Source organism: Orcinus orca, chromosome 8 (genome assembly GCF_937001465.1).
Source record: "Orcinus orca chromosome 8, mOrcOrc1.1, whole genome shotgun sequence".
In the NCBI taxonomy this organism is placed as follows: domain Eukaryota; kingdom Metazoa; phylum Chordata; class Mammalia; order Artiodactyla; family Delphinidae; genus Orcinus; species Orcinus orca.
The window spans coordinates 23,629,007-23,772,030 of record NC_064566.1 but is presented as its reverse complement, the minus strand read 5'-3'; the positions used below and the strand labels follow the sequence as shown (position 1 = coordinate 23,772,030).

Here is a 143,024-nt window from a genome sequence, read left to right as displayed (position 1 = left end):
AAATTAATGATAAATGGAAACAACGCTGGGTGATAGAAACCAAGAGAAGCAACACCAAAAGCTACCTGATTTGGACTCTGATCTGATTAAATTTTAGCTACTACAGTGGTTAAGAGTCTGGGTTTGGAGCCTGGCTATCTGGGTTCACATACCAGTTCTACTACTTACCCTGTGAACTTGAGTGAGTTAAATTGCCTCATTCCTGCTTCTTTATCTACAAAACAAGAATAACATAACAACTTACTTCATGGGATTATTGTGAGGATTACATGAACTAATGCATTCAAAGTGCTTAAGACAAAGTCTGAGACATAGTAAACCCTCAACAGATGTTAATATCATGAACCTGCAGTTGTTTTTTTTTTTCCCAGGGAAGTGGAGGCTTTTGCCTTTTGAAACTATTGAGGAGGCCCTTGTATCAGTTAAGATTAGGCTCGACAGTGAGTGACAAAGAACGCAAAGTAAGAGGTAGAAGTTTATTTCCCTTTCATGGTATGCACTGCCACCTAGTATGGCACCTCCATGGTTTTCAGAGACCAAGAATTTTTCTAGCTTGTTGCTCCTTTACCTTCAGCCTGAAGATCCTACCTCATAGTCTGGTATAGCTGCTCGAGCCCCAACCATCACATCTACATTCCAAGCCAATTGGAAGGAGGAGGGCACATCCCCTACCTTTAAGAACATTTCGTGGAAGTTGCACACTGGCTTCTGCACCTATCCTGTGGGCCAGAACTTAGTCTCACGGCCAGCCTTAGATGCAAGGGAGGCTGGGAAATGTAGTCTTTGTTCTGGGTAGCTGCATGCTCAGGTAAAATGTGGAGAGTGGTCTTCTGCTTAGGAAGAAGGAAAGAATGGATATCAGAGAACAACTAGCAGTCTCTGCCAAATGTCCCGACTTTGCTCTTAACATTTGAAGGGCAGAAGGCACAGCCCATTACCCGTGATATTTCACTGATGACTAACAGTGAGTCCAGGACACATAGAGCTGTTCTTCCCTTTGGTCTGAAGCTGACAGCTGTGCTCCCTCAGAGCCCAGGAATGGATTCTGCCTGAGCCACCAGTTGAAGGGCATCTCCTCTCCTTGCCCTGCAGGGAAACTCACTCTTTTGGGGACCTCTCTAGTCACATATCACCCCCCACCCAAGGGCCCTGGACCCCTAAATACGTCTGCTCTCTTCCTCATCCCTCCTTTTCCCTTCTTTGGCCTGTAAGCTGGTTTTCAGTGTTGTGGTTGTTCTCCCAGGCTGGGGCTGGAGAGGCCTTAGGACGGGGATGAGGCAAACCTGACCATGGGGGCTGTGTCTCCTACAGCCCCTCCTGTTGTCATTCAGGGTGGTCTCAGTCTCTTCTCTACCTTGAGGTGCTTTTGACAAAAGTCCCCTCTCGTTGGCGTGCCTTGATGTGCACCTGCCCCAGGAGGAGGTGGTGGGCTGTTCTCAGCTGTGTCCTGGAACAGGTTCCACACACCCCCTTTCAGGGACGACTGAGGACTCCAGCTGAGAGCTGAGCATATGGAGCTAGCATGGCCCAAGTTACCCAAGAAACCCCCAGAGGGCAGTAAACTTTATTCCTTATCAAGGCCCAGGGAAGTCCCTGGTCCTGCCAACCTTTGCATGACCTTTTCCAATAATGTATTACTACAGGGAACTAATTGTTACTTGGTATCCACTATGTGCCAGGAACTGTGCCAGGGACTTAAATCAGTTCATTGAATCCTTACAACAGTTTTTTGAGATGGAGGGTTTTAACTCCACTCACAGATGAGGAAACCAAAGCTCAGAGAGGTTGAGTAACTCACCTAAGGCTATATATAGGTCTTGAGAGTGGTGGGGTCAGGACTAGAGCTCTGGTCTGATTCCAGACTATGTTCTCCAGTCCAGTAAGAGTTGCCTGTTACTTAAATGCATTTGATTAGTCAGTGGTGTGGGGGGTGGAGAATCAACTAAATTAACGCAACTTATATTTACTGAGCTACTCCTAAGTGTCAGGCATTGGGGAGACAAAGAAGAATAAGACACGGCGGGAATTCCCTGGCAGTTCAGTGATTAGGACTCCACGCTTTCACTGCCGAGGGCCCAGGTTCGATCCCTGGTCTGGGAACTAAGACGTGGCACGGCCAAAAAAAAAAAAAAAAATAGACACAGCCCCTCAAGGAATGTCAGCTTAGCCAGGGAGACAGTCATAGATACAGATTCTTTGGAGTCAGTTTATTAAGGGCAAAACTATAGCACAGGCTATTATGGCTACCTCACCACATGATCCATACCTGGCTGGGTATTTAAGGGGTAGGGGGTGGTAGGAACCATGGAAGGCTGCCTGGAGGGCGTAATCTCTGAGTTGAGTCTTAAACGGTGAATTTGATGTAGCCAGGTTAAGAGTGGAAAGGTCAGGCAGAGGGCACAACACATGCAAAGGTCAGGAGGTAGGGCCAACATAACATTCCAGGCACATGCCCCATAGGTATTGGCTCCTGTGTAGCATTCTACCACACACTCAGTGAACATCGTTCACCAGATGAATCCATTTTCCTCCTACAGTGCCTGAAGAAAACCTTTCCAATCGCTCAGTTGATTTGTCGGTCACGTTCTTCTTGAGTTTTTCACCTGTTGGCCAGGCTCCTACTTCCACCTCCTCCCCCTACTCCCTAGTTCCTTATGGAAAGTGTTCTTTTTCACCAGCAGACATTTTTTGTCTGGTTCCTGGGACGCCGTCTTGCTTGCGTTCGCTGGAAGCCGAATAGATAGTGTACTGCTTGGGGTTCTGCCGAGATGTTGGGTGAATGAAAGCTTCCACCTTGGGTGAGCAAGGTTTTCACAGGGACTTCGACTGACTTGAGAAAGACGGAGCCCATCTGCTTCCTCCATTCTTCTCAGACGTGGTTTCCAGGGAGCTCTCGTGTCCACTCACCTCATTAAGAGAGCTTTGCCTTCTATTGGTTCCCAGATTTCAGTTGCCAGGACACCTGAGGGAGAGGTGGTTGTCTGGGTCTTCAGTTCCTCCAGCTTCATGTTGCTATGGCTTCTCCGCACCTCCATGGTGGGTCCTAACCTCTCTACATCCCCTTCTCAACTTACTCCAGGTTCCTTCTTACCTCTTCCCACCTGTGCCATCCCCACACACGTTGTAACCTATATTCAGAAAATTATATCTTATAGGCTTCAGTCAGAAGTAGGAATTTCCAAGGGTGGGATTTTACTGCCAGAGTTCCAGGTGATCTTTCCAGGCATTTTCTGTGCTGGTGGCCTCTTCAGACACCCCTGAAATCATAGAAGCCTGTCGAGAATGTATATAAAGTCAGGAACATGGGCTCTGCCCTGCACAAACCTGAGTTCAAACCTGTGCTCTGCTGTATCATAGCTGGGTATCCTCGAGCAAGTGACTGAAGCTCTCTAAGCTTCTGTATTCTTGTCTGGAAAGTGGGGGTGATAAGAGTTCCACTTCAGTGACTTACAGGTGGATGAGGTGAGACCATGTATGTAAAGCACTTGACGTGGAAACTATTATTATAGCACCTCTTGCCAGCTTGTAGATGGCTCGCACTCATATATTGATTCATTTAGCAAATGCTGAATGCCTACTGTGCATCAGGTGCTATACTAGGCCCTGAGAACATAGGCGTGAACACAATAAAATGACCATTGATTGTGACCATATGATCACAATGGATGAAGACACTGGGAACGGGCTTCTGTGCTTCTGTGGCTAAATTGCTTATAAGAGTGAATGCCCCTACTCTGTGCATAAGCACATAAGAGAAAGTCTGCCCATCAGTGACTCTCCCAGTCTCACCTGGCTTCCTCCTGAGAGTTTCTACAGCCTTTTCTTTAATAGATTCTTGGATACATGAAAAGCATCCTAAGTAAGTTCAATTACATAGAACCATTGGTTCCTGTGTTCTTAGATGTCTCACAAAATTGAGAAACACACTCCTCAGAGCTCAGGAAAATGCAGGACTGTCATTTAGGTAGAAGAATCTCTGATCTAACTGAATGCGTGTTCACCTGGCATAATTATAATAAATACATTTAAAAATTATTCTTACATTTTGTGATTATAAAACCATACATGCTCATGGTAGAATGGTTGAAAAATACAGAATACAAAAAAATGTATAAATGATTTATACTAACAGTTAGTGGTTTAGTGCAATATTCTCAAAGTGTGGTCCAAAGACCCTCTGGGGGCCCCTGAGATTCTTTTAGGAGGTCCACAGAGGCAGAATTCTTTTAATAATAATAACACCAAACCATTATTTGTTTGTTTTACTCTTATTCTCTCTTGAGCGTACAGTGGAGCTTTCCCGAAACTACAGGACATGTCATGACATCATCACTCTAAAAGCTTATGTGCTGGTGCATACCTATGTTTTTAAACTTTCTAATTTTAACTTTGAATATAATAACCATCCATAGATATAATTCACAAAAACAAAAGTTCTTTGTGATAATTTTCAAGAGAACAAAGGGATCCTGAGAGCAAAATGTTTGTGGTTTAGTGATTTTTTTTCTAGTCTTTGGCCTATGAATATGTCTAATCATAAAAAAAATTGGCATCATATTATATGTACTTTGTATCCTGCTTTTTCACTTAGCTAATATAGTATAGATTTACATAAGACATTAATATACCTTTATGTTGTATCTCCTAAACAATAATAATAGCACTTCTGTGAGCTGGGCGCTGTTCTAAGTTCTTTACATAGCAACCCTCTGAGATAGGAACAGTTATAATCTCCATTTTAAGAAAAATAATTCATGTTAATTAACTCTCCCAGGGTTATAGAGCTAGGGAAAGACAAAATTGGAATTCAAACTTAGGCCATCCTCATGTACAGTAGTTCATCATCCGAATGTTGCAGAATTTATGTACTCATTCCATAATTTTTGGACATTTAAGTTTTCAACTGTTTTCAATTTTCCACTAACATAAAATAATACCACGTGAATATCCTTGAACATACAGCTTTTCTGGGATCACTGATTATTCCCCTGTGATCAGTTCTTAGAAGTAGAATTATTGGGTCGGGGGAGGGATGTGTGTCAATATTTTCAAAATTTTGATACATATTGCCAAATTATCTTCCAAAAAAGTCTGTGCTCATTCACACTTGCACCCTAGATACCTGAAGAGCATTTATCTCACTTCATCCTCACTGATACTTTGGCAAACGTGATAGACGTCTCTTTCCCCTCTAGGGAAGCCGCATGGCATTTAAAATCTTTTTTTGGCCATGTGTATTTCTTCTAGTGTAAATTATCCATATTATGATCTATTTTTATCTAATGAGAGTAACCTGATTTTCATTCACACATTCTTGTGTTTATGGCTCAAAGTAAGTGTTACCAACATCAGAGTGATCACATAGACACTTAGTCTAATGATAATATCACTTGATAAAAAGTATTTGGGACTCCTTTATGGGATTTGCATGCAGAGCAGTTTATAAGCCACAAAGGAAAAGAGGAAATTCTTTGTGTAGAGCATTATTATCACCTTTAAAAATGTTATTTGCATTTTAAAAAAACCCCACAATACTATATTGTTCACTAAGCTAATTTACCGGGTTGGATCCAAATAACTTTTTGGCTATCTGCTAATATCAGCTCTTCTCCCACGGGAGTAGGAGTGATTACAGAAGTTATCTGGAGTGGACACCGTCAGTGCCCTGCCTATTTCCCCTTCACCTGGCTGGTGCGCCCACCCCCCAGGTTCTGTGGGTAAAGCTGCCCCTTCTTCAGAGCATTCTCTGCTGACAAAGAGTGGCCAACCCCATAGGTTAGACGCCCCTTCATACCCTGAGGGCAGCCAGTAGCCAATGACAAACATAGAGATATAAAAGGCTGACGTCCTTGCCTCAAGGGAAACCCAATTATGGGGTGAAATGCCTGCTCCAGAGCTTTCTGAGGGGCCAGACTGATGCTAGTCTTCAGCTAAGACCATATCCTTACTTCGCTTTTTTCTCTTGCCCTATTCTGTTTCCCTCACTTCTCTTCTCCTGAGAGCACTTTTTCAATAGAGAATCCCCACCTTAGGCTCTGCTTTTAGGGAATCCTACCTAAGACAGTTGGTAGCAACAGTGGCCGTGGTCTCTGGCTTGCTATAGCAGTGCAATGGCTAAGAATTCCACCTTCGGTGAGCATGAGGATGCAGGAGAAAATGTCCCTGGCATCTGAGAGGCACGGAGCAAAACCGAAGACTGTGAAATTGGGAGGCTGCTGCTAAGTGCTGTTGATTCACTGAAGAGAGAAAAGCAAGGCTCAGATGTGTCAGTCAGCAACTTAAAGCTGAGGGCCTCTTTGGTGGCACTTAGAGACAGTCCTCTTCTGCAACCAGAGGGCAGACAGAGCTGAAGGGCAAGCACAGAACCTAATTACAAGGATAAGCAGGACTTCCACGTGGGCTGAATTCTCAGCTTAGGAAAACATCCTATGCCAAAGACCGGACCCTGGTAGGAAAAGAACCCTAAAAAGAACTCTAAGGCTTGAAATACAGACATCTGGGGAGATGCACTTGAGGACCTTGAACCCTCAGATTTTGGATTTCCCTGAACCCCCTGGGCATGCATAAATGGCCCACTCCTCATTGTTAGAAGATGGAGTCCCCCTCCCTCTTCTTGAAGATACTACTGAGTCTTAAATGAGGCTGGTGCCTTAAGAGAGAGCGCTTGCTCTTTTCAGGATCGGCTATCATCTTCTTCCTCCAGGTCACCATACCCATCATTAAGGTCAAATCTCAGCATAACACCACTGGGGAAGTGACAAGCCTGCAAAGGGAGGAGAGGAATTACATGTTAAAGAAGGTACAGAAACTGGTTAATATGTGCCAGTGGAACTGGGCGAATATGCTTAAGAGGGGGTCATGAGGATGCTGGATGAAGGTGGGAGGTTAAGGGAACACTTGTCAATACAGGGTGAAGGGCCTCAGTAGACATGTTTAATATACTGCTGTGGTAGTTGTTCATAGCTTAGAAAAAGTGATAGGTTGAATTAATGAGATAGAGATGCCAGACTGCCTGGTAACTGCGGGGAAGGGATCAAAAGTCTCAGAGAGGGGCTTCCCTGGTGGCACAGTGGTTGGGAGTCCGCCTGTCGATGCAGGGGACATGGGTTCGTGTCCCGGTCCGGGGAGATCCCACGTGCCATGGAGCGACTGGGCCCGTGAGCCATGGCTGCTGAGCCTGCGTGTCCGGAGCCTGTGCTCCACAACGGGAGAGGCCACAACAGTGAGAGACCCACGTACCACAAAAAAAAAAAAAAAAGTCTCAGAGAACTGAACTTGCTAGAATGGGTCGGCTACATAAGACTGCAAAACCAGGAGCTGACTCTGTTCCTCCATTTACTGAGGTGAAAAGGAATGCACTGGGAGGGGCTGTACCAGAATCACCGAGAAGCTCTAGAGAGGCTGTTTTCTTTAGGCTGCAGCTGATAATAAAAGATGCTATTCCAGAACTAGACTCCCTAGTATTGATGAGAATAATAGGGTCGCAGAAGAGCAGAGGCCAGGTGGTAACTCTTAACCATCAGAAGCAAGCCATGTTTTGGAATGTCACCCAGGGAGGTCTGACCTGAAGCTACCTATGAAGGTAGCTAATAGGTCATGTTGTTTCTAGGGCCAAGATAGACTGTAGTCAATAAGAATATTTGCTTAACACATAAAATCAAAAGAGATCAAGAATGGATGAAAAGAAGACTGAGGTCAGCCATCCCGGTAGAAAATCAGGATTTCCTGCTCAGTTTCCAGACATGAGTCAATTCTGAGATCCAGAACCCATTGACAGCAAAAGGGGCTGGGTTCCCATGTGAGAAGATACTGCAGCATCATAATAAGTATGTATACTGTAGAGATTCCTCAAGACGTATGGCTATTTACCCAGGTAACTACATATGGGGAAAGGGAAATACCCAGTTCTTTCAAGTGCTATTGGATATAAGGTCAGAGGTGAGCCTAATACTGAGAATCCAAAGTGCTATCATGACCCCTTTTAAAATAGGGGCATATGTAAGTCAGGTAATAAGTTGAATCCTGACCCAGGCTTGTCTCACCATTAGTAAACTGAGACCACGGATCAACCCAGCGATCACTCCCCCAACTCCCAAATGTATAAATAGAATAGACATTCTTAGCAATTTGCAGAATAATTACATTGGATCTTTGACCTGTAGAATAAAAGTAATTATAGTACAAAAGGCCTCCAGACCTCCATGTTCTCATATGTCAAATATGTGTAAGTCCCCAAAACTGCACCATTTGTTCAAGATAGTATATCAAAGCCCTGTGCATTCCCTAGGGGGAATGGCAGACTGGTACCGACCTAGAAGACATAAAAGATGTAGGGGGGTGGCCCCCATTGTATGCTTATTTAATTTATCAGTCTGACCCCTGAAGAAGTGGGTCATTGGGAGGACAGTGTACTGCTGCAAACTTAGCCAAGTAAGACCTCCCAACTGCAGTTATTTCTCACTAGAGTAGATTAATACATCTTCATGTGTATGGTATTCAGTTATTACCCGGCAAATACGTGGTTTTAAATACCCATCAGAAAGAAGGATCAGAAGCAGCTGACATGTATATGCATTGAAAAATAATATACATTCACAGTTTGTGCCTCTGTCACAGTGTAGTCCAAAGGGACCTAAACCATCTGCCAATTATGCAGAATTATATTGATGACATCGTGTTATCAATGCTGAGAGGTGGCAAATTCTCCGGATGCCTTGGCAACATTCGTGTGCTTCAAGGAGTAGGAGATAAAAACTATAAAGATTCAGCGACTTACCACAATGGTGAAGTTTTCAGGGGTCCAGTGATCTGGGCATGCTGGGTTATCCTATCTAAAATCAAGGTCAAGTTTTTGCACTCTGTAACTTATACAGTTAAAAATAGGCCTTTTTGGGTTTAGGAGAAAGCATATTCCACCCAAAAACTGATCCGTTTATTGGGCGACACAGAAGGATCCTCCAATGTGTGGGGTCCATAACACTCTTCCAATAAATCTCTTATACTAGAATTCCCATCTCAGGCTCTGCATCCAGGGAATGTGACCTGAGACAGGTGCTTCAAATGAGGCCAAGTTGTTCAGAGCCAGAAAACGGGGCACTTGGCTCTTAGTTCTACTGAGTTTTCTTCTGGCCAAGTGATCCAGGCATGTTATTTTGCCCCTCCAGGCCTCCATGTTCTCATATGTAAAATATGGTATTAGTGTTGGTTCAGCATTTCTTAACCTTATTTCATCAGATAACAGACATGACAGAAAAGATTTACATGTATGACATACTCCCAAGGGCGTGCCCCTCAGCACGCATAAGAGAAGCTGCAAGTTATGTGCAATTCCCAGCAGGCTGGCTGTAACTCCGTCCCTCCCTCCCTCCCACTCAAGAATCCATATTGGAATGCAGTAGGGTAGATACGGGATAATGTGGTAGGGGTAAGCTTGATGTTGTTCTAATTGGGTTTTTTTGGTTTGTTTTTGTTTTTAGCGGTACGCGGGCCTCTCACTGTTGTGGCCTCTCCCTTTGCGGAGCACAGGCTCCGGACGCGCAGGCCCAGCGGCCATGGCTCACGGGCCCAGCCGCTCCACGGCATGTGGGATCTTCCTGGACCGGGGCATGAACTCGTGTCCCCTGCATCGTCAGGCGGACTCTCAACCACTGCACCACCAGGGAAGCCCTGTTCTAATTGGTTTTTAAAGGACAAACAGAACACGTTTGTCCTTTAAATGTTATCACAATCTATAGTACTTTAATGTGTTTTTTGAAATATTTTCAAAGAATTTCACAATGTCTTGACAACATGGTTCAGAACTGGTGGTTAAAAATGCTCTTTAAGATTACTTTCCACCTCCAAACTTTTGGATTCTGAAAATGAGTCCCAAAAAGCAGAGTTCCAAAACTATGTTTCTATGTCAGTGCCTCTCTGATACTTGAAGCAAGAGCACTCATTTGTATATAAAAATTTGAATATAAGTTGAATGGACATTTAATGGGAGCTTCACCTATTGTGACCCTTATGTGGAGTCATTCACCCCATATTTACTAATTGCCTACTCTTGTGCTATTTCTAGACTGTAGAAGTCTACATTGTGATGAGTTGATTAAAATTTAGTGTCTTTATAGTAACATTGCAAAAAGTACAATGTTAAGTGTTAAAAAGTGCAAATTAATAAGTGTTAAGAGAGAAAACGGTTCTATGATCAGAGAATTTTGGGTCAATTAGGGATAATAAGATTTCTTTACTGCAGAACTTCTCAAGTCCTTTCATCTAATTTGTTAATATGTCTTGAGAATCTCCAGGAGAGAAATTTAGTTTGCAGTGTTTCCCAAAGATTTTGAACATGGAACTTCATAGAACAGATGTTTCCAGGAACACACTTTGGAAAAGTCTGTTCTACAGCCATACCAGGTTTCAATGGCTCCAAAGTAGTCTGAGATACTTCTGCAGTGATACCATCTGCGCTGGCTTACCCACCACCAAAAGAATGTTGCTCCTGAGTGATATACAGTGCCGTCTACTAAATGTGCTTCACCGCCCTTCCCGCTACCTCCTTCCACATGTGTAGTCCAGATTCCATGAAAGCAAATAGTGGATCCACTCTACAAAGTGTATTGCTACCCCTCTGACAGATATTTGTGGGGTAATATACCAGTGGTTAAAATACCCAGTTCTGGACCTAGCTCTGGCACCCAGTAGAAAGGTGACCAGGGACTAGAGACTAAGAATGAATGAGATACAATAATTAAAATAACAGTGGTTTTGTTTGTGAAATGAGTTGATTTTTTGTGTGTGTCATTTAATAGATGTATTTTTTAAAAATAAAACAAAGCACCTACTGCATTTTCAGGCATATAACCTAAGAGCATCTCGAAGATGAGAACCTGGAAAGTAATATTATTAATGATTCCATTTATGGAACACTCTATGCTTGAACTATGCTAAATATTTTACAATCAGGTCTTCGCTCATAGACCATCTCCTCAAAGAAGTCTTTCCTTACTATCCTATATCAAATTGTTTCCCTGTCACCCTCCATATCCTAATCAGGCTTTATGCTTTATAGAATGTATCTCTCCCCAACATTATGTTATTTTTCTGCTTATTGTTTATTTCCCCAGCTAGAATTTAAGCTCCATGAGGACAAAGGTTTTGGGTATTTTGTTCTGTTCTGTATCCCTAACATTAGAACAGTCCCTCAATAAAGTATTTAAACAAGGAAGATATAAATGAATGATCTCGTGGAATTCCAACCACAGCCCTGTGAACTAAGTCCTATTATTATCTCCATTTAGTAATTGAGGAGACTGGGCCACAAAGACATTAAGCCACTTGCTTAAGGACACAGTAAGTGGTAGAGCCTGTATTCAGATCTAGGTGTGACTTATGGCTTCAGCCACCAGGCTATACAGCCTTTTAATGAATACAATGTTGCTTCTCAGAAGGTGGTATCTGGCCTCCTGGTGACTCATTAAAATGTAGATAATTGGGGTTCACTGTGATACATTGAAACAGAATGAGTGAGGGAGGACTGGAGGAGAATAAAAGGTAGGAAAAGGGAGGAGGCGGAGAGAAAAAAAAGCACATCTGTCTCAGATATCAGTTCCGGAATGGACCAGTCTGACCCCTTGGGACTATGGTCTGAACCCTCCCAGAGAGCTGAAAGAAGGAGCTGTTTTCACAGGGGCTCAGTGACACCTGGGATGCTTTGTTGCCCAGATAAAAAGGTACTAACCATTTGGCCCCTTTCAGGTTAGCAGCTCTGACAGCACCATGAGACAAAGCCTTGGCCCAGACGCCAAGATTGCATGGAGCCCATGGAGGGAATCTTGGGAACTGGACATCATCAACACAGAGACTGGATGGAAAACAACAGAACTGTATGCAGATGCCTATGGAACATCCCCTGGGGGCTCCCAGAAAAACTTGGAAGGTGGGCAGCATTTGCTAGGGTCTGAGGTCCCATGTTTAAGTAAGTGTGGGCAAGTGCTAGCTACCTACGATTGAATTATTATTGTTACAGTGATTCCATCAGTACCTACAAATACTATTTTTCCTCTTCTAAGGTCCCTGTTTTCCTTTGTCTGGCTGGACCTCGGGGGTTCTACTCCCTCAGGTCATGCTGGCCTATTGGGCTTTCACCCTGATGTGAACCAGAGGGCACGACAAAAGTTCATCATTGATCTCGTCCTCTCTGGAACTATCTGTAATTCGTAATGCTCTGGTGCTTTTAAACAGGAAAAAAGAGGTGTGGGGAATAGAAATGACATGGGAGGATTCAGAATCAGCTCTGGAGCGCACCTCCTGGCGTCCCATAGCTATTGACATGAGTGAGCTCCAGAGAGAGAAACGAGCCCTTTGTCCTCCACTTGGTCTGGGCCCAGTGACCTTGCTGAGCCTGAATTCCACCGTGTCACAGGATTTGAGTGAAGCTGCCCTTGGTTTCTAGTAGCTGAGCTTTCTTGAGAGGTCCCTCCAGTATTGAGCTGTTAACTCACCACTCCTTTATTTACATATTAGTTAGATGAAGTACACCCACTCAGATTGTGAAACACCATTCATTGTTTTTGGCGAGCTGCTCTTGTCAAGAAGTCTTATTCTGAGAGATTCAAAAGTGTTTCACAGCAATGTCAACTCTGTAGTTATGACCCTAAGTAAAAACCTTGACCCGAGAAATGAGAAAAACTCCCGACAGGTGAGGTAAGTAATTAAGCAAGGGACTGCATTTTATTGTGTAAATTATAGTACATTTACTGTAAAGCTAAACTTCCAATAACCCTTATAAAGTCCTCACAGGTAATGACTTAACCATGAATAGTGAGTTCCAGGGCTGCAGAACAGAACACGTTTGTCCTTTAAATGCTATTGGGAAAGAGAAACTAGATTAAAATTGAAAAGTGCAGTTTTCCCAGGTTCCAGTCGTTGAAGGTTTGGCTTGGGTTCAGGGGTGGAATCATGGTTTTCCCCCCAAACCTCCCTAGTACTGTATGCAAATCTTAGGTGTAGCAAGAGTTGGGCATGAAATCAATTGCAGTGTTGGAATGTTCGTAACATACACGCGACTTGGTAGAATATTCTCTCTTCTCCTGGACCATTTTGTTCCTCATTTCCCTGGAAATGAAAGGCCTGTGACCCATTGCTTTCAGACACACAAGGTTGCCCAACTCCAGGGGGCACTGTGACCTTATGTGAATGTTGCCCCCTAGAGTTGTGCAAAATGCCAACCCCAATTCCTTTGTAATGGAGCCATTCATACTACCACCTGCAAACATGGTGTTCATTCCTGCTGGATATTCCATTCCACTCTTCTTTTCTCATGGCCTGGTTCAGGTTAAATGATGTCTTTAGGGCTCCCCTGGAGGCGCAGTGGTTGGGAGTCCGCCTGCCGATGCAGGGGACGCGGGTTCGAGCCCTGGTCCGGGAAGATTCCACATGCCGCGGAGCGGCTGCGCCAGTGAGCCATGGCCGCTGAGCCTGCGTGTCCGGAGCCTGTGCTCCGCAACGGGAGAGGCCACAGCACTGAGAGGCCCGCGTACAGCAAAAAAAAAAAAAAAAAAAAAAAATGATGTCTTTAGCCTCAGTCTGTTTTTTTTTTCCTGTGCGTCATTCAGAGATGGGACCTTTCCTCCATACCAAGAGATGCGATACACAACACCTAGCACAAGGGAGGTTGAGGGGTGAAAAGGAGAAAAGGTTCTGAGTTGCTCCAAAGAACCTGGAAAAGTTATGAGAATTTGCTCTCGAAAAGGTGTAAGAATTGGCTCTGTGATAGAAACTAATATCTTAGATGCTGCATCTGTTACCGAGTGTTCACAGACTTTGACATGAAATGCGGGCATGGTGTTCCTGGCAGGTGACGAGAAAAGCACTGTGTCCTCCTCACCCACACCTCCCAACGGAAATAGGTTTTTTGTTATTTTTGCAACAGGACTTTACTTACAAAGGCAGTTGGTTCCCTTAGGAAGTATGCATCCAACTAATCCTCCACATAAATACTTGGCTTCAACAGAGAAAATAAGTTTGTCATATTCAGCATAAAGCTTGACTGCACTTGCCTCCAGGCCTTTGAACAAGCCAGGCTGTTTTGCCCATAGGCACCAGAGGCATAGTGCCTAGGCTGGGGCCCAAGAACATTTCAAGAGCTGATTAAAATACCTGAGACCGGGGGGAAAAAACAGAAAAGAAAGAAAGAAATGTTTTGCTTCCAAAATATGGCAACTGTGAAATCAGAATTTTAAAATGTTTAGTGACATTACTGCAAATTACAGCATATGTCAACTTTGGTAATTAAATTCAGTATTCATAAGCATCTCATTACAATTAAAACTTACTTGTGGATTAGATTTTATTACTTAAAATTTCTCATAGGTACCCAATGATGGCTGAGAATTCATAATCAAGTGTGAATCAAAGGAGTTACTCATAGAAAAGAATTTCAAAAGCCAAAGTAGAAATTATCTTTCAAATTTATTTTGCCCCCAAATTAGGGTAGACGTGAGTCTCTTTGAAGGTTTGATAAGATGTATGTGGAGCTGCCTAGGACTTAAGAGGATCCTCAAGCGGCCCCGTACGTGGGTCATTTCCCCTGCCTGGGATACTCTTCCACTGTCTCTACAATCCTTGTTCTTTCTCTGATTTAAATCTTTAAAGGAAATTCCCTCAAGAACTTTTCTTTGTTCGGCTCCACTGGTCTCCTTGACTATTTTTTCAACAATCACAGATAGAAGGACTTTGTACTTGCTTCTGTTACAGACAACTTATATTTCTTTATTTTTATTTTGAGGGCTTTCTTAAATTTATTTTATGTATTGATACTGTATTTCAACTAAAATGAGAGCCTTGGAATGGAAAGCATTTATTCATTCATTTACTCATTCAAAGAAGCCATGAGGGCTTCCCTGGTGGCGCAGTGGTTGAGAGTCCGCCTGCCGATGCAGGGGACATGGGTTTGTGCCCCGGTCCGTGAAGATCCCACATGTCACGGAGCGGCTGGGCTCGTGAGCCATGGCCGCTGAGCCTGCGCGTCCGGAGCCTGTGCTCCGCAACGGGAGAGGCCACAACAGTGAGAGGTCCACGTACCGCAAAAAAAAAAAAAAAAAAAAAAAAGAAGCCACCATGTGTTGGGTGCTTGGGAGACAAAATTGATGAAGCGCAGTATCTGGCCCCTTCCTTCTCCACGCTCACAGTCTAGGAAAGAAGATAGGAAAGGAGATAAATGATAGCACGGCTCCCTCCTGGTGTTTTTCTCTCTGTTGCTGAGACTGGAACTGGGTTCAATATGTTTTTATTTATATAATAAACATTTTCTGTGTGTCAGGTACTGTTCTCAACACAGGTACTGTTAACCGTTTTTCAACTATTAACCTATTTAATTCTTAAAGCAATCCTATGAGGCATTATTATTATCCCCACTTTACAGATGAGGACATTAAAGCACAGAGAAGTGAAGTAATTTGCTCAAGGTGAGTTGCACAGCAAATAAGCAGCCGAGCCAGGATGTGAACCCAGACAGCCTGGCTCCAGAGCCCACGCTACTGTCTAGGGTATGAACTGAACCACATGAGATCAGTACCAGAGGGGTTCGTAGAAAATGCTACATAACTAATCATGCACAGGAAGGATGAAACAGGCAGGGAATTCTTCACAAAGGAGATGATATTTGGATCGCTTTGTATGAAACAGGAATTTGCCCATCAGATAAATTTGGAGTACGGGATTGAGAAATGTTTTCCAAGTAGAAAGAAGAGCCTATTCATCATCTATCTGTATAAAAAAAAAAACCCAGACAGATCTGAAGACTTGTTTTGGGAAATGCAAATAGCTTATTTGGCTGGAACTTTATGTGCTTGGAGAGGGTTTACAGAGATGGAGTTTTAAAAAGAAGCAAGGGAAACACAGACGTGGTTATTCTGAGGAGCTTGGCTTTTGTTCAGTTCTGCCTTTGGTCAGTTAAATGTTGATGGCCTCTCCCCGCTTCCACCCATTCAAAACCATGAAAGAAAAGCTTGGTAAATTCGATATGCAGAAGAAATGTTTTTAATATGCTTGGAAAAAAATGACACAAAGTCAAAAGTCAAACAACAAACTAGGATAAAATATTTGCACTGCACAGAACGATTTTTCTAACATACTAAGTGTGTTTACAAATCAGCAAGAGAACTACGTGTGGTGATGGATGTTAACTAGATTTATCGTGGTGATTATTCCACAATATATACAAATATCGAGTCATTATCTTGTACACCTGAAACTGATATAATGTTATGTGTCAGTTATACCCCGATGGAAAAAAAAATAAGGAAAAAAAAAAAAACGACCAACACATCGAGACAAAGACCCGAACAGACGGTTTAAAGAAAAGGTATCTAAACATTTGTAAAGGTGCTCTGCCTACTTACAATAAGAAAAGATCAAATGAAATCAAGAGTAAGATATAATTGTCATTGTTGGTTTGGCAAAAATCAAAAAGTTTGGCAAACACTGGCCCTGCCAGGGTCTGGGGAAGCAGCCCCTCTCATACACTGGCCCTGCCAGGGTCTGGGGAAGCAGCCCCTCTCATACACTGGCCCTGCCAGGGTTTGGGGAAGCAGCCCTTCTCATACGCTGCTGGTAGGAGGGTAAACTGGCACAGCTTCCATGAGGATAATTAGGCAATATGTATCCAAATTACACAAGTGCGTTGTTTTTTTTTTAAGTGCGTTTTTTTTTTGTTTTTGTTTTTGTTTTTGCGGTAGGCGGGCCTCTCACTGTCGTGGCCTCTCCCGTTGCGGAGCACAGGCTCCGGACGCGCAGGCTCAGCGGCCATGGCTCACGGGCCCAGCCGCTCCGCGGCACGTGGGATCTTCCCGGACCGGGGCACGAACCCGCGTCCCCCGCATCGGCAGGCGGACTCTCAACCACTGCGCCACCAGGGAAGCCCCTAAGTGCGTATTTTTTAACCTAACAAGTCCACTCTGAGAAATTTATTCTGCAGGTACATTCACACATGGATATGATGTTGTACATACAAGGACACATATATTACAACATTTTTTGTAATGGCAAAAGGTTGGGAGAAAAAACCTAAGTGTCCTTCACTAAGGAACTGGTTAAGTCCATTATGACGCATCCATACCATAGAATTCTTTGACGTCTTTAAAAAGAGCAAGTCTGCGCTGTGTGTGCTGATGTGGCAGAATCTTTAACATGTAGTGAAAAAAGTGAGGTACAGAGCAGTGGGTCAGATTTATTACCATTTGTATGTACATGTGTGTTGAAGGAAATATATGTGCACGTAGGCTTGAATGTGCATTAAACACTTCTAGAGGAATCCAAAGAAATTTATAACACCAGTTGCCTCTAGGGAAGGAAAATAGGTAGCTGGGGAGAGAGGAATTATGAAGATCTACTTTTTTTTGTACAATTGTGGTGTCTTTGGCATTTGTTTGCAGTGTGTTTCTTTTTTTTTTTTAATTTTTACTGGAGTATAGTTGCTTTACAATGTTGGGTTAGTTTCTACTGTACAGCAAAGTGAATCAGCTGTACGTATACATATATCATCTCTTTTTTGGATTTCCTTCTCATTTAGGTCACCACAGAGCAATGAGTAGAGTTGCCTGTGCTATACAGTAGATTCTCATTAGTTATCTATTTTATACATAGTATCAATAGTGTATATATGTCCGTCCCAATCTCCCAATTCCTCCCACCCCCCTTCCCCCTCGATATCCATATGTTTGTTCTCTATATCTGTGTTTCTTATTTTTAGGGGTTTTTTTTTTGCATATCTTATCTGATTTTTAATAGTGAAGTTTTAAAATTTTGGTTGACCGACTCCCACCCTTCACCATTACATTGTTTTGCATTTGGTAGGACGATCAATTGAGATATATGTTTCATAGTTTAATTTTCCATAAAACTCCAAGCTAAGTTATCTCCCTGCAGGAGGGAGGAGAGGGAAGAGCTTGGCCTCAGTGAGCTGGAGCTGCAGGCTGAAGATGGCTCGGGGAGTTGGCTGCTTCTGTCCACTTGGTGTGAGGCCAGATCCTCGGCCTCCCTTGCAGGTGGGGCAAGTGAGAAAGATCGTGTGTGGGGCGTTGGGGGGAGGGGAAGGTGTGCACCAGAGTTCGCTGGGAGTCTTTGGTTTAAACACTTTTCCAAACCCTGGCTTTCTGGTTACTTAAACCCAGAGACAAAGACTGTGAATCTCCTGTCTGGCTTCGGTTTTGGTTACAACCCTGGGTATGTGTTCACTGACACCTTCCGGCATGGACATACTCTTCACTAACCTTAATTGGAGCAAAGCTCAATTTTGCTGAAAGGAATGAATTTATATATCTATTTTTTAGTGAAGTATCTGGTATCAGTCTGAGTGAAGTATCTGGTATCAATCTGCTTTGCTTTCATATGCTTACGTCACCTCACCAAAGGACTGATTTCCTCAGCAAATAAGAACGAGTGCAGAAGACCCAAGTGCCCAGAGACTGTGTTTAGACCTCTCAAGGTATAAATTAATAAAGAGAATAAAGGATCAAAGGTGATTTTCAACTGACAAGGCCAGGCCCTTCTAATTGGTGAAAACTGCCCAACTGCTTTGCAATATTTTCTTTGCCAGGAGACAACTCCTCTCCTAAATGTTTAAGCGACTTCTTGTTGATCTGGTTTCGGAGGATTAAGTTCAGTGTAATTTCATCTTTCCCAGGTGTGAGACACTTGTGTGTGCAGTAATATGATTCTGTACTGTCAGGGAAAACAGTGTGTCTTTGTCAGCACTGTTTGACAGAGTCAAACCCCTGAATCACAACCTCACTCTCGACAGGCCTGAATTCTGTGTGGTTACCACTTGCCCCTCTGCTGAACGCTGCGAGGCTTCAGCGGATTGGCTTGCGGTCACACAGGTCAACGGGGCAGAGGTGGTGTGTGCCGGCAGCCGGGCTGGACTTCAGAAAGCATTTCCTGTCTGATGCCTTTGGATTCAGCGTCTAAGGGCTGAGCGATACTACCTCTATTTTCATCAAGGGTTAAAAAAAATGCTCAGTAATTAATTTGTGCTTGTGCTAGCTAGTAGTGAAGTCAAGTATTTTTCTGATTCTTTGGGTAATGCTCTCAATGATGATTTCCTGATGAATGTTTGCATTTTTGATATGTAATATGCACCCTGATATAAAAAGTATTAGCTACCGTTTATTAATAATAATAGCTAAATTTTATTGAGTTCTAAGAGTCACGTACTGTTCTATGTGCGTACATGGATTATTGCTTTGATGCCCACCACTGTAATTATCGTGTCTACTTTACAGATTGGAAAGTGAAATACAGGGAAAGTTAAGTAACCTGACCAAGAGCTCAGGGCTGGTAAGTGCTGGATGTGGAATTCGAACCCAAGAGTCTGCGTTTAGCATTTTAGCACATCACCGCAAAGCTATCTACCATCATTTATTATATGCCAGGCACATGACAACCCTGAGAGGTGTTGATTTTCATCCCCATTTTACAAGTGGGCAAATAGAGTCTCAGAAAGCTTAAATAAGTTACCCAGGTCACACAGGTAGTAAATGGTTAATGCTACCTAGCTGAGATCCAGATCTGAGCTCTTAACACACAAATCATGTGACCAAGAAAGGCAAATCTCTTCTTGTCTTGGTCCACGTGGAACCTAGCACTTGCTATGGACAGACAGAAATGGGCCGTATGGCTATTTGTCTGTACCTGTCCACACAGAGGGGGAATTGGAAATGGGAGACAATTGTATTCTGAGCTGGGGATTACAGAAATTTATTTTAAGTCTTGCTGTGTTACAGGAGCAAGGAGAATCTTAAGGGATGGAACCTTAAATATCATAAGTCAAACCCCACAGTTTCACAGATGAGGAACTAATGCTTCAGAGACAGAAAGCAACTTATACAAAGTCACAGAGGAAATGTTAGTGGCCTTGCTGGGCTTAAAGCCAAAGTCTCCTGACACCCAGCATAGGGGGTCTTTCTTTTACACTTCCACAGAGTTTTCCTGACTCTTGTCCTACAGAAATACTGTGTGGGCCTGGTTCCTCACTGTATGGTTTAAGGTCAGTGTGTTCCTCAACATTGCACATTACAGTTCCTTACCTGAAGTCTCTATATAGGCAGCCCAGTCCACATGAATTTGCTGCTTTTATGATTCAAAAAGGTTGAATTTAGTCAGCTTCTTAAGATTCTACTTGATGGGTTTTCATTGAGAAAATAGCAACTAGCCTCGTCTGCCTTGAACTTAGCACATCAAGAAATCATATTCTCTTATTGAATTACTTCTTTGTCCAAAGGTTGGTTTTGTTCATTCTGTACCTCTAGCACTTAGCACAGTGTGCAGCACATAGTAGTTGCTCAACAAATACATGTTGAACGAATGAATAAACAAAAATAAAACCATAATACTTTGTTTTATTCCTGTCCTCATCATCCAGCAACCTAATGTTAGAATGTTTTATTTAAATTTAAATCCAACAGTGGAAATCTATAGGAAGATCCCATCTTAATACTTTGAGAGGCTCACCTGTCCCATGCCAGCCAATGACCTATACCAGATATCAATGTATGCAGAAGGCAGCCCTGGAAAAGACACCCCTTGAAATTTCTTTGTATGGCCATGAAGCCTGTATGTAGATTTAACTTAAAATTTGGATCTCAAGCTTCAGAGGGCTTTAAAACCCATCAGCTAGACATCACCACAAACATTTGGTCATGATGCTTTCTCACCATTGGGGCGAATATTCCGGCAACTTCCCTCACCACCCTGACTGGCACATATGCACACACCGCAGGGAAAAGGCAGACCCTGTGGTAAATCCAGCTATGTAGACACGGGCTGGTAGAGCCAGTCCAGCAAACAAGGGCAGGAGTTGGAAGTGAGAGGAGGAGAAATGGAAGGTCCAGTCTCCCCCAGTGGAGTTAGACCAACTGGGGCACAGTGGAAGATGCTCTGGAATAGATTTGGGACGGGAGCCCAGTACTGTCTAGACTTTCTTTGAGAAAATGATCTTACCCTAGAGTTAATCCAAAGCATGTCAGTGATTTAGAAGGCCAGATCCGCACAAATAACCTAGATGTTGCCATACCTGCATTCCAGAGTAGGACCTGACGTGAAACCTGGTGTCACTGCAGAGACTTTTAGTGATTGTTTATTTGCCTAAGCTAAGGCATAGAAAGAATGATCTTTCCCCAGCTGGAACGAGGACAGTGTGACCTTGCACCATAACTACTCTTAACCACCTTGTAATCTTCTACTTACGATCAGTATCTGCGGGCTGGGCGTACTAGATGTCTTTCCGCTGACATCTCATCAGGGCTTATGACCCGCTCTGCTTCTGGAACATGAGAAAGCCAGGCCCTGAGAAACAGAGACAGACTGCTTGCTTGAGACGCCAACTCATCAAACAGGACTTGCTTTAAGTGATTGGTCTAAGATTAGGTTGAATTTGACAACAGCACAGCCAGAATTCTCTGTCTCTGTCTTTTTACTACTGAACTTCTCCAATTAGTGGTCTATGCCTGCTTCTCAAGGCCTTCTCCTTGACCCTGTGACGTTAGCCTTCTAGTTTTCAGTCTTCCCCAGGTTTGGCCATCTCCTCATTTGGATCCAGGCTTGTTGGTTCTTTCTACACTTGCCTCTGCTGTTTCTCTTAATGGTTCCCTGCTACTATCCCTGCCTCCAAAGTCTAAGTAGGGGCAAGAGAAAAATATTTTGTAAGCTTCTAAATTGAGGTGAGTCTGATGCTTGTTTGATTCATATGCTGCCCTGGTTATGAGAGACAGAGTCCCATTCAGCTCCAAGTTCTGAGTTGTGAGGGCTACTTTGCTTAAATTCCCCAGCGCTGCGACTGAGCACATCCCCAAAGTTAAAAGGTTGAGGTATTTGGGCACTGAATGGGGGACCTAAATTATTATTACAAATGTCCCTTTTATTGCCCTTCTTCCTACCTCTTACCAGACGGGTGCATAGTGGGAGATTCTCACTCTGAAGTACATAGACACTGGAAGGGAAGAACATATTGAATTTTGAAGCTTAAGGACTTTAGTCAAATTTCCTAGAATGCGCCAATTCTCCTTTTTGCCAAATTCAAAAGTGCCCCCAAAAGGCAAAATAAAAAATGAAACTACTATTTATTAAGCAGTATACTTGACACTTTGCATACGTGATCTCATTTATGCAGTCCTTAAAGGAGGCATTTCCATCCCCACCAAAGGCACATCACCAATAAATGGTGGAGGTAAGACTCAGAGTTATGTATCTCTGAGACTAGAGTTCATGTTTTTAATAATATTACCTACACTGTTTTTAGCAGCAGATATTTTATCTTTTCTCTCCCTTTGAAACTCTCACATCTTAAACTAAATGTTATGCTCTTCTGGTTTTCTACTTACTTCCTCTTTTTCTATTTCCTTTGCTGGTTTCTCTTCTCTCTTTTACACTCTAGAATGTGCCCAAAGTTTAGTGTTTCTCCACACCCTTGGAAAGATCATCTATACTCATGTCTTCAATGAACACTTCCATGATACCATCAGAGTCTAAATACCAGGATATCAAAGACAAGATCTGTCTTATTCACCGGAAAATCTCGAGGATCCTGCAGAGTGCTTGACACACGGTAGATGTTCAATAAATATTGTTGAATAAATGAACGGATGAATGGATGGAAGAATCACTGATCTGCTGAAAATTCTCCCATATTCTTTTTCCCAATGTCTAGACCCATATCTCCGGCTACCTACTGGATATTTTCACCATAGTTTCCTGCCATTGCTGTGAAATGGCAGTAAGAGTTTGGTGGAGCCGTTGAGGGTTTAAACAATTTTCTGGGGCAGCCACACCAATTGGACTCTCTCATGGTTTACTGTTGGAGGCAGCCGTATTACTGTAGTGGGTTATACACTTTCTACGGGGGAGAATAGAAGCTTGGTTCCTGCCAATGGTGTGGGTTTGGGCTCCTTTGGGAAGGCCCCAGTGCAGCTGCTGGGTGGAGTCCTTGCTAAGTAGACATGGATGGAGAAAGATTGCTGTATCTGAAGCCACTTGTAGCTCATTTAAGGGTGACAGTATCACCACACTCATTGGGTAAATGCACCTTTGTGTTCAGCGCCCAGGGAGACTAAATGCCAGGTCAAGTCTAGGCATGGAAGAACCATGAGCTTATAGCCACGAAGAGTCATGATCCTATCAGGGCCTTCAGATCTGACTCTTGGTTCCTCTTCCTGCTACAAGTCCTCAAATGTTCCTGTAAACCTTGGCCAAGAGTGCCAAAGTTGGTGGCTGTCCTTAGTTATTACGGGTGCAATCAACTGAAGATTTGTTTAGTGTGAAATAATTAATCAAATGACTTGTGGGAGGTGCTATCAGAGAAGCACATAGAAGCTGGATGACATCTACTGCCTGAGTTGTCCTGTCCACTTAATTGTCTCATACCTGTCCTACAGTACGTGCCCTGTGGTTGGCATTACCATGTGATTCAAAAATCTTTACACTTCATGCTGCTGTCATAGGTCTCTCCTTATGCTTCTACCTCAGATCAATTTGATCCCAGTTTTTCAGTCTTTCTGCTTCAGGCACCTGAGCAGCCAGCCAGGCCATTTGCCACTGCCAGTGAGTCTGTATATATTTTAACCTTGAGCCACTTCTTTTGTCCAAGCAAAGTGGGTGACCACATTCATCACCTGACACTCTCCCCAGGGGAAGAATCTTTGCCTCACCACTATTTTTCTAGGTTACCCCTGGGTGAGGATACAGTGCAGTCTATGGGTAATTTTGACTTGTACGCACATGCTAACTTAACCATACATAAGTCAAGCCCAGGCTTTTTCCTCCTCTGTCAGCTGGTTATGTAACTCACCACGTGACCATAGGTATGAGATAAGGGAGAAGTGCTTGTGCAACAACAAATGTATAAAAGCCTGAGCTCTCTGCTATTGCAACTGCCTCGTGACCTCTAGCCCAGCTCATGCTTGACTCCAGGGGTACCACTGCCACCTTATGAACTGTGGATGTGCCTAAGCGACGACTCGGTGGGTCTGACGAAACCCAGCTCATGATGATGATGGGTGTTCTGGATTCATGGTCACCTGATGTATCAGTCAGGGTTCTCTAGAGAAAGAGAACCAATAGAATGTGTGTGTGTGTGTGTGTGTGTGTGTATATACACACACACCCACACATACATAAACACACATATATGTATATACACATTATACATATACACACACACATATGGACATGGAGAGAGAGATTCATTTTAAGGAACTGGCTCACACAATTGTGGGGCTGTCATGTCCAAAATCTGCAATGCAGGCCAGCCAGCTGGAGACACCTGCTAAAGCCAATGTTGCAATCTTGAGGCCAAAGGTCTCTGGAGGCAGAATTTCTCTTTAAAGCACTTCAGTCTTTTCCCTTAAAGCCTTCAACTGATTGGATGAGGCCCACCCTTATGTGGAGGGTCATCTGCTTTACTCAAAGTCTACTGATTTAAATGTTCATCACATCTAAAAATTACCTTCAGAGCAACATTTAGACTGGTGTTTTCCCAGCCCTCTGAGCACCATACCCTAACCAAGTTGACACATAAAATTAACCATCATCCTTGGTGTCTCTATGAGACACACCCAGGAGCACACTGTGGTTTTTCAAAAGGCAAATAATCCTCCATTGCAGAAGCCCAGGACCCGCATAGTGATTCTCCCACTGGGACTTGCCATAAACTACACATGATATCTTTTTCCACCATGAATTCTCAAATATCATAGGGTCCTGTGGGTCCTATGGCCCAAGTAGCAGGGCTGCTTCCACCACAAGCTGGAGTTGCTGCAGAATTCTTTCCTACTCTGGGTGTCACTCAAAGCCTTCTAAGGCAACCAGTGTATGTACTGGAGTAGTATTCCCAAGTGTGGAATATGTTGCCTCCAGAACCCAAAGAGATCTATGAGGTATTGTGGTTCTTTCGTCGTAGTGGGAGGTATAAGATGCAAAAAATTGTCTTTCACTTTGGATGGAATATGCTAGCATGCCTCTGACCATTGGACCTTTAGCATTTTTCCTCATGTGGTAAGCTCCTGAATCTTCATAAGATTTATCTTGCACTGGAGCAGATGCTAGTTAGCTAGTTCTTGCTCACCTGGCTCATTTAGCATAATGTCATCAATGTAGTGGGTCAACACGATGTTCTGTGAGATATACAGAAAGTCCAGGGCTTCCCTGGTGGCGCAGTGGTTGGGAGTCCGCCTGCTGATGCAGGGGACACGGGTTCGTGCCCCGGTCCGGGAAGATCCCACATGCCACGGAGCGGCTGGGCCCGTGAGCCATGGCCGCTGAGCCTGCACGTCCGGAGCCTGTGCTCCGCAACGGGAGAGGCCACAACAGCGAGAGGCCCACACACCTCAAAAAAAAAAAAAAAAGAAAGCAAGTCCAACCCTCTTTGGACTATATATTGAGTGAGCGCTAACACAGCCCTGGGTTTGTGATCCTCTTTTCTGATATGGAAATTGATGGCTCCATAACGTATATCTGAGGCCACGTTCATCTTCTTTAGCAAAGATGCCATATCTGTCATGGCAGCTGCAGTTGGGTTTGTGATAGTCTATTGTCATCCTCCAGGACATATGACTGATTTCTGTAGGGGTCCCAATGGATGAATTAGGTGGAGTTGAAATGGGGATCTCTACCATATCCTTTAGATCCTTAAGGGTGGCATTAATTTCTGTCATCCCTCTGAGGATATGAATTTGTTTTTATTTAATACCTTGGCCGGGAGCAGGATGGGAGTACGTAGCAGTTTCAAAGGCTTCTACTTGGTCTCCTCTACTCTGATAGATGGTTTTTACCCCACAGGCCAAGGATCCAGTGTGAGGGTTGTATCATCCCCCAACTATGTCTGTTCCAACTATGCATCTGGAATATACAATGGGCCCACAGTCAGCCAGAGCCTGTCAACAGTCTGTTTGTAGCCGGCTCTTCTGAACCCACTGTAATAGAGACCATGATACTGTGGGTCTCTAGCTACCAATGTTACCTCAGACCCTGTGTCCAACAGTGGTTGAGTGCTTGAGTATTCCCCCTTCTCCTGCAAAATAAACCAACTCTCCCATAATCAGTCTCACATCCCAGCTTTCTTTGTCAAGCACCCTTGGAATTCATTCCCACAAAACTCCGCTGGCTCCTGCTAGTCTCTGTAGCTCTGTGTTGCAACTCCTTGGGCATCCATTTCCTGTCTAACCTGACCCAGCAAAAACCCTGGCTGGGTTATTCTGTGACTTAACCCTACTTATGCACCTCGTGGCCAGGAGGCGAGGTAGGGACAAATCCTGGGGGATACTGTCTTGAGGGGGGAGAGGCAAGGGAGGAGTGCCAGCTCCTAAAAGGGAGGAGAGTTCACTTCTTCAGGATCAGAACGTTCCGGGTATCTGGGAATTAAAGATTTTCAGGGACATCACTACTGATTTCTCCACTGGATGTGTCGAGGTCCCATTCTTCCCTAACAAGAGCCTTGACCTTGTTATGGCAGACTGGCCTTAACTGCGAGTTGAATATTCTTTGAATCTGAGATACTCTGATAATTAAAACCTGGACCTGTTCTTCAGCTTGCTTTGTTTTGCTACTGCAGGAGATGAGAGTCTCCTGGCTACCAAAGAAACCCTCTGGCTTTCACCGTTGGCTTTCAGTTGCCTATTAATCACTGTCAGCATTTTGTTATCTTTCACTGAAGCAATAATCACAGTAGCCACCCAGTCTCATTGTTATGGTGACTATTTCCTCCATAATTTTCAAATGTCTGATATACCGTGTGTGCTAGTGTTTTCTCTTCCTTGGTACGCAATCCTACTTTACCATTGGTGAAAGTTCACAATTGGACTGTCCCCTTGTGTCAGGGGCTATTTGCTCCAACTATCACTCGATGGGGTCAGCAATGCCAACGTGGTGGTAAGAGATTCAGCTCTAAAACTCTATCTTATACCTACTTTCTCAGATCACCCTTGCTACTAACTGTCACAGGCTGAGTACCACGGGAAGCAGACTCTGAGACTGAGTTTGATGTACAGGATATTTATTAGGTGGTGTCCTCAGGATCAACACATGTGGTTAGGGTGACATATTCATCCTGGTTTTCCTGGGACATTTTTTATTTTAGCACTGAAAATCCAGCATCCTGAGAACTCCCTCAGTCCTTGGAAAACCGGGACTGTTGGTAACCCTACCTGTGGTAGAGAGGGGGCAGAAGCAGGGTTGAATGAAGGGAGAAGCCAAGCTGTAATCCAGGCCTGATGGCCTCAGCTAACCCCATAGACAAAGAATTCTGGAATTAAATTTTCGCTTCAGACATGTCCAGCATCAGGCTAAAATGGCCAGGCATTTATACTCCTGTTGCCTCAGACATTGAATGTGGGCTGCCCTGGGAAGGGCATGGCCGTGGGTGGGCAGTCTCTGAATGGGGCTGACAGCTAAAGCTATCTGCTGACAGCACTTCTAGGAGTCCGGGCCACAAACCCTTCCATGAAAAGGGATCTGTGTGTTGCATCCCTGTGTCTAATACAGATGTATGTAGATATATTCTTATATTTGCATAGAATATCTGTGGAGGAATGCACAGGAAATTGGTATCAGTTGTTACCTCCAAAGAGAGGATATAGGTGACCAGGAGAGCAGAGTGGAAAGAGGAAATGCTCTAAGGAGATAGTCCTTTGTACAGTTTGAATTTTTCTATCATGTTAAATGAATACGTACATTGCAAACATGAACTTGAGTTGAAATATCAGTAAATAAATAAAAATTGAAATAAATTAAGAAATAATTCAGAACCGAAGGAAATAAAATGTTTTGTTTCTAAAACACTTTCATTTGGCAGGTATTGATGGAATACCTATCACATGCCAGGATCCTGGAGACCCAAAAGTGAAATATAGACAAAACCCCTGTTCTTATGGATCTAAAAATATACCACATCCCTAGTTAACCAAATGGGTACAAATATTTAATTCTACCAAGTTTATATTCTTATTTTTCAATCCAAACCAACATATCCATTTGGGTTGTATGAATAGTAATATTAATAAACTGGTTTGTTATGGAATTGCCACCTGATTTTACACAAAATCCAAAGAGTATATCCACAACACAGTGTTTTACAACATTCGTTTTGTTTTAGCTTTAACATTAACCTTTGATGTTAATGCCTGTGTTTCTATTTCTTCCTTTCCCTCCCTGTTCCCCCACATCATCTTATTATGTAAATTTTATATGGTCCTGAATCTTTTTCAGAATGAGTGTGGGTATATATAAATGAAATATAAATGCTCTAACACCGTATTTATGGTCCATGCTGTGCTGAATATAATAAGGCATGTGGGATCAACAAGGTTGAAGCAGAACACTAAAAATTTATGGTACCCTGTAACCAGAACACCAGTAAAAGCAATACTACTACTAATAAAAATGCTAGCAGTTAGCTTTCTTCCAGTATTTGCACCAAGCCTCACTGTTAATCATTTACTTCCTTACAATTCCATGGGGTTTAAGACGTAGGCCTTAGAGAGCATTTGCTTCTGAAAGACCCTGTTTTCAACAAATTTAGAAATCTGATCCAGTCTGAAGCCTTCACACTTATTTGTAAGTTTGGTGAGTCAGAATCACTGTAATTGCTAAGTGGTAATTCTTATGAAGCTACCTGGGGGAAAAGTATTATCCCTCACATAACACAGCAAGGTTTTAATAGGAATTCTTGGCTGGGAAGGGACACCACTGGAAGTAAGAATTCAATTTTGCTTTCTGGATAAAAAGAAGTAAAGGAGAAAATTACGATAGGTTCTGAAATTTAGGAAAATGGAGGAAAGAAGTTGTTTCCAGAGACTTTCTATAAAAAGCACATGTGATTGCTGATATGACATTGATGAATATAGATTGAAATGAGTTTATTCACTCCATTTTGTGATGAGATCACTCACTAGTTAGAGATGCCATGCAATTAAATTAAATACAAACTTGCTAAAAACAAGGGAATTGAAAGGGCAGAATTCTACCTGACATCCCGTAACATGAATGGCTTTGAAAGTGTCATTGGAAAGCGTCACTTAGGTGCAAATCCTTAGAGGTTGGAATTTAAAAGAGAATGAACACATTTCTAGGTTACATGACACAGAGGTTATCAGGATCCTCATACCCATGAAGAACTATTAGAAGAAAATAGAAAGGGAAGAAATATACAGGTTCATCAACTTGTATAAGTTCATTCTTAAATAACAATAGTAAATAACTATTCAATTAAAAAAAGGTTAAAAAAAAGAAAACAGGTAAGTCAATCTGAAAATGTCCCTATGTACATTATCTTGAACAATTAAAAAATTTAGGAATCAAATGCATATATCTACATTTGCTGAGAGATATTTGTTCATCCATTTTGGGCAAATGTCACAGAATTTAGAGTCAAAGGCCTAGGACAAATTCCCACCTCTACCACTCACAGGGCTTGGACAAGTTAACTGTTTGGAACTTATGTTTTCATTTGTAACAGGGTTCCCCTGTAACAGGGTTCCCCTGTTCTTGAAGAACAGGGTTCTTCAAGAAACAAACATTTTTGATCGCCTTACTACGTGTGGGCTCAAGGATATGGAAATCCACAAGACATGACGTTGGTTTGCCAGAAGCTTGTATTCTTTGGCAGATGGTGATACTGAAATCACAGGATTGTTGAGATGACTAGAAGAGTGAAAGTGTTTGCTAAACTATAAGATTTTATGCAATTTTTATTAATGAATAAAGTGATTCATAGTTTGCTAATGGGAAGACATAAAAATTAGGCATTTAATAAAGAAATGTTAGATAAACTTTATTGCCTCACAAGATTTTATAATCCTGTTCTTCCCAACCCCTTCCTTTGCAATGTAATATAATACTGATTTGTTTATTTATAACTCTTCCTTTCAATTCTGTTCCAAACAGGGATTTAAGACTTTCCCAGTCCTACTCCATTAACCACCATGACCAACTATGTCCATAATATAAAAGCTAACATGACATTCATTCTTACCAGGCTCAATTCTTTCTCTGTGGAATTGGGAGGACGAGGTGAGGCAGACATTTCATCTTACTCCTAATTCCCATCTGCTTTAATATTGCTGGGATGCGCAGAGTCATTCATTCAATATCTCTTCAAATCTGCTTACTATCCTAGGTTTGCAGCAATATCATTTGAGGGGTAAAGATTTCCCATTTGGGCAGGAACATTCAGTGCCCTGGGGATGTGTATTCCATTCTCTTGTCCATGGTATATTCTTGTGGCATCTTTTAGATCATTTATATCAAACTTATAAGCTCACTGATGGTCATCAGTGCTTCGACTGGGAACCTTACATTTGACACCAAAACAACTGCCTGCTTCAGGAGAGTATTTGCTACCCTAATATGTTGTTACTTCCTTGGGATATGGTATTTTGGTTTTCACCCAGTTTTTTATAAAATAATATAAGCCTAAATGAGCATAAGATTTTTGTATTTAGAGCATGGGAAAGAAAAGCTTATTAATTGGAAAGCATGCATAAGGGAAGAGGACGGATCTTAGCTAGCCAGTGAGTTCCAATTACAGTGGTATTGAATCATGTTAAAGTTGACTTAAAGGGGTCATACACCAGGGCAATCCCCCCTTTTCCTTACTTATAATAAAAATGATGGATGCAGTGAAATCAAGAATGAACATTTGTGAAACCAATGGAAACATTTGTGGGTAGTTTTAAGACACAGTGTTCAAGTAGTAGATAAATGTTTGGTGATGGCGTGATCAATATCCTTAAGAAAGGAAACAAGTAGGATTGAGGGCCATCGATAAACAAGTACTATTGAAAGAATGAAAGAAACTAGGTTAAATTCACAAATTACACGTATAAGACTATATGGGTGATTTAAAGGATTTTTAAAGGTAATTTTGACTATTGGAGATTTTCACTTTACTCATTAACCTTCAAACCTAAGATAAAGCTCCGCTGTATACCAATACAAACAAAAAACAAACCAATTTCTTGGTTTCGTTTTCAAAGATGTGGCTCTAATTGCAATAAAAAACAATATCAAGCATGAAAATAAAAGTAAAATTATAAGTAAAATAATAGAAGGAAGAGAATATTTTATATTTTAAAGGGTAAAAGTTAATCATACAGTTGAATAATAAATGGAAACCCAATGCACGATTAATAAATGGTCCCCGGGCTTCCCTGGTGGCGCAGTGGTTGAGAGTCCGCCTACCGATGCAGGGCACACGTGTTCGTGCCCCGGTCCGGGAAGATCCCACATGCCGCGGAGCGGCTGGGCCCGTGAGCCATGGCCGCTGAGCCTGCGCGTCTGGAGCCTGTGCTCCGCAACGGGAGAGGCCACAACAGTGAGAGGCCCGCGTACCGAAAAAAAAATAAAATTAAATTAAAAAAAAAATGGTCCCCAAAGAAATTTTGGGGACTATTAGGTCAGTAAAGCCAGAGAAGCTTCTTTTCCTAAGTCCCTAATGCCTATCTCAGAAGCTACATATGCTTAAGGAGGAAAACTCTCTTTACACCCATAAGAGCAATTAGTATCGTATTGAGTTGACGTGGGAAAGTGCAGAGGGCTTGCTGGGTGGTCTTGGTAAATTTTTTACTTGGGTAGTTTAACCTCTGAATTTAATTTACCTCATCTATTAAATGGGGGTAATAATACCTTGAAGGGCTATTATGAGAATTGGGTGTAATGTATTTAAAGGTCCTTACCATAGTGCTTGGGCTCCTAAAAAGTAGAGACTGCTATGATTATTACATTAACAGCTGGCCTGGGCTTCCCTGGTGGCGCAGTGGTTGGGAGTCCGCCTGCCGATGCAGGGGACCTGGGTTCGTGCCCCGGTCCGGGAAGATCCCACATGCCGCGGAGTGGCTGGGCCCGTGAGCCATGGCTGCTGAGCCTGCGCATCCGGAGCCTGTGCTCCGCAACGGGAGAGGCCACAACAGTGAGAGGCCCGCGTACCGCAAAAAAACAAAAAAACAAAAAACACCTGGCCTGGGCTGGGCACCATTATGATGACTTGAAGAAATTCATTCACAACCTTTACTTCTAAATCAGAAAGTTTCAAGAACAATCATAGAGGAGATTGATACAATATTAATTAATGCAATATTTAATCGTCTTGCTTATTCTCTGGTTTCTAAAATTCCAATAATAAAAAATTATAGAATTCTAAACAAGAAGAAAATAAATGGAGGAAAACTATATTTTTTTCTTAAGTCAGGTTTATTTAATTTTCAGAAAATATACTTTCAAACAATAAAATTACACGATTAGTGACAACTATGACAAAGAGATGAGCACAGCTTATAACTTATAACCACAAAAGAAGAATACTTAGTTCAGTGATTATCATCCGAAACGTGATGACTCAGTGATGATAGATTATAGGGCAATGAAACAAAAGCCAAATTCTGTTTGTCTTGTAGTGCTGTTTTAAAGAACTTTGGTGGGAGAATTCTTATTGCTTCTTGGAAAGTGATATCGATGTTATAAGTCCCATATCTGACTACCTTGACTGGAATTGCTGATGAGATATGGCAGTTTTCTTCATCAAAAGGGAAGTATTTGAGCCAGCTGAAATATAAGATGAAACTCTCCTTAAGGTTATGACTTTACCGTTCTGATTGTTTGGGACATTCTTTGGGGAACTATAGTATTTTGAGTTGCTTCTCACAAAAGAGAGCTGGGTTGGACCAGAAGGCTCTAAAATCATTTGAGAAACGAATAATATACTCTTGACTGAAATGTTAATTCCTTATTCAATCTGGGAGTGAATGGAATGTCCTGCACTTAATGAAATAAAAGTGTTTGATTTAGATCTCTTACCAGTTTAATCTTTCATTCATAACCCACCTTTCCCCTCCTTATTTAAAGAAGTGGGGATAATTGAGAGAAAAACAGTCATAAGGGCATGCAAAGAATGTCTATTGCTCCCTTCCACAAATATTCACTGAACACGCATGTGCCAGACGCTGAGAATAAGCCCTCCCTGAGCGGTACGTGTATCACCTTTGGACCTCAGCTTCTAACAATCACATTATAGGGATCATATTCTTCTTTAACAACAACAACTAACTAGGAGATACAGACTTCCACCAGCTACCTGTCCCCCCCACCTCTAAATCAGGTTTTGCTCATCTTTTCGGTGTGTATAGTAGTAAAAAAAAAAAAAAAATACAGTCAGAGACAGGCTGTACTACAGCACAGCTTAAATGACTTACCTGCATTACAATTACCGCGAGGGTAGCTAAGTGAGGGGTGTTTAGAAAAGGAACTTTATAGTTTGAATGCACTTCTAGTATATGATAGGCACTGCGGTAAGCAGTTTACATCCTTTCTCTTAAATTCTACATATTATTCCTATCTGAGCTTAATTTCCTCATCTAAAAAAATGGGATAATACTTCGAAACCCTCTCAGGAGGATTAAATGGGGCTTATAGAAAGGAAGGTAATTAATATTTATTGAATAACTACTATGGGTCAAGCCCTGCGGTTTGTTCCTTCACATACTTTATCTCTTTCATTAGCTCCATCTTAAGAAAATGAGGTTAAGCAGAAGTGACCAAAGCTATTTTTCCCCAGTAGAGGAACCTTGACCAAGAACCCAGAAAACACATATTTACGAAGTGCTGACAATGTGTCAGGCATTTTTCTTGGTTGTAGTGAACAAGACAGAGGTCTGTCTCAGAGAGGTTTGGCATACTCATTCAGAAAATGTTTGGGGCTGAGAGGGGGCAGATAATGGCTCATACAGAAGAAAAATCAGTGGCACTGTTTTGGGCCAAGGTACGTTTCAGATGCCTATTAGACATCCAACGGGTGAGGCTAGGAGGTGGAGAGATACGTCTGGAATGTAAGGGAGACATCTGGGCTAGAGATAAAACACTGTGAGTCATCAGCACATAGATAATGTTTAAAGCTATGGTGCTGAATGAGATTTCCTGGGAAAAATGTGTAGGTGGAGAATACCGTTAAGGGCAGAGAGTCCCGAGGCCCTCCAACAATTAGTCATCTGAGAGACGAAAAGTATTCAAGAACCACAGAAGTGACCAATGAGGTAAGTAGAAAATCGCATGAGTTCAGGGTCATGGAAGCCTAGAGAAAAGTTTCAAGGAGGGAGTCATCACCAGTGAAGCTACCTAAAGGTGCATAAAATACAGAGAACTGGCCACTCATTTTGGCAAAAAGCTACCGTAAAGGCGCATAAAATACAGAGAACTTGCCATTCATTTTGCCTTTCACTGAACAGGTATTTATTGAGTACCAACTCCGTACTAGATACTGCTCAAGGGACTAGATAACTGCTCAAGGGACTAGAGTAGAGATACACCTGTGAACAAAACAGAGGAAAATCCCTGTCCTCATGGGTTTCACATTCTAGTGAGGGGGGAAAAAGATAAACAATTAAATTATAGTATGCTAGTTCATTCTGAGCCCTTTACAGGAAGCGCAAGCAGAGGCGAGCGCTCTGGGTACGGAGAGTGGGGCTGCAATGTCAAATAAGCACAGTCAGGCTCTGGACTGGGAGCTGGCACCTGTCTGTCGTTACATCAAGGAAGGAAGCTTCCCTTTGCTTCTGAACGGCACTCGGTCTCCTTCAATTGACTTGAAGGACACCGGGGTTGGGGGGAGCGGGCAGCGTGTGTGGAGTGGGGAAGGACCCTTACTGGGGCCCTACTTGAAAGATTCAAACTTAGCAAATGGAATCTTGCCTAGAGTGCTGGGAGGGCAAGCCCTCCTCATTGTGTCGCTGGCAGTCAGAGGAGGATCTAATTCACACAAGGAAGACCTTTAGAAGATAACCGTGGAGCCACACATGGGAAGAGCATCCCAGGGAGAGGGCCCAGCAAGGGCAAAGACTCCGAAGTTACGGAGCATTTAAAAAAATAAAAAATAAAAAAATAAAATAAAATAATCAGGGAAGACAGCACAGAAGTGATCTGTGAAGTCCTGAATGAGCAGAGGGAATGAGCGAGGCAGGTGTCTGGAGGAAGAGGTTTAAAGAGGGAAGAACACGTGTGAAAGTGCCTGGGAAGCTGTAAAGACTCAGGAGGATGCCAGAGTGGCTGCGGCAGAGTAGGTGAGGAGGAGGGTGACTGAATGAGGCGAGAGGGGATCGGAGCCTTCATTGTGAGACAGGAAGCCCGGGTTTTGAGCAGAGGAGTGCCATGCAGGCTACTGTGTTGAGCAGACACTGTTGGGACCAGGGATGAGAGTGGGGAGCAAAGGCTGAAGCAGGGAAATTAGTTTAGAGGCAATTGCTATAATTTAGGTGAGAAATGGTGGGCCTTGGGCCAGGTGGTAAGTGAATGCAATGAGAAGTTTAGAGCAGGGGTCCCCAACCCAGGTTCCAGTCCACAGCCTGTTAGCAACTGGGCCACGCAGCAGGCGGTGAGCGGTGGACAAGCGATGGAAGCGTCATCTGCCGCGCCCCATTGCTCACATTACAGCGGCCTGAACCATCTCCCACACCCCGACCTCCTGCCGCCGCCGTCCGTGGAAAAATTGTCTTCCACAAAACCGGTCCTGGTGCCAAAACTGTTGGGGACCACTGGCTTAGAGACTAGTCTCAATGTTAAAGCTGATGGGATTTGCTGATTAGCTGGATGTAGCCTGTGAAAGAAACCGCCAAGCAGGATGCTAAGATTATCTGCCTGGGCGACTGGAAGGATGGAGTTGAGGTGGGGAAGACGCCAGGAAACTGGGAATTGTTTTTGGACTTGGGAGATCTACTGCTTAAGGGGAGAGGCTGGCCTCAGTGGGAGTCATGGCCAGTTCTTCACTAGAGTATCTGCAGGCAGAAGAGGAAGCAAGTTCTTTCTTGGTGGTTTCTATTTTTTTCAGTGACATAGCAGTCAAGGTCATCAGCCAAGAGGGAGTATGCAGGGAGGTGTCTGAAGTTTGAAGAGAGACACAGTTGTCGAGGGAGGAGGGGAATGAAGAAACCGGGGTAACAAAGTAAAATTCACCAGCAGCATTAAAGGCCCACTTGACCTTGACGTGGTTGCGTTTCCCTTCATCCATATTAAGGTGCACAGGTATGGGTTTCGAGTCGCAAGAGAGCTGGAATCATCTGTGACTGACGGTTTGCTGAGTACAATGGAACAAGGAGGAGGGGAAAAACATTTAGAGTCCAAGGAATTCACTCACCTGACTGCCAGGGGTAAGAGAGGAAGTGAAAACAACCACCACGGACAGCTTCAGGGGAAACTGTATCCCCAGGGGAGAGACAGGATTCACTCAGAGCAAAGAAAGCAAAGGAAGCATTCAAAAGGATAAGGATGCGGGGGATTTCTTATTCTTGGTAAAGCAGTTTCAGTGGCCATGATGCCGCTGGATCGGAGTGGGTCAAGGAGCAAGGGAGAGAACAGAAGTTGACAGAAAAGCAGATCACTATTTCAAAAAGCGTTGCTCTAAAGGCGCTGGAGTTAGCTGAAGGGAGGTTGAAGGCAAGGTATCTGTGTGTATTTTAACGTGAAAAGTATTACAGCATGTTTTTATACCAGTGGAAGAGGGTAAAAAATTAACAATGCAAGAAAGAAATGGGATAAATGTGGGGATCTTTGCAGAAAGCAAAGCCCTTGAGAAGGTCAGCGGACATTGGATCCAAGGCATAAGTGGAAGAACGAACTTAGAATTCGGCAGAAGGAAAGAGGCAAAGAAAGCTGAAGGCAGGAAGGTTGATGGAAACGTGAAATGGGAAGATTTGTTAGTTCTTGGGAATGAATCTACTTATCTCTGAAAGTATGAGGAGGTTACCATCTGAGAAGTGATGGGGGGAGGAAGATTGGGTATTTGATGTCAGATAAATAGCTGTGAGGAGAAATGGTCACCAGGTAGGGAAAACGAACTAACTAGGGAAGTGTAGTAGGTTTGTTTGACAGCATGGAGTGCCCACCTGAGAGGTGTGGTCATAAATCTGAAGTGAGATCAGTCAACTTAGTTGTGTACTTTTTCCCATCAGGCCTGGCTGCTTTGGTACAGGTGCCAAGTAACTGGCTCACAAGGACTGTGGGTTTTGCCAGGTGAGTATGATGGGGGGGGTAAGATACAAGGGGGTTAGGATGTTTCCAATAAAGTGGTGAAAATGCTGGGCCATCATCTATGCTTCATAAGGAAGGAAGCAAGGATATGAAAGGAGTCATGGACAATGACAAATGGTAAGATCAAGGGACTGGAAGTCTGGATGAGGTTAAAGACTTGCTGGAGTGAAAGAACTGGGGTAAATGAACTCAAATGGTTCAAGACGATAAACCGAGAGGGGGGTGTATGAGGTTATAATTTAGAAGATGGTGTATTAGTTTCTCTCCCAATTAAATAAAAGCATTAACCAAATAAAACCTTAAGATCAAGATGGTGTTGCTTTTGGCTACATTAAAAAAAAAACACTTTCTGATTACATCTCTGGGTTGGTCACAGTTTATTTGGCTAGGAGAGTTTGAGTTAATATCACTTGATTTGAATTTTACAACAGATCCCAATATAAGATGAGTGCCCTGTGTTACAATACAGGCAAGCACTACAGCATATAGGGGAAATCTATAAAATTGTTTTGACATCAACATTGAGGGATATATATGTCCTTGACTTTTCATATAAATTTATGATATCAATATTAAAATAAGAAAATGCTCATTCTGTAATTAAGTAGACATTTTCCAATGAATTCTATTATCCTAACAACTTTAAAGAGTAATAGGAATTCTCTGGGAGTATATATAAAAAAAATTAAAGGAAAATATTTTGCTGTTAAGGGGTTTAGAAATAAACACAAAAAACATTCACTATAAAATTTTTATTCCATTGTATTGCCATTTAAAATACAAGAATAGGGCTTCCCTGGTGGCGCAGTGGTTGGGAGTCTGCCTGCCGATGCAGGGGACACGGGTTCATGCCCCGGTCCGGGAAGATCCCACATGCCGCAGAGCAGCTGGGCCCGTGAGCCATGGCCGCTGAGCCTGCGCGTCCGGAGCCTGTGCTCCACAACGGGAGAGGCCACAACAGTAAGAGGCCCACGTACCGCAAAAAAAAAAAAAAACAAAAAAAAAAACAAAAAAACAAGAATATAAGCAAATATCATCCAGTTGTCAGAAGATCTGCAGCATTTAGTGACAAATCAATAACTTCATGGAAATTTTCAATTCATTAAAAAAAATACCTGAGTCATTTAAGTAATAATTAAGATGAGCTTTGTCTCTACGTATAATAAACTTCCACTTGGCTTATACAATTCCATTTTCTCCAACGGGAAGCTGTGTAGGATCCAGTCCTACCTTCTTCATTGATACGGCAACATCAAATAAATAGTCATAACACTCACACCTGTTAAAAAATAAAAGCAAAAAGAACTAAAAGTGTTCAGTGAAAAGAGAGTTCTCCAATCCTAACAATCACATTTTTCCTCTGCATCAAGTTAACCCTGTTCCTAGCAGATTTTTTTTTCTTTCCTCAATTCTAAGCAAAGTTTCTCTTAGTCTGTCTCCAACATTATTAAAACACGGAATCATACTGAATCATGCCACCATACTATACACTTCTCAGGAAATAAAAGGGAGTTTAAAATATACTACTTATGTAAATTTAAATTTTTTATTATGTGCCATTTTTTGAAATAAATACAGCAAATCTTAATGCAACTTGGGTTAGCTTTATTCTAGCCCTCAACTCAGAGAACAAGATCTGTATCTCCTTCTTTGTATCAAAGAGCATAGTGCCTTGCCAAATAACAGCTCATCTGAAAAATATTTCTTAACAAAAGAATATATAATACAAATAAAATATCTAGAAATAATTAATGATAAACTATTTAAATTTAAACCAATTTGACCAGTAACACACAAAAAAATCATACTCCGTTTTCAATCATAAAACACATTTCATTCTCTTTTAGAGTGTGGTGACTTGCCCCGGACGTTCTTTGGTTTCGGTTTACACTTACATGCTTTTAGCCTTCTCCCATGTCTCTCCCCAGACATAGACTCCATGCCGTCTGACTAGTACTGCACAGGAGTCTGGGTAATCATTCATTGCTCGGGCCATTCGCTCTTCGAGGTCTTTCTCCTCAGGTGTATTCTCAATAATGGGTACTACTAACATATCATCATATCTATTAAGACAAAACAAGCCATTTGCTTTCCTTTTTAAAACAAATAAAGGCATTCATATATAAAATTTATATTTCTCTCAAATAACAAGTTAGACGTTCTCTTTATATCTGAAAAGCCACTCCAAATTAGGAACAAGATGTTGCATGTTATTCTGTGTATCTTGTATAAACAACTGTATCAAGAGACACCTTGGGAATTTGGCAGGCATTGTTCCAATCCTAAGTATAAGTGGCAGAAATTTGTACAGGATACCAAAACCTAACAAAGAAATTATCAAGATCATACAAGTATTTCCCTGAAGGATAGAGAATCACAGTAGTTTTAACAGGAGATGAGAAATGATAAATTTCAGAATTAGAAGCATAGGAAGGATTAACAATTGAACTACGTATTAAGGCAGGAATTTCCCAACGATACAAAATCATTCTGTTCTATCTCTGCAGGACCCAAAAGTGTCTTGGATAGACAAATAAATAAATGTAGGTGTGGTTTATGGCCCTGGGATAGCAAAAACCTTTTGGAGCTAACTATTAAAGGTATGACAATATTTTCAGAACGTTCTCAAATCTGTGACATTAGAACTTCTTTACCTTATTTTTAGTAAGTACATGTGATGAAATCAGAATATGCATTTTTCATTTTTGTTTCTGCAGTAATATTTAAGCAAATAGCTTGTTACTGGTAAAACTATGTCTATTTGTGAGGTCATTTACAACCAATCAAAACTCAGACATGTTTTCCTTTTAACATGAATTTCTCTTGCCTTGTTAATGTTACATCTGCTTTTCAACTACCTCTGTGATGGCTAAACTTAACCAAAATAAGTTCTATCCATATATTATCAGAAGTTACTACTTTAGGGAAGGTACAGACTGAGTAGCTGTCATGTGATAAAGAACCTGGCCAACCATTATCAGGAACAGTATGAGGTTGCCCATTACTTCACTTAAGTAAAATAGAGGTAATTATAAAATATCCTTAAATGTGGAAGGAATAAATTGCTAGTCCCAAATCTTTCCTAGTATTGGCCAGGAGAACCACAAACTTATATTTTCCTCTACCATATACCGAACAGTCAGAAATATCTCCAGGTGCAAAATAATTCACAGCAAAATAAGACCTGAGGAACAGAGCCAGGGCAGTCCTTTGACCATCAAACAGTATTCTTTTCATTCTACCATAGGCATGTTGCATCCAAAAGGTACAATTATAGTTAACATGGTAACCTCCCCCGATAAGAATTAGGCATTTGAAAGTTATTATAATTTTTTTTAAGATGGACTTAAAAATTTAAAAAGTAGAATAGAAAATGTAAAAACTCCATTCTTTCTTACTCATCCACCTTTTATTGCCCCTTCTTTTGACTGGACACTTAGGATTCTCCCCAAATACTGATGAAGTATCACTGCCCCTGAGCTGTGATAATGACCCTGTTACTGATTTCCCAGCCAGGTTCAAACAGAATTGCAAAAGCATGTCAAAAAACTTTGTACTCTTTAAATTCTGAGACATTCAAAATAATATATAAAGTGTATACGTTGTGATGCATAACAAATGACATCTTTTCATTCATGGCATTTGTTTTTCCACAAAATTCCAAAGGCTCTCTATTGTGCTCCGCTTCTCTCCACCGTCTCACACGTTCTTCTTTTTTTTTTTTTTTGCGGTACTTAGGCCTCTCACTGTTGTGGCCTCTCCTGTTGCAGAGCACAGGCTCCGGACGCGCAGGCTCAGCGGCCATGACTCAGGGGCCCAGCCGCTCCGCGGCATGCGGGATCTTCCCGAACCGGGACACAAACCTGTGTCCCCTGCATCGGCAGGCAGACTCTCAACCACTGCGCCACCAGGGAAGCCCCTTCTGACCTATTTTTATTTCTTCACCAAAGCAATCAAATGCCGATGAAACTGATAGCACACATAATGCCTCTCCTTCAAGACCCAGATATGGAAAAGGCAATATGCGGCTATGCTTTTTTTAGTATGTACACTTTCATAATTTAAATATTTAACTTTTGTAAATAGGTGTTTCCTAGTGCTGAGGAATGCTTTAGGCACACAATAAATATTAACTAAAATCAAGTCCAATTAACTTCTCAGCACACTAGTTTAAACACATACAGTCTATTATGTTCAGTAACAGTAAGATATTGCTGTAAGAACACTTCAGAAAAACTGGCACCCTTTTCCTCTAAACAAGGCAAAGTGGATTCAGCCCCTTTAGGAAATTGGGAAGGGTGAAGGCTCAGGAACAAGAATGCCTGTACATTCAAACAAAATGCCGAGCCTGTCCCTGAGCCCTGGGAACGTGTTTCTTCATGTCACTACTCTAGATCGACGAATAATTGCTACATTTTTGTGGGCTGGTGGGTTTAGCTGATTTTATCCAGAAGGCCTCTATTCTATACTATCTATGCCAGTTTCCACACTGAAAAATTATAAATGTATAGAGATCTACTTAATTAATTATAAAACTTTTTTAAAAATGAAAATATTCCAGAAATACTACATGAGATCAAAATGAAGCATAAGATTTAGTCAGAGCTGAAACTTCCTGAAGACAAAGTGAAGGTGAGGAGAGCTTGCTCTTGGGGTTCTTCAATAAAGGAACACACTCTTTCCAGCTCTGTAGATATCTCAGCCAGGATTTTTGCATTTTACTCTGACAAACATTTAATTATTCATGTTGGCAATAATTTACCAAGGCTGGGTTGGGGATGGGGAAAAGCAGGGGAGGCATCTGATTTGTGTCACTGAGAATAGATCTGGAAGTATAATATTAAGGGGGGGTACTATCTAACACAGATCTACAACATCTCATTAAATACATAAAAAGATCAGTATCCTGTTTATTACAAGAAGGAGAAATACTGTTCAAATTTTTTTTTTTTTTTTTTTTTTGCGGTACACGGGCCTCTCACTGTTGTGGCCTCTCCCGTTGTGCAGCACAGGCTCCGGACGCGCAGGCTCAGCAGCCATGGCTCACGGGCCCAGCCGCTCTGCGGCATGTGGGATCTTTCCGGACTGGGGCACGAACCCGTGTCCCCTGCATCGGCAGGTGGACTCTCAACCACTGCGCCACCAGGGAAGCCCTGTTCAAATAATATAAGCAAAAAATAGGGGAAAATACCTGTAATACCCTCCCGAGATACATTTCTTTATTCCTTTGATCATCTCTTGATGTGTAATTTTAAACTCCCTTCCTGGGAAAAGAAGGGTGGCCATGACAGCAGCTTTAGAGTGGGTATGAATCACAGCACCTGCTCCTGGAGGGGGAAGAATACAGTTATATGCTCAGTGAAAACTAAATTGCACCTTTTAAAGAAAAAAATATATACACATAAACACACACACTTATTTGTATATGGCTCTGGACTCGTTTTTCTTGGCATGGAATAATAAGTTGGCAGCGGGTAGGAGGGGAGAAAGGAAGAGAGGAAAGAGAACTACTGATAGAGAAGTCAGAAAGCACAAGGAAAAAAAATTAAGCTTTATCCAGCATCAGGACAACGCACGATACTTTACACATGCTCAAGAAATATCCTTTACATGGTCTGATATACAACTATAATGACTGTGGAGATCATAATCATAATACTACTACCACTCAATTAGGGATTCCTACGTGCCAGGCACTGGGCAAATCCCCTTTATAGATGTCATCTCTTCGTATCATCACAACAACCATCTCCCCCATTTAATGGTCAAGGACATGAGGCTCAGAGATGTTAAATAATTTGTCCATGGTTATTTAACTACGTTGTCCAACTAGACAGTAGTTGAAGAACTTGGATTTGAACCCAGTTTAGTCTGTCCCTTAATCATCAAGATATGCTTCATAGTGTAGGCCATATCTTAGTAACATAAGGGGATGGTAGGAACTTTAAGATATAGATGCAAGGGATTTACCTAAAAAAGAATTTGTATGCTATAAAACTCAGTAATGGCTACTTTTGCAATGGGAAGTTTATTTAGCTTTTTGCTAGGAAAGATTCTTCATGCTGTTAGAATCTGTTGCTGAAGTTTCATCCTTTCAGTAGTAGCTGATAATGTCTGGGAACAGCACATGGCATGATTACTAACTCTATATTGATTTTATTCAGGGGCTATACTAAAGCATGGTCCTAATGACTTCATTGCTAAGGCTGAGCCAGTACTTCAGTTATACTTTCCTACTTTTACATTGTCCTCTAGGTTCAACCTTTCCAGGTTGGTTTTCTACCACAATTTCTGGGAATTAAAGTAAGAGTCCTATTTTTATCATAAAGTAAATTTTTCAATCACTCCTACTGAAGTGAAGAAAAGGTCATGATTTTCCCTCATTTGTATTTTGATTAACTTCTACTACAAGTTCCCAGAGATATAACTCTGAACTAAGAGTAGGAATTGGATTGTAAATATAATATTTAGTTGGCTAACTTGACAATCTAGTGGAATCATATTGATCTAGGTTGGAATTCTGGCCCCAATACTCACTGGCTGTTTATTTTGGGAAAATCTTCCCAGAGCCTCTGTCCTCTCATATATAAAATGAGGTAATAATGGACCTCCCACAGAGGCTGATGTGAGGACTGAATGAGTTAACATATTTAAAGTCCTTGCACATAGCAGGTATTCAAGAACTGTGAACTACAACAACAATTGCCATTATTTACAGGAGCCTACTCGGCAAATATTCTTTACGTTGAATACATTTTCTGCCTACCTCTCATTGTGTAAGCATTCATGAAAAGAGGAGTACACTGGCTTTTTTTAAGATTCTTATATGGTGGAGGTCCACTTATGTCCTTTTCATTGATGTCACAAACAAACATGTCTTCAGGCTATTTAGAGGGGAAAAAAGAAAAGAAGAAGGCTTATACAGTATCAATTAGAAATGTCCCCTTTCTTGTGTGTGTGTGTGTATATATATATATATACACACATATACACAATTCCATTTATATATAGTATATATAAACAGTGCTAATATATATACATATTTAACTCATATTTTAAATATTTATATAATTATAGTTTCTCTCTCAAAATTTTTTAGCCATTTTGAAAAATAAAAAAATGTTTTCTACTAATAAAAATCATCTCAAGAAAGTTAAAAAAATCGACCTTTAGAATTTGAAGAAAAAAGTGATATGGAAAATTTAATATGCATGTAATGATGTTGATGTCATTTCATCAACTTAGTTTCTCAGCTTTGCCATGTAATTTCACAACTATATTTCAGAGAGACTATATATAAGCATTTTAGAATGGGTGTTATAATTTTTTTCACATTTCATAATATAAGAGGAAAAATACAGAGTAAAATTTTCTTATCCCTTGAGAAACTTAACTGCTACTCAGAAATGTTCATCTCGATGACGTACTCTATTTTTAAAGTTCTAAGGAATTATGTAGACCCACAGGTTTTTCCTAGTAATACATGCATATCTCTGACTTGTAACTTTCGTTTACCAGGGTTTATTACAAACTACAATATAAATGTTTTATTAATGAAGCACTATGCCTTAGACAGAATTAAGTATTATGTGCTTGTTTTAACTCTATTCTGGGTTTATTCTAGCATTAATACAGAATGGGTCTTCTCAAAATGTTGATACAAAGTTTTATAACTTTAAATTGAAAGAGCTTTGCCATTATTAAATATGAATCAGTTTGGTCCATTTGAGACCACCAATCTGATTACCCTATTAGCCTGATAAAGATGGTGTTATAATGCTGCAAAGTTAGAATCATTTTTTATTATGACTTAAGATTGCACTATTCACTTTTGCCCTCTAGAGGCTGAATGAGAATTCAAAACACCCGATTGCAAGCAGGATACTTACCACCTTAAAAAAATTTAATAGTTACTTAACAAATGTTTGTTGATTAGTATTTAAATCATCACAATATAACCTCCCTTCAAAACTAAGATTTCTTTTAATATTAATTCCATTTCACAAAACAATAATCAAGTAGAGAAGAACAGACATTTGGGTTTAAGAAGTATCCCTTTACCATACCTGAATGCGTTCCTTTTGCACTCCTGAAGGAGCAATGTAGATTTCATTGCTGGTAACACAAAATACAGAAATTGGTATTTATTTAACTCTAACGTTCTGCTTTTGCAAAAAGAAAAGTGTACCCTTGCAGTCCAATCATTAATGATCTTTATAAATCAAGTCATACAAATAGCTGCTTTATTTAATTAATGGTGTAGGCTGTATAGAAAGAATACCAAATTAATTTTATAATGCTGGTGACACAGTAAAATGTTGATAGTTGCTTTTGTTACATTTTCATATATATTTCTTTATTTCCTTTTATGGTGCAAAATCAATGGTAGCCAGGCTTTTATCTGGTTAGGGGAAATACAAATCTGAAAACATAAGTCTTTAGCATCTTTAAGCATGAATAAGCAGAGTTTATCTTACTATACATGGAACACAGTTATTCTAAAGTCCAATCAGGGGAAATATGCTCACTTGGAGTAGATCTCTGCTTGCAAGAAATCAGGGTTAATTTTATTGTTTGAAATGCTCTTATTATAAAACATGACGCTCAGAGACCTCTGCTGGATGGTTTGTTAAATTACAGCATTAACACTGGGCTACTTTTTGGGTGGAACAGTATATGCTTCCTAATTGAAAAACACTTCTATCTTGTGAAAATATTTGGTAACAAAGCCAGAACAATTGCATAAAGTTAGAAATATAAAAGGCATGGCTACATCTGGAGATCTCTGTGTTACACAGCACATTGTGCTAAGGGAGATGCTATAACAGTACCACTTACCACAAAGTGCTTTCAAACTTGCTCTGGAAATTAATCTAAAATCTTCTCTAAATTCTCTCCACCCTCAACAAAGGTCCTTTGGCTCATGTATCAGTTTCAGTTGCTGCCAGAGGGCGTTAAAGAACTGCCACATAATGCAAATGAAGGAAATACCAGCACCTGCGTGCTCCAGCGTCTGCCACCGAGGCATGGACGTAGGGACCCTGAATAAATATTAACTGTTTCCCAGTGAAAATGAGGATGACTGCCTATATTGAATTGAGCTGTCAAAGTTGGGGTTACTAATAAACCTATAGACTTGGAACTGAAAAAAATTTAAGAAAGCACCTTTAAGGATCTACTGGTAAATTAAGGTCTAGAAAATAAATGCCTGATAATGGGAGTGAAATCCAAAGCAGAGTAAGCTTTGTTCAAGCATTCATTTTCACAAAGTACCTATTGCTTTAGAACTTTGTTGCATAAGAAAACCATAAAGTGGCACTCCTCTGGAACCAGTGGGAATGCATAGGGATCATTACTGTTAAAACGGCCCCTTATAAATACCAGGGATCCAAATCTTTTGTCCTCATGTAACATGAAAGAGACTCTAGAATCATGGTGGTACCTAGTCCAGTCACCTCCGCTGGTAAGTGGACTTGTAGGTCTTCTTGTGTGTGGAGATATTTATGCAGTCCTGGGAACAGACTCAAATAAAGTTCGAAACAGTCTGCTGGTAAATAAACTCCACCTACGAAGTGGGAAAATCCAGGGTTTTTATTCAGTTTGTTCAAATAATTTGGGATGCTAAATGTCTTTTCTTTTTTTTTTGGCCATGCCACATGGCTTGTGGGATCTTAGCTCCCCGACCAGGGATTGAACCTGTGCCCTCAGCAGTGAAATCGTGGAGTCCTAACCATTGGACCGCTAGGAAATTCCCTGGTATGCTAAACCTATTTTTATTACTGCCTTTATAAAATGGAAATCAGTTTAGACTTTGATCAACTTTGAGTAATTAAAAGATTAGCTAAATAGGTTTTAGAAAAAAGTATACCTACAAAGAAGGAGATACGTGGATAAAAATATTAATACAAAGATGACAGAGCCTTTATTTTAGGAGGGAAACATGCCAAAGACTAAAAGTGAAGTATTTACTTGGTACTGTAAGCCACAAACAAAAGCATTTTGAGTTTCAAGGTATTAAGCTTTAGAATTTATTTTCTCCATACTCCCTGCTCTTTCACAATGTGGTGAGCAGGTGAACAAAACACAAGAGTTTATAATACATGTTCTATTTTTATTTACTTAAAAAAAATCCTTTAAACCTTACTATGATTCAATTATCTTGTCTACAATATAGGTTTATTAATTTTAATTCTAATAGCATACAACAGGATTAGTGTCTCTGACACATAAAAATATAATGCTGTGAAAGACAGGAAACCAGCCTAAGTACAATGGCTGCTTAGTATCCTGGAATTGCCTTGATTACTGTGATTTTCTTGGTCCTCCATTTCTTCCTTCTGATTTAACTGTTATATGTGTCTTAAGCTATCTTTTTTTTTTTTTTTGCGGTACGCGGGCCTCTCACTGCTGTGGCCCCTCCCGCTGCTGAGCACAGGCCCCGGACCGCAGGCTCAGCGGCCATGGCGCACGGGCCCAGCCGCTCCGCGGCACGTGGGACCCTCCCAGACCGGGGCACGAACCCGTGGCCCCCGCATCGGCAGGCGGACTCCCAACCACTGCGCCACCAGGGAAGCCCAAGCTATCTTTTATTATATACATTTTTGGCACCATACACCAGTAGCATAAGCTGAACTGATAGTAGCCAAACCTTGGAATCAGTAAATAATTTCATATTCCCCAAAGGGCTTATTGCTAGAATTATTCTGGAAACACAATCTATTGGGTTTGTGCTTCATTCCAAATTTATTCGCTCTAAGCATCAGATAAAGAAAACCAAACTTTCACTAACATGAGAATAATACTGCTGATAAAATTATTGATATGGGTCTATGAAGTCATTTAAATATTAGGGAGAAAATTCAACATGTTACTACAAATTACCCATTCTACTCTGTAAAGCAAAAATTTAGTAAGATTCCAAATACAGTGCCATAAAACCGTGGCTGTTTTCACCTGTGACCTCCAGGAGGCTCCTCACCAATTAAGAAGCTGAGGAAAAAGCATTTTACAAACACAATGCAACTTCCCTATAAATTGACTGTAGTGCCATAAAGCCAATTAATTTTAAGAGCTGCCAGTGAGTGTTTTAGGGTGACCACACATAATTTTAGTGCATGGTTCTACAAAGAATTTTAGTTTTACAAAGAACATAGGCTTTATTTCTTTATGATCAAAAATATTCCCTCTTGAGATCTGCAATGGTCCCTTACCTGCATTCTATTTTTAACTTAGCTGTTTTTTTTGAGCCAGTTGGAAAAGTTATTTTAACTCAGTTTGGTAGAAAGCTCTCTTTTGTACATATACAAACTATTTCTGCAAATGCAAAAAAAAAAAGCAGTTAACTAAAGGCAATGTTTAGAATATAATTTATTATAAGTAATACAGGTGAGAAACCAAATTACTAGGACTCAACTCCTAAATGAATAAATGAAACAACAAGTGTTGTTATTATAGGACTTTGCTGTGAACAGATCAACTTGAAAGTTTTGGCAAAATAACTTGAAAACCTGCAAAATGCTGATTGACACATTAGCACTGGGTTGATGGTAAGAGAGGACGCACATGACGGATGTCCCATGTATTGATACCATGTGGAACAGAACGTTTCCAGACTGAGAGCCTCCCTACACATGAACTGTGACATTTGTTGACTAAGGACTCTCCTGTCATTTCCCACAGTTTAATTAATATTTCATGAATTCCTTGGTGATTTGAAGCAGATGAAATTTCAATGGCATCATCTTGTGGTATGCCATAAAATCCCCTTTGTTCAAAATGTTCTGATTACATTTTACATTCCGTTCTTTTCTAAACAATTCAACATTACATAAATATTGTAGTAATCCAATTTTGTTAAAGAAGGTGAATTAGGATAAAGAAATAAATCAAGTTACTCAGTTTTAACATTCAGCCTCCATACAATATTATTCCTAAAATATTTCAGGAGCAAATACATTAATCCTGTTCCAGAAACACTTAAGAGAGTGAGATTCCACAACCTCTATTTTCATTGTTAGTAGGTTACTTATTTCTTCATCCTCTTAAAGGAAAGACAGTGAGTAAGTCTAAAGAACAATTAACTACTATTCATTCCTTCTGTTTCAAGGCCAGTACCTCTTCTTTTGTCCTGTGAACAACATGGACCTGCAGGTGCTATGTCCATTAATAATGATACATGCATTTAGAAAGGCATATTGCCTTTTTTTGGACTCAAAAAAATGTAATTTTTAGAATTTTAGGTGGTTAGTAATCTATATTTAAGTGACTTTAAAATATGTATCTGAACCTTTGAAACAAATCCTGTCTATCCCGAGGGGACCCTTGGTAGTTCCAGACATATGAACATACCCAGCAACATGTTATTTAACTTTGGTACTCCATGGACTGGGGACCAAATTATTCTGATTAGAAATTATGGTTCTTAAATCCTTAGATATTTATTATATCTGCAACATCTGCACACTTATTCCATTCAGTTATGCAAATACCTATTTCTCTATTTAGAAACTAAATACCTTCAGTATCATAAAACTGATCATTGGTTGTTCTTTGTACGTAATACATGTTAGGCTCTCTGTGGTCTACTTATATGGAGAATTCTCAGAAATGATATCAGCCAGAAACTTACCCGTGCTTCAAGCTGATTCCTCCTCCAGTCCCAGTGACCCAGCCCAAATGGTAAAACTGTTTGCAGAGCTCTGGGATCAGGTATTTTGGATGTTCCTTGTCCTTAAAAAGAAGATAATGATTTCTAAAATAGACATTATTTTATCAAATGACTATTCTAGATGATATCTCTATTAAGAAACCAATTTAAGGAAGTTTAAGAAAATCTACCATAGAGAGGTATGGGGAGGGAGAAAATTATTACAAAATATATTTTGTTTTTAATGTTTGGAATGTGGATCTACTATATTATTTTGCAACCAGGAATTATTCAGGGCCATACAGTCTAATATTATGGAACAGGTTGCAAGAACAAGGTGGAGAAATGCCCAGATGATATTACAAAGTATCTACTGAAATGGCTGAAATAAAATAGGATCTAGTGCTGAAAGGGACATGCTTCAGTCTGTCCAGAAAATTTCTTTACACATAACATCTTATTCAATTAAGGCATGATATACATGATATACTATGATAGTTATTTGTTTATTATCTGTGTTGGTTCAATTTTATTTTTATTCTAAAAATGTCCTTTGTTTCATAGCAATTGTATTGTTTTCTCTTATTACAAAAGCAATATATACGTATTATGGAATTATAAAGTCAAGAAAATAATATAAAAAGCACCCAGAAACAATCATAATTAATACTTTCTAGGCCCAATCCTATGAAGATATATGTTGGGATAAACACTGAGCCTTATTTATTTATTTATTTATACTGAGGTATAATTGACATAGAACATTATATTAGTTTCAGGTGTACGATATAATGATTCCATATTTGTATAAATGGTGAAATGATCAGTACGATAAATCTAGTTGAAATAAGAGCCTTACTTTTAAATGTCTAATGATTACTTCTTTAGAAAACAAAACAAGGCGTTTCCCCCTCTGTTTTAAAGCTAAAATTAATGAAAACAAAAACTATAATAAAGAAATACAATGAATTCCATTTTGGCAGTATAATATACAACCTTACCTTGAAAACAAGTAAAACTGCTGAATAAGTCATTCAAAAAATATTTCAAAATATACTGCTGAGCTGGCAAGAAAATAAGGTTTCACAGCCATAAAAGAAACAAGAGTGAGTCTACCTGGGAGGGAAGTGAGATCCAAAGCCCTAATTTCCCTGAAGGTATTTGCAAATCTCTGGTGACCTCTTCAATTTTGATAGCTATTCATGTCACTAGAAACACAAGATAAAGCCTTGGGTATGCTCAGAATAGGGCATCTAATAGAAAATCCCTACATACACATGGGACCCCAAGGGGCTATACCCTCCAGGTGAAAGTGAACAAGAAGTAGTCACACTGTGCACAGAAGCACAGCTAGCAAACCTGCATATATAAATCTTGGCACTGGGTAAAGGGGAAAAAAACATCTTTGAGTCCAAAGAGGGATTATTATTGAACAGACTAAATTTTCAGCTATTTAATTGGATTTCTGAAATTATGATATTTTCCCAAATTCACTGTTAATATTTTACATACACATTTTATTTTAGATAAATACTACGAATGATCATTTGATGGAGTAGACTTAAATATATAAAATTAAAAACATGGGAATGTTGACATTTTTTAAAAGTTCTGATTGAACACAGGCTTAGGAGTTAATGGACACAAAGGCAAATCTATATTACACCATTTATTGCTTACGTGACCTTGGGCCTCAGTTTACTCATCCATTAAATAAGAACATTATGAGGATTAAAATGAGATATAATGGATACAAAGCATGAAGCACAATGTGTGACACGGTCAACATTCGTTTCATTCCCATTTTAACGAGTTAAAAATTCCTGAATTAAAATTAAAAATAGAGTTATATTGGTCTTTCTTACATCTTTCCTTATGAAATCTAGCCAAAATTACCCATGCCCTGTATAATTTGCTATTTCCTTTTTTAGGGATATAAGTGATATTTTAATTACATATTAAATTACAGCTAATGAGAAGACTCCTGCAGTTTTCCAATCCTTAACCATCAACTTGCAGGGCACGTTGCAAACATTATAGAAAACAGTCTGTTATTAAGGGCCTCCCCTTTCCCTTTTGTCTTTCCAGTACTGAGGTATTAGAACAATTAGCCTGCTTCATGCTACAGGAATAACAATGGTAAGGCAGCTGTTGTTAATAAAGTTTCATTCAATCGCTCAAACCCCCAAAATTACAATTTCAAGAAAAATAATCACTTAGCAGCAGGAACCAACAGAGATATTTAGTAAAAATGCAGTCATTTAAGTTATCCAGAATAATAAGAAAAGTAAAAATTAAAATATGTATTTTAATAAGAATTCACAAGAAAGAAAAGGTTTAGTTAGTATTTAGCTCTTCCCTGAATGTCAATATTACTTGCCTGTTATTGTTAGGTCTGTTAGAATAAGAATTTTGAAAGACATATCTAAAGATGGATTACAATCAACTTCTTACAGTAGAGGTTCCATACAGTGAGGAAGAAACATTTAACAGTATTTTGTATATACTTTCAAAACACTAAAGCCTAAACAGTTTTTGAATCAATACTTCATTTCCCCAATTTTTCAATCTAGTTATTTTAAGGAAATCAGCCTCGAATGTCACTGAGATACCTGCTCACAGCCAACAATGGCTCTAATCCCTTCCCCCACCTTTTCTTTCAATTTAAGCATAATAGAGGCATTATTCCTCAGGTAGAGGTTTTCCCAAGGGACTCTTACAAACATAAAATGAACACGTGTCAAATGTATTTAGCCCATCAATTAAATGAGGGAACCAAAAAGATGATACAACGGTGTCCAAAGAGAATTCAAAACACACACACATAAAAATAATCAGGAATCCTGGATTTACAAATAAATGATACAGAAAAACTGGACAATATCCGCTGAAGCAATAAGTTGAATCTCTTGTCTTTCTATGAAAAATAATCTTCTGCATTACTGTCAGCATTCTACAATTCATAGACCTGTAAAATAGCGTAAAGATAGCCCCAAGACACCTAGTGGTCTTTTTTGATCATTTCAGTCTTGCAGAATTTTTCCTCACACTGGCCTAAGAATGGACTGTATACAGGCACAGTCAAAGTGTCAGCATTTTCTCTGTCTCTGGTCTTTGTTTCCTTCTGCACTTCTGATTCATTCTCGTTGCATACTGGTTTTCTCTGCAACTTCACCTCCACTCAAAGCCCTATTTCTCCCTCCTACCTTCACTACACTTAAAAACTCTTCTTACGGGGCCTTCCTGGTGGCGCAGTGGTTGAGAGTAGGCCTGCCGATACAGGGGACACGGGTTCGTGCCCCAGTCCGGGAAGTTCCCACATGCCTTGGAATGGCTAGGCCTGTGAGCCATGGCCGCTGAGCCTGCGCGTCCGGAGCCTGTGCTCCGCAACGGGAGAGGCCACAACAGGGAGAGGCCCGCGTACCACAAAAAACACAAAAAACAAAAACTCTTCTTACCAGTTAAGCACTGACTAGAAATCAGAAGACAAGGAGGCTGGCTTTAGCTTTGACCCCCACTACAGCGAGTCTGTGACCCTTTCTGGCTATCAGTGTCCTTATTTTAATAATCTGGATCAGTGATTCTTAGACTTCTGAATTTCAAGACCGGTAGTTTTTGTTGCTGCTTTTAAAATTTTAGGGACTGACATAAGGTTACCAGTTAATGACATTGGTTATATTTAACCATCCATTATCACATTTTTCAAAAAGGAAAGTGCATTTTTAACATAAAAAAAGTAGGAAGGATAATGTTGGAATGAAACATAGTCCTTTAAATGAATGCAATTAATTTTGTGAAATTCACTTTACCATCGTCCTTATTTTTCTTATTTTGCAAGAATTGAGTAAAAGCTCTCACGGACACATATTTGGGGAGGATTAAAGTTATCTTTTCCTGTTTGGTCTCCTTGCCTACAGTTTCTCCTTTTTCTTCTTCTCCGGCTTACCCTTCACTCTATTATTAGTACTAAAATAATAACACTACTTTGATCACTGAACTCCCTTCCTCAAATCATTTAATGTTCAAATATCACCCCCTGGGTCTCTTATTTAAGTCCATCTGCTTTCTTGCTCCAATTTAACTTTTCACATATTTTCTTTCACTTTTTTACACACATCTCTCAGTTCTAGTCAACCTAGTTGTGGTAATCAACCTCCAGGATGGCTCTCCCTGCTTCCTGGTATTCACATCCTCATGTAGAGTTCCATCCCACATTGTACCAGGCTGGTCTGTGTGAAGACAGACTAAGATGTGACAGTATGTCACTTCTGATGGCAGGTTACTAAAGCCTACAGCTTCTGTCTTGGTTGCTCTCTCTTGATCACCTGCTCTGGGGGAATCCAGCTGCCATGTTGTAAGGGTACTCAGCCTATGCAGAAGGCCATAGAGTGAAGAACTGAGGCCTCCAGCCAATAAAATGTGAGGAACAGAGGCCTGCCAATAACTTTGTGAGCTTGGAAGCAGATCCCAGCTGCAGTCAAGCTTTGAGATACCTGAAGCTCCAGCTGACAGCTTGACTGCCAACTCATGAGAAACCCTGAGCCAGAACCCTGAGCTAAACTCTCCTGGATTCCTAATCATCAGAGACTGTGTGAGACAATGATTGTGCATTAAGCCTAAGTTTTGGGATACTAGCTGTGCAGCAATAGATGACTAAGACACATTTTCTTGCCAGCCAAGAATACATCTTTTCCTCTTTGCACTGTTATTGCTCATGCTGGATCTCCAATTATCCCACCTCTAGCTGTCAAACTCTTGCTTGTCAGCCTTTACACCAGGCTTCCTACCCACTTCCCCTATGATTCCTTCTCTCATCTTCTCCGCAGGAAGTGATACTTCCTCAAACTCTGTGCCATGGCATTTGCACTGTGTACCTTTTTTTGGTATCTATTATATAGCCTCTCATTCATTCATTCAACAAACCTTTACTGAAGGCCCTGAATAAATAAATACGAGTAAGAGAAAATCCCTACCCTTGAGGGTTCAAACTCTAGTAAAGAAGTTAACAGCTGTGAAACGACAAAGCAATATATAAAACAAGATGGTCCAGGGCATTATGGGAACAGAAGCTACTGGTGGGAGGGGGCAGGAGTTGGGAAAAGCTTCATAGAGGAAGGGATGCTGAGCTAAGTTTTAATGAAGGATGGCCAAGTATGCAGGTAGGTGAAGAGGAGAAAGGGCATTTCAGTCAGAGGGAACTCTGAGTAGTTGGAACCGGAATTAGGTTCTATGGGATGGAGGGGGGAGGGAAAAAGACTGTAAGGACCTTTCATCTACGGACCAACCATCTATGCTATAGATGGCTGATAACTGCTGAGTAGTTTTAAGTAGAAGATGATAGGATCATACTTTGTTTTTGAAACGTATCTACAGTGGCAATAAAGAGAAGAGGCTGAAGCATGACAACCGAGGAAGCAAAAGACCAGACCAGAAGAAGGATGTGGAAATAATTCAAAATGAAATGGTAAGGTGGTGATGGTGGAGATGGATTTGGAAGATAATTAAGAAGTTAAAAAGAAAGGGTGGGCTTTGGGTGAGAAGACTGAAAAAAAGGAAGGCTTAGAGGAATTCTAAGTTTCAGTTGGCTGAGTAGCTAAGTGGGTAGTGATGCCAGTCATAAGTATTCCTTGAGTGTCTATGTACCAAGCACTTCCTGGGAATTCAGCCATGAACAAGACAAAGTCTCTGCGCTAAAGGAGTTTATACTCTAGGGGGTAGTTTAAAAAAAAACGATGTCGACTGAAAAAAAATGCACAATGTGACAGTTAAGTTTAATTGGGGGCAAAATAACCCGGGAGGGAGCCTCTCAGCTCATAGGAACTGCTCCAAAGCGGTGGGGTGGGGGGGAGGTCAGTAGAGACGTGATTTTAGTGAAGGGGGGTTACATGGAATCAAGCACAGTGAGAGGCCCGCGTACCGCAAAAAAAAAAAAAAAAAAAAAAAAAAAAAAAATCTGAAGTCCTGTTCTTCCTCGAACATCTCATTCCTAACTCCTCTCTGAACTCCTTTCAGGGTGTGTTGAAGGTCAACCACTCCAGTAGATAGTGACCTAAACCTTGCAGAGGCAGACAGTGTACGACAATTTTAGTTGGCAGTGAAAAGAGGAAAAAATAAATAAGCTGTAATAAGTGGGAAAAAGGAAACAAGGGACTTTGCTAATCTGTGTTAAGCCACTTATTTGCACAAGATAGTGGTTGACAAGTATTTCCCAATAAAATGTCATGTTACTACTTTTTAATTGGGGCGTTCAGCCCCGAAAGAGAATAACAGGAGGAATAAGGACTTTCCCTGTATCTTAAGCAAGGCTTCTCACATTTTAATTGTTTATTCGTCTAGCTCTCCTCCAAACCCCAGGCCATGGTCTTAATCACCACCCTGAGCACTTGGGTGTTCCATAAAATTCTTAGTGCGCAGAAGTGAATGAAAAGTTATGAGCAGCCTGAGGGTGGATTTTCCTTTGACTTCTGCTTAAGGAAAAATCCTTTTCACGATCATCCCATAATCAATCTAAACCGAGACAGGCAAAGAGCAACTGTGCAGATGAAAAGTGCCGGCTACAGTCCACAGATCTGGCTCGGAGTACGTTTCCGAGTATCTACTGGGCGGCAAACGTCGGGCTGGTCGCCAGGGCGCAGAAAAGAAGCTCGAGACCACAGTCTTAGCTTCATTTCCACTCCAGAGCTTCACGTTTCCCAGCTTGGTCTGTCTTCATGTTAAGTTGTTTTGAAACACACACGAAAGACGCCCGACGCTCTCCTCCGTTATTTTTCCTTTTTCAACGTTTGGTGCCCAACCCCCGCCATCCAAGAAACCCATCGCTGGAAGGAGGCCCGCCTCGGGGCCCGGGGCCTCAGGTCTGCACGAGGAACGGAAGCGGCGGCGCGCGTGGGTCGCGTCCGAACCGGCCTGAAGCCCCACCCGACCTGCACCCCGCTTCCGCCGTCGCGCAGCGCCAGCGCCTCGCCTCCTGGGAATACAGTGCCCCGCCCCTACCTGCGCGCGACACTGCAGTGAGCAACAGTCTCCCTCCGGAGCGTGACAGCTAGACATGGCCCGGACGAGGGGTACCCGCGCCCTCCAACCTTCTCACAGCTTTGCTTCTGGCGCTCCGCCTGGGTTGACGCGGCAAGGGCCGAACTGCAATCAGGCGGTCCTGAGGGCACCCTGGGGGCGGGGCGGACAAGGCGAAAGGCGGGTCTGGGAGGGCCTCGCTGCCTGGAGACCCAACCGCGGAGCCGCCTGACCGGGAGGCGGGGCCAAGCTGTTGGAGGCGGGGCTAGAAGAGCTTGATTCCAAGGCTCAGAGGGGCGGCTGGCGTCCAGGGGGCGTGTCCAACAGGGTGGGAGGCGGGGCCTGAGAGGGCCTTGATGACTGGGCGATCAGGCTGTGCAGAGGGCAGCCCGGGAGAAGGCCGGGAAGATGGCGGCCTCCTGGAGGCTAGGCTGTGATCAGCGGTTGCTGCGTGGGCTGGTTAAGGGGGCTGCTGTGTGGTCTGCCGGTCATGGAGCTAGTTGGAGATGGTTTCACAGCACGCAGTGGCTGCGAGGTGAGTGGCTGGGGCTCGCACAGCTTCTGTGTATCTGAGCAGTGGGCCTGGGGCTGGAGCTTTTCGATTGAAGGCCTGCATCTGGGTGTGAGTTGCCAGGGGCTCACTGTTCCCTTGGCTTTTTCTCGGGGAGGAGTCTGCTGACTTGGCCTACTGCATGCCGCAAAGGGCTTTTGGGGAAACTAGGAGAACTTGATTCCGTCCCTGGCCGCCTGGGTGATATGGCTTCTCCGTAACCTTGCCTTGGAATTTGGGTTGTGAGGCGTCTCTCGGGCCTTTTCCCAGTCACATTTCAGGTTTCTTTAGAGTTGTTAGGTTGACCAAGTTTGTTGAGATTTAAACGTCACCGTTAGCCGTTTTTATTCATTCTCCTGACCTGTCGTCTCTATTGGGAGACCTTCGAGGACAGTTGGGTTGCTCCACGCGACGACTGTGGTAAAGGACCCAATTTGTAAATGTCCAGCCATTAGACATAGATCGGGAAGAATGTTTAACCAAAACATGAGCCTGAAAGAGTGAAAATTTAGGAGTGGAATCTTACCAAGAAGATGTCGACTTAAAGACATACAACATAAGAGTTGTGAGTTAAGTTTTATTCAGCGGCTTACTGCCGATTATAGCACGGGAGACAGCCACTCAGCTCCGAGGAACTGCTCTGCAGAGGTAGGGGGGGAAGCCAGATTGTATATGAATTTTTTTGTCTAGGAAATACTTACAGTCAAGTATATATCTTGGTAAAAGATTACTGCTAATCACAAAGAACAGATATCTCATGTTAATGGTTTTAGTATATTTCTACGAATAGGAAGATGTAAGAATCCAGGGTCATTGAAATTCTTCCTGAGATATGCTTCGAACTATGTAAGGGCCTGTTTATCCAAAGCAGAGTGCTTCATCCTGAATTACTCTCAGGTCGCACTGTGGCTGGGCAACTTGAGTGGGTTATGACTTAACCCTTGTAGAACTGGATAGTCATTGAAATTCTTCTTTGTTCACAAAATTTATTATAGAAAGTTGTCATTAAAGAGTGGTATTGACACAATTAACATAATTCTTACAGTGTTTAATACTATGTAATATAGTGTGCCCGGCATTATTTTTCTTCACATGGGTGGCGGGCAGGTATTGAGTGTATTACTACCTGCGCATCATTCAGTCACTCCACAGGATGAATTGTAATATAAAAAATTAGGTGCAGTAGACATTGCCTACATATTCTGAGCTACTTGAGGCTCAGAAAAAAATGTTACACGAAGTTAATGTTAAGATGATTTCACTGAGATTTTAAGATCCAGTGATGAGACTTTTTTTTTAAATAAGTGATGTATTCTGGTAATATCTACATTGTGAAATGGTATTTCAGCAACCGTCATGATAGCATTATTTTAAATAAGGTACTAAAATTCCAGACTGTGTATAAAGGATGGTAAGACCATTTAAGAGTTAAAGAATATGTCACTGACCTCGCTGTAAGTTTCTAAGATGATATACTCTTAAATACACCTTATTGTTGTCTTGAGCATCATTTGCCTTTGTGAAAAAATGTGTAAATCCCCAAACTCTTATGTATGTGTTCATTCTTTTCCTACACTCTTGAGTGGTGATTTCTTTTTGCCCTTGTTCCAAGATTGCAGAATAAACTAGGATTCATGTAGAATTTAAATTTTATAGTTTAATACCAAGAAGACCAATATTGCAAGCTGAAACCTCTTCTGAAGTGTTTGGTTTATTTCATCCAGAGAAAATAGTTCTGCAGCCATTCTGACATACCTTACAGTTCCAGCAGGGTCTTTATAAATGTATCATTCAGTGCTAAGTGTATGAAGGAATCAACAGATTCTGTAAATAAAATGGAGTGTATGGTGACTCTTTTTATTTTTTGTACTTGGTAAGCAATACATTTACTATAGCTGGTGATCTACTGGATACTTTTCTTCAATCAAGGCCTTTCTTGTGTTAATGAAACATTTCTAGGGAAGAATTAAGGTTGGTAAATTTAAATTCAGGCGAGTTTCTTTGGGAATCTACTAGCACTGATTTTTAGAGAGGCGTAAACCTATTTGAAAACTGATAAAAGCTATACCACTTCTTCAGAAAAATGCATACATGCAAAATTTTGTATGTGATTCTAGGGAACTTGTAGATCTCCCTGTAATTTATCTATAAATGCCACCTAGTCTCCAGGCTATTACCATGAACATTTTGGTCATTTCCTGCAGAAAATAATTGTGCTACTTTGCAAGGGTATTTGCCATATCTGAGAACAAGAAAGGTGCATTTTAATATAGGGGTTCGAACTGTAAACAAATGACTCTTGGATACATTTACACAAGTGACTACAACAAAGGCAGTTATCTGGAAATTTTGATTCATATCTGGGTTTGGGTTACGTTTGTGCGTTTAGGCTCATCCGACCATTCACCTTTACCTAAACATCTGTACTTCTCTTTCCTTTCTTTGCTCATATTGTTCCTTCAAATGGAGTGACCTTCCTTGTGGTTTGAAATTTTTCTTGTTACTTCAATGCCACCCTCTTAAATCTTTTTACAGGCTCTTAAATCTTAAATCTTAAATCTTTTTACAGGCTCCTGGCAAGGGAATCGATGACACTCTAGAAATGGGTAATTTGAGGAGAGTTTTATAAGTGACTATTTTTGTGAATTTAGGCTGTAGAGATGGTGCTGTACTAATGGGCTGTTTTTTTGTATTTTTTTTTTTTGCGGTAGGCGGGCCTCTCACTGTTGCGGCCTCTCCGGTTGCGGAGCACAGGCTCCGGACGCGCAGGCTCAGCGGCCGTGGCTCACGGGCCCAGCCCCTCCGCAGCATATGGGATCCTCCCGGACCGGGGCACAAACCCGTGTCCCCTGCATCGGCAGGCGGACTCCCAACCACTGCACCACCAGGGAAGCCCTAATGGGCTGTTTTGAGTAAGGTGCTGTGACCACCCCTTGGCTTGAAGAGGCATGGGAAGCGAGCACTTCCTGGAACTGGGGAGGAGGGAGCCTGTGGGAGGACCTCTGATGGAGCTGTGCCCTTCAGTTAAAGGATCCAGCCAGGCCAGGCAACCCTTCAAGGAGGGGGCTGGGGGAAAAAATGTCCTGACCTCACTATTCTCTCTCCTTTCGGTCTCCTGCTTATTCTGCTCATTGGCAGAACCCAACTGGAGGCCAAAGCAAGGAGGCCTGTTGATGTAGCCCATATAGTAGTATGGGGGAGGGTTGATGAATAGATCTGGAAGGGCAGATGGGAGATGCCTCCCCAACCCACCTGACTTACCCATCAGTCATTACACTTTATATTGATGCCTCAGCTTTAGCACTGATACGATCAAGTCCTGGCTCGTGTGTGTCTGTATGGTAGGTCTCATGCTAACAGAGGGGAAGAGAGCAATTGTAGTTTCTACACTTGGAAGAATCAAATGTAGTTTCCTTGGGTTGTTTCCCTAGGCCAGTGCTTTGCACAAGAGTAAGCACAGGCTCTTTATAACTGACCTGATTTTTAATGGGATTTTTCTTTCTACATTTGAATAGCTGAAAAGGAATCAAGTCTATGTAGGCTTCTGGGGCACTTTTTTTTTTTTTTTTCCGGTACGCGGGCCTCTCACTGTTGTGGCCTCTCCCGTTGCGGAGCACAGGCTCCAGACGCGCAGACTCAAGCGGCCATGGCTCATGGGCCCAGCCGCTCCGCGGCATGTGGGATCTTCCCGGACCGGGGCACGAACCCGTGTCCCCTGCATCGGCAGGCGGACTCTCAACCACTGCGCCACCAGGGAAGCCCCTGGGGCACTTTTTATAGAAAGAAAAATGTTCCTTTTGGAACTATGGCATCTAATTTGGATTTTGGGGTTTTTTTACTTGTACTCCTAACTCGAGTCATCCTTGACTCCTGACTTTCTTATGCCACATCCAAACTATCAGAAATTGTTCTTGACTCTACCTTTTAAATGTAATCTGACCCCTCCTCACCACTTCTGCTACCAACTAGACTGGTGCAAGCTACCACCACCTCTAATCTAGATTATTGCAGGAGTGTCCCAATAGATGTCTCTACCACCACCCTTGGCCCAGTACCGGCCATTCTCCATGCAGCTTTCAGAGTGCTGCTTTTAAATTATAAATCAGATCATGTTACTCCTCTGCTGAAAACCCTCCAAGAGCTCCTCATTAAACTCAGAATGAAATCTGAAGTCCTTAACTGTGGTTTACAAAGCACAATATGATATGAATCGAGAGTTCAGCTCTGACCATGCCTCACCTCACACTCACTCCACTCCAGCACACAGGCTCCCTTGGTGAGTTCTGAACACACCAAGCATGCTCCCTGCACATTCTTTTTTTTTTTTTTTTAACTTAAAAAATTATTTTTAATTTATTTTTCTTATGTGGGTAAACATACAATTTATTTTTTCTATGTTCTTTTTTAATATTTTTAATTTATTTATTTTTGGCTGCATTGGGTCATCGTTGCTGCACGTGGGCTTTCTCTAGTTGCGGCAAGCAGGAGCTACTCTTCATTGCGGTGTGCAGGCTTCTCATTGCGGTGGCTTCTCTTGTTGTGGACCATGGGCTCTAGGTGCGTGGGCTTCAGTAGTTGTAGCACCTGGGCTCAGTAATTGTGGCTTGTGGGCTCTAGAGTTCGGGCTCAGTAGTTGTGGCGCATGGACTTAGCAGCTCTGCGGCATGTGGGATCATCCCGGACCAGGGCTCGAACCTGAGTCCCCTGCATTGGCAGGCGGATTCTCAACTACTGCACCACCAGGGAAGCCCTCTGCTCATTCTTGTGCTTGCTGTTTCCTCCGTTTCGAAGGCTCTCCATCAGAGATTTGCATGGCTTCCTCCATTCAGCTCTACTCACTTTGTCAGAGGATGCCTTCTCTGATCAAACAATAAAATAGTTCCTCTACTGCGACTGGGTCCCCTTACTTTCCTTTCTTTTCTTAGAAGGATCTGGTCCTTAACATGCCTTTTCAGTCTCTCAGGACAAGTGTTCTAAGTCAGTAAAGGAGAACAGGTGACATGTTCATGGGTATCTTCACTTTGTATTTAAAATCCCATTATTTTAGCTTTTCTGCAGGGTTTATAGTTGTGACCGTCTCAAAGCATGTGCAATTTTTCTTCTTTTCTTTTTTGTAAATTATAGCCTTGTGAACATAGCCATGTCTGTGGAACTGTAAACAAGTTCAATTTTTTTATTGTGGTTATTTATTTTACTCACTCGAAATTTTTTTCATGGCTTTCCATTGCTATTTAAATAATGTCAAACCCATTAACTAGGTATTAGAGTGTACTAGAAGGTACTATGGCTACCTACCATAAGTCAGTAGTCCCAACATACTTTTTTTAACTTACATGGCCTACCTTTCATTTTCATTACATTCTACTCTTTAGCCAAACTAAACTGTAATTCCCACCTCTTTATTAGCATATGATGTTTCCCTCACCTGGAATATCTCTGCTGGTCCCTCACCTTGTTTTATTTGCTCAGCAGATTTTTTAAATTAAAAGTTATTTTTTATTGTAAAATATATATAAAATCTACCATTTTAACTATTTTTAAGTGTTTAGTTCTAGGGCATTAAGAGTGCTCACATTGTGTGCAGCTATTACCAGTGTCTCCAGAACTTTTTCATAATCCTAAACTGAAACTCTGTACCCATTAAACAACAACTCCCCATTCTCCCCTCTCCCTAGCCCCTGGTAACCACTCTTCTTTCCCTGTGAATTTGCCTCTTCTAGGTACCTCATAAAAGCAGAATCATAAAATATTTGTCTTTTTGTGTCTGGCTTATTTCTCTTAGTATAATGTCTTCAAGTTTCATCCATGTTGTTGCAGATATCTGAATCTCATCCCTTTTTAAGGCCAAATCACATTTTATTGGATGTATATACCACAATATTTTGTCTATGCATTCATCTATCCATGGACACTTGGTCTGTTTTCACCTTTTGGCCATTGTGAATAATGCTGCTGTGAACATGGTTGTGCAAACACCTGTTCGAGTTCCCGCTTTCAGTTATTTGGGGTGTATACCCAGAAGTGAGGTTGCCTGATCAAATAAATGGTCATTCAATGTTTAATTTTTTGAGGAACCATTGGGTTGTTTTTCCACAGAAGCTGCATTGTTTTACTTTTCCACCAACAGTGCACAAGGGCTCTAATTTCTCCACATCTTGCCAACACCTTGTTTTCTGTTTTTTTTTTTTTGATAATAGCCATTCTAATGAGTATAAAGTGGTACTAGCACACAAATCAAGATTTCCTTTTTTGAACAGCTAGAATCTCGACTCTCAGCTCTTTGGCATTCTCACAGCACGTTTATATGCTACCCTCTAGTACTTGTGTATTTGTCTTGACTTCCCATTTAAACTATAATCCTTTGAGGTCAAGATTCTGGTCTTATGTGGGTCTAAGGCTAGGATAGCAGGAGCTCAGAAAGCATTTGTTGAATGCCTAATTTTACCCTTTAGCTTTGGTAGTCAATATGACAGTACCACAGAAAGTAAAACATTTGCCAGTGACATTAATGAGAGTTTGGTTTTCAAATGTGCAATACAGTTAAAAGAGAGTTCAAGAGTTAGTGTACTTTAGCAATGAGGACAAGGCTGGATAAGGTAAAGAGTAGAAAGGAAACCTTCATGTTTAGATTGGGAAGGTGAAAGGAACCTGTGAATCCATGGCTCATTACTGAGGAAGGATTTGTAAAGTAGGATATTGTGATACATCTAGCCAACTGTCTGGCTGCCTTCAGAGTCTACTCTTAACCATTTCTGTGCTGCCTATTAATAATAAACAGCTAACAGTTTTGAGACTTACTTTTTGCCAGACTCCATTGTAATGACTTGGCATGTGTGACCTTATTTAGACCTTACCAAACTCTTTATTTTACAGAAGAGGCAATCAATCAGAGTACAGAATGACTAGGTAACTTGTAGGTGCTGGATTGATAATTTGAACCTAGGCAGTTTGGCTCCAGTGCCTGTTCTCTAAATCACAGTGGTGTGCTGCTGCTTAAGTTAAAAAAAAAAAAAAAGTCATTTTATTAAATAATAAAATATTTTAACACAGTCGTGCATGCATATAGTTTAAATAGTCAAATGGTACTAAAAGTCTTATAACAATACGGTGGGTCTCTGACCCATCTCTCCCTGCTCCCCCCAGTCATCTTCCTCCTTAGAAGCAACAAGTTTTGTCTCTTGTTGCTTCTAAGTGTTCTCTGGCATTTGTTCATCTCTCTATTTTATGTTATATATTATATATGTTATATATTATCTGTGTATGACTTCTGATCAGTCATCCCCGTTTTCCTTCCACCATTCCCCCAATGTAGTTATTTTGCAATTCTTAATTAAATCTATATTCAGTGCTTACACCAAACAAATAATGCTTAACTGAGAATTGTCCTATATCGTCCCATATTATGATTGTTACCTTTCTTACTTTTTGCTTTTTTTTCAAGTCGTTGCCTTTAAAATTTTTTCTTCAGTTTTCTCTGTAACTATTACTAATTCATCCCACACCATCTAATAGCTTTTTAGCACAATTTCTGTTATTGTCAGTCACTTCAGCTGATCTCTCAGTTAACTTACTTTTGCACTTTCTATATACAGTATCTCCAGGTGTGTAGGTTCAACCTCTGTTCCGAAGGTCTTCTCTTTTACCTCTGCAGAGGAAACAACCTCCAGTCTTCGGTTGAATGAGGGTTGTGTTACCCAGCACTTAAACAGCATTTACCCAAACCTGCCACCCCACCACCCCCAGTGTTTCCAGAGGTCCTCAGTACTGCCAGTTCTTGGGCCTTTGGGAAATTCTTGTATAAACCAGGTTGATTATCTCAGCTTTCTCCACTTCTAGTTTAGCATTCAGCTTTCTAGTCAATTATTACTATCTACATTATTTACTTTTCTGCTTCCAAAATTGTGTTCTATTGTTCCTTCTTTTCTCCCTGTTCTTGTGGATTTTTGTTTAAAGGTAACAAGAAACAAAGAAATAAAAAGCAGGTATAATAAAACCATCAACTAGAGATAGGTACTATTGTCATTTTGGAGTATATCCTTTCAGTCTTTGTGTACATACAAGCTAAGCAGGTGGAAATTGGATTATGCCATATATACTGTTTGTGGGCGTCTTTCATTACATTTATTACTCTAAATGATATTTTCTCACAAACTATTACGCATACATTTTCTATTGTTGTTCATTGACATTTTCAATGTATTCTTATACCAAAATAAGTATTTGACATTTTCAATCTATTCTTATACCAAAGTAAGTATTTGTGACATTTTCAATCATTCTTATGCCAAAATAAGTATTTGAACAAAGAAGACCCATATGACAAGCACTTATCTTTTAAAAAATTGCTTTACCTTTATTCAAAACTGCAGTATTAATATTATTCTATGCCCTGGTATTGATTTTGAAATTACCTTTACGTCTTATGGCTTTATTTCCTCCAGCCTGCAGATGGCAGAATTGTTTTATTTAAGCAGAAATTTTAAAGGTCAATTTTATTTAATGAGTTCTTGCATTAGAAAAGAGAGGTGATTAAATGAGCAGCATCTCTTCCTATTAAAAAAGAAGCAAATTAATATAAGGAACAGAGAGCTGCACTAAAAAAGTACAGGGTAATTTATTTCTTCAATTTATCTGTCTTCATTTCATGATTTTTGTGTTTGGATTATAGTCGTATAAATGGACTAGAGCATGACGTCCAAGCAGTACCATAAGTAAATTGTGGAATTTCCTTAATTACTTCAGTCAGAGTAATGGGGCTTAGATCTGTTTCATTATTAGCCACAAAGCTATTTGTTCTGCATTTGTATTTTAAGAGTTTGCTTATATTAATCTTTTTTTTTTAAATCTGGAAACCTTTTAGAATTGATGTATAGATCATCAGTTTAAAGCTTTTACAGGTTTTGCTGAGGTACGAGTGTTTTGAGATAAAAGAAATCCTCTAGAGAACAAGAAATTAGATTAGTGTAGTTTGCTGTAAGATTCAGTAATTGATCATTTGCTCATGTGCCTGAGAAGGAAGGTAAAGCAGCAATATACTGAGTGAAAAATTTCAACTTATTGTGTCATTATATTGAGGCAATAAAAAAAGAGATTAAGACAGTTGTGACGGATTTGTGAGACTCTGCTGTTAAAATCAGTATATTTAAATATAAACTGGAACAACGTACATTACGGTAGTTACCTTAAAAGTTTTTAAATATGTTTTTTAACTGCTATAGAAGGGCAGACTTTATAAGCCGTTAGGTATACTTTGTTAGCTTGATGAAAAGAAATAGAATTCTAAAATGACTACAAAAGGGTTAAAGTCTAACAAAATTTGGGGTATTTTTTGAGTACTAATTGAAATAACCTGTATGACCAGTGGAGTAAAAAACTGCATTTCCTTTATTCTTACTATAGTTTGTCCAGTTATGAGTAGGAACTGTAATTGGTGCCCATTTCAAGGCCTCCTCAGTTTGACAGGAAAAAGGTAGAATGTACTGCTTATTGGAATGAGAAGGGAAGCTCCGTATAATTCCTAATGAAATTAAACAACATTATGTGTAGGTTAAAATTCCAAGGAGTCTAGAAAAGCCCACACTATCTTCAGTAGAATTGATGGCAGCCATAAAGGCCAGATATTAGTTATATGCAGCCCTGTCATTCAAAACTGATATTATGATTATATAATTACTTTCCCACTGGAAAAAATATATTTGGAAAAGATGTATATAATGTTCAGGTTGAAAGAGGATATACTAGAATGAAATATGCATTATTATTAGTAAATTAATGCTTCCTTTTAAAAATCATTTTCTAGCATGAGCATCTGAGGATAGGTTAGTTAGATTTAGCAGAAAATACATTGCACATTGTGCTCTCCATATAAGTCAGTATAAGCAATCCAGAGATAGTACCGAATAATGGAAACGTCCAAAATGTCTTTCTTTGGTTTTTGTCACCTTCATTTCGGAGTAAGGATAATGATCTATTACAGAATTTTTATATTTTATTGTCATTCAGAGAAGCAGTTTCAACTCATCTATGAAGGGTGGCTGTATGAGGAGTGATTCTGTTCTTTTTATTTTTAAAATATGAAAAATTTTAAGATTCTTGATGTGGTAATTCATAAAACGCAAAAAGTTTCATAATGAAGTACTTAATGTCAGGAAAAATGTGAAGGTCTCGTAGGTGAGAGAATCATAAAATAAACATTAATTGTATCATGGCAACTAGAATCAAGGTATAAAAATATTGAAGAGAGACTTTGTTTTGAGAGAACTGAGTTGATATTTGTCTTAAATTGGAATCTGGACATAGAATCATAGAAGTTCATTTATTTTGCTTCTTTGTAGTGGAACTCTATTTGATGTATAAATTTACTGTGTGTATGATTTTGAAATATTGCATCTCGTAACGCCAGGCTTGAACTTTTTGATAGAGAGGGATTGTTAGGCTGCTTGATTGGACACGTGAAGAATGCTCACATGGATTTGATATGTCTGGTTCTGTTTGAATTTCTGGATGAATAGGCTATAAATAACCAATGATTAATTAGGTGATAATCCATATTGGTAAGGATAATCAGTTAACGATGAGCAGCAGTACAGTGTAGGAGAGGACAGCCTTGAGAGCTAGGCAGAATTCAAATCCCTGAATCAGTGGATTGTAGTTTTCTCATTGATGAAATGGGTGTGTTGACTTAGAATTTGGTTCAGGCTCTATCATTGTTGGGGTATTGAGAGTGATGATTCTACATTTCTACCCTTGTAGATTGGTACCAATTGAGAAGGCAAAAACCAGACAGATGGAGATCAGAGTAACAGTTTTAATGTTGATGGTTTTGTTGTATTGGAAAATGTGACTTAAATCTGTGGCCTTCTACAGTTGGACTCCTCAGCACAACCCCTGTTTAGATTTTGGGCTTTTGTTTGAGAGAGACAGTTTGTGTATACAAAGCAAACACACATCCTGAATTGCTTCCCAGCACCCACTGGGCCCTGATGGCAGGAATAGAGAGAGGTGGGCTTACTATCTGCCTTTGAAAGGCAGGTCCATTTAGGCCTAGTGCATAGAAGAACTGGAAGGAAAATACAGGTTCCCTATAGGCAGACAGGTCTTAAAATGAGGAAAAGGCTGAGGCAGTTGTATTTGCCTGGATCCTTTTCCCAGTCCTTTAGAGGGGAGTGAATGAACAGTGACAGGAGGATAAAAGCTTCCTTCCAAATGCTTCAGAAATGGTACTTCTTTACCATGAAGCCATAGGAACTCTCCATTTGAAATTACAGTAACATTAGTTCAGTTCCCCAAAGGAAATATTTAACTACATTTAACATTAGCATTCAATTCCCTTATTATTTTTTTTTTAAGAAGATGTTGGGGGTAGGAGTTTATTAATTAATTTATTTTTTTATTTTTGCTGTATTGGGTCTTCGTTTCTGTGTGAGGGCTTTCTCTAGTTGTGGCAAGCAGGGGCCACTCTTCATCGTGGTGCGCGGGCCTCTCACTATCGCGGCCTCTCTTGTTGCGGAGCACAGGCTCCAGACGCGCAGGCTCAGTAGTTGTGGCTCACGGGCCTAGTTGCTCCACGGCATGTGGAATCCTCCCAGACCAGGGCTTGAACCCGTGTCCCCTGCATTAGCAGGCAGACTCTCAACCACTGCGCCACCAGGGAAGCCCCCCTTATTTTTTTTTAGCACATCTTTATTGGAGTATAATTGCTTTACAGTTGTGTTAGTTTCTGCTATATAACAAAGTGAATCAGCTGTATGTATACATATATCCCCATATCTCCTCCCTCTTGAGCCTCCCTCCCACTCTCCCTATCCCACCCTTCTAGGTGGTCACAAAGCACCGAGCTGATCTCCCTGTGTTATGGGGCTGTTTCCTACAAGCTATCTATTTTATATATATGTCAATGCTGCTGTCTCACTTCCTCCCAGCTTACCCTGCCCCCCACCCCCATGTCCTCAAGTCCATTCTCTACGTCTGCGACTTTATTCCTGTCCTGCCCCTAGGTTCATCAGAACCTTTTTTTTTTTAGATTCCATATACATGTTAGCATACGGTTTTTGTTTTTCTCTTTCTGACTTACTTCACTCTGTATGACAGTCTCTAGGTCCATCCACCTCACTACAAATAACTCAATTTTGTTTCTTTTTATGGCTGAGTAGTATCCCATTGTATATATGTGCCACATCTTCTTTATCCATTCATCTGTCGATGGACACTTAGGTTGCTTCCATGTCCTGGCTATTTGTAAATAGTGCTGCATTGAACATTGTGGTACATGTCTCTTTTTGAACTATGGTTTTCTCAGGATATATGCCCAGTAGTGGGATTGCTGGGTCATATGGCAGTTCTATTTTTAGTTTTTTAAGAAACCTCCATACTGTTCTCCATAGTGGCTGCATCAATTTACATTCCCACCAACAGTGCAAGAGGGTTCCCTTTTCTCCATACCCCCTCCAATATTTATTGTTTGTAGATATTTTGATGATGGCCATTCTGACCAGTGTGAGGTGATACCTCACCGGGTTTTGATTTGCATTTCTCTAATGATTAGTGATGTTCAGCATCCTTTCATGTGTTTGTTGGCAATCTGTATATCTTATTTGGAGAAATGTCTATTTAAGTCTTCTGCCCATTTTTTGATTGGGTTTGTTTTTTTGATATCAATTCCCTTATTTTTAATCCTAAAACATCAATGGGGGAAAAAAGCCCTATTCTACCCTTTTCTACATTTGAATTATGTCAGATGTGGTGTATTTTGCTTTTTTGGGTCAGAGAGTTGAATAATCTGAGGAGAGAATAGGTTTTGTGGAAGATTTCAGGCAATGTAATTTGTTACTATGGCTACTGCTAAATAAGAACTGGAGCACTCTGAACTATTTTATTAGTATAAACTTTATGTAAATTGTAATCTAACAGCTGTGCGCTCTTTAAGTATGGTCCTGGACAGTGGAATTATCGGGAAGCACATCTGGCCAAATATATAGCATGTCTCCTTTTTTGATATCTAAGGAAAAAGTGGCTATGCTTTATTGAGAGGTCACCCTGGTTTGAGTCTATCTTTTTGGATCCCTAGCTGAACTGTGGTATGAAACACAATCTGAGATTAATTTAACTACTTAAGTTCACTTACCGTATCATTCTTAACAAAGCAAACCTCTGCTTTTCACACTTAGCAAGAACCTTTGATTTCTGAATAGTGTAATATTAGATTAAAGTAAAAACACAACCAGTTTCTAAAGTTTAATCTTGATTATTCTGTTGTAAGTCTAATAATTCTTCTGTTGTAGGTTATCAGAACTCTAGTTTTTTTGGGTTTTTTTTGTCTTTTCCTTTGGTCATTCTACTTGTAAATTTTTTTTTCAGCAACAAAAGGGGAAGGAGAAGAAGATGAAACATAAATCAGCTTTTCTTTTTTTTAATCTTGTAAGCACCTGGCTTGAAAATATGCATAGAGGGCTTGGGGAACTATGAAAAAGGAGTTGAAAATATTCCAGAAAAGATTACTGAACACTTAGTTTGACCAGTTGGGTGTCTTTCAGACTGTGGAATATTTTTTTTCTCAAATTGAATTAGATATTAATTTACTTGAACTTGTTGTTGCTGCCTCATGAGGTGCATTATTTTTTGTGTTTAATCTTTCCTTTTTTCAATTTCAGCTGATCCTATTACGATACTAATGCCATCACTGTCTCCTACAATGGAAGAAGGGAACATTGTGAAATGGCTGAAAAAGGAAGGTGAGCAATGCATTTCTAATACCTGTGTTATTTGATCATTCTGGTGTTTTCCTAATCAGGTGGTTTACACAATACATGATATCCATGAAATGATTGGTTCCTTTGCTTATTAATCTTAATTGTTTAAATAAAAATTTCTCATGGTAATGTAGCAAAGGTTTTCTGGGTTCAGCCTGTATCTCTTCACAAGCAGAGAATGGTAAACTATTGTAATGCTTTTTTCCAAGTTTTAGTTCTTATTCTTAGCTTTTAGTTTCAACATCATAAATTTGTCAATCCCCTAAAGTTAATTTGTGACTTTATAATGATTCTTTGTGTCTGCTTCCTGTAGCTAGGCAAGCTGATTATAAATTTCATTGGAAAGAATAGATAAGTAAGAATAATAAGAAAAACTCTCATTAAAGAAGAGCAGCAGAGGAGAGCTGTAGACCTACTAGATATTGAAACATGTTATTAAGCCTTTATAATAAAAACTGTGGTATTGGTGCTTAAAAAGACAGACTAACAGAACTGAATGGAAAATGAGGAAATAGACATGAATATTTAGTGTTTAAATAATGAAGGAAGACGATATTAGATTTAGTCTTTGTACTATCCCAATGATAAATTACAAGTGAATCAGTCACTTAATATACAAAAATGAAACCAGACAAGTACTAGGAAAAAGGCTGGTGAATTCCTCTGAACCTGGAAGTGGATAAACACCCTAACTACAACTCAAAATCCAGATGCAATAAGGGAAATATAGATAAATTTTATGGTAAAAATAATAACTTTATTATAGCTGAAAACATAATAAATAAAGTAAAAAAGATGACAAATTGGAGAAGGGTATTTGCAGTTTTTAATCACAAAGGGTTAGTATTTCTAAAAAATAGAGAATAAGAAAACTATCAACTCAGCAAGAAAATGGGCAAGATATAAGAACAGATGGTTTGCAGAAAAAGAACTGCAAATTGCCTCTAACATATGAAAAGCTATTTAATATTTGTACTAATAAATATGCAGAGTAATACTACACTGATACATCATTTCTTACCAATCATATTGACAGAAATTAAAAAGTTTGACAAGTTATTCTGTTGATGAGACTGTGGAGGGAATGGGGGGAAGCAGGCACTCTCAAACATTGCTGTAGGAAATGCAAAATGGTATAAGACCTAGGGGAGAGAACTTGTCAATACCTAGAAAACTTACATTTATATTTACCCTTTCGCCAGGCAGTTCTATTTCTAGGGATCCTATCTAAAGGCAAAAATAAGAAAAGATGCACATATGAGGCTATTTATCGCAGCAGTGTTTGTAATAGCAAAAGTTAGAAACAATCCATCTGTTGGTCAGTACACAATTTGATGAATAACATATACTATATCCACAACTATAGAAAGGAATGAAGAGTGTCTCTTTATACTATTGTAGAGTGACTTTCAGGGGAAGAAAGCAGGGTGGTGACTAATAGATATAGTGTGTATCATTCATTGAAGAAAGGGATGGGAATACTAATATTTGGAAATTTTTTTTAAAAAAGGATAAAACAAAAACTTAACAACAAAAAAATGGTTATTTGGAGTGTGATGGAGGAAACAGTGTGGTGGGTGGAGAGAGGAGCAGAAGCTAGACTTCTCTGAATACATCTTGTTTTGTCTCCTTAACTTGGAACCATATACATATTTTGCATAATTTTAACACAGAATTTAATTTTAAAAGATCCCTAAAAGTGGAAACCAATTGAAACAGAAGAACTTAATTATATATTGAGTTGCTGATATAACAACCATGCAGGGAGGGGCTATTTCAGATGTCAACAAACTTGACTATCTATCGCTACTAGATTGTAATTAAAGGACAATGACATCTCTAAAAATATCTTAAACTGTTTAGAGTAATAGTATTATAGTGGTTATGTTGGTATTGTTATTCTAAGGTTTTTTAAAATTATGGGATAAAGCAAATGAGTGGCTAAGATGATATTATTGGGAATCCAGCCTTTGAGTGTGGTTTAAAGGAAAAACAGATGAAAGATAGCTAAGGTTAAGGAAAGATCCTGTGATGGTAAATTTTGTAGCTCTTTTTCATGGCAGGGCCTGGAAAAATGACAAACCCACTAGCAATGAGCACCCCTAACAATGAGACTTTAGTATCTAATGTCATTTCCTACTAAAGTAAACCAAAGCTCCTTGGAAAATAGCTACTTCCAGGTCTGGGGCAGGAAATGTACAAGATGAGCTTGGAACATCTTGTCAATTTAGAAAGGAAAACAGTTATCAAAAACTCCTGAGGGCGTCTTAAAGGACTCAGGAGCCAAAAATGGGACAATTTGAGGATCAGTAAGAATAATATCTACAGTGTATTGAAACACATTAAATATATTTAAATTTGAAGCTCACAGTAGTACTAAAGAAAAATACTAATAGTTGGTCTGCTTTGGGGGATGCTAGTAAATTAACTTATTTTGAAAACTGGTAATAAGTGGAAAGACTCAAGTATTTTTCCCTGCCTTTCCTATATGAACTGTAGCTTAGAGTAACCAAGTAGTTGGTGATGATAAGTTTCTAATTATTGGCATATCCCAACTCTTAAAAGATGGAGGAATGATAGAATGTCACTGTATCACAATTTTGCAGTCTCTAATGAATTAAGGGATATAGCCAGTGACCATCAATGGTTGCTAATATCACAGAAAGAGAGAAAACCAGATAGTACCACCAGCTATAAGGTTGTCTTGCCAGAAAATTGAGCTGAATTGATCAAGCCTGTAGTTCTTGCTACCAATTTCCAGGAAATATAGGGGAAAGAGGCATGTATCTAATGACACCGTGAGGAATATATCAGCATAACCCAGACTGGGGATTTCTACAGGCCAATTTCGTCAACAAATAAATGTCAAGGGATGGGAAGATGGGGAAAGGAAGGAGGTAGGGGAACCTATAGCTTCAAGGAGATTTAAGAGACCGGTTCCAATGTAGGGAACTTATTTTGTTGATGATTCAAGCAAATAAAACATTTGGGGAATTTGAAAATTATATGTTTAATTAGATTAAGAAATTAATCATTTTAGAGGTTTAATGATACTATGCTAATAATTTTTAAAATCTTATCTATAAGAGATATGAGTTGAAATATTTATGTATGAAATGATAGTACATCTGGCCTTAACTTCACAATACCTCTGGTGGGAGGATAAGATTATAAGTATTCATGAGTCAGTTGACAGTGTAATAGTTGCAAAGTTGGTTCATTAACTTTCCTTATAACTTTTTTATATGTTTGAACCTTCTGTACTAATAGATATTTTCTAAAGTTGTCCAGTCAGTAGTCTTTGGGATATAACTTGGAGTGAGAAACTATTCTTTCCTCAGCTTTTTATAAGCTCCAAGTGAATTTGAATCTTGCTGTTACTAAGAAAATACTTGCTACAATACTACCTACAAAGCTGTATTAATCTATTGTTTATAGCAACCATTTTGCCAGATTTTTTTAAATTTATTTTTTTATTGAGGTAACATTGGTTTATAACATTGTCTGTTTCACGTGTACAACGTTACATTTCTACTTCTGTATATGCTACAGCATGCTCACCACCAAAAACTTAGTTTCCGTCTGTCACTACACAGTTGATCTTATTTGCCCATTTTGTCCTCCCCTCCTTCCCCTGGCTCTTCCGCTCTGGTAACCACTACTGTGTTCTCTGTAGCTACGTGTTTGTTCCTGTTTGGTTTGCTTTGTTCATTTCTTTTGTTTTGTTTTGTTTTTTATATTCTACATATCGTGAAATTCTACAGTATTTGTCTTTCTTTGACTTATTTCATCTAGCATAATACCCTCAAGGTCCATCCATGCTGTTGCAAATAGCGAGATTTTCATCTTTTTTATGGCTGAATAGTATTCCATTATATATGCATATATCTCACATCTTTTTTTTTTTTTTTTTTTTTGGCAGTGCGCGGGCCTCTCACTGTTGTGGCCTCTCCCTTTGCGGAGCACAGGCTCCGGACGCGCAGGCTCAGCAGCCATGGCTCACGGGCCTAGCCGTTCCGTGGCATGTGGGATCTTCCCGGACCAGGGCACGAAACCATGTCCCCTGCATCGGCAGGCAGACTCTCAACCACTGCGCCACCAGGGAAGCCCTATATCTCACATCTTTATCCATTTATCCATTGATGGGCACGTAGGTTGTTTCCATACCTTGGCTATTGTAAATAATTATTTTGCCAGATTTTAATACTTAGTATGGTGCTTAAAAAATAAGACTAAGCATATGAAGGCCAAAGAGATAAGGATGCTACAGCGCTCATGGTGCAGAAGGAGGACAGAGGAAAAATTACTGTGAAGGAAGCTGGAGAAGGAGACTTTTTATTTTTCTGACAGCTGCTTTCTTTTCCTTTTTCCTTCCTCTGGTCATTGCCATATGTGTCTGTAGAGTAACCAGGTACTGACTGTGGGATGGATTCTTTTAGCCATCTCCCTATGCTTTACTCATTCTGCAACATGTTAAACTTTTGGGGAGATGAATCTCCAGTCCCTTATTAGGGCTCATTGGACAGATGCACAGAGAAATTGACCAGATGAGTTCCCCATAGCCATTATTATGCTTCAGCGTGAGAAATGGTCTGGGAGGATTTGACTGATTCCAGAGACTAGCCCTGGCAAGGACTTCTGGGGTCTCTATATGTGATTCAGTGGGCATGGGAGGTCATCCAGGCAAATGTTGGTATTGAGTGGTCCAGGCTAGCGCTCATAAAATTGTATAGATTAAAAGCTTTTGCACAGTAAAGGAAACCATAAACAAGATGAAAAGACAACCCTCAGAATGGGAGAAAATATTTGCAAACGAAGCAACTGACAAAGGATTAATCTCCAAAATACACAAGCAGCTCATACGGCTCAATATCAAAAAAACAAACAACCCAATCCCCAAATGGGCAGAAGACCTAAATAGACATCTCTCCAAAGAAGATACAGATTGCCAACAAACACATGAAAGGATGTTCAGCATCACTAATCATTAGAGAAATGCAAATCAAAACTACAGTGAGGTATCATCTCACACCAGTCAGAATGGCCATCATCAAAAAAATCTACAAACAATAAATGCTGGAGAGGTTGTGGAGAAAAGGGAACCCTCTTGCACTGTTGGTGGGAATGTAAATTGATACAGCCACTATGGAGAACAGTATGGAGGTTCCTTAAAAAACTTAAAACAGAACTACCATATGACCCAGTAACCCCACTGCTGGGCATATACCCTGAGAAAACTATAGTTCAAAAAGAGACATGTACCACAATGTTCATTGCAGCACTATTTACAATAGCTAGGACGTAGAAGCAACTTAAGTGTCCATTGGCAGATGAATGGATAAAGAAGTTGTGGCACATATATACAATGGAATATTACTCAGCCATAAAAAGAAACAAAATTGAGTTATTTGTAGTGAGGTGGATGACCTAGAGACTGTCATACAGAGTTGAAGTAAGTCAAAAAGAGAAAAACAAAAACCATATGCTAACACATATGTATGGAATCTAAAAAACAAAAAAAAAGTGGTTCTGATGAACCTAGGGGGAGGACAGGAATAAAGACGCAGACATAGAGAATGGAACTGAGGACACGGGGAGAGGGAAGGGTAAGCTGGGACGAAGTGAGAGATTAGCATTGACATATATACACTACCAAATGTAAAACAGATAGCTAGTGGGAAGCAACCGCATAGCACAGGGAGATCAGCTTGGTGCTTTGCGACCACCTAGAGGGGTGGGATAGGGAGAGTGGGAAGGAGACGCAAGAGGGAGGGGATATGGGGATATATGTATGCATATAGCTGATTCACTTTGTTATATAGCAGAAACTAACACAACGTTGTAAAGCAATTATACTCCAATAAAGATGTTAAAAAAAATTGTATAGAGAGAACTTAGGCAGTGAGTAAGAGTTCAGAGTCTAACAGAGTTATGCTGTGATTCTAGGAGATGAGCCGTTCATGGCAGTGAGGACAAATGTTGGGCGTTGGGAAAAAGGCTGCAAGTATTTAGTAGCTTGGGAGTTTGAGAGAAGGTCTCAGTTCTTGCAGGTGGGGTGGGCAGGGCTGGGGTGCTAGGAAACTCAACAAGAGAAATTACAGAATGGGCCTCACAGCAGGAGTTTGGGACTGTGGAATGGGCCACTATAGAGGATAGGAGGTATGGCACAATGAGGCTATCCAGATGACAATGACTGGTCCTTGATGTGCTATGTACCACCTCTGATTGGAAGCACAACTTAATTCTGTTCCTTAGTGGTGAACATGTCTGAGTTTTGATGTTTCCTTTTGTGGTTATGACTGGCATATTAATAATCAATAGAACAGACCCAGCAGCACTGTAAATGGCTGATCAGTAAATATATTGGCAGAGGGGAGAGTAAGGCAAGAGCAGGAGATGTGACAGGCATCAAGAAGGCTTTACAGATGAGGTACTATTTGAGTTGGTCCTTATATAATACATGGGCTTTTTTTTTTTTAAAAAAAAAAAGAAGGACATTATAAGTAATGTAAACAATTTGTCAAAATCTTGGAAGTGAGATGTCATGACATATATTTTGGCAACCGTAGGTAGTTCTGGCTGCATTAAGGGCATGGTGGATGTGAAATAAGATAGGTTATAGGAAGGATCTTGAATATCAAGCTGCAGTTTATCAGTCTGTGAGTGTCCTTATCCTAAAGCCAAGAGGTAAGAACACTCATGGTTATTTTGTAGGAAGTGGTCTTTACGTGCTTTCTTGAGCCCTGACAGTAGCCTTGCACTAAATGGAACAGGCCCTAGGAGTGCTCTGGTATCAAGAGCTAACTGTAGGCAATTTAAGTAGTTCCCTTTACAGGCTCACATTGGAAAGGCCAGTCCTGAGGACTTCTAGTCAGTATGACCATCTAAACAGATGCGGTCAGGGTTCTGCTCACTTCGGGGTAGAAAATTATAAGACAGATTTTTTAAACGTAAGTTGAGCTTAAACACAGGAAAGAGGAATCACCAAATCCAGCAATGTCCAGAACGGTGAGCAGGAGTTGACTACATGCCCCGCTGGGCCTGAGCTGGAAGGGTGGAATAACTGAGATTGGGAAACAGTGGTGTTTTTTTGTGGGCAGGTGGGGAAATTGAGAATTAGGTTCAGGAGGAAACTTGCAAAAGCCTCTTAGCCTCATCCACCAGAGGGCAGACAGCAGAAGAAAGAAGAACTCAAATTCTGCAGCCTCTGGAACAAAAACCACATTCACAGAAAGAGAGACAAGGTGAAAAGGCAGAGGGCTATGTACCAGATGAAGGAACAAGATAAAACCCCAGAAAAACAACTAAATGAAGTGGAGATAGGCAACCTTCCAGAAAAAGAATTCAGAATAATGATAGTGAAGATGATCCAGGACCTCAGAAAAAGAATGGAGGCAAAGATCGAGAAGATGCAAGAAATGTTTAACAAAGACCTAGAAGAAATAAAGAACAAACAAACAGAGATGAACAGTACAATAACTGAAATGAAAAATACACTAGAAGGAATCAATAGCAGAATCACTGAGGCAGAAGAACGGATAAATGACCTGGAAGACAGAATGGTGGAATTCGCTGCTGTGGAACAGAATAAAGAAAAAAGAATGGAAAGTAATGAAGACAGCCTAAGAGACTTCTGGGACAACATTAAATGCAACAACATTCTCATTATAGGGGTCCCAGAAGGAGAAGAGAGAGAGATAGGACCCGAGAAAATATTTCAAGAGATTATAGTCAAAAACTTCCCTAACATGGGAAAGGAAATAGCCACCCAAGTCCAGGAAGCACAGAGAGTCCCATACAGGATAAACCCAAGGAGAAACACACCGAGACACATAGTAATCAAATTGGCAAAAATTAAAGACAAAGATAAATTATTGAAAGCAGCAAGGGAAAAACAACAAATACAAGGGAACTCGCATATGGTTAACAGCTGATTTCTCAGCAGAAACTCTACAAGCCAGAAGGGAGTGGCATGATATACTTAAAGTGATGAAAGGGAAGAACCTAGAACCAAGATTACTCTACCCGGCAAGGATCTCATTCATATTCGATGGAGAAATCAAAAGCTTTACAGACAAGCAAAAGCTAAGAGAATTCAGCACCACCAAACCAGCTCTACAACAAATGCTAAAGGAATTTCTCTAAGTGGGAAACATAAGAGAAGAAAAGGACCTACAAAATAAACCCAAAACAATTAAGAAAATTGTCATAGGAACATACATATCGATAATTACCTTAAACATGAATGGATTAAATGCTCCAACCAAAAGACAGAGGTTCGCTGAATGGATACAAAAACAAGACCCATATTTATGCTGTCTACAAGAGACCCACTTCAGACCTAGGGACACCTTCAGACTGGAAGTGAGGGGATGGAAAAAGATATTCCATGCAAATGGAAATCAAAAGAAAGCTGGAGTAGCAATACTTATATCAGATAAAATAAACTTTAAAATAAAGAATGTTATAAGAGACAAGGAAGGACACTACATAATGATCAAGGGATCAATCCAAGAAGAAGATATAACAATTATAAATATATATGCACCCAACATAGGAGCACCTCAATACATAAGGCAACTGCTAAGATCTATAAAAGAGGAAATTGACAGTAACACAATAATAGTGGGGGACTTTAACACCTCACTTACATCATTGGACAGATCATCCAAACAGAAAATTAATAAGAAACACAAGCTTTAAATGACACAATAGACCAGATAGATTTAATTGATATTTATAGGACATTCCATCCAAGAACAGCAAATTACACTTTCTTCTCAAGTGCGCACGGAACATTCTCCAGGATAGATCACATCCTGGGTCACAAATCAAACCTCAGTAAATTTAAGAAAATTGAAATCGTATCAAACATCTTTTCTGACCGCAATGATATGAGATTAGAAATCAGTTACGGGGTAAAAAATGTAAAAAACACAAACACGTGGAGGCTAAACAATATGTTACTAAATAACTAAGAGATCACTGAAGAAATCAAAGAGGAAATCAAATACCTAGAGACAAATGATAATGAAAACATGATGACACAAAACCTGTGGGATGCAGCAAAAGAAGTTCTAAGAGGGAAGTTTATAGCTGTATAAGCCTACCTCAAGAAACAAGAAAAATCTCAAATAAACAATCTAACCTTACACCTAAAGGAACTAGAGAAAGAAGAACAAACAAAACCCAAAATTAGCAGAAGGAAAGAAATCATAAAGATCAGAGCAGAAATAAATGAAATAGAAACAAAGAAAACAGTAGCAAAGATCAATCAAACTAAAAACAGGTTCTTTGAGAAGATAAACAAAATTGATAAACTATTAGCCAGACTCATCAAGAAAAAGAGGGAGAGGACTCAAATCATTAAAACTAGAAATGAAAAAGGAGAAGTTACAACAGACACCACAGAAATACAAAGCATCTTAAGAGACTACTACAAGCAACTCTGTGCCAATAAAATGGAGAACCTGGAAGAAATGGACAAATTCTTAGAAAGGTATAACCTTCCAAGACTGAACCAGGAAGAAATAGAGAATATGAACAGACCAATCACAAGTAATGAAATTGAAACTGTGATTCAAAATCTTCCAACAAACAAAAGTCCAGGACCAGATGGCTTCACAGATGAATTCTATCAAACATTTAGAGAAGACCTAACACCCATCCTTCTCAAACTCTTCCAAAAAATTGCAGAGGAAGGAACACACCCAAACTCATTCTATGAGGCCACCATCACCTGATACCAAAACCAAAGATACTACAAAAAAGAAAATTACACGCCAGTATCACTGATGAATGTAGATGCAAGAATCCTCAACAAACTACTAGCAAACAGAATCCAACAACACATTAAAAGGATCATACACCATGATCAATTGGGATTTATCCCAGGGATGCAAACATTCTTCAATATATGCAAATCAATCAATGTGATACACCATATTAACAAATTGAAGAATGAAAACCATATGATCATCTCAATAGATGCAGAAAAACTTTTTGACAAAATTTAACACCCATTTATGAAAAAAAAAAAGACTCTCCAGAAAGTGAGCATAGAGGGAACCTACCTCAACATACTAAAGGCCATATACGAAAAACCCACAGCAACCATCATTCTCAATGGTGAACAGCTGAAAGCATTTCCTCTAAGATCAGGAACGAGGCAAGGACGTCCACTCCCGTCACTGTTATTCAACATAGTTTTGGAAGTCCTAGCCATGTAATCAGAGAAGGAAAATAAATAAAAGGAATACAAATTGGAAAAGAAGAAGTAAAACTGTCACTGTTTGCAGATGACATGATACTATATATAGAGAACCCTAAAGATGCCATCAGAAAACTACTAGAGCTAATCAATGAATTTGGTAAAGTTGCAGGATACAAAATTAATGCACAGAACTCTCTTGCATTCCTATACACTAATAATGAAAAATCTGAAAGGGAAATTAAGGAAACACTCCCATTTACCATTGCAACAAAAAGAATAAAATACCTAGGAATAAACCTACCTGAAGAGACAAAAGACCTGTATTCAGAAAACTATAAGACACTGTTGAAAGAAATTAAAGATGATATCAACAGATAGAGAGATATACCATGTTCTTGGATTGGAAGAATCAATATTGTGAAAATGACTATACTACCCAAAGCAATCTACAGATTCAATGCAATCCCTATCAAATTACCAATGGCATTTTTTACAGAACTAGAACAAAAAATCTTAAAATTTGTATGGAGACACAAAAGACCCCGAGTAGCCAAAGCAGTCTTGAGAGAAAAAAACAGAGCTCGAGGAATCAGACTCCCTGACTTCAGACTACACTACAAAGCTACAGTAATCAAGACAATATGGTAGTGGCACAAAAACAGAAATATAAATCAGTGGAACAGGATAGAAAGCCCAGGGATAAACCCACGCACCTATGGTCATTCAATCTATGACAAAGGACACAAGGATATACAATGGAGAAAAAATAGTAAGTGTTGCTGGGAAAACTGGACAGCTGCATGTAAAAGAATGAAATGAGAACACTCCCTAACACCATACACAAAAATAAACTCAAAATTGATTAGAGACCTAAACGTAAGACCGGACACTATAAAGCTCTTAGAGGAAAACGTACGAAGAACACTCTTTGACATAAATCACAGCAAGATCTTTTGATCCACCTCCTAGAGTAATGGAAATAAAAACAAAAATAAACAAATGGGACCTAATGAAACTTAAAAGCTTTTGCAAAGCAAAGGAAACTACAAACAAGACGAAAAGACACCCCTCAGAATGGGAAAAAATATTTGCAAATGAATCAACGGACAAAGGGTTAATCTCCAAAATATATAAACAGCTCATGTGGCTTAATATTCAGAAAACAAACAACCCAATCAAAAAAGGGGCAGAAGACCTAAATAGACATTTCTCCAAAGAGGACATACAGATGGTCAAGAAGCACATTAAATGCTGCTCAACATCACTAATTACTAGAGAAATGCAAATCAAAAGTACAATGAATGAGGGGGCTTCCCTGGTGGCGCAGTGGTTGAGAGTCCACCTGCCGTTGCAGGGGACACGGGTTCGTGCCCCGGTCCGGGAGGATCCCGCATGCCGTGGAGCGGCTTGGCCCGTGGGCCATGGCCGCTGGGCCTGTGCGTCCAGAGCCTGTGCTCCACGGCAGGAGAGGCCACAACAGTGAGAGGTCCGCTTACCGCAAAAAAAAAAAAAAAAAAAAAAAAATCCTACAATGAGGTATCAGCTCACACCAGTTAGAATGGCCATCATCAGAAAATCTGCAAATAACAAATGCTGGAGAGGGTGTGGAGAAAAAGGAACCCTCTTGCACTGTTGGTGAGAATGTAAATTCATACAGCCACTATGGAGAACAGTATGGAGGTTCCTTAAAGAACTAAAAATCGAATTACCATATGACCCAGCAATCCCACTACTGGGCATATACCCAGAGAAAACCATAATTCAAAAAGACACATGCACCCCAATGTTCAGTGCAGCACTATTTACAATAGCCAGGTCATGGAAGCAACCTAAATGCCCATCGACAGATGAATGGATAAAGAAGATGTGGTACATATGTACAATGGAATATTACTCATCCATAAAAAAGAACGAAATTGGGTCATTTGTAGAGATGTGGATGAATCTAGAGACTCTCATACAGAGTGAAGTGAGTCAGAAAGAGAAAAACAAATATTGCATATTAATGCATATATGTGGAACCTAGGAAAACGGTACAGATGAACCGATTTGCAGAGTAGAAATTGAGAGACAGATGTAGAGAACAAACGTATGGACACCAAGAGGGGAAAGCGGGGTGGGGTGGGGGTGGTGGTGGGATGAATTGGGCGATTAGGATTGACGTGTATACACTGATGTGTATAAAATGGATGACTAATAAGAACCTGCTGTATATATACCCAAAAAAAAGCTGGAGAAAAAAAAGAATTAGGTTCGGTTTGGATGTGGTAAAGTTTGAGTTCCTTTTTAGATATTCAAGGGAATGTGTTCAATAGACAGTTGATTATAGGAGTTAAAGTTTAGGAGTGAAGTCTGACTTGATAGACATTTTAGAGTCACCACCCTATAAATGGAATTTAATGCCATAAAATGGCTAACAGACAAATATATTTATTTGTCTTGGAATAAAAATGCTTACCTTGTTGAAAATGTTCTCTCATCGGCATTTCTTCATGAGGCTTTGGTGTTCAGATTTGTGGTATTTGCATTTTCTGGAAACCCATACGTAGAGGTAAAGTGGTCCTGGGCTGATAATCTTCCTTGGTTACTTGGCAGAAGCCATTATTCTGGAAGAACATAGTCTCTAATCCAACTCACACAAGATTCCCAGATAAAGTCCCACTTAACCACAGATTCACAGTTCCAAATTTAATAATTGACATGGAAGCTGCCCTTTAGGGGCAAACGTTATTAGGCATAACAAGTAACAGGATTAGACCTCCAGGAACTTCAGCTAATTGGAATTACTAGATACGTAAAAACGTATGTTTGAAACGACAAAACGTGTAAGAGAAGGAATTGAAAATATGAAAAAAGACAAACACTATCCAAAAAGTCCAGACAGGTTTGAAAAGAACAAATAGAACTTCTAGGAATGAAAAATGTTGTCTCTAAAATTAGAAAATGAAAAACTCAAGGTTGGATTAAGGTGTGATTAGACGTGTCTTACCAAAGGATTCGTGAAGTTCAACCTGTTAGCCTGCATGCAGTAGCAGTAGAGAATATAAAAGAGAAGCTAAGACACGAATAATAAAATGAGAATCCTCTGCTAACCCAATAGGAAGAATTCCAGAAGGAGAAAAAAGAGAGAATGAGGAAGAGGTAATATTCAACCAAAAAATGGCAGAGTTTTCTAGAATTTGAGAAAGACACATGTCATATAAATGAAAGAGACAGTGCTTCATTAGGAAGCATTTTGAGCAATCGGCTCTGCATGGCTGCTGCCATCTTCTAAAATAATTATCAGTATCTAAGAAAGTTTCACCTTTATAAATAATGCAGTCAGTTGGAATCTATTTTTAAGTTTTTTTCCTGATGAATTACAGAGCTTTGGCTATTTCCATATCCAGTATGACAGAGTGTTGGTGTCATTAAAGAATGATTCAGACACAGACCAGCCTTTTAGGATTATTATAAAATGATTAAATTTCTTCACACTTTGAGACCTTGATAGGCAAGTAGATAGGAGGATTCTTTGGACCACATTTATCTCTCAGACTTCTAGCTCGCTGGCAGTCTGATAAGTTATTCACACCCATTAGAATATGGTGAGTATAATGCAGAGCCAGGAGACAAATGGTTTCATCATTCTATTCTTTTTCTTTTGATTACTTGTGCTATTTTCATGCAGGACAAGCCAGGGTGTACTTTAAGCCCCTGGAGCCTGTTTCCTTGAAGGTTGCTTTTAAAATTCTGTGTTCTGCCAACTCAGGAGAAATGTTGTTTACCAGTACACATAAGTAATTGAGAGCAATCTAAATCGTTGGTTCTCTGTAATTCACTGGCTTCATTTTTAGTTCATCACCTTTGTGATTTTTTTGAGCATAATTTAGTTCCTTTTTTAAGATTTTTAAAAAAATATTTATTTATTTATTTGGCTGCGCCGGGTCTTAGTGCACCACACGGCATCTTTGTAGTGGCGTGTGGGATCTTTAGTCACGGCATGTGGGAATCTTTTAGTTGCAGCATGCAGGCTCTTAGTTGCAGGATGTAGTTCCCTAACCAGGGATCGAACCCGGGCCCCCTGCATTGGGAGTCTTAACTACTGGACCACCAGGGAAGTCCATCGTAATTTAGTTCTTTAACATTTATGTATTGTTACACATGGGTATGACTATATATGTCTAAGTATGTTTGGTGCTTGGTACATAACTTGGTTCAGTCGTTATGTATTAAAAACATTTATATTCTACAAGAAAACTTTTTTTTTTTTTTTTTTTTTTTTTTGAGGTATGTGGGCCTCTCACTGTGTGGCCTCTCCCGTTGCGGAGCACAGGCTCCGGACGCGCAGGCTCAGCGGCCACGGCTCATGGGCCCAGCCGCTCCGCGGCATGTGGGATCTTCCCAGACTGGGGCACGAACCCGTGTCCCCTGCATCGGCAGGCGGACTCTCAACCACTGCGCCACCAGGGAAGCCCCCTAAGAAAGCTTTTAATATACCTTTTTTTCTTATTAGCTATGTTTTTAAAAATTTTTATCTTGAGATCTTTATTGTATGGTCACTGTTATTTAAAACTGAGTTTAGACCTTCAAACATTAAGGGGATTGAATTTTTTTCATGAAAATGAATAGTGTTGTATATAATTTTGAATCTAGTTTATTTTTAAGCTAATGCTAATGATCTGATAACCTTTAGTGGATGGCAGTTCGGTCTTACAAATGTTTAAGATTTCTTGAAAATCTGAGACTCTGTAATTCACAACTGTTACTAATGTATGTGTGTGTGTGTGTGTGTGTGTGTGTGTGTCTGTTTTAAGCCAAGGCAATAAGGGTGCAGTGAAAAGAACTCTAGTCTAGGTTTGTCCTTTGGGGTTCCCACTCTGTCATGAAATATCTGGGAGTGAGTTGAATTAGATGATTTCTAAGATATATCCTTGACTTTAGAATTCTGTGATAACTCAGTTTCCTTTTCTTTTTTGAAGTCATAGTGTTGTATCACAACCTCCTCAGGAGCTTCCTGGGTGTAATCTGAAATCGGCCTCATACATGGAGGATAGGGAGCGATGGAAGAAAGAGGCTCCAGGTTGGTAGGTGGCAGGTTTAATTAAGCAAAGGGACTTTCATGGGAGGAGGCCTTAACTGGGCTTGATCACGTATACTGTCCAGATGGTCTCAGCACCACAGTACTATCTCAAGGCTATGTCCTTGGGCAGCTTCCAGCACTGGGAAGGCAAGCGGAGCACACATTTCACAGATGGGGAGGGGGTGAGGGACCTCCAGTTACTCTTGCCCAGCTAAGTGGTCACGTCCTCTTGATAACCTGTCTCATCACATGGAAACATGCAATAATATAGCATGTAAATTATTCCCATCTTCGTTGATCTAATGAATGTTAGAAAAGTAGTTTTGTAATGAATATTAGAATACTTAATTTCAGTCTGAGAGGATTAAGTAAAGAATATGCATTATTAACTTAGTAGAGAAAACAGTTCAGAAATGCCAGGTAACATGTACAGTTTCAAAACCTGAAAGGTGAATTGAGCCACATTCCACATTTTTATTACAAGCTTGTTATTTGGTGGGGGAAGTGTGTGTCAGATTATTTTTAGTTTAATTAAAGTGTATATAGATTGTTTTTTCATCAGTTGTAAGGTCATATCTGTTAAAATAACAAAAAGGAAGAAAATATTCTTGTTCCACCCTTTTGTGAGAGAATATTTGAGGGTATGAAAAACATTGTTTTCTTTCTTGAGATATTTAAGAGCTTATCCTGAAACACTGGAACAAAACTAGACTGAGATAGTTACATGAGGTACTTGGCCACACATTGTCTGGAACAGCGTAGAACTTGCTTCATTAGCCATGTTACTGCTACTGCCCTTGGTGTTTGTTATCCTTCAGAGACTCTCATTTTATGTGGGCTTTCCTTTTTTCATGGGACTGGGAATCTTGAATATTTAAAACAATTTTTGTGTAAATCTTAGATTGTATAATTAATACAGTGTGTAAAATTCAGAAGTAAAACTGTCTTAAAGGTGTTGTTCACTATTTGAATTGTTATCACCAGGTGCTACTAGAGAGTTAAATGGGTCTCTGGCTTCTATTGTAGATGAGGCTTTGGTTTCTGTTATTTCTGGGGATTTGTATACATGTTTGGATGCTAAAATGGAAAACTTCTGAAGTGTGCATTTCACAAATAACTTCAGTGTTTTTTCAGTACACTACTATTTTAACAGCTTTTGAGGTATAATTTACACACTATTAACAGTCACCTATTTTAAGTGCTCAATTCAGTGATGTTTTAGTGAATATATAGAGTTCTTCAGCCATCACCAAAATACAACTTTAGAACGTTTATATCACCCCCAAAACTCCCTAATGCTTGATTGCAGTCACTTCTTTCTCTTATCCCTATCTTGATCTGCGTTCTATCTCTAAAACTTTGCCTTTTCTGGGCATTTAATGTAAATAGAATCATGTATTATGAAGTCTTTTGTGACTGGCTTCTTTGATTTAGCATGATTTTGCAGTTCATCCATGTTGTAGCATGTATCAACATATCAACAGTTCATTCCTTTAGTTGCTGAATAGCATTCCATCATTATGCTTTTTTACGTTTATTGTTAATATTTCTATTATGTCAGAATTATAGAATTGGTGAGTGGAATTGGTGAGATTACAGTATTATTCAATAGAGCTTCCTGTAGTGATGGAAATGTTCCATGTCTGCACTGTCCAGTGTAGTAACCACGAGCCACATGTGTGTTGGGCACTTGAAATGGGTAATGCAGTGAAATTTAAGAGCCAGAAGGATGTAAGGGAGGTTAACTTTGCCTAGCAGTTTCCTTCTCAAACAACTACTCCTGCCTTGAGTCCTCAGAGCAGGATGCCCTAGGAGCCGGGTTGCCTGGGGTCTTGGGCCATGCAAGTAATATCTTTTCGTGTGTGATGAAGAGTTGGCAAACACTGACTAGGGCCCCCTTCTCTATCCTCCCACGCTGCCGTAGGCACTGACTGTATGAGATTGGCATTGCCTGCTTGTTTGTACTCTTCCTCAGTCAGACTCTGTCTTATTTTATCATTATTTTTGCCATAGGGTCTTGCACAGTGTCATGCACATAGGGGCAGCCAGTAAATATTTGTTGATATACGATTGAATTATCTTTGTCTCTAATCATAGGTGTCATTATGGTTTACCTTAGCACTGAGAAGAGGTTTCTTTCTTTAATGTTCATATAGATGTGACTTGGCCTCCCACCATTACCACCACACACACCTTTTAAATAAAGACTTTTATTCTTAACTTTTGGCAGAACAAGATTATTTTGTGAAAGTCATAGGATGTGTTTAGTTGATAAACATCACCATTAACTGTGTTTGATCAAGACTACACTTCATACCCAGAATTTACAAGAGAAAGGGAAGCCTCTGTATACTCCAGTCCTCAGCTCTGGCAGCTGCCCACCTGGACAAAGGCACAGGATGATGATGATGCTGGCTTCGGTGCTGGGGAGCGGCCCCCGGGCGGGCCTCTGCTCTGGCCCCTCCTGGGGCCCGCACTCTCGCTCCGGGCCCGCTCCACCTCGGCTGCTGACACGCACCACGAGGAGATGGCACAGGGACACGCAGGAACACGGCAAGGCTGCCATCTCCTTCTACAACCAGTCAGCCCTCAACGTGGCAGCTGAGGAGCCGTCTGTCACCTCACACCAGCCATGATGCTCTGTGCTAGCTTCTAAGTCTTCTCCTCTAGACTCTGAACTTGTTGTGAACAGAACCCTATCTTATTGTTTTGTTTATACCCAGTGCCTACCTATAAATGCCTTATATACTAATGTATGCTGAATGGTCTGTCTGAAATGATGGCGTATGGAGTAGGGAGCTAGAATGAGTCTTGGTTCTTAATGGTTATTAATAACATACATAAGTTTTTAATCTAAAGATGTTGTGAGAAGTGTTATTTGAAGAGGTTTGTGAAGAGTTAACATTTGCAGTTCCATGATTTTTTTTATAATAGCTGCACATTCAAAACTTTCCTTAGAGTCAGAGAGATTAAGTAACTTAGTCAGGATTACCAGTAAGTGTCAGAGCTTGGAATAAACCTGTGTCTGAGTTGGAAGAGCTCCTTATAACTACTGTGCCTTGCAGGTTTTCCAAGATACAGCACTAAATTGTTGACCAGAGCTGAAACTGAGTATATTTGGAATCTTCATGGCTCGTTATTTGTCTCAAAATTTTTCTTTGGCATTCATATTATGTTTGATTATTGACAGATAGAACCCTAGTTTTGTGATATTAGGGGTAATGTGCCTTATATAATAATACAATGTTTTAAACCTTGCTGTGGTTCCTGGGGAAGGTTCACCACACAATAGATGCTTTTCTCTATGTTTCTTTACATTTTATCTCTCTCTCAGGATTCTCATATAGCTAATATATATATATATGTTTTGTGAATAGGTGTACCTTTAATTAAAACAAAATAAAAAGGAAACAGGATACCTAAGTTTTTAAATGTCAGAAACATGCTACAAATCAAATGTTAGAAGTGAAAGAAACATAAAGGACAGTTTGATGTATACCTTATGAGGAAATGAGGACTTGTGATATTATTGCAATTTTTTTCTGAAGTGTTTTAATCTCAAACTCATTATGTATGAGGCAATAGCTGGAGTCCTAGGGAATGAGGTAGAATGTAAAACACTTAAACTGTGTCCTGTTCCTATTATGAAGAAGCTCATAGTTTGGTAAATAGAAGAAAACCAATTTTTAAAAAAGTAATAGAAGTTAACATAACATTTCATAGTACAATTTGTGATTCATTTCAAATTAATTACAATTACTATAGGAATTCAGGAATAGGAACAAAATCATCTAGGTTGATCTATGGCTGAGGTAGAATTTGTGAATCGTTCTCAAAGGGTGTTTGGAATTTGAAATAGGCAAGGACAAGTGATAAAACATTATTTTATTGTTTTCCTATGGACAGAATTTCTTTTCTAGGTGTCCAAAAGAAGTATTTAATTGCTAGGTTGCCTGGTTCAATTGTTTTTTCCATGGTTACAGCAGAAACATATTAGGGTGTGATTCCTTTCCTTTTGAAATATAATGTCTTAACTGCCCTAGGACATCTGTCATATAAAGAAGTGATGTGAGATTGTATAATCTGGCACCATAGCTTTCTCTGTATGACAGACAAGTTTCCTTTTTGGGTGGGATTCCTGCTTACCTCACCAGCCTAATCTCTCATCACTTCTCTCAGGTAGTATTAGCCAGATCCTCCGAAGTTTCCTGTTTTCTTTCGCCTTGAGAGCTTTGGGTGTGTTGTGCCTTCTGCCTGGATCACTTGCCCCTTTACTTGATTGTCTCCTCCTCATCTTTTCAGGCTCAGACTAGATGTCTTTTTTTTTTTTTTTTTTTTTAAGGAAGGCTGCTCTCACCTTTCAAAAACTGAATTAGATACCCCTGCTGAGTGTTCCCATACCATCCTGACTTCACCTAATTCCACTGTTATTTCCAATTAATTTATCACAAGATAGTGAGGATGCTTCTTGAGGTCAGAAATCTTAACCACTTTTTTCCTCCCACTGCTGTATCCTCAGTGCTCTAATACATTTTCAATAAATATTGGTTGAGTAGGAAAATCTCTTTGGGGTTAGACTGAGCACCTTTCAGGTGTTTGATAAATATCTAACAGATAAGTTTATTTCATTAAAATAGTTTGTATTGGTGGTTCTGAATTATTTTAACTGAGATATAGTATAACCATCTGTGTGAAAATCTTGATATACAGTGAAGGAGTTTCAGTACAGTGAACTTTTAGAGCGTATTTGTTATGTCAGCGCTTTAGATTTTCCTTCATGTTCTTTTATTGAGTGTGCCTATTCATATTGCTGTACCAGCTGTTTTTGGTGTGTATGTGAGGGGGTGTATTTGTATGCTTCACATTTTTCTATATCTTACTTTTTATTCTGTTTTTGTTTATGTCTGTCTCTTATAAGCAACATTTAACTAGATTTTATTTTTTTATTCATTTTGATATCTCTTTTAGTCGGTGGTTTTAATCCATTTATGTTAATTGTAATTACTGATGTGTTTGGACTTCTACCATTTTTGTGTTTTCTGTTTTTATCCTTTGCTTTTTTCTTTTCATGCATCTGCCTTCAACTGGATAATAGTTTTTGTTATTTTCTATATTTCCTGCTTTTATGAATGCTGTAGGTTATGTTTCCATTTTTATATTTTTTGGTATACACCATTAAGTTTTTAGGATACATATTTAATTATATTTTGCCAGTGCAGTCTAGAGTTATCCAGTATTTTCTCCTCCTATCTGTATCAAAGTTCTTAGCATGTTTTATCACCTAAAAATATCCTTATCCGTCTTATTGTTTTTTTTAATGTTTGAGTTGTAAACTTTTTTAACCCCTCAGAAATTACCTTTTAAATGATTAAATGTTAACACTTTATCGGTTTCTATGGTAACTTGTTTTGTGTAGCCCATGGGTCCCCTCTGTGTCTACCTTTCTTTTTGATAAACTGCATTTTGTAAGAGCTCATCAGTAAGTGGTAAATTTTCTTAGCTTTTATGTCTGAACTTTTCCTTCGTTCTTGAATGATGGTTTGGCTGCATATAAAATTCTAGACAGTTATTTTTCCTCAGCTTTTTGAAGATATTACTCCGTTGTCTTCTGACCTCTATTGCAGCTGCTGAGAAGTGTGCTCTCAGTCTGTCATTCCATTGAGGTAATCTATTTTTTTCCCTCTGATAGCTTTTAAAATTGTGTTTCAATTGTTGAAAGTATGTAATTTCTATACAGTGTATGATGTGGAGTCATGTTTATACAGTCTAATACTCTTTTTTTCTGTTGAATTCTTTTTATCAAGGTATTACCTGCACAGTGTAAGCTCAATTAATTTTTACAAACACATATATCCAGGTTACTAATACCTAGTCAAGATACGGAATATTTCCAGCAAGTTCCAAGGCTCCCTGTGCCCCCTCCTAGTCAATACACTATAGATAACCACACTCTAAACTCTTTCAGTGCTCTTTCATTTTGAGGATATATATCTCTTTTTAACTCTGGGAAATTCTCAGCAATTATCTCTTCAAGTATTGCTTGTCCACTATTCTCTCCCATCTCTTCCCTTGGAACTCCATTGGACAAACACTGCAGCCTCAATTTATGTCCCTTAACTGCTCTTTTCTACTTGTCCTTTTGTCTGCCCATATTAAGTTCCGGTTAGTTCATTGAAGCTATCTTTAATTTACTAAATCATTCTTTCACTATGTCGACTGTAGAATATATCCCATTGATTGTTTCTTGTTATTTCATTAATTGTATCTTTCATTTCCAAGATTTCTAATTAGTTTTTTTCCTTTCAACCTGATGGTGCTTTATGTCTGTACATTATTTTTCTTTTTTATCTCTTGTTCTTGTGATGGATCTTATACCTTCATTTCTATTTCTGAACATCCTTAAGATACTTATTTTAAAATCTTTGGTGGGTTGCACTAAATAGATTGCATCTGAAATGAATTTCTGTTCCAATTACTGATTTTTGTGGTTTTCTTTCTTAGCATTAAATTTCTTCATGTTTTGGAACTTTGTTTTGCAATTTACTGTTGAGTGGAATGTTTCTGTTTTAGTTTCGATGTCTTCCTACCTGTCCCCTGAGTCTCCCTTTCCACGCCCCTCAATCCAGGGATTTTGCTATTGATATTTGGGATATTGGCAGATAAAGTAATGGAACCAGAGGGTGGCTTGACTCTGTTCTGGTATTGAGGTAGTGTTTTTGTCCCCTACCTTCTTAGACCCTCATTTCTGATATAAAGCCATAGTTCTAGTCAAAGGTTTTGGTTGCAGCCAGCCCTAGCTTTAAGCAGAGAATCGATTTGAGTCCCCTGCTTCATCAGGCCACTTTTAGTTCCCTTTGCTCCAAAGGAAACTACTGTACTTCACCCTTCCTCCCCACAACCTGCTTTTAGCTCCAGAAACCAGCAAGTCAGGTCCTGCTCAGCATTTTTGAATATCTATACTGTTTCTGTTGCACAGAAGTGTTTCTTATTTGACCTTAGCTATGTCTTTGATTTTCTCTCTTTATGCTTAATATGTTTTTATTCATTTGTGCTCTGTGGTGCAGACAGGGTTTCTGAACTCGCATACAGTGTTAACCCGGAGGTGTTATTAATTGTAAAACTGTCTTCTTAAGGAATAATAATCAAAATATATTAAAAAGGAAGAAATATGGGGTCTGGAATTGATTTGTTTGGAGGAAGATACGCATCCCTTTCTATTCTCTATAAAATGCGATTTCATTTTTAATGTTTGCTTAATAATCTCTATAATCACTTTTTTATTATAACAGATATAATTTAGGTTCATTATTGAGCTTTTGGGAAATGCAACAAAGCATACACATATACACCACAGAAACACACACACAATATGAGAATTACTTGTAATTCCACAACCCAGAAATAGCTATTGAGTGTTTTGGTACTTATTATCGTGTTTTACACACTTTACACACACCATCTCACATAACTAATATTCATATTTTAAAAAACAAAACAAACCCAGTCTTGTTTTGTAGGTGAAGCTGTGAGTACTGGAGATGCCTTATGTGAAATAGAGACTGACAAAGCTGTGGTTACCTTAGATGCAAGTGATGACGGCATCTTGGCCAAAATAGTGGTAAGTTTTTATTTTGACTGTCTTCAACAGGATGAAGATTTCTTAAATGTAAAGTTCCTTGAAATTGAGTTACTGTTTATTTTTACCTCTTTGTTTATAGTGTTATAGTATACATAATACATTTTAAATTCAGATGTTTAAAATATTTTAGTGTTAAGGTCTAATAGTAGCCAGTAATGATCAAACAACATAGAACTATTTCAACCATGATAAAGATAACTCAGTGTTTTGGGTTCCCTAGTGGAAAATGAGAAGCATTCTGGCCTGAAGGATGAGAGAAGTCTATTTGAGGTGGAATTTGAAGACAAAGAAAGCAATAGGTTAAAGCTTAGAGCTAGTAATTTCCAAGTTTATAGTTGGTAAAATTTTTAAAAAGAAATGTTTTACTCTAATCTCATGAAAGCAAGAAACCCTGTCTTCATCTATCCCCAGGACTCCGAAACCTAGAAAGTGTATAAAGTGACTGTCTGCTCAGCTCCTTTCTCTAGATGAGACTATTTGAAGTTGTCCTATGCATAGTCTTGCTTGTGGGTTTCATAGCCACACTCAGTGTCCTGGTCTACTTCTTACTCTTTCTTACAGTTTTATTCATCCTTTACATTTTTATAATTATTTAAAAATATAATTATTTAAAAAGATGTGTATGGAATATTTCATATACTTGAATGTAGTTGACAATCTTATCTTTTGATAGCATATTTTCTGCTTCATGAGCAAAAGGAAATATACTTGTGGGGCTAGCAAAACCAAAGTCATTTCCTTTTAGATCTAAATTTTAATACATTGCAGTAATTTTCAAGGCTCTTCTCTGAACAAACTTTGCTTTATAACTAATTAAAAATATGAAGCTGTAACTTGGATACTTTGGTGGCATTATTACAAGCTGAAGTTAGTACAACCCTTCAACCAAAATGTGTAGCAATACAAGAGAGGTTACTTAATTAATGGAAGGAAATAACGGAATATCATATAGCCAATGAAAAATTGTTTCTAGGAAAAAAATGTGATTTCTTTATAAGTTAACAAAAATTGAAAAAAATTTTGGAAAAATGCTTTTACAATTGTGTGTGGACAGTGATTACAATCTTGTAGAACTTTAAAAACATAAATACAGAAAAGATTAGAAAGAAGTGTTATAAAAATTTGAGTATGTGTCTTTGGGTAGTGGAACTAAGTGATTCTCCTGCTCTGCTTTTTTCTGTTTTTCTCTATATTCTAAATTTTCTATAATAGGCATGTTATTTTTATAATGGAATATTAGAATTTATGTGAAAAGTAAAGTAAAATGAAATGCTTAAAGCCTGTTTAAGGTTACATGGTATACTCACTGATGGAGCATGTTTGTTTCTTAACATGTAGGACATTTAATAGACAGCATGGTATAGCAGCTAAGATTGTAAGCTCTGGAGTCACACTGCTGCCTGATTCATATAGCTAATAAGTTCTGCGGGTTACTAGTTATGTCATGATTAGCAAATTCTTTTACCTTCATAATAAAGTGGAGATAACTATAATACCTAGGTCATGGGGTAGTAGTAGAGATTGAGTGAGATAATGCATATACACTCATCACAAGACCTATCACCCACCAGGTGTCAATAAATATCACTGTTCCCATTATTATTACAGTTATTCATTCAGTCTGACCATAAGCCCCCATTTCAGTCTGTATATTTGTCTAATAATATTTGTCTAATAATTTGTGTTGGTTGTGACTAGACACTAAGCATCCATTTGTGCCTCTGTAGTTTGATTTGTACAGATAAACTGCACGTCTATTAGTAGTCCATTGTTGATGTGGTTTTAATTCTGGGCTACCAGCTTACCTCTGCTTTGACCATGCATATAATGCCTTCCTTCATACATTCTATTCAAAGACCATACCTTGGGATGTCATACTTGATATTTTATCTTTTACATTCTAATTTGTCAAACTTCCTTGTCATCTTCAATATTAATAGCCATGTTAAAACACATTGTTGAACATACTTCCTAGGAGGAAATGTGAATGGAAGGGTAAAATTTCTATACCTTTATAACTAGGAAAAAATAAATGTTCATACCAAAAGTAGTTTCTTTCACTAATTTATGCAGCATTTTGAAGTGGAAAAAGGTTGTTTGAATTACCATATGTAATAAACGCAACTACATTTTATTGTGTGTGCTTTTGGCAAGCTGTGTTTTTGACCCTAGTTCTGAATTGTTTGGCTGTGAAAGTCTTCCAGAATTGACAGCATTTTCCACTCAGGTATTTAGTAATGCATTTCAGATTACTAATGATGTCATAGGTCAGTAGTGACTGTTCATCTGGCCCCAGAGCTCTGAAGCGGTGTGGGGGGTGTGATTGACGGCAGCTTTAGCGGCACAGATAGCTATTTCCTTGCCAAAGACTGTATGTAGTTTAGGGCTTTGTGCTTTATTATTATTCCACATGCATTTTGGATAATAGGAATAGGAGTATATTCATGTCACAATGTGTGCAATTTTATGGGAAAAAAATGGAGAAAAAAATTACGGTGGTTTTACTGATAGTGTTTGGTTTTTGTCTTTTTTTTTAGCCTTTCACCCCACTCCATTCTCAACCACCCCACTAGCAAGTTACAACTTTGTCTTTCAATGTGGAATAATCCTCATATTTTAGCACACATAATAAATGATTTTTAAAGGGATACATATAAGAGATTTTTACTTTCAGCATCAAGGAGTTGGATAATTGAGCTTGTTAAAAGGCAGGTGATGATATAAAACTCTAGTTTTTAGTTTGCCCACATTTTGAAAGATTAGGAATTATAACCTATTTTGCTATTCATAGGGATTTACTTCCATAGTCTGTGAGAGGTTTTTATACTCTCCCTCTCCTCCCAATCTTATTCTTTTCTTTGTACTCATAATTTTTACCTCTGAATTCCATTTTAAATGTAAAATAATATTATTACATTTCAATTAGAGCCAGAAAAAAAGCTTAGAAGCTCTTAATAATATTAATAAAGAATAATTGGTATCAGTGTAATTTTATGATTTATTTCCAATTAAGTTAATTGGGGAGTTGTTAAATTCTCATTTAATCACTAGTAAGTTGTCATGCAAAAACCTTACATTATTACACATATATCAGTTCATAAGTTTAGTCTTAAATTTATTCAGCAAATTGGATAGCAGGTGTTTTACATGGTAATATAATAGAATATTAGGATGACATTTTTGGAGAGTTTATTAGAGATTGTGTAGTTTGGCTTCAAATGTATTTAGGGTTACTATATAATTTGTCATACAAGTCAGGATACTTTTGAGGGTGAGGAGGGCGTAGGATGTTAGGATTATTTAAACTTATATAATTAAAAAAATATTTAAACTTACATAATTTTAGAAAATTTTAGTTTATTGACTGGCAGTGCATTCATTGATAGAGTTTTATTTTATTGGTAGGCCGTTACTCTTCAAAACAATTTTCAAAAACAGAATTCTTTCTAAAACCTACCATCCATGGATATTAAAACAGATTTTAAAACTCTCTGTTGATCATCTGACTACTACGAAAACAACAGGCCCTAACTGTTTCTGGTATTGTTCGTCAAGGTCAGTCAGTTTCTTGACTGTTTCCCACTCCAGTACTGTGTCACTGATGTTTTCGAAAGAATGGATTTTTTCAATAAGGTTTTATTTTTTGGTTAGATTCCCTCCTCCCCTCCATTATTTTTTATTAAATTGCCTGCAGTCTCCTTCAGCATTGCATTTTGTAGTTTGAAAGTTAATGGTTGAAATTTGAAATTGTAAGACCTTCAGTTGATTCTTCTCTGTAGACTATAATATTTTTAACTGAGAAAATACCCTCTCAAAGCTCAGAGCAAATTCTACTAATTGGGAGATACTCTCAGTTCTAATTGTTTTACTACTGAAATGGGTAAATGACATTGAAGTAGTAAATGAGTCTATGTTCCCCATGAATTAAAAGCTAAATCATTTATAATCTACTCTTCCTTTCTAAGCTTCTTTGTAAAAATAGTAGCAGTGTCTTGAGGTGCTGTATGATCATTTTGATTGAGCTAATATAATTTACAGATTGGGTACTGATCATATTGAATGTTGTCTCTAGTGTCACACTGCATTGACTCCTTGCTAACTAGCCCTGTGACCTTGAGCAAGTTATTTAACCTTTCTCTGCCTCAGTTTCCTTATATGTAAATGGGAATAATAATAGCACTTCATAAGGTTTTTAAGAGAATTAAATGAGTTAATACTGTGCTAGAACAGTGCCTGGCACTTGAGTACCAGGCAAACTGGTATTCAAGGACTTAGTGGATGTCTCTCCTCCCCTCTGCATTTTAGCTTGTTATTGATTTGTTTTCTGCTTCATTGTTTCTATGTGTCTTCCTTTTAAACCAAAGTTCATAGTGTATATAAGTTAAATATATATATTAAAGAATAAAAACAAGTTAAAACTGTATAATGGTTCAAACTATGATGGAAAATCTGTACTGTTTGCAAGCCAACTAAGCCAGTCATGTGACTCAGCTTATCTCCACTAACCATTGTGCATGTTCCTTCAGTACTCACTTAGCAGCTCTCAAACTGTTCTGTTTTAAAGAAGAAAAATATTTAAATAATTTCTTAACTTACTGATTATTTTTTAATGCCAGAATCAAAGCAGACAGTATTTACCAGCACCTTTAATGGCATGAACCCTCTCAAACAATTTCTCTGTTGCGAAATACTGCTGTAGATATTTTGTGTCTTTAGCATCTCATATCCTTGGGTACACTGGAGCTTATTAAGGGGGCTGTATTTAGCACATTTGCAGATAATACATTTCAGCTTTGGGGGATGTCTCTGGTAGAGAGGACTCATACCAGGGGTCTGCGCCTAGGGATAGAATTCAGACTCTATAGGTATATGTATATTGAGAAATAGTTTGTCACAGAAATAGTTTGTATCAATGTCTCACATGTCGCTGTTTACCCAGCCTCATGCTGGGCCTTTCGATATGAATTTCCAGTCCTTCCCAATGGGGACAGTCCTCTGTAGTTCAGTCTTGATCCATGTTGAGTATATTTTTGTTTTAAAAATAACTTGGAGGAAAACAACACCGCAATCATAATAATAGCATCTTTCCAATTTATGTAGTACTCACTAGATGTCTGGTACTATTCTGAGTGTCTTGTATATAACTCATTTATTTCTTATGATAATTCTGTGAAGTAGTTAGTAGTATTATTTCCATTTTACAGATGAAGAAACAGGCATGGTGAGATAAAGAAACCTCACCAAGGTCACATAACTAGTAAGTAGCAGAGCCAGCATTGAAGCCCAGGGAGCCTATAGAAAACTGCGAGGGAAGGCTAGTAGTTTAAATGACAGACTCCAGATCGAATATTTGAGCATTAACGGGCTGTTTTAGCAGAACTAAGTGTAAAAATCTTGCATTTAATATTAAATCAGTGACACAAGAGTAAGGGAGAATTTTGATCAAGTAAGTCAAATGCCTGGGAAAAGACCTGGGCCTCTGAGGTGTCGCAAAGCTCCAGATGCTGTAGTGGAGCAGAGCGCATCCACAGTGCTAACTTAGAGGGAGCAGTAACAAAGGCTCATTTGGTTTCTCAGCACAGTTTTGAAGAGAGCATATTCTTCTGTTACTGAGTCTACACAAATTTTAAATATTTGCTGACCACAACATAAGCAAATATCTACAGGAAACTAGCACGCCTCTAAAAGATCTCTTATTGCACTAAGGGAATAGAAAAAGAGAAGTGATTTTAAATTGTATAGTGATTTTAATGACTTTAAATGGAACTATAATAGGCATTATTTTCTTATAACTTCTATTAATATGTTCAAGTTGTGTGGTAGTATATCATTGTTCATGGTATTTGGATTTCATGTTTCATCGTGTCATTTTTTAATGGAAAAATATGAGTAGTTAAAAATAAAATCTACTTGATATTTAGATATGGTAAAAATGGAAATGATACTAAATGCTCATTATTGCCCACTTGTGAAGGTGTCAATAAGTAGGGTATATACGGAATCATTTATATGATTTATTGTAGTAAAGGAAACAAGGTGAGGTGTCAGTTTCAGATTCTACATAGTATCTGATTCAGGTTTTAGAAACCTATTGATATTTTTAAAATAAAACTTTCCTTTTTTTAAAGAATGCTTTTTATTTGAGTGAGGTTCTTTGAACTTGGATATTGATCCTATTTCTGGTTCAGTTTTGATAGGAATTAACATCAAGTGTACTTCATATCACTTAATGCTTTCTTCTATCAATTTTTTAAGAAAATTGATCATTTTACTTTGTGATTTTGAGTTAGCAGTTCATAAGCAGGTAAATAGACATTTTCAGAAGAAGAAAAAGTGTTAACCCATTAGTAATCTTAACTCATCTTTTTGACATAGTAAAGAAAAATGAGCAGTCCACAGAAGTGAAACTTTTTAGTATGTGATGAACAACTAACCAAATTGTTCTTGGGTTGTTTAGCATTTTTCTTTCCTCAGCCACAATTCATTAAACATCCTTATTTAGTTTTACGTACCCATTTCTTTTATATATTTACTGTTCTTCTCCATCAGTAGTTAGTAAACTTAGAAAGCTTCCTAACTCTCAGAATTTATGCCTTATTATTTTAATAGTGCACATATTAATAACCATGAAAATTACTGTTACTTAGAAAATGTCAAACCCATTCTAAGAGTTACGCTTTTACTTATAATTACTATACTAGTGACTGTCCTGCAGTCTGTCATTCTATTATTCATTAGATTACATCTCTAATGAACCTTATTTAAAGTAATTGAAAGGGAACAATAGAAAACTTTGAAGGAATGACATTTGCTTCCAGTACTGAACTTATATTATCATCTGAAGGTTCTCTAGGGACTTCTTTTAATAAGTAAATAAGAATCAACTCTTTCTTTATAAATTAATGCTGCTGAAATGCTTCAAATATATTTGAGTTTAAAAAAATCATCTTCGATCTTATTTATGTTTTTAGTTGGCAATATCTATGAAAAAGTGGTCAGCTGAGACACCACCATGTTTCTTATGTACTTACAGAAAATTCATGAGGTTTTTATTTTATTTCTTAGGTCTTTCAAATATACATACAGGGAAGAAATTAAATATAGAGAAATGTGGAAAGTATATTTAACATTATTAACCACAGTAGTTAACCAATTCTGTCTATACAATGGGATGTCCTTTTTTCCAGAGACTAAGTTTACTGAAAAGATCTTACTTTAAATTAATTTTCATAAATATGACTTATTTGAAGGAATTAATCCCTTATGAAATCTTGGAATTCTCTAAGCCATTGTGGAAACTGTCTGGGAAAGACCAATAGTTAAGATATGTTACTACAACTCCTGTTTTGGATTTGTACTGAATGACATCAAGAGGAAGATGGTAATGGTAGCTCTTATATATTTGAAGCCTGTGGGAAAGAGAAGAGATTCTAGATTTTTGTTTTTTTTTTTTTTTTAGGAGGTAGAATCAGTAACTGGAAGGAGGAGAGTAGTGAAAAAAGGGGTAAGTGCGGGAAGGTAGGCAAGGCACATGAAAGGCGGAGGCAGGCTAGCTCAGGTGTAGATTTTAGCTCACGTTAAGAGAGATTTCTAACTGGTACAGAATTATCCAAGGAATAAACTACTTCATGAAGTCATGAGTCTTTCCATCTCTGCAATTATTTTCTTTTTAAAATATAGGTTGCAGAAGGATCTAAAAATATACGGCTAGGTTCACTAATTGGTTTGCTAGTTGAAGAAGGAGAAGATTGGAAACATGTTGAAATTCCCAAAGATATAGGTCCTTCGTCACCAGCTTCAAAACCATCAGTGCCTTGCCCTTCACCAGAACCACAGATTTCTACCCCTGTCAAAAAGGAACACACACCAGGAAAACTACAGTGAGTATGTTTATTTGAATGATGTTATTTAAAAAAAAAAAAATGTTACAGCAACTTTTTGAGTATTTTAATCATTATCCTTTTTAAAACTCCTTTGTACATTAAGTAGGAAGTTGCTGCTCTTCCCTTTTTTTCTCTTAGGAAACTGAGGTCTAGGAATGATTATTTTACCATCATTGTTTATTCCACAGGCAAATAGTATTGAATACCTACTATATTCCAGGTACTGTGAAGGCCCTGTACACCTTGTGGAGAAAAAGACAAACAGCCTGTGTCCCCACTGAGCTTGAGTTAGGCTTTAGGATTCCAGAATGGAATTCAGTGTACCAAACTTCATATTGTGTTCTCATTCGTGGAATCCTAATTACTGTAATGTGAATTACAGTTTCAAATGTATAGCTGATATAAAATGAAATTAGCATTTTAACATGCCTTCCTTTTCTAACTACCCTGCATTTGAGTTTCTGACATGTATTAGAGCTCGATTTTGTCCAGTTGTTCTGTAACAACACAGATACTTAGTAAACATCGTTTCACTTTAGCTTTCCATAACTTTAATCGATGGACTCTGAAAATTATGTTTTATTTACTTTAATATTCTCTATAATTATATGAAATTCCTTTTTTATTGTAAAAAAAGTTCTTTTTAGAAAAATGGTCCTATTAAGAATGCTTTTGAGCATAAGTAAAAATGCAGACGCTTTCATTTTTATATTTTTTTCCAGTCATTTACCATTGTCAGTTCTTGTTAGAAGAAGTTGCCAGTGTGTTTGAAGTACTGAGTTTTAACTTTCCATTATCATACACAGTATTTCTGACTCCATTGCCTTGACTCTTTATTTTCCATGAAAATCACAAGGTAGGCTCATGGATGCTTGGTACTTAATGCTCTTTTCCCTTTTGCAAAGGTGGTATACTCTGTGATTTTGTTAATATCCAGTGTTAGAAATTTTCATGGGTCTGAAACCCCATGGTGTAGTTTAAAAACAGCTGACCTGTGAACCTGCACAGTGTTGGCCCATGTAGTGATTTAAAAAAATTTTTTCAGTTGGTTTGTTACTAGCTAATCTTACATTAAAATCTAAAATTTCAGGGCTTCCCTGGTGGCGCAGTGGTTGAGAGTCCTCCTGCCGATGCAGGGGACATGGGTTCGTGCCCTGGTCTGGGAAGATCCCACATGCCGCGGAGCGGCTGGGCCCGTGAGCCATGGCCGCTGAGCCTGCGCATCCGGAGCCTGTGCTCCGCAATGGGAGAGGCCACAACAGTGAGAGGCCCGCGTACCGCAAAAAAAAAAAAAAAATCTAAAATTTCAGTTTCTCTTGAAAAATCTGAAGATTTGGTACCATTGAGCCCATATCAACTAGAGCTGTTTCCCAGAAATGCAGAAAATGCCACATTTGTTCCTCTCCTTTTCGGAGTTATAAACTTCTGGATCTAGCCCGTTTTACTCATTTTTAAAAATATGACTGTGTAGTTATTTGTGTTTGCTATTAGGCTTAAAGGTCTTATTTGAAGAGTAGACACTTATTCATGTGACCTATTGGTGTGTGTCTCAGTTTCCTTGTCTGTAGAATCAACATAATTGTGTTTGCCTCTCTTCTTTATATATGAAGTAAAAATGCTTGCATGTAAATACTAAGGACTTGAAAAAATATGTTAAGATGTAATTCAACAACAACAACAAAACAACCCAATTTAAGTGGGCAGAGGACTCAAGTGTGCATTTCTTCCAAAGAAGATGTACATATGGTCAGTAAACACATAAAAAGATGTTAGGGAACTGCAAATCAAAACCACATTGAGGTATTACTTTGCACTAATTAAAGTGGCTGTTATCTAAAAACAAGAAAAAAAAAACCCAAAACAGAAAATAACAAGTGTTGCTGAGGATATAGAGAAATTAGTATTTCTGTGCACTGTTGGTGGGAATGTAAAATGGTGCAGTCACTCTGGAAAACAGAATTGCTGTTCCTCAAAATATTAAAAATAGAATTACCATATTATCCAGCACTTCCTTTTCTGGATATACTCAAAGGAATTAAAAGCAGGGTCTTGAAGAGATATTTATATACCCATGCTCATAGCAGCAGCATTCACAATTGCCAAAAGATGGAAATATCCCGTATGTCTAAAATGTGCTATATATATACAATGGAATGTTAGTCTTAAAAAGGAAGGAAATGCTGACACATACTGTAACGTGGACGAACCTTGAAGATATGCTAGGTAAAATAAACCAATCACAAAAGGACAAATGATGAATGATTTCACTTATATGAGTTACCTAGAGTAGTCAAATTAGTAAGGATAGAGAGTAGAATGATGGTTGCCAGGGGCTGGGAGGGATGGGGAGTTACTGTTTAATTGGTACAGAGCTTCATTTTGGGAGAATGATAAAGTTCTGGAGATGGGTGGTGGTGATGGTTGTACAACATTGTAATTGTACTTAATCCCACTCAATTATAACACCTAAAAATGCTTAAAATGGTAAATTTTACATACATTTTACTATAATAAAAAAAACATGAAGGAACAACATAGTTTCTTATTGATGTATGTGGTGAGGAGCCATGTGAAAAGTGATTAGTCAAAATAGAAGCTTTCTCCCTATGAATATTTATTCTTATTAAAAGTGTTTTGAAATAATAACTAGTTAAATTTGTATGAAAATGTTTTCATAGTAAAATAAACCAGGTTAGTACAGATTAATTTATTTGACTGTCACTATGGGAGTCATTTTAGCTTTATTATGTTTTAATTTTTCTAATTCTCAGCAAAACTGTGGACATTTAGATATATTTGAATCAAATATAAGTGTTCATTGGTTCCATTAATTTTCATGTTTTCTTTAGGTTCCGTTTAAGTCCAGCTGCCCGCAATATTCTGGAAAAACACGCACTGGATGCTAACCAGGGCACAGCCACTGGCCCTCGGGGGATATTCACTAAAGAGTACGTGTGTGCTTTTTGTAATAACCAGTTCCATTATTTATCATGATCATCTTTTTCTGAAAGTATTTAAAGAAGGGCTTATTTAGCATTAAGATTTAAAAGGAAATACACTGTTCTTTTGTACTTTTAATTGCTTTTGTCAGCATAAAATGTATTTTATGCAAGGGTTGTTTTTTGAATAATTGCAGCGTTACTGAAAAATAGTTCTAATTTGATAACTAAGCCAGAACCTTAGAAATGATGATAAATGGAGAAAATTAGAGTGCAAAATGGTGAATCTTTATATTGTTTTTAAGTTTGTATGAAATAATCATGCAATCACATTTAAATTTCTGAAGCATAGTTTAAGAAAAAAATTCATTCTTAACCCATTTGGATTTTGCTCACGTGTACAATCAAAGCAATTTCCATAGGCAGTTGGGTCTCATTTTAGATTTTCTTTTCTATTCCGTTTCTCAGTCTGTCCATGAATTAGTACCTCACTTTTTTAGGACCACACTACTAATTAGAAATATTTTATAGTAAGCTTTAAAATCTGATAGAGCTATCCTTTCTCTTCTTTTTCAGTAAACCAGTTTTCTTGGTTTATTTTTATTTTACTATTCTTCCAAATGAATTTTAAACAATTTGTCTAGCCCTACTGGTGGGGTTGGGCAGGAAGACTATGTTCTTTTTATTGGGATTGTAGCACATTTTAAATTAACTTTGGGAGAAGTGAAATCTTTATGATGTTGAGTCTTCCTGTTCAAGAACACTATGTGTTTCTATTTGTTTAACTTTTGTGTCTTTCAAGAATATGTTAAAACAGATGACCCCTGCTCTATTGAAAATTAGTCTGGTGAGGAAGACAGGTTAATCAAATAGGCATATGAGCTAATGTGAAATTGCTATAGTGGTGTCTGCCACATTTCTACTAGAGTAATATTAAATTTTCAAATTGAGTTAATGTTTTAAAGCAATATGCTTATTCCCTGTTTATCTACTATTGATAAAAGTGATCAGTAGTATTGGGCAGAAATTTTTACAAGGTGAGGTAGAGCAAAGTTATGAAATTATTAAGTGGCAAACCAGGTGACTTTTCTTTCTTTTCATTGGATTATTTTACTGTTCGTTAAAGCATTGGTTTATTGTTGGATATTTCTTTTAATGAAAGCAATACCCTTTAATTCTTAGATATTCTCATTTATCTGTACTTCAGCCTTACTGATTTGTTAATCAGACAGGTGTGTGTGGTTTTCTTAAACATATAGTGTGAAGTTTGTGCCAACATACTCACATGAGTTGGAAATCAGCTGTTCTGACCCCTGGCTGAAACACAACATCCTGGACTGTGGATTTTTAATTAAAAGACTTAAAAGTTTCACTTAGCCATAAAAAATTAAAATAAAGAATCCTGATAGGTAGTTAAGCCTAGTTTTTTCCCCACATTAATCCTTATTTAGTATATACTACTTGTATCTTAATTTTGTTAATCTTCTACCAGTCCATACCTTATGAAAAAGTCTCTGTCTGTAAAAATGGGAGAAAACAACTTTCTTTATAACATGGTAGACTTACCCATATATATCTGAGGGATAAGATAAAGAGTCTATATTTAATTCATTAATTGTTGAAGATTTGATGAAATGTAAAATAATCATAGATGTAACTTAGAAAGATCAATTTTGCAAATTTGTGAAAGATAAATTGGAGCAGAAAAAGACTTGAGGTAAGGAGATAAATTAATAGGCTCATAAAGTAGTCTAGCTAAGAGAGAATGAATACTCAAATGTGGGTAGGAACCTAAAAGAGAGATCACTGATGGATACAGCATTATAAGGAGAAAATCCAGAAGCCTGTAAAGGATAGAATGTAGAGCACAGACCAGGATAGCAATGAGTCAAGGGAGGAACTTGGGATTCTGTTCCAGGTGATGACATTTTGGCCCCATAAATAGAAATAAGGGATTTGCAGAAGCATTTGTCTTGGTGGAATAACTAATGTGTTTGGTTTGAAGCTTATTGTCAGTGCTGACAAACCAGATTCCAGATATTAGAATCAGTGAGGTGAAGATGCATCTTGGGAGATAGTTTGGTACTAGAGAGGAAGGTTTGATAAAGTGATAGTTACAGTTGAGATCATCAGTAGGTAAACATTTTAGAAGGCAAAAATTTCTGTATTGGAGGATATCTAGGAGATGGATATAAGTCAAGGAGGAAGGGCTCTGAGAAAAGGCTCTTGAAGTTGGTGATTAGTGACCGTTTAGAGGGCAAATCAGTGGTGTGACAGCAGTGGGGTAAAGAAGTAGAGTTTTCTTTTTCTTTCCCTTCTCTTTCCGTATGTGCTTAATACATATACGATGAACAAGTATCTTTTTTAAACCCAAGTTGAAAGTTATCATAGTAGTCTGACATCTCCTAAGGAGGACAGAATGGTGTTATCTTGTTGGATACCCTAAGGAAGCACTATTACAGAGTTACGATTTTGATATCTTTGCTATCTTTGTCTGCCTATTACCCAGTCCTTTCCCTGCCCTTTAACTCCCTACTATAAAGACCCTTCGGTCTTTAAAATATGACATATTACAAAAGATTTCATGAGGAAAATGGATCCTTAAAGCATGCATTATTGAGAATATTTACTTTGTATACTACTAAAGATACCTTGTTTTAAGTTAAACACTGAGGTGAGCTTTGGGAAAAAAATTTGTCCTCGTGTCATCTACAGAAATGTCATCTTCTGGTAAGACTGACAAATTGCAGCCTTCAGCATAAGCTGTGCCCCAAATACCTTAGCACACATTCTTGAAATAATGAGAGACATCCTTCCTTCTTACCTTGTCAACTAAAAGTGCAAGTAGAAAAGTCAGTTGCAAGAGCTGAGGAGGTGTCTCTGACCCATTGTATTTATGAAGAAAACCATAAGTGTCATGGTTGCTATTTTAATGTTTCATGAAAGCAAGCATATTGCTCAGAGTATATGTTGTGCAAAAGCATGTAGACTTTGCTTTGCCTGTACATGTAACTGTTTTAGGAAAACAAGTGCCAGGGACACTGTTGGAGGTTCTTGGCCTATAGCCTAACTTCTTTGGCATATCTACGTCTTAAGTCATACTTGTAGCTAATGTTTGTGTTCGTATCACAGCATCACAAATATAGTAGGCATGACAGTCATGTCTAGTATGTTTTCAGTGATACTTCTTTTTAAAACTAATTCGTAGCACACCCAAATGACTTAAGGGATCTGGTAGAGAAGGTTCTGCCTTAAGTGAATGCCCAAAGCAGAAGTGAATGGTGTATCAGTTTTTCTCTAATTTTTATAGCTTTTAATATCTACCTGATTCTTCAAGCTTAGACTGATTAATTACTTAATGGACAGAAATCATTAAAAATCTTTCTCTGCATTACAGAAACTAAATTATTGGCTGTTATTAAACAATAATTAACATTCATACTTTATGAGGTATATAAGTGTAAAATCAGCAATAAAAGTTTACTGTGAGCCCATGGCCAGAATTGCTTTTCTGCTTGTTTATGATTCATGACTCCTACTTACTTTCAGGGATGAACCTAAACTGCCTTTTCTTGATAAAAATAGTAAGTAATAGTAATGCTGATAGTGAAATAAGAATATGTCTATTTAGTGTGACCAACCTTTTTTAAAGTAGAATGTATTCAGGCATTATTTTAGATTTTTTTAGTCTCCTCAAGTGTTCATTGTTTTCTGTTGTTGTTGTTTGTTGGTTTGTTTGTTTTTAACCGATTACTGCGGGTACACTAGTGATCCCTGTATAAAGAAATCAGTGTGTTTTGTATATGCCATTCTGATGCTAAACTTTAAAACCCAGATTAATAATAGATTTTGTTAGAGAGATGTATTTAATTACCTTATATGATGAAAGGGGACTAGTAATGTTAGACTGTAACAGCTCTTAAACGTGAAATATCCTTTGTTAAAGGTATTTTTCTAAAACAAAAGGCCTTATCTTATATCAGTGCTCACACTTTTATCTATGTGGCCAAGGTTTTGACTCATGACATAAATCCCCAGGAATTGTAGGGCAGTCATTTACTTCACATGTAAATATTATAACAATTAACTGGAAAAATGGTGCTTTGGGTTAGAAATATCATAAGTAAATTTAAAATTAACTTCCAAATAGGAGTAAGCTTGCTGTTAAAAAGCCTTAAGAGCACATAAGCTCATTCCCCAGGACACTCAGTCTTTCTGCCGTTACCATCAGGTTTGTGGCTCACCCTTGGAGAACCAGGCTTGCCTCTAGTTATGTTCCTGTTACTTTTTGTGTGGTAGGTGAAGGGCCTTTGTCTGGAGGTCCTACTTTTAGCTACTTCAGACTGGGTAGATAACTATTCTTCATTCAGTCACAGAATTGCTGTTAATCTGAGATATGCTCATTTAATTCTTTCTATTCTAGCCTTTTCTTCTGAGAAAAAATTGTTCCGACTCTGCCTAGTTTAATTGGCATACTCTACACAGGTATTAGAAAGGTAGTAGGAAATACACAGGCTTTGGAGTTGGCCATACCCAGGTTTGGTCCCAGCCCTGGCAGCTCCTAGCTGCCTACCTCTTCAGCTTCACCTTTAAACCCTCTCCACTTTGTTCACTGCCCTCCTTCTACGCTGGGCTTCCTTCTGTTCTTAGAAGCCCTAATTTCCCTGCCTTTACACTTGCTGTTCTCTGCCTAGAAACATGCTTTTCCCAGCTGTTCTTGAGACTTGCTCCTTCATGTCCGTCCACAGAAATATTATTTCTTCAGTCCTTCCCTGACCGCCCTGTTTTAAAGTAACACCTCCTCTCACTCATGACTCTCAATCTCATTACTCTGCTTTATTTTCTTCACTATCTGTTCATTTGTTTACTTGCTTAATGTATGACTCTCCTATAGAATAACACTCCTTGTTGGGAAGTGTTTTAACATTATATTTTCAACACCTAGAGTAGAGTAGGTGCTTGAGAACTACTGACTTAGAAATGGAATTTAACCTCTTTGAACCTACTTACTCATTTATAAAGTGGGAATAATAATACCTCCCTCACATGGCTGGTGTAAGATTACATTAACATAACCACAGTACATACACAAGAGGCTCACTTTTCCACTTCTATTCCCTCTTTCAGTAATTAAAGATCAAGGATGATACAACCTTTAAGATTTCTTTGTCAGTCTGACCTCTTATCTTAAATGTCAGCTCTTTAATTTTGAAACAAGTAACTTACTTGCACTTAAGTTCATGTATCCCTTTCTGGACCTGATATAAAAATCATAGACTCTCCTTCCTTAAAAATGTACCAGTACACATTGGGAGATCCCTCCCATGATGCCTCCCCAAGCTAGAGCATTCCTGCCTGTGTCAATTTTCTATTGCTGCATGACAAATTGCAACAAACTTAGTAGCTTAAAACAACACCCACTTATTATCTAACAGTGCTGTGGGTCAGAAGTCCTGGTCCAGCATGACTGGGTTTCCAGCTCATGGTCTCACAAGGCTGAAATCAAGGTGTCAGCCAGGGCTAGGGTCTCATCTGAAGGTTGGAGTCCTCTTCCAGGTTCACATGGTTGTTGGCAGAATTCAGTTCCTTGGGGTAGTAGGAGTCTGAGCCCTGTTTTCTTGCTTGCTGTCATCCAAGGATTGCTGTCACCTCCTGGAGGCCTCCTTCAGGTCTTTGCCACGAGGTCACCTCCATAGACAGTTCATAAATGCCTGTTTGCTTCTCCAATGCAAGCAGGAGAATCGCCATTCAAATTTCTTCTTTTAGGAATTCCCTGTTCCTTTTAAAGAACTTATCTGATATGTCTGACCCTTTCAGAATAGTTTGCCTTTTGATTAACTCAGTGTCAGCTGCTTTGGGACCTTAATTATGTCTACAAAATCCATCACCTTTGTCATGTAATGTAACCTAATCATGGCAGTGACATCCATCATATTCACAGGCCCACCCACACTCAAGAGAGATTATATGGGGTATGTACACCAGGAACAGGAATATTGGGGCCATCTCAGAGTTCTGCCTAGTATGTGATAATATCAAATCATTAACTGGGTTTAAGAAATTTTAAAAATATAATTTGCCTTTAGATTTGTGTTACCCTGAAGTTGTTTTTAGACTATGTAAAACCTTTTTCATTAAAAAAAATTTTTAGATTTAAAACATTTTTAAGTACTTTAGAATTGTCAGATTAAAATTTTTGAAAAAACTGTTTTGTTTAAGGAAGTACATGACTTTATACCACTGTAACTTCGAATGGATTGAGAGTTTGAATAGTAGTCTAATTATATCCTTGTAATAAACAAAGACACCTTTGTTTTGCAGAGTAATACAAAGGCAAGTCTGTTACTTGTTTAGTTATTTTTCATTCTAAATGCTGCTATGGCTTCGGTTTATTACATTAGATTGTGCTGATAGCATTTGAGGTATGATTTCCTGGCCATAAACAAGCTAATTTGTACCAGGATAAACAATGCTTTAGTAAATATTCTAATGAAAGTCATAGGTACAGTAAGCTTGACACTTTCTGAATGCTATATGAAAATTATTTCACAAATACCATGAATGAGGGTATAGCTTAATTTATGAATTGCTCATCTACCAAAAGACACTGCCCCCAGAAAAAAAGACTGATTTTCCTTTAAAAAATAACTGTCTACACCCAATACTTTGATAAAATCTGTTTGTTGTTTTATTTTAAAAATGTGCAAATATTGTAGCCATTGGACAAATATGAATCAGTAGAACAGGTAAGAGACAAGATTTTCTTGTCTAGCTCAAATCGTTTTGCATTGTAGCCTTGACATCAGTGTATTTCTTTATTTTCCCTTCACATCTGGCCTCCATTTTCTGAACGTTCTTATATTCCTGGTTGCTAATCATGGTTATCTAACTCCCTTCTTATCTCCAGGGATGCTCTCAAACTGGTCCAGTTGAAACAGATGGGCAAGATCACTGAATCCAGACCCACCCCAGCCCCGCCAACCATTCCCACAGCGTCTTTACCCCCACAGGCCACAGCCAGGCCATCTTATCCCCGGCCAATGATCCCTCCAGTATCAACTCCTGGACAGCCTAATGTAGCGGTAATGTCATCTGAGTAGATTTTTATTTTTCAGATTTAAGCGAGAGAGAAAATAAGAACCATTGCTCTATGTTTCATGAGTTCTTTTACCAGTCCATTATAGTAGTAGCTCAAAGTGATGAAGACAAAAATTCTCTAAATGTTTTGTTTTGCACATTTCCATAAACCAGATTTGTTTGTACAGTGCTAATAACTTCCAAATAGAATTATGATTCAATTTAAATTTGCCACAAGTTCCACAATGTCAGTGCCATGTATATGCTCTATAATCGTGATACCTTTCATATCTTTTTTTTCTTGGGTGTAATACTAATAATTGGTAGCTGATACCAGCTCCCTTTTGTGCATATGCTTTATTTTTTGACTAAGGGAGTTGATAGTCTTACTGTGAATAACTATAGAGATTGTATCGCTAATCATTCTTTACTTCTTGGATACATGTAATAGCCCTTTTTTGTTTTCAAATTACTCCATTTTGCCTCTCTGTCTCCCTTTCTTAGTACCTTTTATGTCATTTGCTTCCCATCAGAAGAAATGCAAGATAATCAGGTTTGTTATAAAGCTGAATGGGCACTGAAAAAAATAAATAAATAAACCTACACTGCTTTTTCTGATGGAGAAATACATTCCAATATAGTATTTTAAAAGAATTAAAAACAGTACAAGTTTCATGAGAAACAGATTTTTTAAATGTACATTAATGATTCGTGACTACATACACAAAAGTTTATGAGTAATCAAATCTTATTTCTTTAAAAAGTAAGTTATTCAAATTTGAAAGATAAACCTTTAAAATTCTTACAGTATGTAGACAGCATTTATTTTATTTGATCAAGTATTTTGCTAACATAAGATGTTTAATTCCCACAGAAAGCATTTATAAAAAAAGAAGTCAGCTGTACTTTTGGCTGATTTGTATTATCCTAAGTGATTGTAATCCAGTCCCAGAATGGAGTGAAGGACAAAGAAGGAATTAGACATAATTTAAGGTCCATCATATTTTTGTTAGAGGTTCAAGGAACAGAATGGAAAAGCTACAGTAAAGTTACAGGAAGATTTTATTATCCCATTCATACTTTATGAGTTTCTTGGAAATAAGATGCTCATGTGATTTTTTATTTTTAATTACAAACCAAAATAGAAATAATTTGGCAGATTATCTAGTATTTTGAATTACCTTTTTCTCATGTATGCCATTTTTACAAGTAAAAATTGCCTGTAGTTGTTGATTTATTGATTGCTTTGAGTTTTATTAAGAAGTGATGTTTGTAACAGAAGCTACTTACAGGCTTGTAGGTGATATCTCAATAAGCACACCCATGAGGGGTTAATTCATGATTTGGTACATTTCTTTTTAATCATCTTAAACATGGTAACATAGATGTTCCATTCACAACTGAAACATGAATTTTTCTGCTTTTTTTCTACAGTCATATACTATAAAGTTAAAATTCCTCAGATTTCTTATATTTCTTCTTATACTAAGAATTTTTCATAACAGTTTTACTGTATTAATTTTTATTTTCATAAGTTAGGTCATTGAGACTGGATTTCAGTTACAGTTTGTTTGCTTGTTTTTTCCAATTCTATTTATGGTTTAACGGACATGTTATTCTTTGCAGGGCACGTTCACTGAAATCCCTACTAGCAATATTAGAAGAGTTATTGCCAAGAGGTTAACTGAATCTAAACGTACTGTACCTCATGCATATGCTACTACTGACTGTGACCTTGGAGCTGTTTTAAAAGTTAGGCAAAATCTGGTCAGAGGTTAGTAAAGTTGAGTTTATTTAATGTAATACACATGCTAAACTAACTATTATGAGATCTTTTATTTATGAAATGTACATTGTGTAGCTTTTTCCATCAGTTTCATCATCTGGGCATATTTTAGCCCTAGAAGAGAATTGGTTCTCTTTTCCTATAATAAATTGGTTATATAGTATTGAATACGTCATACTTTTTGGTACGATATCTGAAGAAGCAGTTCTTAACATTTTAGAAAGTATAAAATCCAAAACTGATTTAAGAATGTTTTAGATTGTAAATATATCTTAGATATCACTCTTTATACATTTTAACTTTTAGTTCCTCTTCAAAATGTACTTTCATGTTATTAAATTTGTAATGTTCCTTCTCCAAATCTATTAAAACTAAGGTTGCTGAGAGACATATAAATTTTTAGAATGATCTGATGTTTTATTTTTTTCCTTCCAATCTGTATGGCTTTATTTCATTTTCTTGCCTTATTGCACAGTCTAGGACCTCTGTTACAGTGATCAGTATGTGATAAAAGCAAACATTCTTGCCTTGTTCTTGATCTTGGGGGAAGGCATTCAGTCTTTAACATTAGCTGTTGATTTTTTGGAAGATTCTCTTCTTCATGTTGAAGAAATTTGTATTCCTAATTCGCCAAGAATTTTAAGCATGAATGGATGTTAAGTTTTTTCAAATACTTTTTCTGTATCTTTTGAAGTAATCTTTTCTTTCCTTGTTAATATGATGAATTACATTGGTTGATTTCATGTTGAATCACCTTTGTTTACATGAGTGATTCCTCATTAGTGAGTGAGATTAAAATTCATTTAATCATTAAAACTTTTCTGATATATTGCTTGATCCCATTTTCTAAAATTTAGCTAAGAATCTTTACACCTGTGCACATGAGAAATATTGGTCTGTCGTTTTTCTTTTATTGAGTTTTTTTTTACTGGGTTTGTTATCACAGAATAAGTTGGGAAATGTTTCTTACTCCTTTATTTTCTGGAAGAGTTTGAGTAGAATTGGTTTTACTTGTTTTTTTTTTTTTTTTTTTTTTTTTTTTTACTTGTTTTTTAATTGTTCGGTAGAATTTACCAATGAAGCTTTTTAGGAATGCCATTTTCTTTATGGGGATTTTTAACTACAAATTCAACTTTTAAAATAGATTAAGAGTTATTATTTTTTCCTGAATGACCTTTGGTAGTTTGTGTTTTTCAAGGAATTTGTTTATGTCTTCTAAGTTATCAAATTTATTGGCATTAAGTTGATCGTATTACCTTATTACACTTTTCACATCTGTGTATACAGTTGGCCATTCATATTCACAGCTTCTGCATCTGTGAATTAAACCAACCATATTTTTTTTTAATTCCTGAAAGCTGTTAAAGCAGAACTTGAATTTGCCATGCACTGGTAAATATTTACATAGCATTTACATCATATTAACTATTACTAGTATTCTAGAGATTTAAAGTTTACGGGAGGATGCATGTAGGTTATATGCAAATACTACACCATTTCATGCAAGGGACTTGAACATTCTCGGATTTTGGTATCCAAGGCATGTCCTGAAACCAGTTCCCCTCGGATACGGAGGGATGACTGTAAAGGAGATGAGATTACCATTTTTTATATTAGTAATTTGTCTTCTAACTTTCTTGGTCAGTCTGGCTAGAGGTTTATCAATTTTATTGATCTCTTTAAAGAATCAGTTATTTGATTTTACTAACTTTTTCTATTTCTATAATTTTGTTTTTATTGATTTTTACTCTCATCTTTATTATTTCATTTTTTCTATTTGCTTTGGGTTTAATTTGCCCTTTTTTTCCCTAGTTTCTTAAGGTGAAAATCGATGTCAATATAATATAATAAACTTTATTTCTAACGTAAGCATATGATACTTTTAATTTTAAGTTCCCTTTAAGCAGTGCTTCAGCTGTATCCCATAAATTTTGGCATGTTTTATTTTCCTTCCTACTCAGTTCAAGATGTTTTCGAATTTCCCTTGTGATTTCTTTTTTGATTAATCAGTTATTTAGAAGTATAAGTTTAATTTCCAAATATTTAGGGACTTTTCAGTTTTCTTTCTTTTATGATTTCTAGTTTAACTCCACTGTGTTTAGAGGAGACACTTTGTATGATTTAAATCTTTTTAAGTTTGTTGAGATTTATTTTATAGTCATAATGTTACCTGGTCCAAGCTCATACTGCTCACTGCACAACAGGCCAATAAATTGAGAGACGAGATGTTAGGGCAAGTAATAGCACTTTATTCAGAAAGTCAGCAGACCAAGAAGATGGCAGACTGTGTCCCAAAGAACCATCTTACCCGAGTTAGAATTCAGGCTTCTTTTATACTAAAAGGGTAGGGGATGTGACTGGTTGTTGCAGTCTTTTTGGTGCTGGAATCCTTTGTTCTACAGTGCCAGGGTGGGTCTGGTCACAATGTTCCTGTAAACCTCCAACAAGGCAATTGCTTTCTGCTCTGCAACTTTTTATCTCTATGTGAATGGAAAAGTGTTACACCTTTAAAGTTCAAGCCTCTGCCTGCAGAGCATTGAGAAAGGGCTATTATGTATATTTCAGGCTATAGGCAATATTCTTTTACAAAGATGCAGAGCCAGCACAACTAAGCACAGGCAATGGAGCACAAAGGTTAGTGTCCTTGAAAAGAATGTGTGTCCTACTTTTGAGGAGTGTTTTATGAATGTTGGTTAGGTGAAGTTGGTTGATACTATTGTTCTTACCTTCTGTAAACTTACTGATTTCCTGTCTCTTTGTTTTATTAATTCTTGAAAGACAAGCGTTAAAATCCTTAATTATAATTGTAAATTTCTCTGTTTCCCCTCTTAGTTTTTATCAGTTTTTGCTTCGTGTATTTTGAAGGTCTGTTATTAGGCATATACACATTTAGGATTTTTATGTTTTCTTGGTGAATAGACCCATCATGTTATGTCCTGTCTGTTCCTGGTATAATATTCCGTATCCTCAAACCTCCTTTGCCTGATATTTGTATAGGCATTCCAGATTTCTCTGGTTAGTGTTTTTATATTATGTCTTTTTAGATCTTTTTACTCTGAATGTATGTGTATCTTTATGCCTCACAGATATCATGAGTTCAGTTCCAGACCACCACAATAAAGCAAATATTTCAATAAAGCAAGTCACACTTTTTGGGGGGGGGTTTCCCGTGCATATAAAAGTAATGTTACACTATACTATAGTCTGTTAAGTGTGCTGTAGCATTATGTCTAACAATACTTTATTGCTAAAAATGCTAACCACCATCTGAGCCTTCAGCTGGTGGAGGGTCTTGCCTTGATGTTGAGTGCTGTGGACTGATCAGGGTGGGAGTTGCTGAAGGGTGGGGTGGCTGTGGGCATTTTTAAAAGAATAAGACAGCAGTGAAGTTTGCTACATTGATTGACTGACTCTCCTCTCACAAACGACTCTATGTAGCAGCGATGCTGTTTGATAGCATTTTGTCCACAGTGGAGCTTCTTTCAAAAGCGGAGTCAATCTTCTCAAACCCTGCTGCTGCTTATCAACTAAGTTTATGTAATATTCTGAATCCTTTGTTGTCATTTCTACAGTCTTCACAGCATCTTCACCAGTAGATTCCATCTCAAGAAACCACTTTCCTTCCTTATCAGTAAGAAGCAACTCCTCATCTGTTCAAGTTTTATCATGAGATTACAGCAATTCAATCATATCTTCAGGTTCTACTTCTAATTCTAGTTTTCTTGCTGTTTCTTCCACATCTGCAGTTATTTCCTCCACTGAAGTCTTGAACCCCTCAAAGTCATTCATGAGGATTGGAATCAACTTCCAAACTCCTGCTAATGTTGATATTTTGACCTCTTTCCATGAATTACAAATGTTCTTAATGGCAGCTAGAATAGTGAATCCTTTCCAAAGTTTTTCAACCTACTTTGCCCAAGTCCATCAGAGGAATCACTATATATGGCAGCTATAGCCTTATGAAATGTATTTCTTACAAGGACTTGAAAGTCGAAATTATGTTTGATCCACGGGCTGCATAATGGATTGTTAGCAGGCATGAAAACAACATTAATCTTGTTGTACATCTCCGTCAGAGCTCTTGGGTGATGTGGTGCATTGTCAGCGAGCAATCATATTTTAAGATGAATCTTTTTTCTGAGCAGTAGGTGTCCACAGGGAACTTAAAATATTCAGTAAACTGTTTTGTAAACAGTATGTAAACTGTATGCTGTTATACAGGCTTTTTTGTTCCATTTATATATAGAGCACAGACGGAGTAGATTTAGCATAATTCTTAAGGGCCCTAGGATTTTCAGAATGGTAAATGAGCCCTGGCTTCAACTTAAAGTCACCAGCTGCCTAACCGGAGAGTCAGCCTATCCTTTGAAGTTTTGAGGCCAGCACTGACTTTCTCTAGCTATGAAGTCCTAGATGACATCTTTCAATAGAAGGCTGTTTCATCTACATTGAAAATCTGTGGTTTAATGTAGCCATCTTCCTTAATGTTCTTAGCTAGATCCTCTGGATAACTTGCTACAGCTTCTACATCAGCACTTACTGCTTCACCCTGCACTTTTATGTTATAGAGATGGCTCTTTCCTTAAACCTCATGAACCAACCTCTGCTGGCTTCAAACTTTCCTCTGCAGCTTCCTCACCTCTCTCAGCCTTCACAGAATTGAAGAGTTAGGGCCTCGCTCTGGATCGGGCTTTGGCTTAAGGGAATGTTGTGGCTGGTTTGATCTTCTATCCAGACTACTCAGACTTTCTTCCTATCAGCAGTAGGGCTGTTTTGCTTTGTTATCATTCATGTGTTCTCTGGAGCAGCACTTTTAATTTCCTTCAAGAACTTTTCCTTTGCATTCATTTGCAACTTGGCTAATTGTTCAGCACTAGAGGCCTAGCTTTCGGCCTACCTTGCCTTTCAACATGCCTTCCTCACGAAGCTTGATCACTTTTTGCTCTTGATTTAAAGTGAGAGATGTGTGACTCTTCCTTTCACTTGAACACTTAGAGGCCATTGTATGGTTATTAATTGGCCTAATTTCAACATTGTTGAATCTCAGGGAATAAAGAGACCTGAGGAAAGGGAGAGAGACAGGGGAACAGCCAGTCAGTGGAGCAGTCAGAACACACGCAAATATTTATCAATTAAGTTCACCTTCTATGTGTGTGGTTCGTGGCACCCCAAAACAATTACAATAGTAACATCAAAGATCACTGATCTCAGATCACCATAACAAATATAGTAATAATGAAAAAGTTTGAAATATTGAGAGGATCACCAAAATATGACACAGAGACATGAAGCGAGCAAATGCTGTTGGGAAAATGGCACCAGTAGACTTCCTTGAAGCAGCGTTGCCACAAACCTTCAATTTGTTAAAAAAAACAAAAACAAAAAAACCCCATCACAATATCTGCAAAGGGCAGTAAAGCAAAGCACGATAAAATGAGGTATGCCTGTATTTAGATGGTTCCTTGCAGACAGCATATAATTGGTTCTCACTTTTTTAATCCAATCCTGTGGTTTCTTTTTATTAAGATTTAAACTATTCACATTTAATGATTTGTTCTTTGTTTTTCCTTTGTAAAATTTTCTTTTGTACCATTTATTGTCCTTTGTTTTTGTCCCATCATTCTTCCTGTTTTTCCTGTTTCTTATCTCATTTTGGATTATTTATGATTCCATTTTATTTCTTTTTACTCTCTCTCCTCTCTCATTATTTATTTATTCATGTTTGTTTATTTTTGTGGTTCCTTTAGGGTTTACAGTATAATTCTTTATCACATCTACCTTCATATTTTTATTGCACCACCTCATGTATAATGTAAGCACCTTACAGTATGCCTGTATTCCCTCCCTCATCCTTTATGCTGTTATTCTTATGCTTTACTTCTACATATGATGTCAGCAGAATATATGTATAATTTTTTTTTACTTTAGCAAATCAACTATATTTTAAAGTTTTAAAAATGAGGGGAAAAATGTCTTTTTATACTTGTATGTATTTTTACCAGTTTCATCATTCTTCATTTCTTTGTACAGAACCAGAGTGCTAGCTATCTGCTATCATACTTCTGCCTGAAGAACTTTCTTAATGTTTCTTGTGGTACAGGTTGGCTGGCAAAAAATTCTTTCAGTTTTTGTCTGGAAAAGTCTATTTCTCCTTCATTTTTTTCCATCCCTTGAATTATGAATTCTGGTGAAATATACATAACATAAAATTTACCATCTTAACCATTTTTACATATACAGTTCTGTGGTATTAAGTACATTCATATTGTTGTGCAGCCATTGCCACCATGCATGTTCACAAAACTCTTCATTGTGTAAAACTGAAGCACTATACCTGTTAAACAGTAACTCCCTGTTCCCCTTTCCCCTCAGCCTCGAGCAGCCACTATTGTACTCTCTGTGTGAATTTGACCACTCTGTATCTCATTTGAGTGGACTCATACAGTACTTGTCCTTTTGTGACAGGCTTATTTCACGTAGCATATTGTTCTCAAGGTTCATTCACAATGAGCATATGTTAGAATTTTCATCCATTTTAAGACTGAAAGATATTCCATTTTATGTATATTCCACATTCTATGTATTCATTTATCTGTCAATGGACAGTTGGTTGCTTCCATCTTTTGATTTTTATGAATATGCTTCTGTGAACATGGATGTACAAATATCTCTACTTTCAGATCTTGTGGTTGTATCCCCAGAAGTGTTACTGCTGAATCATATGGTAATTCTAACTCTAACTTTTTGAGGAACTCACATACTGTTTTCTGTTGTGGCTGCATCATTTTACATTCTTATCATCAATGCAAATCAGGGTCCCAGTTGCTCTGTATCCTCACTAACACTTGTTATTTCTGTGATTTTGATAGTAGTCATTCTAATGGGTGTGTCTCCTTCATTTTTGAAAGATACTTTTGCTGGGTATAAAATTTTGAGTAAATAAGTTTTTTCCCCCCAGTATTTTTACTTAAAGATACCATTCCATTATCTTCTGACTTGCAGAATATCTGCTGCCATTCTTAATCTGTGTTTCCCTGTATATAATGTTTTCTTTCTCTCTGGTTGCCTTCAAGATTTTCTCCAATAGCAGCTTGACTATTATATGCCTAACATTTTTTGTTTTTTGTTTTTTGTTTTTTGTTTTTTCCCTATTGCATTTATCCTGTCTGGGTTTCTCTCAGCTTCTTGGATTTGTGGTTTGTTGTCTTTCATTAATTTTGGAAAACTCCCAGATACAGTTATTTTTAACTATATCTTCTGCTTCATGTGTTTTCTCCTTGGAACTCTAATTATAAATGTTAGACATAATTGTAACGCTTAGATGTAACCTCAGCTCCCTAATAAGCTCAAGAAAGTTATGATTTTGTAGTTTATGTTGCTTTTCCTCCCACCCTATTTGGATGGGCACAACTTTCTCTTGTGGCTTTCTGCATCCTAAGTGAAAGCAGAACTGAAAAATCAGTATAGGTACAGGCTTTCAAACCTGACAGATTTTAATAGTCCAAGGAACTAAGTGGAAAGCTGTTTTAGACAGAGTGATCAATGTTCAAAAAGTTAACCCTGAAAGCTCCCCTTACAGGTTTCAAATCATACTTGCTAGTTATGATATAGAGGTTATTGTGGGAATAATTTTCCTGATTCCTTCCTCTCATGAGGCAGGAAACAGTACTATTTCATTGGAGGTATGGATTAGTGTAGTATCTTTGCATGGACCAGGTTTGGTATGTCCTTTTAATTAGGGATTTTTTGATGAGTCTTCAAAGGGCCCACATTAAAGGTTATAGTATATAACATTCTATAAGTATGTTCCACACTTTGTTTTGTAACAGTATGCAAAGGAGAATATTTGATATTCCCTCACAATGTATTTCCTACTCTCTTCTTAATAAATGTTACCAATGGTCTTTCTGTATGTTTGAAAATGTCCACAAAAAAAAAAAGCAAAAAAAACTTTTCTGTAAGTTTTAAATTTTATTTTAAAATAAAGGAACTTGAAAAAAATATCCTTTGCACATATTAGATTTGAGATGCCTATCAGACACGTAAGTAGAAAATGTCATGTGAGAAAGAGGGTGTATGAGTCTGAAGCTCCAGATACACCAGGATTCAAGATAGAATTTGGAGGAATCATTATCATATAAATGGTATCAAACTGAAAGTTCTCACCTGGCGAGATGTCAACATTGAGAGAAAGGGACTGAAAGTAAGTAAGCAGAGAGTGGAATAAAACCAGGAGAGTCTGTGACACAGAAATCAGAAAGAGAACATGTTTCAAGATGAAGAAAGTGGTCAAATGTAGGAGTATGATGAGGGCAGGGAATTTTAAGTGAGGCCTATGGACTTGGGCAGTAGATTTGGAAACCATCAGCTGGTAAATGGTTTGGGAAGTCTTCACTGTGGACACCTATGGATAGTAGGTAAAGTGAGAAGGAGGCAGAGGGAGGCATGAGAGGTAAGCAGAGTGTGTTCATAAAATATTCTGTCTGCATATTTGAATTTATGCAGACCAAATTTTCTGTATGTGGGTATCATTAAGTCTCTAAGCACTGGAAATCCGTTTGTTTTTCTGCTCCCAGAGGAGTTTTAAACAAACAAAAATGCTTGTGTTTCAGGAAATCTGAATTGTAAGAGCTGTGTATTAGAAGAGCAGCTGACAGTTACCATGACAGTTTGACAGTATTTAGGTTTATGGTAATACATCTAATCCCTTTCTGAAATCTTAGCATGCCTTTGGAATGAGATATCATTCATGTAAAATTCCATCATAGTAGAGTAACAGGATTTGTGTATCCTACCACATACCATCAACTGACTAGATACCATCTTAAAGTCTTTTTATAGAAGCCGTTGCAATAAAGAATCAAATGTAGTTTACATTTTCAACACTTTCATACGCACTGGGAAAAGCAGAGGTATAAACCAAATGCTTCATTAAGATCAGCTCTTTGGGAAGGGAGGGGACCCCAGCTTTATCTTAAAACATTATACTGGAAGGAAATTGATTTAAATGGATTCACCATAAAACTAGACAGAGAACCTCATTTTATTCATTGCATTAAGACCCACGCCAGCATTGCTTCATCTTTGGCATTTGCTATATCCTGTTTTGTTAAGTTAAAAAGCAGCTCTTATTTAATGCAGTGATCTTAAATTTTTTGATTGTACACTTTGTTAGTAAGAAGAAATTTCTGAACATCCCTGCTCTGAACGCTATTTAAAATTTGTTTCTTTAAAGTGACTACCGCTACCACTGTTCTAATATAATCCATGTATTATAAAGAATACACAATATACGGACGTTTGAAAAGGATGTGGGAAGAAAATGAATCATCTTGTAAACTTCCTGACTATATATGCCATGGACAGACCATTTGTCTTTTTCAAGACATGGGACTTGGATCTTTTCTCTCTGATTATGGTTGTCATGTGTCTTTTAAGTTCTTGTGTATGCTATCTGAGCAGTTTAAAAGAACTGTAAATCAGGATCAGGAGAAAACTTTTATATTCATGGTTAATATTAATCCAGGACCTCATATAATGCAAGTTTTTCTACTCAGAGGAACCATGACTAAGCGAACAAAACCTGTAATATTTTTTATCATTGTTTGTCAGTGCAGTCCATAATTTAAAAGTTTGAAATCATAATGGTTAATTTAAAAGTTTTATTATGAACATTAATTTTAATACACTTGTTTTTCTTTCAGATGACATCAAAGTATCAGTAAACGATTTTATCATCAAGGCAGCAGCTGTTACCCTTAAAGTAAGTAGCAAACCCCATATAATTTTGGCTTCCAAAGTAGTCTCACATCTTGGGATTTTAGATAATAAATAGAACTCTTATTTTTAAGTGACAAAAATTTTACAATTTTAATGTTAAAAATATTGTTATTTAATCTCACTCAGTTTTGCAGATGGAGAAACTGAGAATCACAAAGGTTTACAACTAATTACAGCAGAATAAAGACCATTTATTCCACAAATACTAATTGATCCCCTAGCATGTGCTAAATACTAGAGATATAATAGTGAGCAAAAGCCTACATATTTTCTGCTCTCATGGGGCTTATATTCTAGTTGGGAGAGGCAAACAAATATATATGTCAGATAGTGAAAGTGCTGAGGAGAAAAAGAAAGCAGGTTAAGGGAACAGAAGAACTAGAGGTGTTATTTTCAAAAGTTAGCCAAGGAAGGCTTCTCTGGCAGGATGATAATTGAGACAAGTCCTGTGGAAAGAGAGGGAGAAAACCATGTAGAGATGTGGTAGAAGATGCTCCAGGCAGAGGGAACAGCAAACACAGAGGCTGTGAGGAGTGGATCGTGTCACCCAGAGACATGGTGCTGGGGATGAAGTGTGCCTGGAGTGGAATTAGTGAGACTAGGAGGGTAAGAGATGAGATTAAACATAAAAGAAGAGGGAGAGGGGCTAAGGGGGTCCCGAAGTACACGAGGCCTTGGTGACCATGGGAAGGAGGAGGAATTTTATGACAAATGAGAAGGAAGTCTTTGGAGGGTTTTGAGCGAAGGATTAACATGATCTGACTTAAAACTTTAAAAAGAAAAAGGAGAGCCTGCTGCGGCGGTTGTGTGGAACACAGCTTGCGGAGAGGCAAGGGTGGAAGTGGTTACGTTTCAAGGCAGAACCACCAGGGTTTGCTGGTGGATTGGATGTGGAATGTGAGAGAAAGAAGGACAAGGGTTTTGGTCCAAGTAGTGGAAGGAATGGAATTTCCCATGTGCTAAGACTGGGAGAGGAGCAGGTTTGAGGCAGGGAATCTAGACTTCAGTTTTGGACAAATTAAGTTCAGGAAACCTCATAGTGTCCCAGTGGGGTGGCAGGAAGGCAGGTGAATGTCAGAGCCTGCAGTTCAGCGAGGTGTCCGACTGGAGATGTAAATCCAAAGCCCAGGCTTCCTGAATCCCTGCTCAGCACCATTTGCTGTCATGCCTTCTTTCTATAACTACGCTATTTTCTGCATCACTGCTTACTAAATGCTGTATTTAAAGTATTTTTATAAGGAGTTTATTTTTAGTTCTTGGAGAGTACAACTATAGAGAATTTTAAAGGCATGCCTTTTCAGTCGTTTGGTATCTCAGTGTTCGTATGTTTTTTCTCTTTGGACCAAATAATATTTTGATTTATATTAACAATCTTCTAATTATGAATCATTCTTGCCTTCTTCAAGTGAGTCTCTAGTGGTCCATTAACTATTTGTTAAGATTTCATTTTATAATTTTGTATCAGAAACCATAAGTAATTGTAATTTAAATTGTGTGCTTGCTTTTTCAGACTTTTCTTTTTTCTAAATCATTTGCTTCATAAAATGAATTTGGTTGTGTTTTTCCCTTTCCTTTCTCTGTGCTTGTTTCAGTATTACAAAGATTTGTATTTCTTGAAGTTTTATAGAATTCACCAGTAAAACTATCGGAGCCTAGTGCTATTTTAAGGAAGGGGCCTTGGCAGCTTTCCCATTTTTTTCCCCTATAATTATCAAGCTGTTTGGTTTTCAGCTTTTTCTTGAATCGATTTTAGAAATTTACATATTCCCAGGAAATCATTCATCTCACCTGGATTTCCAAACTTATTAGCCTAGAGTTATTTGAATTTGTTTCTTATAATTATTTTAATGTCCTCAATGCCTGGGTTTATTCTGAACTGTCTCACTTTTATTATTGCATATTTGCTTTATCACTCCTTTTACATTGTTTCATTATGTGTTCCCTCCTTCTTTTCCCTAGGTTTATTTTGGTTAGAAATATCTTGTTAGAAAACTTGAATGTGTAATTCATTATAATTATTTTTTATTAATAAGAAAGTTTAAGATGAATTTTCCTTTGAATACAACCTAGGCTTTATCCTAGAGGTTTTTGTTACATAACTTTCTAATTAAATTTATTTGCCAGACGTTCTTCATTTGTGAGGGTTTGTTTGTTTTGTTTTGTTTTTTTCTTTTACTTCATTGTCCATGAAGAATTTAAAATCTTCTGGGAGATTGGGACTTTATTATTTTGACACAGTGGCATTGTTGAATGAAAGAGTTGAGCCTTGAAAGAAGAAGTGAAAATTGCAGTTGAACAATGGTGAAATAGAAATGAGTGTAGCATAAGAATGAGAAGGCTGAGTAAAGTGGAAATTCATCTTAGGGGAGTGGTCAGGAGTAAAATTAGATTGGATGGAATCAAATTGTGGATTGCCATGCTTAAATGACATGCTGGGAGGCTTGGGTCTCACTCTGCAGAAAGCAATGAATTTTTGAGAAGAGAAATTAGTTTTTGATATCTGTTTTTCAGCATCATTTTCTCCAGTGATGTCTGGCAACATTATCAATACATACTGTTCCCAGGCATTTAGTCATCTCCCGGTTTTTTTCATCCTCAGTGTAGTTGTATGTATATTAAATATATACATGCTCATATATAGTATATAGCATATGTTTATGAAGCCTAGGAAATCTCTCTTAAATAGGGAAGTCATTTATTAAGGGCCTGCTAATATTTCCCAGGGCTGCACTAGAAAGTCAGGCTTCCTCATGCCATAGAAGTAATGTGGTTGGATGTCACTACCCCTCTGCCCTCCCCTCTTCTCCTCAAGATCATGTCGGTCATCATATGAGACAGGAAGGTTAACAAACGTTAAATACTTCCTAGCAATTAGGTTTAACAAAGGAAGCCCTTTTCTTAACCATGATATAAAGAGATCAAAACATGTGTACATCATCAGAATTTCCTCAGGCTTGCTTCAAAAAGGATGGTATGTTTAATTATTCTTCCCAAACATAAAAGATATTTAATATAGAGGTCCAAACCACTTTTTTCAAATCGAAGTTTTATTTATTTCCTTCAGTCTAGCTGTATTCCCTTTCAAAACTACATAATAATGTTAGTTATTTTTCCATAACAACCTTGGTCTAAAGCCACTTCTTTAGCAACATTTTTCTCTCCTTTTGCTTTCTAGCAAATGCCGAGTGTTAATGTAAGCTGGGATGGAGAGAGCCCAAAGCAACTGCCCTTTATTGACATTTCAGTGGCTGTGGCAACAGATAAAGGGTTAATTACACCAGTCATCAAAGATGCTGCTGCTAAGGGTCTGCCAGAGATTGCTGACTCTGTGAAGGTAGGTTAGCATAATCTGCCACGCTGTGAGATACGTGTGTGTGCATGCACGTAATGTATATTTTTGGTATTTCCAAGTGCTTATCAATTACGTATATAGACTTTTAAGCTTTTATACAGGTGCAACCCATTTTAAGAACATTTAACATTTAAAAATTCAGAAATAACATGTACAAGTTAAGGCCAGCTGTGTTCAAGTTGGCTGCTTTGTTTCCCAAAGTCTATAATGCAACTCTAGAGATGGTATTTTAGATAAATTTTAAAATTAAAGCTGAAACTATATTTCTATCAAAGTGGTAATGGACAGACCTCACTTTTCACAGCATTTTATTCTTAAAAGTTTATTCATTTCCTCTCTACAGTCGAGACCACTAGAAGTACTTGGTATTCCAGAAGCGAAACCGCTTTCCTTTTCCTGGGGTCCTATATGGAAGAGTCAGCTCTCACCAAAAACATCACATTGAATAGGCGGAACGCAGGCAGTAGGCCAGCTTCAACAGTTTTAAGAGGCAGAGGCAAAGTTTAGCTCCTTAGTACCCAGTAAATTTGTTGAATAAATTAGTAAGGCATGTGATATATTTTAGAAGTATTTGCTAGTCAGCTTGTATTATGTCTTGTCAACTGGATGGTTCAGGAAACATGAGCTTTGATTTTTACATTCACACTCCCGGGAAATACCAGTGAGAATTAGTTACTTTCAAAACCAATGATCCTCATCAGAATCTATTCTTATTCCACACTCTTAGGAATTCGTTGACAGGAATATCCTGCTGATGTTTTGGGTCTATAGAGATTTTCTTAAAGTGTATTTATTACGTGTGCTTATCATCTGTTTTTTTTTTTTTTTTAATGAATATGTTTTTTATTTGTTGTAGCCTGGTAACTCATCAGGATGTGTTATGATCATCTGCCTTTAGAGAAATGCCTTTTAAAGTTCATGTGATACGTGCTTGTTCAGATCATGTGAAGTTATTATATTGCTTAAGGCAGGAGAAATGCATTTGTAGATTGTCCTCTCTACTTGTAATATTCCAAGGACTATACAAGTCTAAATTCATCTTATTTTTTTCATTCTGGATCTAAATAGTTTTGTAAGTAACTATATCCAAATAATATAAATCTGTAATTGATTCATTTGGCAGTAAGTCACAGTGATATGTTGAGATCGTTTTTTTGATTTTTAAAGAATGTTTTATTTTTCAAAAATTAAATCATCTATGGTTCAAAATTAAGTAGTTTTCAGTGGGGATTGTAATTGTACCTTTTGTTAGCTATACAATATAGAATATTAAGTAAACCCCAGATTTATATCTTCTACCCAATGACAGTAGCTTATCTCTATTGTCCCCCTCATAAAGTAATTCTTCATTAATTTTTCGTATGTAAAGACTCAGTCTCTGTCCCCTTGCTTTTGAAGCATTGAAAAATAAAAATTAAGATGTGTGGTTAATTCCAAGTAGAGGGAAATTCAACTACTTTTCCTCATATAGCTCTCAGAGTGTTATCTGTCTTTCCCTCTGTAAGGTTTTAGACATCAGTTTTGTCAAGGGTGTAGTGAAATTACTACATTTTTACGTTCCTTGTAGCAGGGTAGACTAGCTCACAGGAAATGTTTTAGCTATAGGATCAAGAACCAAAAAAAAAAGTTCATTTTCTAGGGCTTTGTAATTCCATTTCTGAGAACTTATATGAAGGAATTCAAAAGAAACAAATGAACCAAATTACAACACTAGGAAAATGACTAAATTGTGGCAGGTGCAGTATTTAGAATGTTAAACAGACATTTAAAAATTAGTTGCAAAGACTAACAATACAGAAGATGCATATAATACTGAAAAGTAACTATAAAATTCTCTGTTTTTTTAACAACTGTTTGAAGTTATATATATGTTATGGGTGAAAAAGAAGCAAACACTGAAATGAAAATCGATGCGTTGGTTGTGAGATTGTTGCCGTTGAATAATTTATTTAAAAGCTACTAGAGTAACAAGAAAGGCTCTTCTAATACTTTGTCTTACAAGAAAAAATTTTATAGGCAAAATGGAAAATTTCACTGTATATATAAAAACCACTGAAACATTCTGCACAGTGTACAAGGTAATTCCAATATTTGAAGAATTTTTAAAGGGAAATGATTTTTCTAGAGTTCTGATTCACATGTGTATAGCTTCTTGGATTATCTGTGCTCTAACTTACTCATTTTTTTAAGTGTGTTAGAGAAAATTTTATATATATAATTAAAAATATATATATATATATATACACACACACACGTGTGTATATATAGTCTCTTATAAAGTCAGGTCAAGGCATATCAAAGATGAGAGTGTACCCTATAAACATATTTTTAAGTGACAAAATCAGCCATATAATGTAGTGTTGGTTGTCATGCTCTGTTTGTATTTTTCTCAGGCTCTATCAAAGAAAGCTAGAGATGGAAAATTGTTACCTGAAGAATACCAAGGAGGATCTTTTAGGTAAAATTTAAACTTAATTATTTGTAGCATCAGACATAAGACTTATGAAGTCCTTGTTAACCTGTTTTCATTTATTTTCTGAAGCATTTCTTTAAAAATTTAAGCTAAATATCATACTTTATTTAGACAAGAGAATATGTGAAAATGTTCTTCAGACAGTTAGTCTTTGATATGAATCAAAGCTAGTAGGAAGCCATTAGGGTTAGCTAGTTAACCCATTTAGATGTTCATAGAATGACATTCAGGGTCTGACATACAATAGATTTATAAACGTCAACTATTTTTTTTCTACTTGTGATTTATTTTAAGGTCCTTTGGGGTAAAATATTAACACATAGACTCCTGAGTTATTATCAGCTCTATTTTTGTTTATAACTTACAGTACAGTACACAGAGTGTAGCTGCAATGTTTTATGAAGTGAAGAAAGCTGTGTAACCAACCAAAGCAGGATAATAAACATTATCTGCATCCCATAAGCCTCCCTTTACCCTTCCTAATTCTCACCCCCTTGAGGGTAACCATGATTCTGAAAATTATCACCAAAGTTCTTGTTTTGCCAACTTTGATCTTTACATAAATACATATTTTTCAGTGTCTGACTTCTTTCGCTCAACATTAATGTCTGTGAGGTGAACCACGCATGTAGTTGTGTGAAGCAGTCATTTATTTATTATTGCGTTATAGTATTCTGTAGTATGCTGTATAAATATGCTAGTGTCCATTTCACTGTTGGGCATTTGTGTTGTTTACGGTTTGGTGCTCGTGAACATTTTTGTTAGTGTCTTATGGTGACTATATGTACATATTTTTGTTGTATAGACCTGAAAGTAGAATTGCTGGGTTTATAGCTTTGGTAGATCCTGCCAGATAGTTTTCCAAAATGGTTCTACCATTTTTTTCTTCCATCAACAGTGTATGAAGAATTCCCGTTGCTTCATATTCTTGTTAACTCTTAATATTATTAGGTTTTAAATTTTAATGAATCTTGGTGTGTATAGTGGTACTCTTTGTGGTCAGAGAAATGCAAATTAATGATGTTGAATACTGTTTTCATTTATCTGTCAGCCATTTGGGTATCTGGTAACTCATCGGATAAAATACCTGTTGAAGTCTTGTGTCTATTTTTAAAAATGTTTTATAGTAGTTCCTTTTTCCTGATACACAGACTTTTATAGGATATATATTATTTGAAATACCTTTCCCACTTTGTACCTTGCCTTTGAAACTTTCTTGATGGTGTTTTTTAATGAACAGAAGTTCTGAATTTTAATAAAATCCTATTTATCAGTATTTTTCTTTATAGTTAGTACTCCTTGTTTTCTGCTAGGAATTATTGTCTATCCCAGAGTCATGAAGTTATTCTTCTGTGTTATCTTCAGAAGCTTTGTAACTTCTCACATGTAGGTTGCAATTCATCTGAAATTAGATTTTTGTCTTTGATATGGAAGTAAAGGTCACGATGCTCTTTTTTTCCCCTTTGTGGATAATTAATGGACTAAGCCTCAATTATTGAAAAGATTACTACTTCTCTGTAGCATTGAGAAGGTAACCAAGTGTGTTTGGTCCTTTTCTGTATTCTCTCTCCTTTTCAATTGACCTGTTTGTCCTTCCCTTGCTTAATACCAGCAAACTGTAACTTGATATATGATAATGAAAGTCTTCCAAATTTGTTCACCATCAAGATTGTCTTTCCTGGCTTTGTACTTCCAAATAAATTTTAGAATCAACTTGTCATTTTTCATACACACACACACACACACACACACTAATCTTGCTCAGATTTTTATTGGGATTGCATTGAATTGTTTGATCAATTTAAGTTTAAGGAGAATTGACATCCTTATAGCGTTGAGTCTTCCAGTGAATGAGCGTGGTATAAACCATTGTTTACTTGTTCTTTGATTTCTTTCAGTTGTGTTTTATAATTTTTTGTTTAGAGGTCTTATATATGTTTCATTAGATTTAGTCCTAGATATTTTGTATACTATTGTAAATGGTATTATTTTCTAATGAAAGCAACTTGTATATAGATATAAATTTTTATATTGACTTATTATCTAGTGACTATGCTAAATTCATTTATTAATCTTACTAGTTTATCTATAGAGGCTTAGATTTTCTTTGTACACAATCAGTTCATCTGTGAATAATAAAGTTTAATTTCTTTTTTCTAGTCTTCATACCTTCTATTTCTTTTCCTTGCCATATTCCTCTGCCTAGGACTTCGAGTTCAATTCTGAATAAATGTTTATATTAGATACAATATTTGTGTGTTGATACTTGTTTTTTTGATCCTACTGTAAATGGTATTCTTTGTCTTTGGTCTTTGAGTAACTTGGAATAAGGTTCTGTGGCACAGTTTTTTAATAAAGTAAAAATATATGACTCAGGGAAAGGGTTCTTTGATTAAGGACATGCCATCTTCAGAGCTTTTTGTTTTCCCCTAGTATTTCCAATTTGGGGATGTTTGGCATCGATGAATTTACTGCAGTGATCAACCCTCCTCAGGCCTGCATTTTGGCTGTTGGGAGATTCCGACCTGTGCTGAAGCTCACTCAGGATGAAGAGGGTAATGCCAAACTGCAGCAACACCAGCTCATAACGGTCACAATGTCCAGTGACAGCCGAGTGGTAGATGATGAACTGGCTACCAGGTTTCTGGAAAGTTTTAAAGCAAACCTGGAGAATCCTATCCGACTTGCCTAATCCTCAAAGATGAGAAGTTGGTCTTTGGCTTAGTTAATTGTATCATTGTTACTGAGAAACATACACTATAGGAAAACAATTAGGTATTTAAGTGTAAAGTGAATGAAATGTTTATTTAGGGTGACAGAGTTTGACCTGAGTTGTCTTCATTTTCGTTTTGGGTTCAGAGTTATATAAATAAATAACAAACTGTAACTAATGGAAGGAAGAGAACATTTGGTTAGTCAGATGCATTTTTAATTTAACCACTGGTGCTGTACAAAAGGGATGTTCAGCTAGATGTAAATTAAATTAGATATTTGGCTCATTGGAGCATTTTAGAATATTTGAGGATGTATGATAAGTTGTAAAAGCAAAAAATTTTAGAACTCTACCTTAATTGTGTTGAAATTAGAAGTGGTCTTCAAAGAGATGCCCATTAATGTAGCAGTGGGACGTCACTTTTATAAGCACTGCTCTAGATGTACTTGAACAATTTAGTATGTACAGAAGTTTATTCTGGATACTAGCAGATAAATAAGAATCACTCTGTATTAGGGGTTGTGGCAACATTATTGAATTTTTTATGTATATAAAGCCATATGTTTTAGAGTGGTTTCTATCAGTCTTATTTTACACTTCTGTGACACTGTGAACTAAAGAAGAAGAATTAAAAAGAATCAAAGGTGAAGAAAGAGACCAAAATATTTTGTTTGCTTTGATAATAAACTACAGTGAAAACATCTAAACCTTCAGAAATAAACTGCTCACCTTCATACTGAGTTGGGATATATTAAAGTAAGTTATGCTATTTCCTACCTAACATTTTAAGTTAGTGTTGATTTAAACACATGTTGTTACTTAGTGCATTTTAATCAAGTTTATACTGTGCAATAAAATATGAGAAAATATAAAAATTTCTATTGTATTTTAAATGTCATGACACAGAAGTTTAGTACCTGGATGTATATTAGTAATTTCCCTGGAATAGCTTAAAAGGGATTCTACAGGAGGAGAGAAAGAATTTAAAATCACAGTTAACCCTTGTGAGGGTGAGGGGAGCTGATCCCAAGCAGTTGAAAATCTGCGTTTAAGTTTACAGTTGGTTCTCATATCCATGGTTCTGCATCTGGGGATTCAGTCAACCGGGGATCAGGTAGTACTATACTAGGTATTTACTGAAAAAACTCCACGTGTAAGTGGACATGCACAGTTCAAACTCGTTGTTCAAGGGTCAACTGTAATATGACATTAGGAAAAAATGGATGTGAAATGTAAAACTTCAGAAAGAATAGAAGGCCTGTGAAGCAGGTGAGAACGATCCTTTTTATTCCATTGATAATATGAAAATTTGACTAATTGTTGTAAAGGTTAGAAGAGCTTATTTCTCTCTTTTAACAACTCTGCTACGACTGACAAGCTAACTGTAACTGGAATTGGATGGTGATTTAATTAACTAGTCACAGAGCCGTGTTACTCTCTGCTGATGAGAATCACCAGAAGAAAGACTATGTGGTACAAGTTGTATGCTATGACATGATGAACTACTTACGCTCTAACAAAAGAGCTTTCTAAAATAATTAGAGCCCCAGTATATCAATTGCTAAGAAGTTGCTTAATCCAGTTAGTTTTGACAAGCTATTCTTTAAAAATAGTCTTCAAAACTTTTGTCATATTACTGAAAATTGTAACCAAATGCTGTTTTCAAAATAACTTTCATGAGTTACATTATTTTCAATCAGTTTTAACTGAAATTATTAATTTTTTTTTCTAATTTTTAAATCTGAGGAATAGAACATGAAACAGCTGTAAATCACCCTTGGCTTGGAGTTCTGTTTTTCCAATGGACTGACACGCTTAAACTGTAGTGCATCTGTTTCCCTGTAGGTGAAATGGGTGGTGATACCCGCCCCTGCCTGCCTTACAGAGCTGACATGGACTGCACAGGAGAAATGCTCTGTAAATTCAAGACATTTTAATTCTTCATGGACATCACAGCCAGGCTTTTCATATAATCAGTTGCTTCTCATGGTTTGACTTTTCATGGTTTGACTTCTCAGCTGTTGGAACAAATGCCCGTTCATTCTGACCAAAAAATATTTTCTATACTATTTCTATACTGCTTAGGTTTATGTAAGAAAATCATCATTACTAAAAATAGTTCTGTTGCAGCGTGAGGTCAGAGAATAACACTGATTTGAGAAAGGGGTATGGTGTCTTGACTGGGATCCTTAAACAGAGGATGAACTGTGTGCTGTATGAGCAGGCTGTCTTCCACGTTATAAATTTATACTTACTTGTAGTACTGATAGGGATCACACTGAGAGCATATGAAAATGAAATTTTATACCTTTTTTTTTTTTTTTCTTATTTAAACAAGGAAAATGACCAAAATGTTGGGAAGACTTCTAAGGAAAAGGCAACACACATTCTAGTTAACGCTTGGGCATGAAAATATCAATGAATATTAAAATTTATAAGTCAAAACGGCCCTGCTTCTCCCTGATTGCGACTTCGAGTTAACATCTTCAGGCACAGTTCACTGTCTATTTTGTGGCAGATTAAAATCTTCAGTATACTGCTGGCCAGACTCCTTTGTTTGAAACATTACTAAGAAATTGATACATACTGGTATAAGTGTTTTATATACATGTCAAATGGAACTTCTATTTTCAGATTTTTTTTTTTCCTTCCTGCATTTTAGACTTAATTTCACACTAAATTGTACAGGCCAGATATTTGGGCATTATGCTAAAAGTAAAACTAGTTTCCTAACCTTTTATTGAAAGATAGGTGGTGCTGTGAGTTAATATATTGTAGTTAGAGTGTGGGAGAAAAATAAAACTGACAATTCTCAGTTTTCAAGGAAAATTTGTCCTTATTACTCATTGCATCATGGTGGACTTTTTCTCAGGTGAAGTGAGGAAATGAAAGAACCAAGCGTATTGCTGGTAAGAATTAACCATTATTTTAAATGGTGACGTTATTAATGGGAAACTTTTGTTGACTTTTGAAAAAGGAAGTAACAGGGCAGAATTACTTTCAAGTTAATCTGGCCACAATATGCAAGGTAGGTCAAAATGGAGAGGACAGCCATCAGCAGGACCAGCTGGAAGCTTTTGCTATAATGAAAGTGTCCATTGGTTAGATTCTGTACCAGGTCAGGGGCTTTAAAGACGGGAGAAACTTAAGAATATTCGACATGTTCATTTGCTGTGTATATTATGAATATGTGGGGTTGGTGTGTGCTATCGGATAATGCAGCAACAGTGATGCAGTTTCCCAGTCCAAAACACCACCCTCCATGGCCCCCATCACCAGTGTACAAAAGGTTAAGATTCTGATAAGTTATGTACAGCAAGTGGTATATTTCAGGAAACATTTAAGCTTTTTGTAAATGGGAAACACAACAGTTTTCTAATAAAATCATTTGAAATAGTTTTGTGGATTTTTAAAATTTATTTTCTAGTGTCTGTTGATTTCAAGAGATGGGGCCGGGGAGGACTGAAGGAAGGTGTGGTTTGTCTAGACTTGTAATATTGAAGACACCATTGAATTGAAATTGTAGGGTACAAAGATGTATTTTGAAAAACCATTTGCCTCTGTTAGTGGCAGTCTTTTATTTCTTTGACCATACAAAGTTTACTTTCACATTTACTTATATTTTTTGCAACAAATCCAAGCAACCTTATTCTTCCTAGCAAAGTGGCTACTTTTTAAACCTCTAATTTAACCTCTTCTGTATATGATATATACAGTTAAGAGAAACTTGGGCTTTTATTAAAAGTTGAGAAATTATAGCAAAATCATTAATTAGTCATGATTTTCCTTTATTCACACCTAAAGTAATTTATTTTTTCTGAAATTTCTTAGTCTATGAAATTACTACTATAACTAAAAAAATAGGTCTTTTAAAGATAAGGCTACTGTGGTCAGATTAAATTATATTAGTCATAGCACTTTATAAAGCATAAAGTATTATATGAATATGTTAAATTTTTAATCACATAAATTTCACTTGTTCTACACTTATGGCATTTATCAGGCAGCTATAATTTATTATTTACTTAATAAATTACTATCCTTATCGAATGGAGCTACTGGTCTTTAGTACATACTTCATTTCCCAAGTTTGCATGCTTAAGTCAAGAGTATTTTAAGCCTAGTTTCAACTTTATCTGTAAACTACTGTGCTTTTGGTAAAAACTTTATCTCTGTGCCTCAATATTCTCTTACCTATAAAATGAGGAAACAGGAGGGAAAATCATACTAATGGTTGCTTACCTTGTTTAATCTTCTCAGTTTTATAAGGTAGGTATATCTTACTTTATAACCATCATCACAAGACAGGATAAGGAAAGAAACTCAGGGATTATGTTATTTGGCCAAAGGCACACAGCTCAGAAGCGCCACAACTGGGATTTGAACCTAGGTCTTTGTAAGTGCCAAAATTCAAGCTCACCACACTGCAGTATATAACTTTCTAGGTTGTGTTATTGCTGCAGGTATAGTTCTGTACTAACAGATAGCATATTCTACTTGCAATAATTGGAAGGTCCTGTTCTTCAATAATAAAATGTGTCTACTACATGGCCACTCTTTTTTTTTTTTTTTTTTTTTTTTTTTTTTTTTTTTGCGGTACGCGGGCCTCTCACTGCTGTGGCCTCTCCCGTTGTGGAGCACAGGCTCCGGACGCGCAGGCCCAGCGGCCATGGCTCACGGGCCCAGCCGCTCCGTGGCACGTGGGATCCTCCCGGACCAGGGCACGAACCCACATCGCCTGCACTGGCAGGCGGACTCTCAACCACTGCGCCACCAGGGAAGCCCTCCCTACATGGCCACTCTTAATTCATATTTCTCTGTAGTGTAGTAGTTCGCTTTGTGCCTTTCTGGTGATTGATGCAGAAAGTGCTGAGGAATTTTTGTTTTCATTATGGACAACTATTAACCTGCAATGCTGAAGTTAAGGGTTGTAACTTCTATCTCCAAATAGAAGGCTTAGGAAAATAGAAGCTTAAAAAAAAATTAGGGGCTTAGTTTCTCTAAGGATAAAAAACATGATATAGGACATTTTACTTTAATAAATATCTTTGGTCCGAGTTCAGAGCCAAAGGTAATTAATTACCTCAGTTTTTATTTTGGAAGCTCCAAGCTTCTATATTGACAACTGTATCTCAGGGTGAAGCCTTCTATATTGACCACCTTATCAGTCAGCATCCAGTATTTGCAGCCCACTGGGTGTTGGAGAAGTTCATTGCATTGCCCAGGACAGATCTGTCTGCAGTCGCCAGGGAACTATGAAGCCACCCTCCAGGGCGCGGGTCAGCCTCAGCTGAGAGGGTCACCGTGCCACTGCGGGTGGGAGGCCTGGAGCACCTGCTGTTTGTGTGGGGAGAGCCATGTGGGAAGGTAGTCATCAGGCTGAGCTGGGGCTGCCATTCTGGGCACAAGGCAGGGGCAAAGCATCACTGGGTGTTCTACGCCCACTGAGCAGTCCGGCAGCAGCTAGAATTTGGCAGTGTCTCCCAGGCGCCTTCTCAGAAACTTACTGTGCTTGCTGTAAAGGAGAACTGCTTAGAAGAATCATCGATTAGTGCAGAAGTTCAGAGCAGGCATTGAAGGGTACAGTTGAATCTGAGAAATTAATTAGTGGCTGGCACAACAACCCAACCAGATAGGCTGGGAAATAAAATGCGATCTTGTAATTTGGAATAACTCCAAATGATAAGACATCTTAGTAAGGGATAGCAGTCTATGTTAGATCTACTTTGTGGGTAGGAGTTATTTCAAATAAATTCCCCTGTTAGGTGAAACATTGATTAAAATGTGAAACAAAAGAAGATGTTGAGATATTATTCATTCAACAATGGTGAGCATCTACTGTGTGTCGGCACTGAGGATTCATAGTAATGGCCCTTACCCTCAAGCAGCTTAAACTACAGATAAATGAAATGCAATTCAGAGTTGCAGTAATCAGAGTCTGTGCATAGGACCTGGGCTGAGAGGCCAGTGTCACAGAGGAGGTAACATTTGAACCAGGTTTTTACATTACTGGTTATGACCAGCTCCTTACGGTTTCTGGTTTCTCTAATTTTAGTAACCAAATATTTAGCACTTGTTATACAAGCTCAGCAGTTCATTTTCCATGACCTTGACTCAGTACCTGTACCTATTACTATAATAACTTTAATCCCAGCAAAGCTTAGAAACTTAGTTGGGAGGAAAGCTACCTAGTGGCAAGTTGCATGGGCAGAGAGAACTTTACACACTACTGCTCGCAAAGAAAATATTCTTTGCCAGCTCATCATGCCTAAAGAAAGAGGCTGAGTTTGGAAGAAACGGTCACGCTTTGTATGATGGAAATGTGTTTCATGCCTCCACTCCTCCTACCTCTTCTCCAGGCCCGACTTTTTTGAAGGTGTCTTGTGTGTGCAAACGCATTTTATTAATAGAATAAGTCATCTGCCAGGACAGCCACTTCTTTAGGTAAATCTTCACGCCCATTGTTTTGCTTCTCAAGGGACCATCAGTCGAATTTATTTTCAGAGAATCAGGATCCTATCTTTTGAGTTCTCCAGCTGAGCAAAAACATAGGAGCAGGTAAAAATCAAGTTTTACTTTTACCATTCGGTATTTCTAATGCTAAATATCAAGCTAGTTTGTTCTTTAAATGTATTAGTTGAGAACGAATGCTTGTGAAGTGGAAGCCAACTTTACTCAGCAGTGAGCACATGCAGCTCTTGCCGTGCTACACAGCCACCACCGTTAACTAGGTTTCATTACTTAGTAAATAATTTGTGGGCATTCCATTTTGACGCCAAATCATCTGTTAATTATTGATGAATTAATAAGAATGTATCTTATCTCAACCTGTTAATTAAATACTAATTAGAATATCATGATGAGTTTCCAGGTATTCTCTTTATACCTATGCTTTGATGCAACTTTAGAAGAATGGAAATAGATGCTAAGATAAAGAGATGTAAGTGTTCCTGAGAGCAAACTCTGTCCTTTTAAAATTTCAATTTCAGTCATTTTTCAGAGAATGCTTAAAGTCATTATTCCTTGCAGGTGAGAGTATATGAGCCTATGAATTAGGCAAAATTGGAAACTTAATATTCAGTGGTGTCACGGGGCTTTTGTATGTTTTGTTTCCTGAATGAGTCATCACAACTTTGGAAAATATTGGGAGGAATAGCTTCCTAAAAAGCCTTAAAAATGGAAAAACTGGTAAAATAAATTAATGTTTTAAAAGGATCATTTGAGAAATTCTCTACAGTACTCTTATTTTCTAGGTAGATATTTCAATATAATTTTCTGGTTACCTAGTTAACTTCATTCCCACTAAGTAGATACAGACCTTTTCTTCAAACTATACATATGCTGACCATGAAAATATAATAATACAATAGTAATAGCTAACTTAGTGTGTTTCAGGCACTGTTCTCCATGTTTTATACATGTATTATTAACTCAGAAGTTTTCATCATAACCTTGTAAGATAGGTATTAGTATTATCAGCATTTCACAAAAGACATGTTAAGTAACTTGTCTAAGATTACACAGCTAACAAGTGGCGATGACAGGATTCAGACAAGCAGGTTGGTCCCAGAGCCTCACAAGAGATTCTTCTTTTAAAAACATCAATTTAAAAGGAAATCCTGGAGGTTAGCACATTAAAAAGACTTACGAGTTGGGGAAATGCCTCTCTATTGTAGTGAAAACACCTTGCTGAACTTCTCGGTAGCACCTGCTACAGGACTATAGAAATAAGAATATTACAGAAATAAGTCTGTAGCTAAAGCCTCAGAAATCTTAATGTCCTCTAGATTTTAATATTAATGAATGATATATTCCTTTAACCTTCCGATTCACAAAGAGGTGGTAACTGGTGTGGATTAATAATTAAGGGTCCAACAGGAAAACACCTCAGTGTTCTCACTTAGAGGGCAAGTTATTGGGTGATGACCAAAAAGTTCTTTAGTTTTGCTATGAGATAACGAGCTATGGAAAAAGAAATGTCTGATAAATTTTAATTTAATAAATATCTCTCTGGTTGAAAGTACATGTTCTTTCTATACAGATACCAGAGCTTGGTAAGTAGAAATATCTCCTCGATTTTCCCCAGATGGTTTTGCAAGTGTCTTGAATATGTTTTTCTTTGAAGTGTATATTGCTCCTCCACCCTCATCCTTACTACCACCAATGCAGTTATTAGTTTGTAAAATATAACACAAGGCTCATACCTTGTAGGATGCCAGGCTGATTGGGTTTCTCCCACTCTTCATCTGTCTCAGCTTCTAAATGTGTCAGTTTAACCTTCACCAAACACATTCCTTTTTTAAGGACCTGAGGAATCTTGTTGGAGCAGTTCTGTGCCTAGGTTTCAAGAACATACCGATTAAGTAGAAGTATTAGCATTTGTCAGGACTAGCCCATAACCTTGTGTTTTCTCTAAGATGTTCTGAGGCCAGTTTCCCTTTTATGGTGGGTAAATATGTGAACATTTTTATGACGGTAGCATTGACTCACCTTCTATTAAGAGGTTAGAGAAGTCTTTTTGTGCATTTATATTTGCAATACCATAAGACATTCAAAAGGAATTTACCGGAAGACTCCTTATCTGCATCAGTTGTGTTTTTTCATAATTGAAAAATTACACTTTAATTGGAGGATGACTCTTTAGTAGAAGTTTCTACCACATGGTACTCAGATAAAAATAACAGATATTCGGTGGACTTCTGCTTCTTTTGTTTTTAAAGAAAAGAAGTTGGAGGGGGGATAAGACTGTGACAAATGTAAAAGTACTCATAATATTGAATAGATTCACGGACTAGGACACACCAGTAACATGGACAGTCAGAGATCTGATTTGATTAGGGACAAATTTTGTTAAAAGAAACCTTTAAAGTTTCATTGCAATTTTTTTTTTCCAGCACTGAAGGAAACTCCTCAGTAGTTAGTGTTGGCTATTGGCAGTGGCCTAAAGTTTCAAACAACAAGACTACCACGCAACAGAATTTTTAAAATTTCTATACATCTTGGTTTGGTAATTGCATTTTATTTCACCTTTAGAAAGATATGTTTAAATCATAAGCAATGACAACATTCGTGTACACTTTGCTTGGTGAAAGGTGGAGATGCTCACTGACCCTCATGTACCCCAAACATGTTCCAAATTTGACAAAAGATCAAACTCCTTGTTCACTACTTTGACGCCTCTACCCACCTCTCTGCTCCCAAGGAGCCATTGATGTGGATTCAAGGGGGAGGACATTTATTAGGCTATGGTGCCAAGACTGCCTGCCACCTGTTAGGATTCTCTTATCCTTTCCACATGGCATGTGTGGTCAGATCAGCCTAAAGCCGTCCCTACTTGGAAGGCAGCCTCCTTAGGAAAGGCTGGATTAGGCGGATTCACTTATCTGCTTTGCATCTTCAGGAAAATCTCTTTTCCTTTTGATTTGTGTTCTTGTACAATTCTTTGTGTTTTTCTTGACAGGGGAATGGTAAACTGAAGAGCTGAGATAAGGGCGTGGACCTATAGGATAGAAGGCGTAGAAGCTGTTCAACCTGTTTTTGTTCTTGGGTTAGGCAGTGGTGTGCTGGTAAATGTTTTAACAACCAGCTCTCTGGAAAACAAATGTATATACATATATAATCAAATGTAAGTCTATTAGAAATTCTACTGATATACAAAAAATATATAATTTGCAAATTTAATGGAATATACAATACTATTAAACAGTATATTATAAATACAGTAAGAATTCAATAAAATATACAGTTCACACACAATAGAATGTACAATACTCTATTGTAAATTTTTTATAGCTCACCAATTCTCCAAGAATGCTTTCATTGATTTTATGGAAGCCTTGTATCTGTAGCCAAGCTATGATTGCAGTTGATGAATAAGTGTGGTTCCTGACATGAATGCTGGTTGATGTTTTTCTTTACATGAAAGAGTAAGATGATAGTTAAAACAACAAAGATGTCATATTTTGGAATTTCGCTTGTTAATGAAGAGAGTAGTATCCTTTCTAAAACCAGACAGTTTTCAAATATTTAAAGAACATTTCCTCAAATTTTGTGCTATTCACAATGTACCAGCTACAGGCATGACATACTTTAAAGTTTAATCTGCATTATTTATATTTTTCCATCACTTTAAGTCTATAGGCAACAATAAATCAAGCCCCAATTTTTTAGCGTTTGCCGATTTCCATGATATAAATGTTCTGATCTCAAGCTACCAATGTGTTGTCACTGAACATGGAGTTGGGAAGAGATGCATGGCCATGCACCATTATATAGCATTTCCCACCAGTGCCTATACAACAGATGTAAAAACCTCAAGAACATAGATAATAGTAAAATGTAGTTAAGTGATTAGGACATGATGAGCTTTGCATATTAGCTTTGTTTTTGATATAATTTATTTAATAGTAAGCTTATATAATTAACTTTTGATAAGGGTTTGCAAAATTCAACAGTCAGCTTTTGTGAGCTGGTACAAGCCAGTTTCAGCACACTACTGGCCTTACACCTTCCGACTCAGATTAGTGGTCCCCTAATGCCAGTGGTGATGGGGGCAGGAGGAGACATGCCAATATGCCATGCTTTTTAAAATACAGAATCCTGGCCCCCACCCCTGGAAATAAGTCTGAGATGAGACTTGAAACTGCAGTTCAGAACAAAACCAAACCTCCCCGGGTGACACTGATGTGCGACTACATTTAAGAACTGTCCCTCTGTAAAGAGTGCTTATAGTTCAAGCCAGCTCACCAGGGGAGTCTTGAGTCAGGAGTCCCGTTAACAGTATGTCTTTCTTTGCCTGGCATTGCTCTCTGCTCATGTATTGTTTCCCTTTGGAACCTCAGCGGGGAGAGAGGAGAATGGGGTCTGAGGAGAGCGAGTTCTCTTTTTTGAGATTCTGGGGCTCAGCCACTTTTTCTTCCCCTGTTAACATGGGGTATCTTGGCTAGCACCACTTCGGATCCTACAGAAGTAGAATCTAGCCCGCTTTCTCAGTTCTTGACCAGAAATTAGACTCTTAAAAGATACTCAAAAAGCAGAACTAGATATGAAAGGCTGTGGGCTCATTAGTTGGAACCATGAGATCTTTGGCTGGCTGCTGACTCATGGGGAAGTTC

At 38.2% G+C, this 143,024-nt stretch overlaps 2 protein-coding genes and 1 long non-coding RNA gene across 5 annotated transcripts; 2 read left to right on the top strand and 1 right to left on the bottom strand.

The window, feature by feature from the left end:
- Positions 1 to 33,942: 33,942 nt before the first annotated feature.
- Positions 33,943 to 55,127, top strand: LOC125965252 (uncharacterized). 3 transcript variants are annotated; one of them, XR_007478936.1, is made up of 5 exons: positions 33,943 to 34,052; positions 36,026 to 36,158; positions 36,960 to 37,020; positions 46,714 to 46,794; positions 55,058 to 55,127. It is a non-coding gene; the product is annotated as an uncharacterized LOC125965252 (long non-coding RNA). The 3 variants fall into 3 exon arrangements; XR_007478934.1 differs by lacking the exon at positions 55,058 to 55,127 and having other exon boundaries at positions 46,714 to 47,068; XR_007478935.1 differs by lacking the exons at positions 46,714 to 46,794; positions 55,058 to 55,127 and adding an exon at positions 39,546 to 39,638.
- On the bottom strand, positions 37,776 to 56,940 carry APIP (APAF1 interacting protein). The gene is made up of 7 exons (XM_004263999.4): positions 56,678 to 56,940; positions 49,667 to 49,767; positions 45,105 to 45,153; positions 43,805 to 43,922; positions 42,230 to 42,365; positions 38,934 to 39,101; positions 37,776 to 38,317 (listed from the first exon to the last, which is right to left on the bottom strand). Exons 1-7 carry the CDS (start codon positions 56,732 to 56,734, stop codon positions 38,218 to 38,220), a joined length of 729 nt encoding a protein of 242 aa, XP_004264047.1. The 5' UTR covers positions 56,735 to 56,940; the 3' UTR covers positions 37,776 to 38,217.
- A 130-nt stretch (positions 56,941 to 57,070) lies between these two features.
- On the top strand, positions 57,071 to 132,785 carry PDHX (pyruvate dehydrogenase complex component X). Its single transcript, XM_004264000.4, has 11 exons — positions 57,071 to 57,230; positions 70,895 to 70,975; positions 93,786 to 93,886; positions 101,588 to 101,787; positions 104,640 to 104,738; positions 111,637 to 111,811; positions 113,433 to 113,580; positions 123,297 to 123,355; positions 126,548 to 126,706; positions 129,118 to 129,182; positions 131,631 to 132,785. The coding sequence occupies exons 1-11, from the start codon at positions 57,104 to 57,106 to the stop codon at positions 131,887 to 131,889; spliced, it is 1,473 nt and encodes a 490-aa protein (XP_004264048.1). The 5' UTR covers positions 57,071 to 57,103; the 3' UTR covers positions 131,890 to 132,785.
- Positions 132,786 to 143,024: the final 10,239 nt, after the last annotated feature.

Coding starts and splice junctions, on each gene's coding strand:
- PDHX (XM_004264000.4), top strand. CDS start 57,104: ATGGCGGCCTCCTGGAGGCTAGGCTGTGATCAGCGGTTGCTGCGTGGG. Junction 57,231..70,894: donor CAGCACGCAGTGGCTGCGAG/GTGAGTGGCTGG, acceptor TTTCAATTTCAG/CTGATCCTATTACGATACTA. Junction 104,739..111,636: donor CGGGGGATATTCACTAAAGA/GTACGTGTGTGC, acceptor TCTTATCTCCAG/GGATGCTCTCAAACTGGTCC.
- APIP (XM_004263999.4), bottom strand. CDS start 56,734: ATGTCTAGCTGTCACGCTCCGGAGGGAGACTGTTGCTCACTGCAGTGT. Junction 49,768..56,677: donor CACTGCAGTGTCGCGCGCAG/GTAGGGGCGGGG, acceptor CTTCTTTTTAAG/GACAAGGAACATCCAAAATA. Junction 38,318..38,933: donor TGGGAGAAGGCTAAAAGCAT/GTAAGTGTAAAC, acceptor ATTTTTTAACAG/GTGTGAGTGTTATGACTATT.